Source organism: Clarias gariepinus, chromosome 3, assembly GCF_024256425.1.
Source record: "Clarias gariepinus isolate MV-2021 ecotype Netherlands chromosome 3, CGAR_prim_01v2, whole genome shotgun sequence".
Taxonomy (NCBI): Eukaryota; Metazoa; Chordata; class Actinopteri; order Siluriformes; family Clariidae; genus Clarias; species Clarias gariepinus.
The window spans coordinates 7174598-7300438 of NC_071102.1; the positions used below are offsets into that span (position 1 = coordinate 7174598).

Sequence of the window (125841 nt, forward strand, 5' to 3'; positions counted from 1 at the left end):
AAACCACCCTCTGCCCGAAGGCGGCCCGAGCTACTGATTAATGATGAAAAGACACATGAAGTGCAACGCCGATGATGCAAAAAGGAGAAATAAACAAAGATCTGAAATGACATGACTGCATGATTATTTATCGCATTTACAATGACGAGCTGTCCCGGACTCTCTCCACCGCTTATTTGTTCAATAAAAGATCACAAACAGGAATGCGAAGGAAAGTATGTGGACCCAAGAACACACACACACACACACATATGCAGCGCCCCACAGCGCAGCTTCATTTAGGCTGTTTTCTTCTTCATACTTTTTTTTTCCCCCACTGGGTTATCAGCAAAAAAAATGAATTTTTTTTTTATTAGATGTCAGTTTAAAAGGTAGAAAGGCTCCCAGCTGAGCTCGCAACATGGCTGTCTCTTCTTTAGGGGTTCATCCGCTTCCCATGAGGCCGCGGGGCTCTGCGTCATTCACAAAATTCATTCAAATGGCTGCAACCTCAAAGCCTTGCCTTCATTCTGAAATCTTTTTATAGCTAGGACTGTACCATGGAAGGGATGTGTGCTGAGAGCAGTGGGCTGGGGAGGGGAGGGGAGGGGAGGGGAGGGGAGGTGTGAGTGTGTATGTGTCTGTAAGAGAGTGTGAAGAACTGCTTATAAGTACCTGATGAGAGACTGTCTCCGGTCTTACTGCGTCACCCCGTCCCGATTGGCTCCCACACCTGTCCGCACCTGACGAGGCCCCGGATTGGCCGGCCGAGGCGACCGGGGAATGAATGATGAGTACGAAGGCATGAGCCGAACTTGCAGAAGTTTGGTTGGCTGAAAGTAACGACGTCAAAGCTCGGGGACGGTGAGGGATTGGCCAGGAGGCGCAGCACGTTCTGCAAACACGGAGCTCATCAATGACACACAAAGCTCATTCACAGATACAGCGCGCAGACCCACAACACATTTGCTCAGGCTGAGTGATAATGACTGTGCATACAGGAAATACTGTTTGTATAGCATCTGATTTACCGACATAGAGGGCTAAAAACAACCTCAATAAATAAGAAATAAATTAAACACACACACACATGCACGCACGCACACAGCCAATCAGCCAGAGTGTCCCTCTGGTCATTGTGTGCCAGAGGGTTGCCTGGATCTGCTTGTGCACGTGTGCACGTGTGTGTGTGTGTGTGCATGCTCACAGTGCTCTGAGATGGACTTCTGAGCGAGTTCACGCCCCGAGTTCATGATGAAAGTCTATAAAATAGCTTTAAAACTCTCTCGCTATACTGTATACGACTTGTACCCAGGTGAATTTCTTTTATACTGTTTTGCCAAGAGCAAATAAACAGTTCCCCCAAAATAATGGAATCAATTAATAGGATCTTATGATACACTATAAGGCCAAAAGTATGCGGACACCCGCCCAAGCCACCCCATGTGCTTCTTTTTTTCTCATTCCAGAACTAGTCCTTCCTTTCCTCCACTCTTCTAGAGAGTGTTTCCACTAGAATGTGGACTGTGACTCAAAAACCGCATTGTCCCCAAAGTGGACGCTATCATTACAACGATATTATAACTATATTATAACGCTCATCCTGTATTGGGTCACGCTTGGTACAGTACGTAGCCACTTATATTGTAAGTTGAGATTATTTATTTTTATAAACACTATTATTATATACAGTATAATAATAATAATAATAATAATAATAATAATACACATTTACATAAAATGTCTATCTGTAAATCTCCCCTGTAATAAATGAATAAATAGAACGCTATGATAAAATAATGTCACAATACAATATCACAGGCATCAAGTATTTTATAATAAGTTCAATAATAGCAACTCAATCCATTTCTATTTTTATTAACATGTACCTGTTTAAAATACCTTTATAAACTTTTTATAAACAATTTTAGGTGTCTGAGTTCAAATGTTTGCATAACAAGATGACATGATGGAGAAATGTTTTTTATTTCATCAATATTCCAACACTTTATGTATCAGGTTTTTATAGATTTTATAGATTTTTATTATCAGAAAAATTGTTAAGTGTACAGTATATGTTGTCATACTTATATTGAGAAACACTAAATTATAAAAAAAAAAAAAAACTAAACTAATAATAATATCCCTGTATGACTTCTAAAATCTTCTCTGTAACTGCCTCCAGCCTCTTTAATATCCTTGCAGACGCTCGGATTTAATAATCGCTTTCTTATCTTTGCCCGTTCTTCTTGACGTACCTGCTTTGTAGATGAATTATAACATAAAACATGCATCATTTCCCGAAAATACTTAGAATGCAGATGACTTTTTTTTTTTTTTACAGAATATATACAGTAAGTATACTACCTGGCCAAAAAATAAAAAATAAATAAAAATAAAAATCACATTCAATTACCTTATGCTTTGAATACAGAACACAATGTAGCGGCCAGTTTATGACTCCACATGCTCCCAGAAACACTATTAAACAGTTTGAGTCCTGAGATATGCCCTGTGCTATTAGAGAAACCTCCACAGATGTGATATAAACTGGTCATTTAGTACTTTCAGGTCAACAGACTTCATTTCATTGCCACGTAACGTTGCTGAGTCTAGACCTGACCAACTGAAGTGAAACCAGGTTGTAAACCAGTGGTACAGTGGGCACTGTGCATGACCGGTGCAATGCACCCATCACTCTGGAATAGGGTCGATCTGGCCTCATCAGGGCGGCACGGTGGTGGAGTGGTTAGCACTGTTGTCCTGCACCTCCAGGGTCCAGGTTCGAGTCCCAGCCAGGCTCGATTCCCGTCTCTGTGTGCATGGAGTTTGCATGTTCTCTCCGTGCTTGGTGGTTTTCCTCCCACAGTCCAAAGACGTATAGATTAGGCTTATTGGCATTCCCAAATTTTCGTAGTGTGTGAATAAGTATGTGAGTATATGTGTGTGTGCCCTGTAATGGATTGGCAACCCATCCAGGGTGTACCCCGCCTCGTGCCTTAAATCTTTTGGGATAGGCTCCAGGTCCCCGTGACCCTGAATACAGGATAAAGCGGTATAGAAGATGAGTAAGTGAGCTGACTCATCAGACTACATTGTGACTGACATTTATAGTTTTGTTTGGTGGTGTCATCCGAACTTAAGGAGCAGTGACACAGGGATATGAATGAAATACGGGAAACGAAATAAAAATTGAAATGGGACTCTGGTTTTAACGTCAAAATGTGATTTGAGTGAGGCTGTGGGATTTAAGCTAGAGTAACTTGGCATTGGCATGAGTGAGGAAATTGTGTGTGTAAGTTTCAGGGTGCTTTCTGACACTCTCAGACTACTGGAAGACAGATGAGGTGGCACTAATCAGGCACAGTGTGAGAGGAGGGAAGGGGGACAACACAAGTGCATTAAAACCCATTAGCTGCCTGCAACACCGTTACGCTCACTTATTTTGACAGATTCATGCAGCCGGGTGATTCTCCGCACAGAGGGTGTACACACACACAATTCGTCACGTCTTTTGTACCGATTGGCCCGTTCAGGCGTGACCGTACACTAGCAAATTGTCAAAGTAGGTTTAAATGCACAGGGATACAATAGTTCTTCAGGGACGTTTGGAAAGAAGTATAGGAATTTGATCAAGGTGGTCATTTAAGGGTTAAGGGATTGGATTACCGTTCAGAAGATCCCAGGTTCAAGTCCCACAATGTATCCGTTGGGCCCTTGAGCTTGGCCTTTAACCCTCAACGGCTCAGAAGTACAGGTATAATGAAATGCAAATTGTTTGTTTAAGTCATCTCCATTTATGATATATTCCAACCACACACAGTAATAATAATATGTTGGACCCAATTCCAGTCATATCAATTCTTCTTATTTTATTTTATTTTTTTGTTGCTTGATGCAGGCTAATTATTTGACCATTCTGAACAAGCGACAGAATTTTTTCCCCCCTTTTTTTTTCCATTATTTTTTATTTTTTTGCCAGGCAGCGTACCAAAGCGTTCCTGAATTCTCTGAAGGTCAGAAGGTGTAAATTAATTTCCTGTAATAGCAGCTCTGACAATAGTTCTGGCTATAAACCAAATCCCAGGTTTAGACTAATATGCATGTCCTAATACACAATTGTGTCTACAGTAAGAACTCCTTTACAATATGGCGGATGATATACATAATCTAAGCTTAATAATAATAAAATTAATAATAGTAATTAAAAAAGAAAAAAATATAAAGATTTTGGTAATATGGTGGCGGTACAGTGGAGTAGCACTTGCATCGTCTTGCACCTCCAGGGTTCGGGTTCGATTCCCGCCTCAGGTGCACAAAGTTTGCATGTTCTCCGTGATTAGGCTAACTGGTGTTCCCAAATTGGCCATAGTGCCATAGGATTGGCACCCTGTCCGGTGTGTAACCCGTGTAGACTCCAGGCCCCCCACGACCCTGTATAGCGACGAGTGAGTGGTAATATGGTGAGGTTTTCTGAAAGTGGGTGATGATTTCTGGAAGGAGTCTCCAGTATCACTATTTTGTATGAGTTCATTTTCAATTACTGAAAGGTGAGAAAAGGTACCAAGGTTTTTTTTTGTGTTTTTTTGGAATACTATATTATTAACTTCTAGGAAGAAAAACAAAACGAAACAAAAGAAGAGAAACATCTACTACGTACTGTAAGTGAAAACCACAATTAAAATGTAATCACTACCAAGATGCAGTGGTAAAAGAGGAATAATCGCTGTCATTTGAAAATATCCAACTTCAGGGTGCTAACAAGAACTCCACATCACACTGACTCATCATTTATTTTTGTACCCTTAATGATTTTTCAAAATTCCCCATTCACATTTCGAGCAGAAGCTCCCCTGTTCCAAGGTGACTCCACCTCCACAAACAGCTAACACCTCCTGCCGAGCAAGCCTTTCCCACCGTCCAAGGTGGATTTCGCATAATAGATGAAAAAAGCCTCTAATTATAGCTAATTAGCAGAATTGCAAGTGTGGAACTCATTACCTGCCCCAGGATTCTGTTGACTCATAATTTTAATTAGTATATGGCAAGGGAGCCAGTGTGATGCTGGGGAGGGATGACCATATTAATTGAGGTTTGGAGAAAAGTCCTCATAGCCAACGTACTGTCGGAGAATAAACCGTCAGGAATCGATCGCGCCCCCGGATTAGCGCACACCTGTTCGGATGACGTTCAAAAAACAATCTGCAGATTCATGAAGAGAAATTACGAAGGTGGATCGAAACTCCTATTATGACTGACTTAACTTTTTCTTGGAACTGCTGTGAGCTCGAACGACCGGATGAGACCGAGTAGGAAGCCTATTCCTTTTCGATGCAATGGTTTTGCTTAATGCGTAAAACTCGATGATTAAGTCATCAAGGGGCTAAGAATATTTATCAGAAACATAAGAAACTTTCTTGGTTAGTCACGTTTACATGACTACCACACAGAGCCAACTCTCACGCCATGGAGAGAGGCAGAGCCAGAAATAAACCTGCGCCGGTGCCAAGAAACAAGCCAACACACACGCACACACACGTCCACACGCGCGCACACACACACTGTCTCTCTTTCTCCCTCTGACAGAATTACTAAAGAAACTTTTAAAACAACAACAAAAAAAAGATATTGATATTGACGATCTGATCATTCTATTTTTAGTTAAAATGAATAAAATTAGTTGATCAGCACATAATTTAAAGGAATACACAAGAATACCAAAAATAATCTTTTTGTAAAATATTTTTGCATTTTTATATTATTTATGCAATGTTACAAGGATTATTATTATTATTAGCATTATTATTGTTATAATAATAATTATTATTTTTCCATCAATGTCAGAAACTGATTCCTGATTAAACTGCATATTGCATATCATTTGAGATTTTACTCAACTCTAACTCCTCCTCTACTAATATTTGTCTCCTTAATCCAAATAATGTTGGATGAGACATAAAAAAAAAAAAAAAAAAAGGCGTGGGTGATTTATATATATATATATATATTTTTAAATGGTGCAAATAGGAAGAAGAGAATGAAAGGAGACCACAGGGAGAGTCTAATTTCTGGTAGAAACGTCTATTATGACTCATTTTACTGATTCGGCTCTTCCAACTCAACTGGATTATTCAAAGGGAACACGATTCCTTTTGATTTATTTGATTTCCCACTTGGAGAACCGTCCAGAAATGCGGCTCATTTTCACAGCTTTCAAAATAGATTTGTCTGATTATGGTAGCATATCCAGCATCACATTTATAATCAAGAATAAAAAAAAACTCTAAATCAACTGCGGAAAGTATTCCTGTGTATAAACTTTCTCGTGAATCAATCTGTCCAACTTAATTAAAAGAGTTGTTAGGGAAGAATCGATTTGTTTGCAAACCACTCATCACTAGTCACAGACTCCTGCGGAGATGCTGCCATGTTTTGAGTCACTGAGTATTTAAAGCATCGGCACTCTACTGATTCCTGCCAAGCAGAACAGTACAAACCAAGGCCGGGCCACGTTTTTATTATTTTTTTCTTTCCCTTTCCCACTTCTAAATGTCATCTTAGCACTTGTGAAGAGCTCATGTACGTCACAGGAACACAGCGCTGGTCAGCTCCCTTGAGTGGACATTTGATCCGGAGTTATTTCTTAGTTAGGATTCTGGCAGATTGTATTTGTGAGACGTCGAATGCTTACCAGATTGAAGAGGAGGCGGCAAAATGAGTCCTAAAAAAGCCAAGTCAATCAGATTCAGATATATGAAGTTTAGGATTTTAGACCCCTAGATCAAAATTACAGGTAAGGTGGTTAAGATGCTGAACTGCTGATCAGGAGGTGAGGTCCCTGGTTCGAGCCTCGATGCTGCCAGGCTGCCACTGCTATACCTTTGAGCAAAGTTCTTCACCCCAAGTGTTCAGATACAATCGGGCATCGAACTGGCAACCCGGCCCAGTAAGAAACTGCCACGGCGGATATATCCGCACGGTATAAGGGATCCTTATGCTGACCCCCCACTGGTGACAGGATCATTGGCACCCAAGGATCATTTATGTCTGTGGGGAGTAAAACCCATTTAGTCTGTTTCCCAGAAAAACCAATGCAGGACAAATCACCAAAAATGCTGGCCTTAATAAAAAGATATCCGAACACCCAGTACATCACAACCTGCCGTGCATGCAAGAGTTCAAGGCTCTCTCTTCCAAAATTTCCCGGGTTTCAATCCGTTCAAACATCCAGACAAACAAGTCGGATCCAGAAACGTCCCACTCCGCAACCCAGAGCACCTAAAGGACCCACTGCCAAACTCCTAGGGCTGGACGCCACAACACAGCCCTAGAGGCCCTTTAGAACCACAAGCCACCCTGGTGGCACAGGGGGAACATACTGTATATACATACATTTATATATAAATTATTGTGAAAATAGGGGAAACAAATATAATGGTCCCCACTGGCCTCTACGGGTCCTAGTTGGACTACAGAGGATCCTAGATGGTTGGATGGATGTTTGTATATATACATCGTGTGTGAATGTCTATATGTATGTGTGTATCATGTGACTTGGCCAACAACACAAATGCACAAATCTAATCAGGGCCCAAAAGGATTATATTCATATTAATCACAGGATTCATGGCACCCATTCATTTGGCTGTTATTCCACACAAGCGGCGAGGTGTTTGGTGTCTTGAAATGCTGTGTTTATGCAAAGTTAATCAGATGTGATGTGACTCAGAGTTTGAGCGAGCGAGAGCGAGAGAGTGAGTACAGTGCACAAGGCGCAGTGCATCACCATGGCAGCCAAAGTCCCACCCGCGTCCTGCAGGTGTGTGACTCACCCATCAGCTCCACAAAGAGACAGAGGATGCCGCAGACACAATCTCCGCATCTCTCTATCTCGCTCTCTGACACATGTCATACTGCCAACTTACAACATGGATGCACCGCACAACCACAAACTCATTCACAAACTCACTCTGTCACTTTCGCTCATGGTGCAGTAATACGAAACTAGATTACAAAGATGATGTTCGACTTGATATCTGATCGTTTTAGCACTGATTATTGTCACGCTCTGTAAAAGGCAGATAAATAAAGAACTCCTACGCCTACCATTAGTTTCACGTTTAAAAAAAAAAAAAAAAACAAGCAAAGTGACATGACATCTTTTTCCTGAGATTTACATACTCCTGGCATGAGTTACTGGATTGTCGTGATGGGTGTAGCCATGGTGTGGGAGGGGGCCAAAAAAGGACAAAAGTTTTATTGAAAGTTCTTGTTTATAGAAAAAGAGTGAGGAGCTTTCAACCTGGAACTCTTAATACTTAAAGGTGTGATGAAATCAATTTCCATGGGTAAAGTATGTAACATGCTAACAGATGACATTAACGCCTTTAAACACTTGAACATGTGGAAATGTTTTTATTTTACTTTTTTTTTTTTTTTTTTATAACAAAGTCTAGATCATGTTGAATAAGTCAGTTTGAACAAGTCTAGATAAGTGTCCAGTTTTGGTGAACCTTTGCCCGCTATAGCCTGTTTTCGGGCTGGTAAAGAGTGGCTGTAGTTCTTATCTGCCTCAGGTTTGGATATTTTTGCTCATTCTGAGATGCAGCACAGTTGTAGAGAGTTTTACCGGTTCTATGCGTTCTCGCCAACCAGATGGTGATGTTCCCTGGCTTAGGAATCCATTGTGGTCTTCCTACATCGTAGCCCATGCGCCTTTGATCTGTCGTGCATTCTGAGATGCTTTTCTGCTCATCACGGTTGTCAAAAGGGCTTAATTGAGTTACCTTACCCAGCACACATTTGGACGTCTGATGATGTCTCACAACAACGGACACCTGACGTTAATCTGATTTCCAACATCTGTCATAAACGGTCATCAATTGTCCACATTTTTGCTTTGAGGGTATATATAACACTTAGCAACCCCAGACAACTGGAGACGTGTACAAAGGTATCTGATTGCATTTTTAGGAAATGTTCTGTTATATATATTTTTACCAATTAATGCTGTCCTATCGCGACTGTTTTTGGCCGAGGACACGACGTTTGCATCGGGTATCATTCGTATCAGATTGAACCAGTCTGGCCATTCTCCTCTGACCTTTTACTGGACGTTTTGTTTTTTTCGCACCATTCTGAGTCATTCTGAATGTTGTGCAGGATAACCCACTGCAAAATGTACAATTGCATGCTTATACACATGCCTTTACAGTATATGCTGCTGTGATCTGCAGTCACTTATTGTCCATGCCTTATAGTAGAAATGTCCACTCAGATGCACAACATATTATGCCGTATTTCGTTTCTAGTTATTTTTAATTTTCAAGTGAGTGAAGTACTGCAGACTGTGGGTCTGAGTCAAAAGAAAAAAGCAACCAAGCATAAACGCACAGCCAAGTAAGCAATACTCAGATGTTATATCATCAAATAACCCTGGACAAAAGAAATCTATTGATATTTTATGGCCTTGATCTAAAAGCATACAGTGTGGTTGAGCTCCACTGCAATCAGAATAATGGCAGGTCTCATACAAGCATACGTAATAATTTCACTTTGTCTGGACACACCACACACTAATTCATGACATACATTATGATTCTTTATCTACTGAAATTTTGTAGCATCTGCACAAATCCAGGAGACTGGCATGTACTCTGTGCTCTATAATCACTGATACTAATCTCAGTGGAAGCCCCTCTCGCTTCGTCAGTTCAGGATCAGAAACTCTACCTATCGCCTCACGGCTGCTCTGAGCTTAGCCGATCTTCCCCTCGGGTTCCCCTCGACCTCCTCCTTACTGGGAAGCACGACTTTCCTCTGCAGTCTGACCCAGTGGACACTCTCCCTGCCTCCTCCTCCTTCGTCTTCATCATCCTCCGCGTCACAGTCTTCCTCTTCCTCTAGTTTTCTCCGGAGATGGGCGCGTGCCCTCTGGCGGACGCTGCGGTGTGGCGGGGCGCTGAGATCCTCTCCTCTGAGAAAACGCTTAGTGATGCGGTCCTCCAGCGAGTGGAACGTGAGGACGCAGAGGCGACCGCCCGGCCGGAGGACGTCCTGAGCCGCCTGGAGTCCCGCTACAAGCTCGTTCAGCTCATCGTTCACAAAAATACGCAGCGCCTGGAAGGTTTTGGTGGCCACGTGCGAGGGTCTCTGCAGGCGGTCACGACGGGCGTAAAGGGCGCCAGCCGGGAATGCACCTGCAGAGAAAGGAAACGATATCAAAAACTAATATAAACAGTGAATTCAGGAACAGGTTGATAGGGTATACACATTTTTTTATTCGAATCTTTTCAGTTTTTCTCTACTCAACATGCTTACTTGCACTACTACTTGCCATTCTAGGGATAAATCCCTTCAGCGGGTAGCGTTTCCACCTCAGAGCTTTATTGTAAAGGTTCAAAGAAGTCAGGGACCACACGTTCTCATTAACAAATGTTAATATTATACAAATATAACCCGAGTAAATACAAAATGCAGTTTTTAAATGATGATTGCATTTATTAAGGAACCAAATCTGCCTGGTTCTATGTGAAAAAAGGTAATTGCCCCCTAAACCTAATAACTGTTAGCTACAAATGTGATCGAGTGTTTGCGATAACTGGCAACGAGTCTCTTCTTTTCAGAATTGCTTTAATCCAGCCACATTGGAAGGTTTTCGAGTTTGTATTTATTCGTATTTATTTATTTATTTGTGGAATGAAAAAATGGAAAAAACAACAATTGCACAGCACTGTATAAAATAATGAAAAAAATAAAGAATAAAATATTATTTTCAACATTTATTAATGCAAATCTAAATTATTTAAATAAACAACTGTTAAATCCAGAATTATAATGATTTATCATCATATACATCGTCATACAGAGTTGCTGAAACCAGGTCTATTTTTATTTCTAACTGTTTTCTGTCTCATTCTTAGCAAATAACATTGGTTGTTTGGTGGCACGGTGGCTTAGTGCACTGACGCCTTGCACCTCCAGAGTCGAGGGTTCGATTCCCAAGTCGGGTCTGTGTGCATGGAATTTGAATGTTAATGTTTGCTTAGTGGGTTTCCTCCGGGTACTCTGGTTTCCTCCCAAAATCCCACAGCAAATAAGTTTATTGCTGTTCTCAAATTGCTCAGTGTGTAAATGTGTGAGACCTGCAATGGATTTGCTCCGCCCTGCCCTCAGTCACCTGGGATTGGCTCCAGGCCCGCCCCTGTATTCAGGATAAAGCGGTATAGGCAATGAGTGATTGTTCTTTAACAGGGGTCTTTTTTTTTTCAAACAAATTATTTATTTAAACCTTATTTTACCTTATTTAAATTCAATATTTAATCTGCTACAACACATCTCAATATTTGTTGCTGCAGCAAAGGGCGACTGTCAGTCCGTCAGTGAACTTTATTACTATAAAAGCAGAACTAATGGACATTAACAGCAGCACAGTATGTGCCCGAAAGTCTAAGATTTATAACAACCCTGGCTTACGATATTAAAAAACGGCAAGGCAGCCATATATAAGCCGAAACCTCTGGGAACACATTTTCGGTATTATCGCGGCTCAGCATGGGTTATGCAGCCACGATTCTGCAAACACAAGGACTGATGTACTAACAAAGCTCAGGCACAATGAACATGGCTCAGAGGCCATCATATGCTGTAAACCTGCAAACAATAGCAAAGCCTCACAACAGGCTTTAGATTTCAGATTACAAAGGCATTTTTCCCTCTGCCTCTGCACCAGGAGGAGAAAAGGAAGAAAAAAAAAGGTTTATTTCCTGTGTTGTCAGTTTCTAGCTGATCTTGAGGCACAATTCAATCAAAGCACCAAGAACACGATGTTTCCCGTGTCAAGAAAATGAGCACGAACCAAAAGCACTGGCGTATATGAACTCAAATGTATTTCAGGCTAAAAGAAATCTTGAAGGACTTTAAAAAAAAAATTGCAAGAATAACTTTCCTGCATAACCATTTTAATTTCTAAAACATGTGACACGTGGTACACTTTGATAAAAGAACCGTCTGCCGTCTTCCACACAGGATAGCTTATACGGCTATGACTGGCTGGTGTCACTGTGATTGACAGGGTAGATGAAGAGAAATTAAGAGTGGTCCTTCCATCCTTTATCGTCCCATGGATGGTAGGTGGTAGGTGTCTTGCCTGCCATCTGGTTAAATTTCAACTCAATGCCCAAACCCGAGGCACTGGATGCAGTGCCGGTCCGAAGCCTGGATAAAATAAAAGGGTGGCATCAACTTGTGCCAGTTGCTGTGCGGATAGGATGGTCCGCTGTTGCAACCCCTAAAAAAAAGAGAGAGACCTCTCTCTTAAAATGATTAAAACAACAAACACAAAGCATGTCATGTTCCAAAGAAACCGGAAAGCACAAAAATCGACTGTAGATATTACATCTCCTTACGGCAAAACTTCACCATATTGATGATTATACAATTTTTTCCCCTTTGGTGAATAACTACACATCTGTTTATTAATAAGCTCAGATTATGTAAAGCATCTGGCCTTTCCCGTCCCTGTGAATGAGCCGTTACTATAGATACAGTGGCGTATGAAAAACATCCATACAACCCTGTGATTTGTATTACAGCTGGCACTACTGTCTGAACTGCTGTTGTAGGGAATTAATTAACACCTTCGGACCAATCAGATCCACGACGCGCTGCGGTGTAACTATTTTAAATAAATCACAGATACATAAAATTTAAGAAGTTTTCAGTTGAGTATGTGGACGGGAAAGGAAGGGAGAAACGGACAGACGGTGGAAACGAGCGCGAGGTCGAGCAGCAGCTTTCTCCAAGGTTCACACTTTTGGCCTTAAGGATGAGTCATGAACCAATCAAATACACTGACGGAGCACGGATAAAGAAAAAAAAAAGAGAAACATGTAAATGAAGATAACGTACTGTATATACAGAGTACAATTAATAATCCAGACAGAGGATAAATGTGAAAGGATGTGAAAGGTGTAAAACCAAACTTGGTTAATTGCTGCTACGATGCAGGGTGTGAGTAAGAATGAAAATAAAGAAGAAGAAAAAAAGAGATGGATGAGCAGAGGATGCCACGCTGGAACAGATGGTGCTAACTTGCAAATGTGACCAAAAGAGCAGGAGCACAAAAACAAATAAACAAACAGAAACTCAACTTCGGGAATCATCGCTGTAACAAGCGTAGTGCACGAAAAAGTTTCAAAGTTAAAGCACCATGAGGTGGTAAAGATTTTTTAAATTGTAGCAACAAAATAATAGACAAGGTAATGAAAAAGCCAGAACAAAAAGTAGTTGGCTATGTACTGTATATCTTTTAAAAATGAGAAATATTTTCTCTGATGAAAATATTTTCTCTGATAATTCATACAGTAGAAACATTATAATCCATTTTAGAGAAAGAAATGTGTGCAAACGTAAGATACACAAACGTTATGCCTATTGCAACAGTTCATCATCAAGAGAATTAATTAATTAATTAATTAATTACTTTATTTATTTATCATTGGTACACTTTATTAAGGAAACCGTGTTAAGTAACAGGCCTCATTGAGGATGTCTGGGGTTTTTACCCCAAGAACTGCACGAAGCCTGGAACAACCTATTTCCTCAGAAAACCGCAAAGAGTCCGCTCGAGAGAATCTCTACTGCTTTAAGCACAAAGGCAAACTGAGTCAATGTAACTTTTTTATATTTATCTTGTTTTTTTTGTTTTTTTTAAACAGTTAAGTGCTCAGATTTGTAAAATTATTTTATAATTTGAAGTTAAACAAAAAAGTCTACAGGTGCACGGTGCAATGTACACATTCATTAAAGTATATCATTTAATTCTACTTAAATATTATAACGTCAATACAGAGTAGGTGTCCCAAAAGTCTCCATATAGAGGGGGAAATTAACATAATTAAGCAATTACATGCATAACCCCAGATCCGTGTTGAGACGAGTTCATCGTGAGTGGGAGAGACGTCTCGGTGTGTGTGTGTGTGTGTGTGTGTGTGTGTTTACAAAGAAATGCAATTATGGAGAAGAGGTTTTTGAATAAAATTATGTTTTGCTAAAAAGTGTATAGAGACTTTTATGGCACCCTGTTTTTTTTATTGTATCAAATTTACATTTTCATTTACATTTTTTTCAATTAAAGAAATAAATATATATATATATATATATATATATATATATATTTATAAGACTGGTAATTATAATGGCATATGAGATATGGAAACAAAGCATTAAGGGACCGTGTGGGTTATATAGAGCTGTCCTCGTTGAGAGGGGAAGAAGAAGAGAGTGATTATCAGATAACACCCAGCTGCTTGAGTGCTGGATAACTGCCCATCCGTCTTGCTCGGGGCTGGCTTTATACTGTGCGACACCCTCCTGTCCTGAAGAGAGAGGGCACTCTTGAACAAGCCTCTGCCCTCACACGTTTTAGCCTGAATAGGAGGCTAATTCTTAATCGAACCTGTGGACTGAATGACGACCTCCCTTTTGTAATACTCTTTTATTATTAATGGCCCCCCTCTTGCCCCTACAGTCAAAAAGCCCATTTGAAATTCAAGGCTACATTACTGTGGCCATAATTAGCCTTGTGTTCTCGGAGCTCGTGCACACGGACACATTATCAGGTTGCTGAACTGATTGCGCTCTCGTCGTGTTTGACCGAAAGTATGACATTTCTGCTCGGAAATCCTATGATTGTGGCTGGGCTTCAGAAAAAAGAAAAAAAAAGAAAGAAAAAACAAAAAATGCAAGTCATTTTTGATTTACGTAGGGGAGAAAAAAAGTTCTCGTAAAAAAAAGCTCATTAAATCATAAAGCTTTTAAATCAAGCCTTTTTAGTTCAGAAAATTAGTTGTCGCCCGTACATTTCTTAAACCTGATATTAAAGTGGTTGGGCATAAGGCATAAGCAAGCATCAAATGGACAAACCTTAAAATGAGAATGAACAAACCATGGCATAAACCTTCCGGATGTTCCTACAGACAGACAGACAGACGGCCAGACAGACAGTGGTGTCAGTGTATAAACTGTATAGAAAGGAGCTGATGCTGTCTAGAAGTTACAGCCCTGATCTGGATCCTCCTTGTACATGCATTAGAGAGGAAGTAATCCTATTTCAGCAGCCTTGCTCTGAGGGATGCTTATAACACGCACTCCATGGTCTTCTTCCACACTCTTCTACACTTGGGATGGTAACTGAATATGAATACACTACTGAGAGCGAACAGATAATGTTTCCTAAACAGACGTAAACACAGACAGGAGGTAGACTATACTTGGTTTAAATTAGAACGATGGTTAGGACGTTGCACATGGATTTGGGAGGTTTTTAAGTTCATGTGGTCAGATATGAAGATTGCAAATAAAGAACAAGTTTATTAACATAAATGATGCGTTTGCGGGATTTATTTATCCTTAGTAAATGCCTGAGCAGGGGTCTCGGTATGAAATTGTACTAATTTAACTTGCACATATTTAAGGAAATACAACCAGATAAAATTGTAATTTCATTCCTTTTTTTTTTTTTACTTGGGCTTGGTCCCTCTTAATCCTAGGGGTTGCCACATTAAATTATTAAATCCACATGACCTGACACAGGTAACCTTCCTGGTGCAACCCCTTCCATTTTTTAACCAGGCTTGGGACTGGTGCTGTATGCAGTGGCTGGGTTAAATGGGGCATAGGGTTCAGGGTCTTGCCCAAGGACCCAACCATGGTGACCAGACATAGATGGAACTCAAGCTCAAGACCCTCCCATCAGTACCCCAGAGGTAAAAAAAAACAAACAAATTTTTAAATCATGCCCAAATTGGGTTTAATTCCACAAATACAAGTATATAATCCTGAAATTGAAAGAATCTCTGTATCGTACTGCACTACACATCTATTCCACGTTACATGAGATCACTAATGTCAAGGGTTAAAACAATTACAAATATTGTAGCTGAAAATTGTTCCAATCTTTACAGTTGAAACGTCTTGTAGGCCAGATTTCATGCTGGCTTAGAACCATTCAGGAATGAATCTCAGAGATTTTTTTTTTCGCTTCAGTAATTATTTCTTGCTCTCGAAACCGTGCTGAGTCACAGTGATCAAACGTTTTCTTATCAGAGACCGCTGTGAGGTATTACATATACAGTATACAGTAGCGCAAAGCCGAAATCAGATTTCTACTTAGACGACAAGTGTCGAGAAGGAACCAAATGCTTTGTGCGCCAGGGACGGAACCAGCAGCTCATTTTAACGATGCGTTTCGGCACATTCGATCTTTCACATCATTGATCTGGTTAATCATATCCAGGTATCTGGTAAATGGTTTCAATCACTTTTTTTTTTTTGGCGATAAATAACAGGAAACTGAACTAAAAGCCTAGTCTATTCTGATTTGAAATGACATTGATAGGAGGCTTGCATATTCCTAATGCAGGACTGAATCCCTTGCTATGACAACAAACCGATGAGCCATCTGTGCTGACTGCGTCTCACGGACAAACCCAACATATTTCTGCCGGTTTCTCTCTGGGGATGAAAAGAGAAAAATGAGATACGGAGAGATAAAATGAAGGCCCTCCATCTTGTCATTTACTCTGTGCAGCTAGCTTAAATTTGAACAATATCTTCTGATCGTGGATGAGTGTGGCTTTTTGCCTGTAAGACAGAACACGGAGGATCTAATAACTGTCGACAGCTCCGATTGATACTGCCTCCCTTGAAAGCCCTATAAGGACCATTACCGACTGGCACAGTCAATGTGTCGCAGAGGCATTAGGCAGTTTTATGCACAATGTTGGTGAGCAATAATACTTCATTATTAGACCATAAATCCTGCTTTAAAAAAGCAACTACCCATGTAGGAACATAGAACTTTAGAAATATTGTCCAGGGCTTGAAATGCGGTGCTGTCATTGGTCAGAGAATCTCGGTGGAACGGGGATTGGGTATGCTGATAATAAAGGTGACATGAGTGGATTAGCCACATGAAGTTTGGCCTCAGCTAATGTTACAACAGTGAGCCAGATTGCAAGTCGCATAATCAAAGCCTCTCAGTTGAGACGAAGAAGACACCCTTATCCAAGGAGACGTTTATCTCATTATACATTTAAGCAGTTGCGGGATAAGGGCCTTGCTCAAGGGCCCAACAGAGGTATCTTGGTGGTGTTGGGATTTGAACCTGTAACCTTCTAATAATTCAGCCAAAATCTTAACCACTGCTCTAGTTACTTCTTAACCAGACCAATTGTTCATCTTTGTTCTTGGATCATTACTATATAATTTTGTGGCAGGCACTTGGATGAAGGTGTAATAAAATGCTGGTTTGTTTCTTTCAAACCTGTGAACCTAAACGGTGGCGTAGTTTTAGAGAAAGTTTAGCTAACAAAAACTATAAGAATGACACACGGGCCAAGAGAAACAATAAGGGAGAAAAGTAAGTTGAAAGATCAATTTTTGTCAGAATTACAACACACCGGCCGTTAATCGATACCGCTCTGATTAGAGTCCCACACTCGCATTAACACGAGCAGAGGGCCAAACGCTTTGCTAACCACTCCACTGGAAGGCTCCGTCGGTGCCAAATTAATCAGCTTTAGGGTTTTCTTTTTTAAGGACCTCTGTATATTTTGCAGCGTAAGTAGAAAAGTGTCAGGTGTAGATGCATATGGTTTATTTACTGTATAGGGCATAGAAAAATGTCAGCGAATTAAAATAAATTAAAAAAGAAAATTTATTTATTAATGCGTCCTTCTCGTTGTGAATTCAAAATGGGTGAACTATGAAAAATCTTTTAACCTGGTGATATTGATTAAAATAATTTTATTCTTTACGAAATGCTACAATATTTACGCATACAGAGTCAGCCACAAACAATGTATTCAGGAAAAAAAAAATGTTAATACTAAATGAATTGCTATATAATATTATTATTAATATTACATTTATTTTATATATATATATATATATATATATATATACACATACACACACACACATGTATATTGTGATATTTGGATAGTTTTTGCAGATTTCTAAAAAGGTTCTGTACCTGATAGAAACTTACTTATACTGTATAGTTCTGAACAGAATGTTTAAACTAAAAAAATCATTAAACGAAACGGTTAATGCCGATAAGACGATACAATATCGATACTAGACATTGTGACATTGTTATTAAGTTCTTTTTTATTTATTTATGTCATAAATAATTCAAATCTGAACTAGTTTGACGTAAAATTGTTTTTTTTCCCCCCTTCAGGGGTAAATATTTCAAGTAAAATTAATTTCATCATAAAAAATTCTAATCCATTTATTAACATTATAAACATCACTACAGTGCTGGAAAAATTGTCCAACGTATCATAGAAATGTTTTCAGGCATCATATGATATTTAATATTTATGGTCATATTATTCACCCTTAATTACGATATAAAAATGTCAGCCCTGGAAAAAATTAAATACTGCTGTCTTATGTCACTGCGTCCATTTAGAGTGCGTCTTTTTTGTTGGGGGGAGGTGTGTTGTGCATTACTGATTTGCATTTTCATTTTATCTGGGCTTCCTTTGGAGAATAAATGTGTAAGCTATTCTGTGATGTTATTTGATATCTATTGATGTCTTATGGACTGACCGTGTAAAAATCTAACCTATTAAAACAGGTTGGCAAAAAAGGTATGTTTAAAAATAATTAGGGAAAATAGGATTTGCATTAATTGAGATGAATGATAACAGGGAGGGTGGGGGTTACTTTTGGTGGTTTGGGGTGTGGGTGTGTGTTGGGGCGGGGGACGGGAGGGGGGGTAATTTGCTATTGGTTGGTGTCACTGAGAGTGTGAACGAGCTGTCGGCTCAGAGCCAGCATTTGGGCTGGAGCTCATTATCATTCAGCCTGGGCCAACACACACAAAACCACGGAGCTGCGCTCAGGGGGCTGGGGGGGGGGGTAGGGGGGCGGAGGGCGGACGGCTCTCCAGTGGGACCGTGTGTAATCTCCTGTCACACCAGCTGGGCCCATATTGACGAGAATATTAAAGCTGTGTAGACCTAGCTCCTCTCTGATATGTTCCATTAGGCAGTAGCAGATACTAATAAGGGTATATGGTACCCTTACGCTATAGAGGAGGCCAATCTCCAGTATAAAAGAAGTGGAGGAAGCGGGTGCTGGATAAGATGAAGAAGAAGAAAAAAAATCCCATTTTTGTATGAGAATGCAGACGCAGAGACTGACCAAACCCCAGGGCGATAAGGCACCACGTTACGGGGCGGATTCATCTGCATAAGTTAACCAAAGAATTAAGAAAGCATGTGCGACTCCCATGATACCCATCATCATCACGGTTGATAGGACACGTTTCCCCTCTCCTCTTTTCCTCTCTCCTCCTGCAGTGTTTCCTTCCCTGGGCAATGGCGAGGCTCCCGAGGGACCCGTGGCAGTCAGGACCTTTTTTGGATTAATTGGAATAAACACTGGTGTTGACTCATTCGGCACATCAAAAAAGATGAAACAACTGCCCTCACTCACACCTGTTCTCCTGTTGTGACGCACATGCTTGCTCCGACACCACCGTCATCCGCCGGACCGCCTTCCCTCTCTCTCTCTCTCTCTCTCTCTCTCTCGCTCCCTCCCTCTTTTCTTAGCTTCTTACCGACAGTATAGGGCTATAAAAGCGGCGATGGCGCAAACAAAGCGAGTTGATAAATATAACACCGTATACTGTCATGAAGCTGCCGCAATGTGGTGTGTGTGTATATGTAGGTACATGTTGAGACTGGTAGGTGGGGTGGGTGGGCTGCAACAAAAGACAGACGAGAGGAGGGAAAAGGGACGTAGAAGATGTAAAAATAAAACAAAGATGGAGACTAACGGGAGGTGCAAGTTTAAATACAAAAATGACAAATAATGTAAAACAAGAAAATAAAAAATAAAAAAAGAACAAAATCCAAATGTATCCCTCCATATCTATTAATAAGAAATATCTCGAATAGGGGCCAACGGGAGGAAGGACAGAAATTTCGCATTATACCCGGCTTTGTTCTGTTTTTTTCGCCCTCAGCCTCCCTCGATCGAGGATAAATAGATCCCGAAAGGAGACTTCAAATTAATATTTCTCTCTCTCTGTCTCTTTGTGTTTTTTTTTTTTTGTTTGTTTTAAGCAAGATGGTGTGTTGAATTAATTTCGGGGGGTACCTGCGACAATGCTGGCCAGTTGCTGTGTCCGGCTGATGGGATACAGGCTGCGTGCCTGCACGATGGCCGCCGCGATTTTCTTGGCGTGTTGCTCCTCCCCGTACGCAGCCAGCACACACGCAAGCGCCCGGTGATCTAAAGCGCTGACGGCGTCAGCCGCGCAGGGCATGCCGGGGTACCTACGCACAAACATGAGCCCAATTAAGCCACTTGACGTCACGAGTTCCTCGCCGACAGGAGCAAAGGCTGACGGCTCTTCGACAACAGCGCAAAGAAAGAAGGAAAGAAAGAAAAAATAACACCCTCCCTCACTCCCTCCTCCTCTTTTCTTCCCCTTCCCACTCTGGGAGATGTGGGCTCAAGATCTATAAAAAGAGCATGTGTGTGTATATGTGTGTGTGTGTGTGTGTGTGTGTGTGTATGTGAGAGAGAGAGGGAGAGAAAGGAAGAAAGAGGTGGTAAAAAGCAAATACATGGATCTCAACCCCAATGTCTAAAATAATCCCACAATTCATTTGTCTTTAAGCTATGCATGCTGGAGCTCTCTGCCGAAATCACAAGCATCTCCAGATGAAAAAGTGTGTAGAGGAGGGGGCGGTGATGATGAAGAAAAAGAAGAGGAGAAGAAGGAAAGCATCAAGGCACATTAACAAAAATGAATTATGCTGAATCTTTAATGAAATTAAGTACGAAATTAGGAATTAGCACTGAGCACCTGATAGGCCCCGCCCCTTTCTCTCACACCGTTCAGCGTTAGAAAAATGAGCGAAGCGATTTCAAGTGGGTGGAAAAAGACAGCTAATGCAATCTAATGTAATAATTTCACCTTTGGAAGCTCTGCGGGAACGCTGAAATCAGACGTAATGGTAATCTGAAAACGGAATCCGAAATCATTCAAACAAACTCGTTAGGTTTGTCCATTTCTTTTAGCCGACTTTTGTTTTAGCAACTACGTGGAAAATCGAAGTGGATTTCTCGCTCAACTAGCATGCTTTCTCAAATGATGTAAAATTTGGGCCCTTTTCTTTTTTTTTTTTTGTTAGGAAATTCGATCCCCAAAATGCTTAACGTACCTCTATGTTGTAGAAAGTACCATCTAAACTCTACTAACCCTATATATAGGTGTTGAAGCGTCCATTGTGAAATGCTCATCGTCTACAGGCGGCCCTTGAGGGAAAGGCAGTCGCACAGTCCTCTTCTGTACTGTAATTGGCAGGGGGCCTTGAGATGTAGGCACTGCCTTGGCCTTTTTGCTAACAAAAACAAATCGTGATCCTTCTTTTCCAGAACGCGAGGACATCCGCGGTGGCTTTAGCAGCGCTGTGTTGTTACTTACGTGGGCACAATACATGGCGGTGGAAGCATTACTCAGATGTTAAAGGAAAAAAAAAAAAAAGAGTCTGAACCACCTTTTTTTTCCCTTTTGAAGGTCAGTGGGTGTTGAACGAGTGCATCACGTGGCCATAAAGTTTAGTGGCTGTTGGTAGCGTTGGACGATAAGAAGAAAAAGATTAGCATTTACAGACTCTGTGGGCTGGGCCTCAGTCAACCTGCTCAAAAAACTTTTCTCGCTCTATCTCTGTCTTCTTCTTCTCTCTCTCTCTCTCTCTCTCCCCACTCCATCTCGCCCCCAGAATAATTCAGGACTCAGTCATGGTGGGTGTTTTATCCAGTTCATTATCATGCTGCAAACTTCTCTCTGACTTCTTACCAAAAAATTGTATCCATTTTTCAAAATGACGAGAGGGACATTAAACGGCTAGATAATGAGGCCTTTGTTAGATGAATAGATATTCATTCTGGCGTGTACAAGAGCCCACAAGTAACCCAAGCAAATGGCTGCTATTAGCAACGGCAAACTGTTTTTCTTTGCGAAGACTTTCTTATTTGCTTTTAACGCTGACACGTTATGCATAGAGACAAAGTGTGTTGCTTGGAGTTTTCACATAGTCACATTCTTCCCTAAATTATGTAAAATGATGTGCCCATAGATGGTAATTTTAGATGGCGTATTTGGGAAAACTTGTTGCTCATTGAGTTGACTTATATCCTATTCTTCTGGCTTCTCTTCATGTTTGCATAAACAGTTTTTTTTTTTTCTCTTCTCAAGACTGGAGCTTGATAATGTCGGGATCATTTTTTTTTTTTTTTTTTTTTTTGTAAGGGTGTTATCTCTCCATTAGAGAAAGCTTCCAGCGTGTGGGTGGCTGATTCATCTTGAAACAGCCTTACAGCTTAAATGAGGGGAGATTACCATCATACTCACACACCTACTCGCCCACACTAGCTTGTAAATACCCATTTCACACTCTCTCCCTTTCCCTTTCTCCCAGCCTCCCTCTCTTTCCCAGCTTCCTCCTGTTGCATTTCTGAGGTATTTGAGGGAATGCCCCTAACGCGGGATGCCTTAGCAATGTCCCCTACGGACTTATTTTAATGGGTTTTCGGAAATATTTGCGCTTTCCTATCATCGAGAACGGCTGACGAAACTTACGAGGACTCCAGAGTCCTGTGTTACTAAGTATGTCTCTCTGGAGTACTTAGTCATCTATGTATCACATCAAAACATAATTAGCTTAATTTCTTCATGTGCAAATTTCTTGCTGATTTAAGCCAGGAATAAATTGATATAGCGATAAAGACAAGATATACAAAAGTAATCATCATGAATTTGTAAGTTTCGTGTCTACTTCAGGAGTTGAAGCATTATTAATATCATTATTATTATTTTTATTATAATTATTACCATTATTAAAGAATGTCATTTAAACAGTCGACACTTTAAACATTCAAAACGTTTCACTTAGAAACCCTGCTGAAAGGTTTTGTATACTTCAAAGGAAAAGCAAATTTGTTAGAAGTACTAACTGTAACAGTAAAACAACATTAACGACAATATTAAATGTTAAAACCTTTTATAAAAAGTACCTGTCTCCATCCATTCTCATGTCCAGCGGTCCATCCTTGCTGAGGGAGAAGCCCCGCTCTGCCATGTCCATCTGCATTGATGAGCAGCCAGCATCTAACAGAGCAGCATCCACACTCCTGTTCCCCAAACCAAGCTTGTTGAACAGCTCCTTTAATTCACTGAAACGCCCAAGAACAGGCTTGACCTGGCCCCTTCAGAGAGGAGATAATATAATGAGGCAAAGAACTTTCACGTCTCGTTTTTTCAATAAATTAATAATGATGATTCCAACCAATGACTTCAATAAAAAAAATTTAACAAAAAGGCCACTTCTTCGAAACTGCTCTGTGTGGCCCTTTTTGTGGACACCCATAATTCTGCAAGAGCCGCTGGCAAGTTAGGAGTTGTGTGTTCAGTCTGCTCCAGCTTTTAACTCCATAAACCATGGCTGTCTTACTCATCACAAAGATCCTTCAGTTTAATATCATGGAGGCAAAAAGATTCCACGACACCTCAGGCAACAACTTGGCCCACTCTTCAAACAATTTGGAACGGACGATTCCTGCCCCTGCTATGTTTATATCATCGACCCTTCTGATGAGAAGTGCCACATCAGCTGTCTGTTTTCTTACAAAATGACCTACTAGACAAACCAATTATTTCCAATTAACCTAACTTTCTTTAAATGGTCCTAGGATCTGTCTTCAGCATTTAACTTAGTGATCCATGGCAACACAAGAACAGTTCAAGCCCTAAGATATTTCAGGTTGTTGGGAAAGAGAATCCAAATAATGTCGCCTTGGCCCCCTTGCTTGGTCCACCACATCAATACAACCACAACCAACCGCAATCACGCAGCTCCGAAACCGGAATCACGCAGCATCTCAACATCTCAAGAGTCCTTTCCAAAGAGAACATCTTAGACATGGCCCAGATCAGTGTGGATAAAGGTTTGCCATCGCCAACTCACCATATCAAAAGCAGAGACTAAAATTTGTGCAGTAGTGGATCTGGTTCGTTCAAGAAAATGGGCAAGTTAATGTTATACTTCAGAACAATGGGCAATTTATAGTATTCTTCATTTAAAATAAATGAAACTTTATTCGACAAACTTGCATGCCAACAGTCTTTGTGTGAAAGTCATGCACTTAAATGAGCACCTCATGGTGTTACCTACTGTATATTCTTAAAAAAAAGAAGAAAGAAAGCGCCATTGAGTTTTCAAAAGGGTACCTGGATTTGTCCCACTTAGGAAACCCTTTAAGGTCCCATAGAACCTTACGACTAACAGATGCTTTTATTTGTGAAAGGGTTCCTATCCCAATCTCTCTTTCCTGTGGAGAAATGAATTGTCCAGCTTTTGCATATTTACTCTGTGGATCTGAAATGACTGAAGACTCAGCTCTTTCAAAATTGCTTTTATATTGATGTAGAAGTACCTTCTGCACTCTCGCTCCAAGTGTGGTTTTCGTGTTTATTTTCTGTCTGTCCTTTTTTTATTCTCTAAAGCAAAAAACACGAGATCCTCACTGTATGTGAACGACATTATTATGTTATGTTATGATTATTAGAACTACTATCAATATACGCAGATGCTTTTAAATTAGCCTTACGAGAGTGTAATTGGTGATGCAATTTGGTGGATGAATTTCCTTTGCAGTTTGCACTTGTTTTCAGTCATTTCTTGGTCATTTTATCTGGATAGTACTTTGCCGATGCACCAGTGCTGCACAATTTAACTTATAATTAATCTTTTTTTTTGCCAAACATCCTTTTAATAGAATCAATTGTGGCACTATTTGGTGTTAGTCTAGATAAATATGTTTGAATACCTTTAATAATGAAATGTCGCAATGTACAGACCTATAATAACAGAAACCTGCCTCCACAGGCACTTCTGGATTCACATTGGAGACCCACATTGGCTATCCAACTAACAATGCAGTATCGCATAGATCTCTTTCCCATGCATGCAAGACAGGATTGTTCACGTAGAGAATTTGCTGCTGAATTTTACAGAATTGGATTGTGTACCTATACAAATCACAGATATAAATATAAAGAATTTATTTCTAATCAAGAAGCTTGGATGATCTTCCTAAGGTCATAGGAGAAAATAATTCACGTCTGTCCAATGAAACTTGGCAACTGCAGTCCTAAAGCTACCATAACAATTGCAGCAAACCTGCACACACTAATTCCAGTCCAAAACCATCTATGTACCCTCTGTTATTTAGCTTTTTATAAAAGCTCTGCCGACTGCATAGATGTAAAGGAAGAATCAGAGCATAATGAGGTAAGAATGTACAGACAAGTACAGATCTCTGTACTAGATTCAGGGGAAACTCTGGCCTCATGCTGCCTGCAGTCACAGCGAGTCCAGAACGCAAAGCAAACTATGACAAGTGCACTTCTGCTGTTGTGTCGAGCTGGTTACACAGTTGCTAAGGTCCTAGTGGGCATCTGATTTCTGCAGATCATAACCTATTTTTGAGAGAAAAGGTACGGGAGAGAGAGAGAGAGAGAGAGAGAGAGAGAGAGAGAGGAAGCATACTAAATAAAACCAAATAATATGCATCCCACAGGGAAGGTAACATTCCATTTGTTTATCACCTTGGAGACACCGAGAAAAAAAGTAAGACTGGGTGGGGAAAGAGATTTGCTGCAGCATCCAAGATAATTCGGCACAAGCCAACACGCACTGAGAGTATGCATCAATGCTTAAACGTACTTTAATGTGTGCGTGTTTAGCCAGATAGTTTAGTTTTGAATTGGAAATAGAAATTATAAGGCGAAGATGGTGCCTTTACAGACTCCTGTAAAAAAGCGCATTCTTTTCTGCTTACTGTACACTTCCGGTTTGAACTTCAAGGACCGGTTGGTTGACTGGAAAATATACTCAAATGCATAGTCAGTGAGAGTCTCATAGACTAAGGGCACTTTCACACTAGGCATGATTGATTTGTACTGTGCCCAGCAACAATTATTCCCCCTCCTGACTCCCCCGTTGGCCAGTTTTACGTTGTTATTTTTCTTTTTTCTTTACTTGGGAACACTTGCATATTATCATTCTCTGATGGCAGTATGCACCAAAGTTGGTGGTTCGCCTGATATTAAAATACTATGCCTAATATTATTGATATTTCCGAAAAAAATCTCTTAAAAAAGGCTCTTACGTTCTTTCCTACTGTATCAGCTATAGATGTGTAGGTCAGAGGACGAGCTTTGCGAATGTTACGTGCACACGGAGATTTCGAAGGAAACGGACGACGCATCCGCTTCCGTTTTCAGGTACGATTGGCTTCCATATCTGATATAACCCGTTACCGAGTTTGCTGTATTGCTCTTGAGACCAGCTTCTCAGCTGACTCGGGCACAGTTTCCGAGCTCGGAACGATCGTGTTCTCACTGATCCAAATTACCCACACTTTGGAGTCAAGTGAAAAACACCCTAAGAGACAATGAGAGCACATTTTATGCACTGTTATATTTTCTCTTTGCACTCCTTCTACCAGAATCCTGCCCAATTGATGAGAAGCCATACATTTTTCATGTGACCTTTTGTAGGTTGGTGTGCAAATGAAGCCTGACCAAAGTAAGCAGCTGCTAATCCCACAATTCAGCAAGGGAGAAAAAGGAGAAGCAAGAGAAGTATCTATATACAAAACCAGACAGGAACCCAAGTTCAAGGTAAACCTGTTTTCTTCTGCCTTTCTCTCCATCGCATACCATATCGGGAGATCCTTTGCATTCTTGCCAAACCATGACGCAAGGAAAGAGAGGGGAGAGACAGAGGAAAGAATCCTCCTCTATGCTCTGCATGAGCAAAAGTCTTCCTTCTCTCCCACACATTTTATCCGGGGGCACTAACCATCAGGCCATGCAGTGCCTGTGCCTGTACGCCCACGAGCCAGCTTGAAAGATCAAGGGCAAGTCTGCGCCCACAGCCAGGGCTTCCCTTGCTCCTCTCTTCCGCCATTTCTCTCATTAATTTGTCAGAGAATCTATAGCGAGGCATTTTCCTGCTCGCCCACACACGCTTACGACGGGACCCACCATGGATCAGTGGGCTTGGAGAGATAAAAAACAACTGCCTGGGCAGCTACCTCTACCCTTTTCAGTGACAATACACTGAAAATTTAAGGCCTCAGAGGTGCCAAGCTTCCCCTTGTATCTTAAGACCCTGATCTGATGGCTTTAATGCCTTTTTCTTCACCAGTTATTATCTCTTCAAGTAAAGCCCCAGGTGGTCAAACAATAAGACCACCAGCTAGGCTCAGACATGCTCACTTCCAGGGACAAGGGTTAGGAGATTAGCATGATACAGTTTTTTTAAGACTTTCACCATGACCCGATAGTTTAAACAAAAAGACTCTCAGGGCTCTAACCTTTATTAGTTAGATAACTTTTTGGTATCTGGGAAAATTCTCAAATGATGAAACACTGGGTCATCACTTCAGCATGACACAACAGAAGATCAATAGTGGTTTTCTTGAAGCCTACTAAAACGTTGAACTTTGATAATAATAGATTGAAAATGTCAGTGAGCATTGGAACCTTTACAAATGCTTTGCTTGAATGATTTATTGGAAAACGGACTCACTGTGGCATGCCTTCAGACAGACTACTTCAAAAGGCTTAAACAAATATGATTTTAAAAGATTTGTAAAGCTTCCTCCATACAAGCCAATGATAAGCCAATCACTTGGAGGGTTCTCCCAATTAAAACGTTGAGTGGCGCTTTAGGGGATTTCAAACATAGATATGTATACACTGAAGCTTCAGTGGACTAATATTCACACAGTACTTTGTAAAAGTCTTGAGCCACCCCATATATCTTCATATTTTGCTTCCAAGTCAGAATTTCTTGCATTTTAATGTAGTCTCAAGGAATAGTTCTCCAGACTTCCTGAAGGACTTTTTATTTTCATTTTCAGTCCAGTCCTGTACCTGACCAGTTTTAGAGGACTGTTTCTGTTCGTTAAGCCACACAGTGAACTGTGAATTATTTAAGCATAAAAATATCTAACTTGCGGCATGAACCAGTGAGAAGCAGATGCAGATGTTGACAGGTGATGAATACTGGGTGATAACTGGTGCTGCTGAACGATTTGTGTTTGGAATAGACAAGAGGGGAAATGAGGTTGCTGCTGAGGATGTTACATGAACGAGCAATTTTTAAATCTTTCAGCACTTCACAGCTTATAGTCAACAATAGTAAAACTATATTAATAATGTTGTTGATATAGTTTAATATTTATGATGAACTATATGAAGTAATACATGCAATAAATAGATTCTGTCTCTAACAAATTTTGCATATTTGATGCTAATATCTAGTTATCAACATTACACTTGCAAAAAAAAAAAAAAAATACAAAATTTGTGCGTTAACTAAATACCCAGCCCAAAGAAATGCTATTCTGTCTATTAAAAAAAGTGTTTCAAAGCCCTGAAAGTTAGACTGGGGGAAGAAATAAATAACAAATAAATCACATAAAAATCAACTGCTGTGCAATCTCTTGCTCATTTTATCCGTGGAAGGAAATCTCAGTGATATGCCCTGCAACTAGCAGATCAATAAATACCTGAGAAAAAAAACAACAACCTCTGATTAAATTGGGAGAAAAAGAGAATCCCCAGGCTGCCTCCCTGCCTTACCACCCTGCACCCTTTTCTCTCATAAACACAAAGCAGTTCACACACTCATTCACAATGATTATTAAACAGCATTAAAAATGCAAATGTTTTCTATTTTTTTTATACACAACTCAATTGCCTGTAAATTTTCAAAATCGAACAAATTACACATTATTAAATTACTGAATTCAATAAAACATTCAATATTTATTCAACACAAATGTACTATAAAATGCTGATTATATATCACCTATAATAAGTTAATAATAAGTTTTCCCTTTTAGGATGATGATGGCTAAATGTCTGATGACACTGACACAGCTTGTCGTGACACACACTGTCATGGCTGTTAAAGCCCAGTGTTTATGACACATCTATGCAGGCATTATGTCAAACGATATCGTGTGGGATATTTGTTAAATGGCTTGATGTAATTAATTTGACAATGTGAGAGGCCACAGACACACAAACAATTTGTCCACCTTATATATGATGACAGTCAGTCGTTATAAAACAAGTGTTATAGTTCTTAAATTATTACTTCAGTTCATTCAGGTACAGATTATATAAATAACTGTTTATACATGGACCAACCACAGATGTGAGAAAAATGTCTAAAAATATAAAAGTATAAAAAAACATAATGTAACAGGCTGAATATATTCATACAAAAAAAAAAAAAAAAATGAAGATGATGACCAGGTTGCTTCAATAGCAGCGTTCAGCTCGTATACTGTATATTGTTAGTTTGGATGTTTCTCATCATAGATTCTCCCTGGGGTTCAAGTCAGGTGAGTTGACTGGCCAATCAAGAACAGTAATATATCAGAGTCAACAACATATAGTGGGAGTTTTGGCCAAGTTCTTGGTAGGTGGCCGCACTGACTATAATAGACCAACACCAATTGAAGGCATGGCCCGAATCATCACTGGCTCTGGAAACTTCACGCTGGACTTCAGGCACCTTAAATTGTGTGCCTCCACTCCACCTTAGGACTCTGAGACACTGATTTCCAAATGAAATGCAAAATTTACTTTCATTTAAAAAGAGGACTTTGGATCTCCTTAGCTCAGGTAAGATGTTTTTGACATTGTCTCTGGTTTTCCACTAGGAATTTAACAGTTGTAGCCCATTTCCTGAAGACGTCTGTATGTGGTGGCTCTTGATGCACTGACTCTAGCCTCGTTTAAACCAAGATATGTGATGCCAGCCAACCACATTTTTTTAAACCGCTTGCTCATGCAGGGAGTAAGAATAACACACCTGGAGGACAACATTTACGCTTGCTCGGATAATAGGGTTGCCATTATTGAATTTAGAGTACTACAATGTCATCCACCCCCTGTCTAGGTTCCCTGGCTGTGGGAGGCTACAGCATCATGCAGGATTCAACCTTGCAATCTCTGAATGATACGGCGAACTCATTACTGCTGTGCCACTTGGGAAGCTATTCTTCCAACTTCTTGAATCGTGTTTGGTTGACAATCTTCTTGAAGCTACTGTCATTCTTGTTAGCTGTGAACCTTTTCCCAACACATTTGTGTTCTTGTGTCTTCAAATAAGCTAGCACCATAACCAGGATGTACAACGCATTGTGATGATTACATGCAATTGGAGTTAATTAAGTAATCAATGTTAAGGTACAATAACTTTGTATTTGCCTACATGAGTTTAATAACATCCATCCTGAAGGCTACCATATTGTGATGGGGAATAAACTGAGATTTGGGTGCTCAGAGTGTCACCAGGCAGGAAATTGTTTATCTCTTTACGCAAATGAAACCATGAATTGTAGTAGAATTGGTCAATCCATTTATAGTACAGAAGTTCAGCTTGCCATTTATACAAGTCAACACTGCGGCTGGCATGCTCAACTACTACAAAGACCCTAAAGTCCTTGCAGAACTTTTAGAGAGTTTACAGCAGCTCCTTTTTGGATTCCTGACTTTTTATTGAGAAAGTCAGCTCGCTGACAGATATATGTGCAGATCCTGCAGCTCTTTATAGATTTGGTTGGGTATCAATGCTTTGCGCAATACCTGGGAATGACAAGAGTGCCTAGCAACCCAGCAGGAGTGGGAGGCAGCATGTCACAACTCACAGTGCTACAGAAAGAGTGGGCAGTACGGCAATGACCGCTTTTGTCTGCTGCCCAACATCAAAAACACCTGCGAGTCCAAACTCTGACTGCAACTTTCACAGAATGGTTAAATGACGCACATATAATCGACGGAAGCGAAGCTGTCGGCTTCTAAAGAGCGACTTTTACTTTATTCACCCATAGTGCATCCTTTATCAACACGAAAAAAAACTATGCGTCACTGACGGTACAATCAGCAAAGCTTGAACCGAAGCTGTAGACTAGTCCTTTCACACTTCCATGGCTTTCCTATAGTAAAACTGCTTTCTTTTCCTCTCTTCCTTCTCATGTAGTGCAAGATTCAACTTGAACATCTTTACATCTCAATAAAGGATACAATAAAGGATTTTGCATGACACTAAAATTCTTAACTTCTTTATCTAATATAAATGACTCAAATAAGCTTTGAGATTATTAAACACGCAATCGTCGTTGGAGACGAGGAGAATACGTGCTCGTGAGAACATATGCATGCACGTGTGCTCCAAATAAAGCATTTTAATTGCTTTAAAGGACTGGTCTATTTATAATTGTGCAGCCCACGAAGCTGATGTCATTTAAAGAAAAAGATACGCAGTAAGAACAGCATGCAGTTTGCCTGAATTGTTCACACATGGTTCTGGCGAGAGAGAAAAACGCACCAACACTTCACATACTAGGATCAAGTAAAAAAAATAAAATAAAATAAAAAAAAAGTAAATTCTGCTTAAGTTTTCATCAAAAAATGTATCTAAAGCTAAAGAAACTACAGTAAGTTCATTATATACACACAATATCTGGAAGTCTGGAAGTAAGCATAAAAGCAGCGGGGATGAAGCTGGTACTGCTAAGAAGCTCCAAAGCACTATTGGAGACAATAGTGGAGATGATGGTGAAAAGATGGCAGACGTTGCTCATTCTTTTAAAATGAATTGTTTAACCATCGACACCATTTTAAAGAACAAGGACAAGATTTTAGAACATGTTATTTTTATACTGTAGCCAACTGTGTTAGTATCCTAGTACCTAGACAACGTCTGTCGGACTTACGAACAAATTGGACTTAAGAACAAGCTCTCGGAATGGAACCCGGTCGTATGTAGGGGACTTACTGTAATGTTCTGAAAAATATTAAGGGACCTGGGAACTGGTAAGTTTACGAACTAATGGGAAATTTAAATTCTGTAGCATCATTTTAAAATGGTCCAAATAGTGCAAAGTCGAAACAAAAAGCCGATTTTATGCAGAGTTATGGGATTCTGCTACATTATATATATATATATATATATATATATATATATATATATATATAGTTTTGAACTGTTTAAATAAAAAGCCCTACATCACATTGTTAGCTGTGAACGTTTTCTCATGGACACATCATACTGACTTAGTTTTGATTTCTAATCAGTGGTTTGTTCCCCTAATGTGTGCACACATAAGTTTTATGTGATAATCTGGTCATTCAGTACAATCAGGTCGTCAGTTGACTTCATTTTATTGCCACACAATGTTGCTGAGCCTAGACCTGAGCAAATTTAGCAACCCCAGATCATATCGCTGCCTCCAGAGGCTTGTACAGTGGCCAGTATGCATGATGACTGCATGATGATCACTTCATAAGCTTCCCTTACAACCGCGACACGAATAGGGTCAATCTGGACTCTGCTCCAATCTGCCTTTTGTCTGATTAGTCACACCAACAAGTGTTTTCTTATGGACACAAAGCCGTTTAGTCCCAATCCCAATTAGAGTTTTTGGCACACTATAAATGTGGAAAAGCTACTACAGTGAAACCTCGGATTGCGAGTAAACGCGGTTTACAGATGTTCCGCAGGACGAGCAAAGATTTTTTATAAATTTTGACTTGGAAAACAAGCAAGTCTTGGTTTACGACTACAGAGTATCATGTATCACGCATGCGCTTCTTGTTTTGTGCTTTGTAATTGTGGGTAATCGTCTCTCCTGCTGGGTCTTAGTGCACGTCTCTTAATGGTATAATCAACATCAATAACACTGTGACCACGTGTGTGTGTAAAACATTTTATTTTGAGTTTGAAAGCGCGTGTGTACAGTGGGCGTGTACTGTTTCTTATAACACACGTATAAGAAACACATGTATAAGAAACATTGTGTGTGTGTGTAAAGCAACCCCTCTCTGCTTCACACACACATGCACAAACACACTTAAGGCGAGAGAGAGTGTGTGAACCGGCACGGTGTCAAATTACGCATGCGAACACATAACACACACTCCGCAGCACAAGACAGAGAAATACGCACACGTGCACACACACACTCAGTGCCTGCGCGCATAAACGGAAACACTTACCTGTCGCGATTTATTTTAATTTTTACAGGTTAATTTGTTTTATTTTTACTTTATATTTTGTGTTAATTATTTTTATTTTTATGTTATTTTTTTGGGCTGTGGAATGAATAATTAGAATTTCCATTATTTCTACTTGGGTTTAGGAGTGTTTGGGAATACGAGCCCGCTTCCGGAACGAATTATGCTCGTATTCCAAGGTTTCACTGTATTTCATTGAACATAGCTGTGAATTCTACTGAAGATTTTTTGTACGCTGCAACTTCACCAATCGTGTGACGTGATCTCACATTTCATTCATTCCTGATTTATTTTTTGTTTATATTTTTTTCATGAAATTGGCAGCTTGGCTTGATTATTTCAGGTTTTTATTATGTGTTGGAAGTTCTTACCTTAAATCTCCTTGGTTGTTTTCTTTGCTTGGGGCAAACTTATTTATTTTAATTTAATTCAATTTTGTTTTAATTCATTTTATATTTATTTATTTATGGCAGTGTACTTGATTCTTGATCCTTTTTTCAAAGAAAATTAAAATATGACTTGGAAGGGCCATAATAAAGCCTACCTTGAGCACATTACTGACCACAACAGAGGATCTGCTACAATAGAAATTGCTGATTATTTTAATGAATCAGTAACCAAATACCTTTACTAGACACTTTTTAGAAAGTGAGTTATATTTTTACATGCTGTAACTTTCAGTGATTCTATATTTTTCCTAAACATTAAGAAACTGTGTTAATGGTCTTAAGTTGGAAATAGTATGTTAGAAAATGCAGGATTCCCATTTGTTATTAAAATAGCAAACGCTCTAAAATATTTCATCAGAATGTCGGATTATTAATGATATCTTCTTAAAAATTAACATTCATTGATTTCTACATTTCTGGAAATCAGTTCTATTTACAGAAAGTGTGTACAAGGTTAATAAAATCATCTGATGCGGTGTGATTTAAAGACAAAAAAAATATTACCCACTGCTGCTAAAAAACATTAGTTGAACAAGTTGAAAACATTGAGGTCCATTACATTACCCAAAACACACACACACACACACACACACATTTCACAGAGTGAATTATGAACTTGCAAAGAAGTACCTTATTGCCTTAAACAACCTGAGAATAATTCTGCTGTTGTCTGCAGGTTGGCAAAAAACAACACACACACACACACACACACACGCACACACATACACACACAGGAGCTTTTCACTGTAAGCTGTTAAGCCGGATGCATGCTTGAGTATCCACTTTGAATAATCGAAAAGCAACAATTTCCTGCTGGCATAATATAACGTGACCCCCTGACCGTCTCAACAACACCAATCCATAACGGTTGTCCTCAAATTCATTTCTCGTCTCGCAGCCAGTGAGCAGGAGAGCACAGACAGAGGGGGGGATTAGAGATGTTTGCTGCTGAAGGACAGCATGAATATGTTATGTGACCACTGTATGCACCAAACCTGCTGTAGGATTATTACTCATTAATAAAATATGTGCATCGTACTGAAAAGGAGAAACTGCTTCGTTCCTGATGATGGCCTTTACAGCTTATCCAACGAGCATGCTTACATCATAGATACCGCCATGCAGCTTTATCCACTAGTGTGTGTGTGTGTGTGTGTCGAATGTGAGAGACGTGCAGTTCACTAAGCAAATCAAGCATGAATCCTTCCCCTGTACCGCCCTGCTCGGACACCGCACCTACGTCACTGCAGTCAAAGACGAGATGCTGATTGACGAGATGCTTTCAACAGGGGAATGCTGGAAAAAAAAATATCTACAGAACAAGTCCTGTCAGGCACACACACACACAACACACACACACAATCATAAGCAAGCACACAGACAAAGACATATACAAAGGACAAGGGCGCACTGCCTTTAAAGAGGCCGTGTCTGCTGCTGGAAGATTGAACTCTAACAAGTTTCCTTTTTTTTCCTGACCTTGAAAAATGGAGGAGCTGGAAAAGGCTTTATTTGCAGAAAAATCACAAAATAAAACATTAACCACTTGCACAAGACTTACAGCTGCATTTATTTAAAAGCTGCATGAGATACATTGTATTGGATTTGGACCATTTGGTATTTGTCACTTATAAAAACATTACATGGTTCTGGCACACACACACACACACACATCATATACTGTGCCATAGTAAGTGCTGAAGTGGCTCGGGACAGAAGGTACTGCTGTCATCTCTGACGTGGTTGTTTTAGTTGACGTGTGTGTGTGTGTGTGTGTGTGTGTGTGTGTGTGTGTGTGTGTGTGTGTGTGTCTGCGTGCGCACGTGTATGCATAGTGCTTTTGAATCTGTTGAGGTTAAAGTGGTGAATAAGGAGAGGACAGGGCAGGTTAAAGGATGCCAGGAGACACAGGAACAGGGACAGGAAAAGAGACATGGAAGGAAAAGGAGGAAAAAGGACAAAGGACAAAGATGAGAGGAAGAGAAATGAGGGAAGAGAAAAGGAAAAAAGTGAGGGAAAAGTGGAAAAAAGAAGGAGAAGGGCAGAAAGTGAAAGGAGAAGTAGAGAAGTAAATAGATGGGACAGAAAGAGGAAGTGGGGAAGAAGAGGGGTGAAGGAGATATAGGAAAAGTAGAAAAACTAAAAGGAAAGAGAACAGAAAGGAAAAGGGAAATGTAAAAAAGGTATATGGAGACGGACGGGAAGGGAAAAGAAGGAAGGAAAAAAGGAAAGTAAATAGAAGGGAAGTAAGAAAAGGGAATGGGGAAAGAGGAAATAGAATGAGAAGAGGAAGTGATGGGGTTAAGAAGAGAAGTGGATGGAGAAGGGAATAGAGAAGGTGGAAGAGAAGAGAAGAGAAGAGAAGAGAAGACTGGGGTGTGTGGGATGTGTAACACAGGCCTGCGCACATTTGCTAGTTTTCTTCAGCTCCTCTCACTCCTTGCACGAGTGGGTGTCTGAGGCTCGATTGTCATGGTATACATAGCTGCTGATGGAACACCTTGTCATAATATTCCTCTCATCCGGCGTCCCCCCCCCCACGCCCCTCCCTCTTGCTTGTTTCACGTGTTCCTGTAGCCGCAGCAGTTCCCCTGAGACAGGTTTCCCCGGCATCGACGTAAGAGAAGGCTCTCTACCCACGCTGCAGAATCAGGAACATCTCATTTCCATCCACCCTCACATACTCCCTCGCTCGCACGAGGCTGAACGCCTTTCTCTTTCTTGTCTCCCCTTTATTAACCACTATTTCTCAGCTCACTTTCCCATCCTCTCTCTCTCTCTCTCTCATCATCATCCTCTCCCCCGAGCTGAAAGCAGGGAGAACCTGCGTGGGTGGCAGCGTCTCTCCCTGTCACTGAAGCCTTAGGCCCACATTGACAAATGAGGCATCGGGGCTTCTCTACTGAGCGTGGGAGTGAGTGGGGTTTCTGAATCTCTGCAAACACAGCAACCCTGCCTGCTAGTTAAGGGATAGACGCAGAAGATGGAAGAAGACTTCGGGTGGGCGTGAAGACAAGGAAAAGACTTATGGTCTGTCTATCTTCGGTAAAGAAGATAAATGCGATGCCGGTGTCGAATACGCAAACCCGCAGCTTCGTTGTTAGCGCTTTGCTTTTAATCAAGTCCGCAGCAGCCTCGAACTAGCAAAACTGTCTAGAGCTATCACAGTGACTGCTTCGCATAGAAAGGAAGAAAGCACAGGACTTTTAACATCATATATAAAAGAAAAATCAATCAATACAAACAACTAATGATAGCGGCATCATGCCATAATTACAGGTTTGTCCATAATATGACATTCGAAGTTGGTATCGCACCTTCATTAAGACCCCAGCGAGAAACCGAAGACACAAATCTAACAAGTAAAACTTTTTAATGAGAAGGCAAAAAAAAAAAACTCACGGGTATTCCTCTGCGAGTTGCTGTGCGAAGCGAAACGCCACCGGATCACGATCGACAGCCACCAGAGTCACGTCTGGGACAGATCTCAGGATGGCCTTGCTGTGACCTCCACCGCCGAAGGTCATATCTAAGACAACCTGCGTCAAGAAAATAAAAGACATAACAGAGTAATAACAAAGCCAGTCTTTAAAAAGAACAATCATGATTAACTATTATGAAAAGTAATTATTATAAAAATAGTAATAATTATTATGAAAAATCCACCAAATCTACGAAAGGGTGTTCAAGTCAAACCGGGACTTTTTTTCATTAGTGCTTGGTTACCATTAATATAGAAAGCTTTGATCGGACTGCCTGCTTCATGCTTGAAATGCTGGCCTCCCAGGAACTCCGTTAATGGCCCAAACATGTGGACTGGACAGGAGATGTGGTGATAACTCCCAGCCGAGTTTCTGTAATGTGCAAGTGTGTGTGTGTGTAGTTCCCAGACAAATGCGTCTCTTTGCAAGTTGGGGACAAGTTATCCATCAACTCTTAAGATCGGATGGTCATTCGTAAGACTTGAGGCTTCACCCCAAGTCCCGGTTTAACTCGAACGCCCCTCGTATAATCAATGCAAAATCACCTATAGTTCATACAAATAATTTCTTTTTTTACAGAATTTTATTATTTCGTTTTTCACGGTGGAGTTCATGTTAACAACATTTCCTGTTACACTTGCAAATTTGACCAAACACCACACTGTTACATGGAGGATTGTTAAAAGTAATATATAAATAAACCTGAATTCTGAGTTGCTTTTTCCCGCACCAACACACTGATCTTATTTCACTTTGGTTGCAAGTTTTCTATATTACCCACAATGCACTTAAACACTGGTGCTAGAAAGATTAACTTTTTCCTTTATCTCTACTTAAAGGGAGCGATGCAGCAGCACTTCAAGGCTTCTTCTCGAACTCACCTACTGTTCTGTACACTGTGCTCAAACAGATCAGATTACAAAGCGTCACCTTTCATACTAATAGCTCCATCAACGTCACAATCAGGCCCGATCCATGGGCACGCAATGTCCTGGTGCCAGACACTATAGTACACTCCCAGAGGTCTTGAGGGACCCCACAGAGGGGCCAGGGCCACCCCGGTAGCACAGGCGGAGCACAAATCCTAGGTTGTTTTTAAGTAAATGGTTTTAATGTTGTGACTGATAGATGTATACAGTTATGTAGCATCAATCCTCCATACGACTTCTACATTACAGCTTGGGATAATCACAAATGCAGCCCTCCAACTCACTTTGATGACTAATAACTGCCCATAAGTCAAGCCCAGAGAGGTATCACAGACCATGGCATGTCATTAGCGGGGAAGCAAACTGAGTGTTTTGTGTCTTTAATGGCTATTGGCTTTTATTGATCCGTCCGTCAATTATGAATTTGATCGAGTCGATTCCATTCTCGCAACATGGAAAAGATCCCCGGAGTTTCCTGGGTTACTAGAATCCCAAATAAACGCTGTCGAGTTCAAAAACGGAATGTATGTCTGCTTCAGAGACGAGTGTCACTCTGATCTCACAACTGATTTGAAAAGTGACGATGACTTGCCCGGTGCTGCGAACGCCGGTGTGAAAAGCTCGCTCTAAAAGGTTACAAACTGTATTCGTGCATTTACCCGTTTTATCGCTTTTTCACTCTCTTGCACTCAAGCGCTCCAGACACGCTGTCCTCTTTTATCCTCCAAAAAAAGTCGATGCATGAGTCACGGTCTCTCCTGCTGAAAAATGCTTTGGTGGGTTTTAAGAGATAGTCCTGCGTGCGCCCGACACTACCCCGAAGCCTCGCGCTGTATGGGCGCTGTCTGAAAAGTCTCTGCAGGCAGGGACAATTGTCAAAACTTTTTGTCAAACACTATGTACAAAGAAATTCGTCTACATAATACACATTCCTTTGTAAGCACACATGGAGTCGTCTCTCCACTTGTGATGAATTGAAGTGTATGGCCAATCTGTTCTTCATTTGCCGGAGGCATTCGTGAGATTATCTGAAGAAAGATTATGTAAATATGCAGTATATAATATAAACCAAGGACAAAATAATTTGTTCAGAAGTGTTTATTTCCTTTATGTATGTAAAACTTTTGAGACACCTCCTATAATGAAACTGAAAAGTAAAATCCCAACACAGGATCGGATATCCCCCAACTGACTCAGTGGCTCTCCAGATTCTTGGTATCTCTCTCTTTCTCAGGTGAACCAGAACTCACACTCCCAGGTTGTAGAATTAATGATGAGTCTGTAACCGAGACCTTTATCCGAGGTCCAGGTCAGGTTGTACGGATCTGATCAGCAAGTGACTGACACTTTGTGCGTAATGCACAGGAACAAATTGTCCTAAGTATGCTGCCATCATGCCTGTTTTGCATCACATTTTGCATAACTTGGCAACAGTGGCTCCGAGAGAGAGTCCTGGCCCTGCTCAAATCGTAACATTTGTCTCGAGTGATCCAAATACAGATGGACGGCACTTAGTACAAGTGTACGTGGGTCAAATGTGGCTGGGAGAGACAGTGCGATCGGATTAATCAAACCATTTTTGGAGGCGGTCACGCACGGTGTGAACACTAATGTGTCCTGATGGGTCGTTAATATTTAGGGTAGAGTAGCCACGAACCACGAAAAGGAGTAGCAATCCCTTTAACTAAAATAACATTAACATATACCCTGATTCAAACTATTCTTACGATTATGCATTATTTTAAAAACACAATTATTATAAGAGACTTTCCCAAATTCCTAGACTTTTTGCCAAAGCTTGTTGAACTTCTTGACGGTTCTTGATCGCTAGACTTTGTAATGCAACATGCCACAAATCAGTAGTTTTCTACTCTGGACGACTGTCCTGCACATTTTAGTGTTTTCTCAGCTCCCAGCACTAATCAACTAATTAACTGCCTTCCCTTAATTGAACAAGGTGTGATAAAGCAGGAAAAACACTAAAATGTGCAGAACAGGTAGTCCTCCAGGACTGCAGTTAAGAACCACTGTCTTAAATCACCTAAAAATTGACTACACATTAGTTACGAAAAGCCAAAATTGAGAACGATGGAATTCCACAGTTCATAGCGGTCGGCTAACTTTGTTTACGTCGCATGTGCATCTCGCGGCCGATGGCTGCACTATCGACGTAGAAAATATGAAATTGTATTAATTATCATCTATTTAGAGACCGTTTTCATCATGACCCCAGTGATACTCAAGTTCCATAAGCCATTAAATGTTGCGGTTTAGAAGGTCCCAGGTTCAAACCCCACAACCACCAATTTGCCACTGTTGGGCCCTTGAGCAAGGCCCTTAACCCTCAACTGCTCAGATGTATAATAAGATAATGTAATTCGCTCTGGATAAGAGCGTCTGCCAAAATGACTAAATGTAAATGTCAAGCACTGTCTAAGAACCATTACAACTCACCTACCACCTGCGACAAAGTACCTACTACACTTTGTTATACTAAGAATTGTTGAGAATTGCTATGATTTCTGTTTCTGGTGAACAGGTGACATAAAAACCTGTGCTTAGTATACTTGCTTCTTCTGTGATAAAAAGTCACCATATGCAGTATAGTACTAAAGATACACACATCTCAGTAAAGGATTGTTACTGTAAGTGCCCCAGCTCATGTGAATCTTTGCGCTTCGATACTAAACAAGAAATTCGACATATGTTTCGACACTATGATCCATTATGAAGAGCAATTTTGAAGAATGCTCTATGAACCACCTGATACAATCCACCTTTTCTTGACTTTGTTTTTCTTTTTCGCTATGATGTATGGCAAGCCGTACTGAACCCTGACCAAGCCCTTAAGATAACGGTCATAATCAAATATGTAATAGTCCATCACGCTGGAGATGTGCCTTCTGCCTACTATTAATACCTTAATATACTGTATGTAAGCATTTATGAATCAATATTTGATTAAATGCGATTTGAGAAATGAAAAAAAGGGAAAAAAAAACTCAATCAAGTTCCATATTCTCACCGCGATTAACCTTCCTTCCTGTCGATGGCTTACGTTGTTGTATTGGGAAACAACAAACAGCAAAGGTTGTATTGAATGTCAGCGTTATCCTTTATTGTCACATGTAGAGGTCTGAGGAAAGCCATCTGATGTCACTGCGACTGGATTCTGGCAAATAGCCAACTGAGACCTTAAACAATTACTTATGATAAGGGAACATACATTATCCGTGGTCAAAAGTTTGTGGACACCCAACCATTATACCCGTACGTGCTTTGTGGATATCTCATTCCAGATTTCGTCCCCCTTTTACTGGTAAATTAATACTTGCGAATAAGGGTCAAGGGATAAACACAGGGCCGTCGTAATGATTACAGAAATGAGATGCAAATCTTCAGACTATTTGCATGAGACTACCACAAGAGTAACAACTGCTAGAACATTACCAGACAAGCCTTTTATGGCCATAGTGTGTGAATGAGCGTGTGAGTGTGTGTATGTATATAGATAGATTGGTACCTGGGATAGGATCCAGGCCCAACTGGCACCTGGGATCGGCTCCAGCAATTCCTCAACGAAACCCCAAAAATTGAAAAAGAAATTTTTAAATGTGTATGAAATGTGTGGAAATGTGTCTGAATCAAAATGATCAGATTGTCTCTGATAAGCTAGCCGAGGGCGATGGCGGCGAAGGAAAAACTCCCTGAGATGGCAATAGGAAGAAACCTTGAGAACAGGGAACCCGTCCTCGGCTTGGGTGATAACGAATAGCAGGAGTTGATCTGCAGCCATACCACTGTCAAACCTGCTGAATCAAGAAATCACTTAAATAGAAACTGTCTGTCAAGCAATCGCTGGAGCATATACCAGGTGCCAGGCTGGCCTAAAGCCTATTCTAGGTGCCAATCCATTGCAGGGCACGCGCACATACAGGAGGACTCGCGCTCATTAACCAATTAATTTAACCTGCATGTCCAAGCAAAGAAAAAACATGCACTCCATGTACAGAGACCCGAAGCGGGACTCGAACCCAGACCCTGCAGTGCAAGGTGACACTGCTAACCACAATGAAATTATAATAAATCTAATCCAAGAATTATAATTAAATTATATTACATTTCATGCACTACGGGCAATCTGTAAATGCCAGTCAGTGTACACTGCATGGCTTCGAACTATGGGAGGAAACTGGGGCATGTAGAGGAAAGCCCACAGTTTACAAGGAGAACATGCACCTTCAATGCACGCAGACCAGAGGCAATGTTCACACCCCTGATCCAAGGTGACCGTGCTATACCCACCATGCCTCCTAATTCTGTAACATCAAATAATATCCCTCTGTTTATAGTATAGAAGTAGTGTGGCATTCCTCCATGTTTTTAGTGTTTCCAATTACCTTTTTCATCACTAAGAAGTGAATTTATTATTTTTATTGCAAATTCTATCTTCAGTTTAATTGTACTCCTTAGCGGAATTTGTTTTTCCATTGTAGTGAAACCATCTCCTGGTTATTATTTCTTCAGAAGTTTAATCCTTGAATACATTACATACATTCTAATAAGTGCTACCTTCTCTCATAACAGCGATCCCATTCAGCATGGCTGCTGTTCAGAGAAAACAATCAAGACATACAAAGCTATTTTTGTGCTCGCATGCAATCATACGATGATTAACTTCTGAAACGGGCAAAATCCTTCCAGGCAGCCGGCACAGGCCAAGAGTTCCACGCAATTAGTCACTTCTAATGGGTACAAGTCCTTACATCGTTGTGTCCACACTGCAGGGACAATCCAAAGGATGTCACGTGGCATGAGTTATAATTTAATTGCAGTCAAGTATTTATTTCTGGGAGGGGATCCGGACACGTGTACGGGTTCGTCTGCGTATGTGTATGTGAAGGTTGCTACCTTCTTCGTTTGCAGCTGTTAAACATTTTAGGAAGTTAAATTCTTGGCGATCGAAAGCCAGAAGATACGGCACTCAGAACCTGCGTGATAGATGTTCCTCATTTTGCTTCCTTGATCCTTGCTCCAGCTTTCTCTCGTCTCTTAAATAAACCATCTTTCGGAGCCGACTGATGCAATAAACATACGTGCTGTTCATTATGCTCCCCTACGTGAGGTCAGACTGCCCTTATTGCACAGTGTCCATAGCAACCGTGAAACTGTCACATCCTTTGCCTCGTTTCGTTATGACCTCTTATATCACCGGGACAATTTCGAAATCTAGATAGCATGCAGAGAAATAGATTTCAACTTTTTTCTTCCTTAAAAAAAAAAAAAACGACGATATTATTCAGAATTGACTGTTTAGTCATTTTTTTAGACATTCAGATGGGTCTCCAGAGGGTAAGTGGACAAATGAAAACAAACAGTATGAGAAAACATTCCCTATTTTCAAGCCATGTAGATTTCCCCCCTATTGTGACCTCATAAGAAGATACACCCCACTCCCCTCCTGGCTTGTTTCTCAGCTCTGCTGTTCTCTGGAGAGGTGTGGCTGAGCAGTAGCTCATTTACATACACATTATAAAAGGGCATATTTGATGGAAAAGTGAAATAAAGAGAGTTTGAGGTATGAAAACATGCATTTTCTGAAAAGTATTTCAGTTGGAGCATTACCAGACAGTTTTTGAGTTTTGGGGGAAGTCTCTTTGGGGGGCTCGTATTCGATACCTCCTGCATTTAGTGGCATTTGCCATCGTTGGTGTTAGCTCATTCAGTGCTTCTGTAGCAAATGAGACGATGGTGAGGAATACACTGTACTTTACGCTTCATAAAATAATGCTGGCACTTCAAGGTTTCTAATTAATAGCCAACTAAATGTTTCAGGGTTAAATCCCAAACAGTGTAAACTGAAAAGCTAATGTGCTATATGCAGGGTGCAGAATCCCTTGTTCCACACACCAAGTAGTCCCCTTGATCAGGAGTTAGAGAGGGATTTGGAATTCAGCCTTATGTTAGCAACTTGAAATGAAACAAAGATTTACATTTAAGCATTATCCAGAGCGACTAACATTTGTATTTTATTACACATGTGAGCAGCTGAGGGTTAAGGGCCTTGCTCAAGGGCCCAACAGGGACAACGTCATCTTCAGATGATTTAGAGGATTCAGAAGCTTGGAGCTTCTGTCAATGCACAACCTGGGACCTTCTGAATCTTCTGAAAATGATGTAACATTATCAGATGTGTTTTCCTGCTGAAAGAGCTCCTGTGACTGGTTTCAAACTTGGGTCTTGGCGCTGGCATCAAGAAATGGAAGGGACGAGGAAAAGCCAAAGAGACGTCATAACATCAGGTGCAAAAGGTCTTCGTGATTAGTTCTTTGCTGGGCTGCAATGGAATGGTATGTGACTCAGGGTGGTCTAGTGTTCTCAGTACAAGTGGTTGATAAGGCAAATATCGGTAATATATCATCATATGATTAAGCCATAACCCCCAAATCTGCTCTGGATCAAAATGCACGATTGAACGGATAATGACGTTCTAACGCTGTGAAAACATCTATAAAAAGAGGAAAAATTATGTGTAACTGTCGTTTTAAAACAGATCTCTTCATCCACCTGCTTTCCTATTACACACTTTCTGCCTGTGCTGTCTTCTGCTTGAATGCCACAATCTTACTGTCCAATTGATGACTCACTTAAGGGCTGTTGATTCAAGTGTCATTACACATAAATACATCAAAATAAATGTCTTGGCATCGTGAAAAATAGAAGAGATGACGCACGTCCAGGTTTATGGATGTTAAATCTTTTCACTTCAGACACAAAAAAAATAGGACTTTGGCCTCTTCCACCATGTTGCACATTGCCACGCTGCTACAGTTAAGGTTTTTTTTTTTTTTTCTTTTAACAACTAGATGTTAAGAAGCATGGGGATCGATAGTGACGTCGGTTGAGAAGTGTGTGCGCATGTGTGTATGGTGTTTGTGCATGTGTGTGTGCAAGCTGGTTGAGGAGGTGATCGATGGCAGGCTGAGTCTCCCTCTCGTGTCTGAGACTCAGGCAGCAGATGGGGAGGGAGAGTGGGCCAGCATGATGAGTCACAACCAGTACCATCAGCACGCCTGACGCTCCATTCAATACAACAGAAGAATATGAATATACAAAAAAAAGATAAACTGAAAAACGATAATACAAACAGGAAAACTGCATGCTTGGTTGCAATCCTCTATTGTCAAAAAGGCAAGAGGAATTTATTTTTATACACCTAGCATACGCCTTCTTCCAAAATGACTTACAGTCGAGACGAGCCGAACATACAGTAAGAAGAGCGGCATATCCAATAGTGGCAGATCCGAGATTTGAACTCCTAACCTTCTGATCAACATCAGAACATTAACTGTTGGACCACTAGGACTAATTCACATCACAAAGCTGGCTTGAACAATTTACGATATTTGCTCAGATTCGAAAGGTCTACCCTTACGGTATACAAGTGGCCCCCCATCTTGTTCTTTGAACACACTAAATGCACACTGTGATTACTTCTGGAATTTAAACACTACTTAGATGCCATTCCAAGTCTGCTTGATCATCATCAAATATCTATTAAACCGTTGCTGTGTCGCCTCCCCGGCACTCGATGATGATGGATGACAGCGAGACGGGTGTGTGTTGGGAAAAAAGCTGCGGATGTGACCGCTGCCATTTATGTCATATAACCCATTACCAAATATGTATCCTATCTAGGACAACATAGAAAAGTGGTGCAGGTGTGATTCACAAACAACTGTCTTGAGACATAAAGATAGTGCTGAACTGTGAACTTCAGCTGTGTGTCCATGAGAAAACCACTTGTTAGTGAGACTAATTAAAGAAAAAAAAGGCATCAGTTTGATAAGGAGCATAAAGTTTGGACTTTGGCGTGTGGAAAAATCATGTAATGTGGTCTGAGGAGTTCAGATTGACCCTAATTCATAGTGACGGACACGTCAGGGTAAGAAGGGAAGTACCTGAAATGATGTACACATCATGCATAGGGTCCACTGTACAACCCTCTGGAGGCGGTGTTATGATCTGGGGTTGCTTTAGTTCCTCAGGTCTAGGCTCAGGAACATTATGTGGCAATAAAATAAACTTAGCTGTTGACCTGAATGTACTGAATGACCAGGTTTTGGAGTGTATGGAGTGTTCCTTCCCTGATAGCACAGGGATATTCCAGGACACAAATTGTGAAAGTGTGGTTCTGGGAACATGAGGAATAATTTTCACACACCACCAAATTGTGAGCGGTAATCAAAGCTAATGGTGGTCAGATCAAATCCTGGAGTAATGTTTTGGGTTTTTTTTTTTGTTTAGAAAGTGTCTAATTATACGCTTATTATAGATAATCCAATAAACCACCAAATTTTAAAATCCAATGCTGGTTACAATGATAGTGCCATACCAAAAAGGTTTCTCGTTTCTATGGTGCCTCAACTGGTATAATTTGTCTTTGGGGTAGAGGGATACATTTCACCAGGTCAGTATGTAGCAAGGCCTTGAGGACTAATTATGGTTTTGGGGTTTTCTTTCTTTCTGTGTTTTTTTTTTTATTATTATTATTTTTATAGTGGTTCTGCGTTCTTTTAAATACCCCTCTAGCATCAACACATCATCTCCATTGTGAAGGAGTGCCATGCAAAGTGAAGGAGGACTAGGAACCTGAGAGACAGCATACATTTTACCCATGGCTCTCCAGCCCAGTTCAATTACAGCTTCAGGTCTTAAATGTCACTGGGGCACATTTGAAAAGATCTGCTTACACTTGCATCACCTGGGCAAAGCCATACCTGAGCTTCTCAGCATGACTAGGCACTCTTCCATCTTCCACTGTTCCACTGGAGTAACTCGCAGACCAGGACAAATCCTTTCTCCCCTGTGCCTGTGCAATGGTCTGCAAATACCCCTTTTATTTTAACCTTTAAATGCTATGACAGAAAGAATGGCACAGGATTTCCCATTCAAACCAGTGAGGCTAAAAGTAGAAGTACAGTACAAAGACTATGGAGAAATGAGATCCTTTAAAACATCCTTAAGATGCCTGAATCCCTGGTGACATAAAGGGCAACATCACGGCATCAAACGCAACAAGCGAACAGACCCAAAATAGCATCTCGGTGTCTGACTTGCTCTATAAAACCAGCTCTTCAATAAAGGTTCTCCTGCTTATCAGTGTTTTTTCCACCAAGTATATAAAAAAAAAATGAACATTTTTTGTAACACTCCAAGGCATCGCTGTTAAAAGCATCCATGCTGCCCCTTTAAGAAACCTCCTTTCTCTACTGGCAGCAACAGACGTAACAACTCCCTGAAGGATTTGGCTATAATGGGCTTGGCATTTGCAATGGTGATTTACACTGAAGTCGAAGTGAGTCATCTGCATTGATATTTCATGCTGAGCGGCATTGGGAGCCGTGCTCCCCAGGTCCTCCAGGACCAATGCGTCTCAGGGAAAGCGGGGAAAAGGTGAGCCAAAGGCAGTGGAGGGAAAAATTCTGCCATGTCCCCATGCTTTCAGAGACCAGAAATCAGGGATGCCACAGGTCTTAGGAAAGGATACGTCTCTTTTTCATAAAGTCATCAATTTACATGAAGGCGTAATGAAGCAAAATGACTGACGCGGTGTCGTGACCTGAGCATCTTGACACGCGTGGTTGGGATGTAGATGAAACTGTTGCCTTTTCAGACTGTATTTACTGCCTTCACCAGCAGAGGGAACAGGAGAGTCAAGAGTGCCTTGATATGACCAGGTGGCTTGAATGCCAGACTTTATATATATATAAAGCGTCCATGCACCAACTTGACCTCCTAGAACAAAACACATAGCCATGCCAAAAAGAAAAAAAAACCTTCTAGTCAGAAACCCTTCATTAGTGTTGAAGCCAATGACCAGACCTCTTCATAGCCAGACAGAGAGTGAGAGAGAAACAGAGAGAGAGAAAGAGAGAGATGTTTTAAATCTCTTGTCTCTCATTTGCACACAAGCGATAAGCGAAGGAGGTAGGGAACATGAGAGACAGTGCGTCTACCTGTGGCTCTCCTGTCCAGTTCAGTTACAGTGTGGGGGTCTAATATGTCAATGGGAGACTTTTGAAAATATCTCCTTACACTAGCTAACGCACCATTAAGGAAAGAGATTGCCTGGAACGAGATCGCTTTTCCTCGTTGCTCGGTTGCCATGGCGCGAAGTGGACAGGAGTGGAAAGGGTGCCTCATTCCTTTTTTTTTTTTTCCATCCTCATTAGGAGTTCAGCACATTATTCCGTTTACATGTAATCGTGTAGCTGTGTCAAAAGCAAGCGGTGTGTTTGTCAGGAAACCCTGCTTTGCAAGCAGCTGGTAAAAGAGCGCTCATTTATTTTTTTTTCTAGTCGGGCTTTACAACTTGCCCATACTCTGGCATTTACAGAGAAGCCTGCTGCACCTAGACTAAATGTTAAAAAAGACAGAGGTTGTCGATGCACAAATGCAAGGCTTTTGATTGTGCAGAATAACAACAGGGTTATAAGAGTAAAAGCTCCATTTATTTCTCAATATAATCCCCTCCTACACTAATGCACTTGTCTTCCTAGTGCTTGGATACCATCAAGGTAGAATGTTTTCTTAGGGAAGATTGGACTGCCTGCTTCACGTCTTAAACGCTGGCCTCCCAGGAACTCCTTTACAGACCCAAACATGCGGAAATGGCTTGGAGCGGGGTCAGGACTGTACGGTGGGGATGTGGAGATAACTCTCAGCTGAGTTCCTGTAAAGTGCAGGTGGTGTTTGGGAATTATTCTTTGTACAGTTCCCACAGACAGATGCATCTTTTCCGGACATTGCAGACAAGTTACCCGCCGATTTTCAAGGTTTGGGCGTTCCGCTCGTTCAGCCAAAAGAAATTTCATCAAGTCCGTGTTTGTCTGGAACACCCCTCATGAGAAGTACCAACAACTAGAGCGAGTTTTTCCAGCCAATGACAAATCCATCAGAAAAACAGGAGTGCCTGGTGACAGATTTGCACATTATGATGATTGACAGAAGTCAAAGAAGCACATATATAATTAACTCATTTCTTCCGACATGTTACTTTCTCTTTTGATCCATGACTGGTGCGATCAAAAGGGTTATTCAGGACTACGTAGCACTTTTGTACCTTCAGATAAAATTACATACTGGACAAGTACAGTTATTTGATTTGAGGTTTGAAAATTGCTGCTTATTACAAACAGCTGTCCTTAATCAATTTCAATAAAATGAATTAACTACGAAATACAAAACATGGTCCAAAAAAAAAAGAAAAACACACACACACAATAGGGTGGTTTGAGCAGGCCCGACTGTTACCGCCTTGTTGTTTTCCCATAACAGGGAAGTGTTTTAAAACGAATCACGCAAAGCAATCAGCTAACATTCAGAAACAATGTTATTTTATATTAAAGATGTATATGCATAATACATCAATTTACTGTCACTTTTTATAATTGCAAACATATGTAAAAGAAAAAATAAAACTTATTTTAGAAGTTCTGGTTATTGCTGGTATTGTATCAGGTGTAAACAGTCATTCCATCACTTAACTTATCTTGCATTTAGGATTAACAAAATGATAACCACGAAGATCTCCATTAGGATTCTGACAGGTAAAAAAAAAAAATAAATAAAAGTTTGAGCTTCACCTCTGTCTATGCAAAGGGCTTACACTGGAGACTCCTTCCATTAGTTTTCTGCTGGAATACAATGTATTAGAGGAGGTTAATAAGAAAACTGAATTAATGTTGGAGGCATGCTGTTATAGAAAATTAATCAACACCATCTCTGGCTGATCAGTGATTGAGAATTTAACCGTACTGTGGTATAAAGCTAAATTATACATGATGGAAATGAGCACCCTAAAACATTCTCACTCACTCTTCATCTATACCGCTTTACCCTGTGGACATCCCAGGATGTCTTAGGGCACAAGGCAGGGGCACACCCTGAATGGGGTGCCAATCCAGCGCAAGGCACACATATTCACACTTTCATTCACACAATTTGGGAACAGGAATTAACCTCATCTGATTGTCTTTGGACTGTCGGAGGAAACCCGAGTATGTGGAGAAAACCCGCCAAGCATGGGGAGAACACGTGCAAACTCCAAGCACAGTCGAACCTGTCCGGGAATCGAACCTGGACCCTGGAGGCGCAAGGCGACACTACTAAGCCACTGTGCTGCCTAAAACTTTATTAGAATTTTTTTTTTTTAAATCTTCCCACTTCATTGCAACTGCCATACAAGTCACAGCAGATGGCCTTCAGAAACAGGCTTGGCTGATGAAATATTTGACTGATGAATGTTAATTTGGTGGATGTGTGCAATCTTAATGACGTTCGACCAAACAAAGACCTGACCCGAACCACTTTGATGCCAGCAACTGGATCGTCGCCAAATGCAGCACTCTGTAAATAGAGAGTCAAGGAAACAAGAGAAAGAGTGAAAGCTAGACAGCCAACAAGGTGTTTTGCCTGCCAAAATACAAGAAAAGCTTCTGGCGATTGCTCTGCCAAACTGTAATAGTCTTGTTGACTGCAAGCACTGAAGTAGGCCGCCGAGGAGCGTGTGCTCTCTTGCCCTTGACCGGTTCTTTGGATGGGATCTGAGAAGACCTACAGACGATGGCAAGGAACGTGACTGAGGTTAATATTCGCTCCTGAATGTTTGAAAGGTCGCACCGTTACCCAATTGTGTAACGCATTCGTTCGAATTCCATACATTAAAAAGGAAAGGCTTTCCCATCATGGGACCTGACGAAATCACACCGCATTCCTGTGCTCTGCACGTCTGCGAGGCACTATGCAGCGGGCTTAAACCCTGCCAGTGAACACTAAGCCTGGGGAGAGAGAGCGAAAAAGAGCGTGGCTCGGGCGCTCCAGACAAAACAACACCTTCACGGGCTGAAATCTGGCAGCAGAGATGCTTGGGCTTGAAGAACATCTCACTGTCAGTGTGAATAAAGACTGAAAAGTGACTTGTGACTTGACTTGGCATGCAAATGAATGTGAGCGAGCGTATACATTTGTGTGAGCAAGACAGTGTGTGTGTGTGTGTGTGTGTGTTCGCTTCAAGTGAGAAAGGGAAAAAATAAAGGGGTCATTTGACTCTAAAATTTAACAGGGCAATAAAGAACAATCATAAGCAGCACCTGTGATCTAGATCACTTCCAGGTGTGGCCCGTCTGCAATGTCTGTCTGTCTGCCTTTCTGTCTTACTGCTCAAGCAGTCCTGTAACTTTTCATCCTCTATCCAGTCTGAGTGTCAAATCACCTCACACCAATCTCATCGTCATGTGTGCTTCAAGAAGCCGCTGTTGCACACAGTTGGATGCCTTGACAGATACAGTAATGGGTACACTCTGTGCAATAGTGCTGCTTTTTTGCTTTTTTTTTTTGCTGCCATAGCTAAGAAAACTCTGAGTTTCTAGGACTCTCATCTAGATATTCAGAAGAAGCAGATAAAAATAAAAAAACAAATCAATTTCGGAGACAAATGTACAGGAGAGAACTGGGCGCAAACATGCAAAACTCATGACTTGAGATTTCAGACACAAAGTAAGAAAGACAGACAGACAAAGAAAGAAAGAAAGAAAGAAACTATATAATTAATAATAAGTATTATTGTTATTATTATTACTACTAATGCTAATAATAAGTATTATTATTACTAATGATTTTATTATTATTATTATTATTGTCATTAATAATAATAATAATAATAATAATAAATCATAATAAGAATAATAAGTGTTGATGTTTCTTTTAAAACGAGAAAAGAGAACAAAGAAAAAGAAAAAAAATAATAACTGATAAATGAAAAACATATTATTACTACTATTATTAAAAATAATGCTGTTTTTTGTTTTGTTTTTGTTGCTGTTTCTTTTTATTTCTAAACAACTAAGAAAAACAAAAATAATAAATAAAAACAAATCTTTTTTTGTTTGTTCTTTTTTGGTTTTGTTGTTCTTTTTTGTTTGTTTTCGTTTCTGTTCTTTTTATTTGAACTAAAGGGATTGTTGCTATCTTCAAAGGCAATGTATGACATCTGGAAGAATTATACCAATCAGGAAGCAGACAAAGCTTTGCCAAGTAATCTGGCAAAGTAAGAACAGAGCTGTCAGTATAAACTTCACTGTATTTAAATGTAAGAATATTTGTATCAGTTCAAATGTTCCTTTTGAATTTTTCTTTTTTTAAACATTAACACACACTTTACACCCGAACATCTGTGAACACACGAAATCTGAAGTCTTGTTGCTATAAATAACAATTCTTTGTCCTCACTTCGTCCTAAAGGTAAACGTTTCCATTGTTCGTGTACACACATCATATAAAGACCTCAAACTGGAGCTGTAATTATCTTTCATTCAAACGGAGCCAAGTTGAGTCCATGAATGTGTTTGTTGTCTGCTTTCGACTGTATTCATCTTTTCCTGGCAGCTTCGGGGCCATAAATGAGTGATGTGGTACACAAAAGCTGGTCTGATTCCACTTGGCACAACCCAAATGATCAGAAGCAATGAGAAATTAATAAACGCTAGTGTGTTTTTCTTTCTTTCTTTTTTTTTATATTCCTCTCCAGAGAACTCTTTAACACTGTTTGCTTGGCTTTAGCAACCGGGTCTTATAGAAACCTATACGGGAAGGGAATATTTTCACACCTCACAGACTGAGACCAGGGTTTCGCGTTAGAAACCAGGAGCGACAGAACAATCACTTTTCACAGAGTGCAGATTGAAAGTTTCTGGTAAAAAGCTGTTTTTGTTTTGTTTTTTTATTCCCCCAGGAGAACATCAGAGAAAAGGAGAGGGTTCCAGAGGGCTAGAGCTAAGCCCTGAAGGACCAGGGAGCTAAGGAAGACATAACTTTAAAAACTGAAATACATCGGCACTATCGATCGTCTTGTTTTCACAGGTGGTTAACTGCCTTGTCAGGGCTGTAAATTCTTTTTAAGGGCCTGCGATCGCTCATATGCTGATAAACTGAGGGCTGCTACCTAATGTCGAGACTGGGGTGGGGGGGGTGGTTTTTTGGGCTGAAGAATAGGCCTGTCCTTAGAGACACAGAGGAAGGAGAAGAAGAGGAGGAGGTAAGGAAAGGCTGAGGAAGGGATTTATGTTGGGGTTGGCGCCCCCGCGCATGTCACTAGGTGTTAGCGGTGACATCTACAGAGCGTATCCACCTCCGTCCTAAGTCAAGGCCTGTCAGAGAGGACTGCTTCACCTACACACACACACTCATACACGAGCGTTCTCTGTAGACGACAGAGAGCCGAGTCAGGATGGAGTGTGTGCCTGCGTACAAAAGATAGAGATCTCATTTGGACCTTAAGTGCAAGTCCATGTTTGAAGGAGAGCGCCCTCGTTTGTTGAAGCGTGTGCGTGAGAGACGTGTGAGCGTGTGTGCACGCCTTCGAGTCGACACTAATTAACATAATACGTTCTCGTAACTTTCGCTCCAGGGCCGAAATTCTTTACAATACGCAGGTTGCGACACGTGTGCCGTCACGATGACAAGGAACGGCTAAAGCTTAGCGTAATTACAGTAAAAAAAAAAAATGCTCCTTGAGACAAAATAAAGCACACAATATGAGGCTGTGTTTGCGAAAGCAGCAAACCTTTGCCTGCGCCATTAGAAAGGTTATGTATTATGCTGAAAAGTATGAGCAAACAAATTATTTCTTTTCATTATGCGAGGGGTTGGGGAGGAAGTGGGGACTGGTTGGCATTTTCTTTGCATACTTTCAGCATTCTAGGCTTGAACCGCTTTGTTTCAGGGCACAACCGCGATGTTAAATAAAGATGGGGTTCAGAAAGTCGACTTGGCGGTCGTGACACCTTGGACCTCTTATCCACACTGTCATATGCTTAAACCTACGAGCAGAGACAATGACCATCACAACACAGACGGACGTAAAACATATGGCAGCCATCTGAGTAGCCGAGCGTAAGCACGCACACACACGCACGCACGCACGCACCCACCCATGCACGCACTCTTCCCGAGGCTCTCGGAGTGACACCGGGTCATGCCGGATAGTTTTAGAGCAGCTGGGCAGTTGCAATCCTGTCTGGCAGCGATGAATGACGGCTGATAATGAGATGTTTTGATATGAAGGTGAAGTAAAAGAAATCGCCTGTATGACTCATATTCCCATCCCATGAATTATAACTCCGCCGCTTGCACTTTTCTCCCTCTCCGGAGTGGGAATTCACGGATAACTTCTTCTAAGCTTCCGTAATGAGCGTGGCATACTAGTACCATCCCTTTGTCATCATCTTCATCAGGAATGAAGCAAGAACGTGGAGCGGTGCCTGAATAGATAATACCCTGCATTAAAATGTTATTCCCTGCAGCGACAACTTCTTGCTGCGCTTTACCGCGTAGTCCTGGTTCAGGAGGGGAAGCCCATGTGCCTCCTGTGAATCAGAGAGAGAGAGAGAGAGAGAGGGAACGGGTTCGCAAGCAAGCTGAAGAGAGCGTTTAGGAAGACAAGCAGCAGACCCCTGATTATACTGGGCTTCAGACATAAAAAAAATTAATAAATGAAAAACAAATGTCTTTTCTGCAATAGGATAACATACTAGGACTTGTTTTGAGTCCTGAAACTGATCAACATGGAAAGAAGACGTATGGTGAGGAGACTGTTCCAGACAAACCAGGACTTGATAAAATTAATCATTTGAATTTAAGCATAAAACCGATTGAGATTTACAAAAGACTTTTGAGTATGGGGGTGAGACTTTCGCCACAGTAAAACATTTCAACGGTGCAAAAGTTTTAAAGAAGCCCGTATATCCTGGAAAGCCGGTGGCTCGGAGCCCACGGCGGTCGTTCCCGTGAACATTCACTGAGTGGAACGTCTAATCTGGAAATCGATACATAACTTGTCAGCGACTTGCGCAAGAGATACATCGGTCTGTGGGAACTGTACACACAATCGTTCACCAACACCACTGGCACATTGCAGAAAGTTATTGCCACATGCCCCAGACATTCCTGACCTCCAGAGCAATATTAGAGCAATGTGCAAAAATTAACAGTGATGTCATACTTTAATGTGTTTATTGTAGGACATCCATTCTCACTTTAATGATAAAAAAAATATTAGCACTTTTCTTAGCCAGTGCCCAAACCACAACCACTGGATGCAATGCCAGCTTCCGGCTTCTACGCTTCCATTTTTTTATCAATCTCCGCTGATGTCTACTATTGTTTATGCGTTGCAGAAATTTTTGTGAAAGGAAGGTTTGTTCGACGTCTATTAGATACATCTCTAACATAGGTTTGGCAGTGTAATTACAGAGCAACACAGACAGGCCAGCACACAGTACAGTACATATATTCATGACATCGGAGACCACTTGTATAGTCGATGGTAAAGCCTCTGTGTAGACTCTGCATTCTCTGAATCGGGCTTCACATTTGCAACTTACATAATGATCATTGCAGAGAGTCATTAAGATCAAATAATGGCCCTTTACTACATAAACCACGACCTATATTACAAAAACCAGGCTCCTGATTAGCGATCAAAAATGGATTTGCATTATTCTCATAAGATTGCAAGCTCAAATCCTAATAATTACACTGCTCTCTTTTTCTTGCAAATTATAAGCATCTGTGGGCTCAGGTATGCAGAAGGGGGCAGACTGCACTTTCCTGCAAGTGCAGCAGTTAGAGAAGAAGCCTTTGGCTGGCTTCCAGCGTCTCGGAGAAAGCATGTGTGCTAAACCATGATTAATGCATAGCTATTACACGTAATTATATATGCTATAGCAATGCATTGGGCGGTGGTGGCTTAGTGTGTTAAGGCTCTGAGTTACTGATCAGAAAGTCGGTGGTTCGAGCTCAGCTCCGCCAGGTTGCCGATCGTGGGCCCCTTGAGCGAGGCCCTTAAGCCTGACTGCTCCAGGGGCACTGTTTAACAGCTGACTCTGAGCTCTGACGACGATTTTCCAACAAGAAGCTAAGATAAGCAAAAAATAAAGAATTTCACTGTGCTGTAATGTATACAACGAATAAAGGCTGAAATTAACTGGATACTGTTATACAGAAGTCACGGTCATTAATTATCTCGTACAGGCTACATGATGCATTCTCTTTGAGTATTTTTTAATTAATTAATTAACTAATTAACTGAGTAATAATTGTGATGCCATAACATTTTAACATGGTGTCATTTCTACATTAACAGCTGACTTTGATCTTTATCTCCAGCGGGTTTCCATCCAACTAATTGTGACGAAAGATGTTTTCGCCGGCCATACCTGATCCTTAAAAGGTGGGGTGAGGATTCAAAAGTCTTGCCCGTGTCAAGCAGCCTACTTTGATGCAAAGCAAAACAAAAGAAACAGGGTCAAATCTGATCTAGCGCAATCTATTCAGCGGCAGGCCACGGTCGACTGCCGGCTCCTTTCAGAGGCTTTGCAGCGAGCAAGGAGTGCCACGCTATCGCCTGCAGTAAACAATGCGTCCTATATTTAAACCCTAATGATGGCGGAGAGGGTGTTTTTAAGCCTTGAACTACATACAAAAATTTAAGAGGGGAAAAGAGAGAAGGAAAGTAAAAAAAAAAAAAAAAAAAAAAAATGTACGTCCCCTGCTGAAGGGAATATTACACGTCAGTAGATGTGGACAAAGAAGTGGCTGCTGATTAGGCCATTAGGACGTGACAAAGAGCCGAGCTAAATGAAGACATGCCTGTCTCAGAGTGATGATGGGCAGAGAGAAAGAGAGGGGGGGGGCAGTTAGAAGGAGGGACAAAATCCCCAAGCAGAAGTCATGATGAGAAGTTGCTTCCGGTGGTTTAATAGCAGGACATAAAAGAAAGAGGCATTGACGAGTGGATGGAGAATGATGGGCAGAAAGAGTGTGTGGGGTGAAAATGGGCCTTGGGCACACCATGTTTTAACGCTATAGAATTATCAACTCATGGGAGGATTTGTACAAGGAAAATGGAGAAAAGGCATAAGCAACCTACTTACTGAACTTACAAGAAGGACATGCATAGACAGACAGACTTACACACACACATACACACAGCCCTAAGTGTTCCCATAATTCATCCGTGCAGTATTTCCACCCAACCAGGTCAGGTACAGCAGACGTTTCTACCTATAGTAAGTTAAAATAACAGGTCTAACATTGTAGCGTTCGGCTTCATGAAGAAGAACAAACATTGGCGCGGTGATGAGTGTTTGGTCAGCGACAGATCCGTCGTGGATAAAGGATGCGCGGCTGAGCCAGACAGTTTTTGACAAGGCTCTTTGTCTCGGAGGTAAGCAGTATCCCCTGGTATCGCTTTACGGGGCTGCACAACACCCGCGTAGGAAGGAGGAGGCTGGGGATAAACGACTCGGACTGTCACACTATGTCAACCTGTCATTCCCACACTGAACCCAAACACCGCCATAGAACACACACACACACACACACAAACAAATATGCATATCCACACACTTATTTAGCTTTACTTGCTCTCGACACTCGAATCACCTACACGGCTTGCGCGCTAAAATCGGATAATTATGTTGTGTAACGGCAAGACGGAGCCGTGTGACGCACTTTTAACAACCGACAACCTTTATGTTTATTTCATTAATGTCACGTCAGCCTATATAAATAAATGATGGGCAGCGCCTCTACCATGACATGCTGGCATCCTCTAAAGACGGGCGCAAACCATGTAAAACAAGCGTTAGACTGTTTCTTTCCCAATACACAAGGCTGCACTCTTGACATTGACACGCAAACAATGAGGGCAGGAGGGAAATCATTAGCATACTAAACATATTTAGCTCCCGTACTCCTTCTCAGTAGGAGATCTTGCTTACTGCTTGGTGAGGAATTAAAGCAGGAGTTGTTGAAACAGTTCAGAAAACTGGTGCTTTTTTTTTTTTTTACTTTCGCAGCTTCAGTTTTAGATCTTGGAACAAATAGGGTACTTTACTGTTCATCATCCACCGGGAGCAGAGGAATGGAAGGAACACGATAAAATATTGGTATTATTGTAAAATACATTACACTGCTGCAAGTATTGTCAGTACCCTGACTGACGATATTCGTGACATTTTTTACTACAATAACAAGTAGCTGATTGATGTTTCATCGTAGAATACAGATAATGAGTAAAAATAAGTTGTTGTCGACCGAAACTAGGGCAGGAAATTAAATACAGGGTAATTAAAAAAGAATGAACCGATTTCACTATGCAATATTTTATTAAGGAAAAGTAATACAAAACTCCAGCTAAGTCATAAGTATTCTACTCACAATCAACTTTTACTACCTGTTTTACAAGTGTTCAATGTGACCACCACCTGCAGCACGGCCAATATCAATGTGATAAGAGAATTCCTCCCAGGTGCATATCAGCATATTACAATCCACTGAGTTGATCACTGTTGTTATTCGATGTTTAAGGTCATCGAGGTTAGTGGGTAGTGGTAGAAAATAAACACATTCTTTTACATATCCCCACAAGGGATATGGGGATCACGCAGACCAAGCACAAAAAGCAAGGTCATTGGCCCCTTTCCGACCAATCCATCGCTTAGACACTTTTTCATTTTAAAAAGCTTGAACCATCATGTGCCAATGGGGTGGTACTCCATCCTGTTCAAAAATTTATTTGCTTGCAGTGGAGGGAAGAGCCAGATCAAGCTGATTATCATAGTTTTAATATTTAAGAAAAATCTAAGTCATATGGCAAGAAAAAAAGCACAATCTTAATTAAAGGTTAAGTAATTAAAGGTTTAAATGTCTGTTTATTTTGTTTTTTATTTTATATAGTCTTTTCTAAATGTTTTGTTTTTATATGCAAAACCTGATTCAAGTGCTGGAAATTTTTAATTTTTGGTAATATTTTTAGGCGGCTGGAACTGATTATCAGGCATTTACATTGTTTTCAATGGGAAAATGTGCTTTGCTATACGAAATTTCTCTTACCTCAAGAACAGATTAAATTTGTGTTGTATGTGACCAATGTATACTGTATGTATATACTACTGTATATGACCCCAAAATTATAAAAAGTTACAGAATGTTGCATGATGCTTCATTAAGTTATGCATATGAAAGATATAAAAGTAATGCTTTTATCATCCTTAGGGTTCGTAAGTGCTTCACTGGGCAGGTTTTTTAGCTTCCTAAAGAGCTGGTATTTTCTTTTGAATCTTTAAGATTAACCAAGAAACCCAAAAGAAACAAACCAAAGCATGTTTTGGGGAAGGCAAAAGTGCCATTTTTAAAAATAAAAAAATAAATAAAAGTGTTTTTGGGGTTTTAAAAAAGCAATAACTTAAAACTTACTTTTAAAAACTTTAGAATTACTACAGTGGTAAACAGCTGAAGGGTCGAATTATTTGCCTGAGACTAGGAAGGAAAACAACTAAGGAGACTGTTAAAACTACTGAAATTGGGTTAAGAACTGTCAAACACATTGTTAAAACCTGGAAGAACAGTGCTAAATCATCAACTTGTTGGTCAGAAAAAATCATGAATGACCAAGAACGAGGAACACTCTGTGAAGTTACGTTGTAAAAAACTCACGGGTAGATATCACAGCTATGCATAACAGCAAAGGTAAAAGCTTTCCCACATGTTACAGGACTGGGACTAAACAGCTGTGTCGCCAGAGGAAAACTTTTTGAGATTATTGTGTGGTTTTAGTTTTCTGGGGAGCCACATTGATATGGCCACTTGCCAAATATGTATCCTATCTAGGACAACATATAAAAGTGGTGCAGGTGTGATTTACAAATAACTGTTCAACACATTTTTAAAACCTGTATCTAGAGTGCTAAACTATGAACTTCAGCTGTGTGTTCCTGAGAAAACCACTTGATGGTGAGCCTAATCAGAAAATGGCTTCAGTTTGCGAGGGAGCACAAAGATTGGACTTTTGATTCTAATTGTGACAGAGTGATTCTGGGAGCATGAGGAATCATTTTCACGAATGATTCACGGATGTTTCATTTTCATGAAACTGCCTCCATTAAAAGTCTTTGGGATGTGATGGAAGGGATCAACTCTTCTGTCATCACTACAAGATCTCAGCCAAAAATGAACACACCTTTGGGCGGAAATGAATTGTACAGTATAATGTTGCATAAGGTTGTTGAAGCAATGCGAGGGATTGTGCATGTGTGCTGCAATCAAAACCAAAGGTAATCCAACAGGGCAGTGTATTATCCTCGGGCACATCAAGTTGGCTATAACAAAACAGTCTTTTTTGAAAATCACTACATATACCTCTTTTATAAACTTCGAACTATGACTAGCACTGGTTTTGCTGCATTTTGGAGCCTTGATGCACATTACTATAATATTTCTGAATCTGAAAAGGTTTTTGTGTGTGATTAAAACATCACTTCTTTTTCTTTACCCTCGTTCCAATTTGCTCCTAGTGACTCACTGCAAAACACAATTACAGGATAAGTTTGCTATATTTTTTCGTATTAAAACTTAACCAAAACTATAATCAATATTAAAGTGCATATTTGCACTGGCACAAACAGAACTGAAGGTTGATATTTTCATTGTGATAAAAAATGTGTGCGAAATTATACACAGTCCACACTAATACAACCCAAATAATTTTGACAATATTTGCCATTGGAGCTTTTTAATACCCCTGTGACTTGTGGAAAAAAAAAAACATTCTTTTAAAGAATATAAAGTTCAGAATACGGCAAAATGAAGTTCTCTCCTTTTTAAGTTTAATCTGTTCATCCCCAAAGCTTTGACAGAATACACTACACTCATGAGGGGGAAAGGTAAAAAATAAATATCACTCTAATGGATTTGTTTGCTGGTTCTACCACAGAAAATCATTATGGTTCTGTGAAGAACACCATCAGAGAGAAGTCGCCTTTTATACTAGACTCTAAGTTAAACATAATACAAATCTTAAAACATAAATAACTCAAGAATCAAGAGATATGCCCAAAAGCATGTTAATATTTTTTTGTGGCAGTAAAGCCGTAAAGATGTCTTCTTTGTGTTCCTTCTTTGTAAGATCGTCTGCCAATGTACACACGAATTAAACACCAATGGACATGAATATATTTCAAAGTTGCTGGATATTCTTTATAAAACTTTATGCGTGCCACGTGACCATGTATTATATTTACCTGCAAAACCTTTGATCTAACAGCATAATGCTATTCAGCGAGTGTATGTGGCTGTCTTCTCTTTGCCAGTGAATAAGCCATCACACCTGTACCTCTTCTGCCTTCTCCCATTCAGCGCACAATAACACGGTGTGTTAACCTACAGAGGACAGCAGAAAGCCTGCTGCCTGCAGCCACAGGCAAATATCTGCCATTCACCTGGGAGTGTTTGCACTGAAATCATCAGAGTTCAAGCACACCGTGACACTAATACAATGTCAACAGTTGACCCGGTTGCTCCACAATACCCGGCAAGCTCCTGATGTTGAGAGACAGCCTGTGCAAGGCCAACGCCGGGTTTAACTTTAGGTAGTAACTTAAAATAAGATTAGCGTGGACCAGGATCTGTGGATTTTTTGTTTTGTTTTGAGCCTTTAAATGTATGAGCGCTACACTAAGCTAGTTTTCACACATCCCATTAACTAATGTCATGTTTAATGTGATATGATATACTTGTTTCTTTATTCCTAGACATCGATTTCAACCTTACAGCAGCTTATAGCTAATGGTTGCTTAAAAAGTCAAAAGAAGTTGTTACATGACATTATACTCTGACTTGCTTATTCACTGAATTGTCAGTGTAACCTGCTTACCATATTGTCATGAAGAAAGATGGTGTTCAGTTCAGGACGATTTGTTACTCATAGCTTGTAATAATGGTAATAAGTTATTGGTCTTTAGGAACAATGATCAATTACTTGGCGTTTGAGAATAGGAGTGATTGGTTAACTTTAAGTTTGAGACAATGGGAAGCAGTGACTGGTTGTAGAGGACAATGATGGCTTGTGATTGATAATATGTCACAATAGTGATTGGTCGTTGGGAGTGTTGGCGATGAGCAGTTGGTCCTAAAGATCAATGGTAATTAGTGATTGATAGTTGGAAAAAATAGTGATTGGTTGTTGGGGATATTGGTCACTAGTGAATTTTTGTTGGGAATATTGGTGATAAGTTGTTGAGGAAGTTTGCCATTAGTCATTAGTGACTGGTTGTTGGGGAAAATGGTCATTAGTGATTGGTTGTTGGGAAATTGATTATTAGTGATTGGTTGTTAGAGAAGTGGTAATTGGTTGTTGGCAATATTGGTGACTTGTGTTTGGTTGTTGGGCAAAATGGTGGTTAATGATTGGCTGTTGGGGATATTGGTGATAACTATTTCTTCTTTAGGAACAATGGTGATTAGTGATTTTTTAATGAGGGGATGGGATCCATTAATAGGTCATTGGTAACATTTGGGATAAGCAGTTGGTCCTTAGGAACAATGACAATGGTGATTAGTGATTGCCTTATACAGCTCTATACAAAAAAAAATGTGTTGAATGTTGCAGGAGTATGAAACGGTTAACTTCACATAGGCAAGAAAATATGAAGACAATGGAACAAAGTGAAGTCACATTAATGAATTATATGTGTATATATATTAACTCATCATCATTAAACATTTTATCTTGGTCAGAGTCAAACTAGTTTCAATTTCATTTTATATTTATAGTAAAAAAAAAAAAAAACATATGTTAATTTAGTATGGGACAAGATTGGTTAACTGTTTTGCACTTATTATTTTTTTTTTTTTGCGGGATTGGATTGCGGGGACTTCTTCAGGAGTGGGCAAGAATGATTTCCTTAGATAGATCTTTTTTTATTTTTCTTAAAATAAAATAGATATGACCAACCAGGATTTAAACCATACCTTCTACATAATTTTGTCATTAATAAAGACTAATAAAGACTTTAAACTAATAGTTAAGGAACACAAACCTACACTCAATGAAAAAATATATATATAAATTTACAGTACATACTCTTTAATGGCTTCCCCATGGGAACAAGCTAGAGAATCACTTCAGGCTGTGAGTTTGACCTTTGTAGTGTACTACCATAGCTAAATAGAGTTACTTAAAGACTTGAAAAATCTAGCACACTAAAATATATGTTTTCACTTCGCCTCTTTCCAAGTGAGCTTTTAAATGTGAGCTATAACCTCTTTTACCCCTTTGGTACCATTTTCTAGAGGACACATTTGCTCTATTGATTTTAAAACTGTTTGTGCACTGTAAAAAATAAATTACCTAAAAAAAAAATCTGTGTATTTATTGTACAATCCAAACGATTCCCAAACGACAGTGCAACAGGAGCGGAGTGGGACTGAAAATGAACTGCTGCTGCAGTGCATCCACTTTCGATGGAGTTTATCGTCCCACCCCTAGAGAGCACTCTAGAAACAAAATGGGAGAGATGTGTGAAATGAATGATGTGAAATCATTTAATTTATTCATAATAATAATAATATCATTAACTGACTTCTAGATCGCACCACAATAACAGGAGGGGATGCTCTCCAAATTCTCTACAGTGAGATTATTTACATTAAAGACTTTTATAAACCACCATAACCCACAGCAAACCTAATATTCCACTCTTGATGTAACCGCAACATTGAAAATGCATCATTTTGCAATATTATTATTATTATTATATATATATTTTTTTACTCATTGCTTCTGAACCCAGGTCCGCACCACTGGGTCCTGTACACGCCCAGTCCCACACCTAGACAGATAAATATCTCGGAGTAAAACTGTCCCGTCCTCCACCGCTGATCCTAAGAGCTTGTCATCAATGGGATTTGGGAGTCCCTTTTCCTTAAGTGCTCCTTAACAATGGACTTGTATGGCACCTTTAGAAATGAAACAGATCTGATATTTCACCTGCTCTTCAGCCTGTGTCCTGACACCAAGGCCGCATCTTTGTAATGTCACTAAGCAAAGCTCTTTGATACCCAACACCAAAAGTAACTAAATTGGTGGAGGGCTATGAGGTTAAGTCCGAAAAAACTTTCATTATGAGAAACTACATGGGCAGTGGAAAATAATACGCTTAAATAAAAATCCAATAAATTCAATCTAAATCCAAATAATTTCACACTCTTGGATGTTTCTTTATAAGATGTGATTTCTTTGCTTTTTTTTTTTTCAAACTAAATAATATTACCTCAAACCAGATTATATAATGATATATTAATATTTCAACAGGAAACAACACTTTTATTAGTATCATGGGTATAAACAGCGGTCAGTGCCTTTATTAAGCAACAGTTACATAATAGACAATTTAACAAGAAATTCATCGAGCATCAATTTTTATTAATTGCTCCATTATCTAATCATTTATTTGTGAATTATGAATTATTTGTCGATAAATCATCAAAGCTTTTTCTTAAAAAAAATCTTTAAAATACTGTTTTGCTTACATGTTTTTTTCCCCATTATTGAATTACTATTATTAGACGCAGATCATTTCAAAGAAAAAAATACCTTCAATTATTACAATATTTTTGCCACCCCTGGTTTAATCAAACCAAAAATTTTATTGTGATCAGATTTCGACAGTATCACATTTTCTATCAGTTCTTTAAAATACGTTAATCTAATCAAACCTACTAGCACCATTATGACGCCATTTCCAGGTAAAGGAAGGCTTTTCGTATCTTTGTCCCTCTTTTGTTCCCACCCTTACTTTAAGTCCAGCCAGTGAAACCCAGTACAGCTTGGGGTAATGCATCCAATCCACTACCTTTAGCAGAAGATCTAACCTCTATTGTAACTCTACAAGCCATAGCTCACCCATTATACATCACCAGCGGTCTGTGTGTGGTAAGAGGTTTAGGTAGAAGATTCACTGACACACAGTCTCTCAAGGTCGTTGACTCGGTCGTTGATTGATTTTTTCTTTTTTCTTTTTTTTTATTAGGTGACTAATTCTGTTCACCTTTACACCTTTGTGACCAGCCTTTATGAAGCTTCTCTAAAAGTTATTTTAATGACCGTGATATTGCATGCTCAAATCTGAGTTGTCAGGACATAATATTTTATTGTATCATTTATTGCATTGTATTATAATAATAGATGTTTTAAATGTGTTACCATGAAGTGCACGGAATGAAGGTGTGAGATCGCGTTTATTAGCAGATTTCAAGCGCACACATAAGCACGTATAAAAAATTTACAGCATCATCTGTTAAATTTTCAGACAAACTACATTTTTTTTAACGTCAATTTATTTTTATCTTTTTTATGATGTAATGGTGTTTTCTATTTAAATTTTAAAGTAGCATATCTTCTCTTGCCATGGGACGAATGCGGTGGAACAAAGCCTATATGTTACCTCAAGCTCGGCCAAACACACCTGTTAAAACCACATTAAAATTCGTTCAGTAAGTTTTATATGATGCGTGCACAAACAAACAGACAGACAAAAATTTTTCGCAAATATCTCCAATGTACAGACATGCCAACTTTACAGTTGATATAGTTTTTGATCACGCTGTGATTTTGCAAGTTCTCTTACTTAGAAATCATGGAGGGGTCTACAATTTTTAGCATAGGTGCATTTCCACTGTAAGCGACATCTTGCTTATCAGCCAGATTTCTGACCCTGTTATTTTGCTTTTTTAAATAGCTACATTCATGTGTAATGCTCATGATTCTAAATTATTAGTACCTGTTTGAGGTCGTTAGCTGTCATAAAGACACCTGTGCACCCCACAATCAGCCAAAGTCTAATTAGATACATGGGGTATCAATGATGCTAAGAACGGTAAAGAATCAGCCCAGAACTACGTGGAAGGAGCTGGTCAATGCCATGAAAAGAGCTGGGACCATCGTTTCCAAGGCTACCATCAGTAATACACGTAATAAAAGATGTCATTGTTTAAAATCTTGCATCGCACGGAAGGTTCCCCTGTTTAAGTCAGCCAATGTCCAGGCCCGACTGAAGTTTGCCAGGGACCATCTGGATGATCCAGAGGAGTCATGGGAGAAAGATGAGACCAAAGTAGAACTTCTCGGTCTTAACTCCATTCGCTGTGTTTGGAGAAAGAAAAATGATGCGTATCATCCCAATAATACCATACCTACAGTGAAGCATGGGGCTGGAAGCATCATGCTCAAAAATCATACAATGTTATTTCCGGATTTTTCTTTTTAGATTCTGTCTCTCACAGTGGAAATGCACCTATGCTGAAAATTGTAGACCCCTCCATGATTTCTAAGGAAGAGAACTTGCAAAATCACAGGGTGATCAAATACTTATTGACCTCACTGTATATATTCGGTAAATTGTGATGTTTTTTCTACAATAATATAGCTAAGATTGAAAGCAGGTCCGGCTATAACATGAACAACAGGTTTATATTAATGGTCTCTTAAACTGGCGCTGTCTTAACTTTTTTGCAAGATATTGGATCCACCAGATTAATGCAACCACGGGGGGGCGCAATCCAGTGTCTTCTTGTGCCAGTCCCAAGTCTGGATAAATGCAGAGGGTTGTGTCAGGAAGGGCATCCGACGTAAAACATTTGCCAAATCAACGATGCGAATCAAGAATATAATTCCCATACCGGATCGGTCGTGGCCCGGGTTAACAACGACCGCCACTGGTGCTGTTGACCTACAGGGTGCTGGTGGAAATTGGGCTACTGTTGGTCGAAGAAGGAGAGGAGGAAGGCGTGTTCGTAAGCAGAGAGAGAAGAGGAAAGGCAGGAGTTTAGGAGTGATAGTAGGGACTTTGAATGTTGGGACCATGACAGGGAAGGGAAGAGAGTTAATTGATATGATGCAGAGAAGAAAGGTGGATATACTGTGTGTCCAGGAGACCAGGTGGAAAGGTAGCAAGGCTAGAAGCTTAGGATCAGGGTTCAAATTGTTTTACCATGGTGTGGATAGGAAAAGAAATGGAGTAGGAGTTATCCTAAAAGAGGAGTTTGTAAGGAATGTTCTAGAGGTGAAGAGAGTATCAGATAGGGTGATGAGTCTGAAGCTGGAAATTGAAGGGATAATGTTCAATGTTGTTAGTGGTTATGCCCCACAGGTAGGATGTGAGTTAAAAGAGAAGGAGAAATTCTGGATTGAGTTAGATGAAGTAATGCAGAGCATCCCCAGAGGTGAGAGAGTGGTGATTGGTGCAGACTTCAATGGACATGTTGGGGAAGGGAACAGAGGTGATGAAAATGTGATGGGCAGGTTTGGTCTTCAGGACAGGAATGTAGAAGGACAGATGGTGGTGGACTTTGCAAAGAGGATGGAAATGGCAGTAGTAAATACTTTCTTCCAGAAGAGGCAGGAACATAGGGTGACATATAAGAGTGGAGGCAGAAGCACTCAGGTCGACTACATCTTGTGTCGACGTTGTAACCTGAAAGAGATCAGTGACTGCAAAGTGTTGGTAGGGGAGAGTGTAGCCAGACAACACAGAATGGTGGTGTGTAAAATAACCCTGGTGGTGAGGAAGGCGAAGAGGACAAAGGCAGAGCAGAGGACAAAGTGGTGGAAGCTGAGAAAGGAAGAATGTTGTGAAGTCTTTAGGGAGGAGTTGAGACAGGCTATGGGTGGTCAGGAGGTGCTTTCAGTTGACTGGACAACTACAGCCAATGTGATCAGGGAGACAGGTAGGAGGGTACTTGGTGTATCATCAGGTAAGGGGAAAGTGGACAAGGAGACTTGGTGGTGGAATGAGGAAGTCCAGGAGTGTATACAGGGAAAGAGGCTAGCTAAGAAGAAGTGGGACACTGAGAGGACTGAAGAGAGTAGACGGGAGTACAGGGAGATGCAGAGTAAGGTGAAGGTAGAGGTGGCAAAGGCCAAACAAAGAGCATATGAGGACTTGTATGCTAGGCTTGACAGTAAGGAGGGAGAGGTGGATCTGTACAGGTTGGCAAGGCAGAGAGATATAGATGGGAAGGATGTGCAGCAGGTTAGAGTGATTAAAGATAGAGATGGAAATGTACTGACAGATGCCAGGAGGGTGATGGGAAGATGGAAGGAGTACTTTAAGGAGTTGATGAATGAGGAAAACGAAAGAGAACAAAGAGTAGAAGAGGTGACTGTTGTGGAACAGGAAGTAGCAAATATTGGTAGAAGTGAGGTGAGAAGGGCGTTGAAGAGGATGAAGAGTGGAAAGGCTGTTGGTCCTGATGACATACCTGTGGAGGTATGGAAGTGCTTAGGAGAGGTGGCAGTAGAGTTTTTGACAAGTTTGTTTAACAAGATCTTGGAGAGTGAGAGGATTCCAGAGGAATGGAGGAGAAGTGTATTGGTGCCAATTTTTAAGAACAAGGGAGATGTGCAAAGCTGTGGCAATTATAGAGGTATAAAGCTAATGAGCCAGACAATGAAGCTGTGGGAAAGAGTAGTGGAAGCTAGGTTAAGGGCAGAGGTGAGCATTTGTGAGCAGCAATATGGTTTTATGCCTAGAAAAAGTACATCAGATGCAGTATTTGCTTTGAGGATGCTGGCGGAGAAGTACAGAGAAGGTAACAGGGAGTTGCATTGTGTCTTTTTAGATTTAGAGAAAGCGTATGACAGGGTGCCAAGAGAGGAGCTGTGGTATTGTATGAGGAAGTCTGGAGTGGCAGAGAAGTATGTTAGAGTGGTGCAGGACATGTATGAGAGCTGTAAGACAGTGGTAAGATGTGCTGTAGGTGTGACAGAAGAGTTTAAGGTGGAGGTGGGTCTGCATCAAGGATCGGCTCTAAGCCCCTTTTTGTTTGCTCTGGTGATGGACAGGATGACAGATGAGGTAAGACAGGAGTCCCCATGGACTATGATGTTTGCAGATGACATTGTGCTCTGTAGCGAGAGCAGGGAACAGGTGGAGGAAAATTTGGAGAGGTGGAGGTATGCTCTGGAAAGCAGAGGAATGAAGGTTAGCCGCAGCAAGACGGAATACATGTGTGTAAATGAGAGGGACCCAGGAGGATCGGTGAGGCTACAGGGAGCAGAGGTAAAGAAGGTGCAGGATTTTAAGTACTTAGGGTCAACGGTCCAGAGCAACGGAGAGTGTGAAAAGGAGGTGAAGAGGCGGGTACAGGCAGGTTGGAATGGGTGGAGAAAAGTGTCAGGTGTGTTGTGCGATAAAAGAGTATCAGCGAGAATGAAAGGAAAGGTGTACAGGACAGTGGTGAGACCAGCGATGCTCTACGGCTTAGAGACAGGGGCGCTGAAGAAAAGACAGGAGGCAGAGTTGGAGGTAGCAGAGCTGAAGATGTTGAGGTTCTCTTTGGGAGTGACAAGGATGGATAGGATTAAGAATGAGTTTATCAGAGGGACAACCCACGTTAGATGTTTTGGAGATAAAGTCAGAGAGGCCAGATTGAGGTGGTTTGGGCATGTTCAGAGAAGAGATTGCGAATATATCGGTAGAAAGATGCTGAGGTTGGAACTGCCAGGCAGGAGGTCTAGAGGAAGACCAAAGAGGAGATTTATGGATGCAGTGAGAGAGGACATGAAGTTAGTTGGTGTGAGAGAAGAGGATGCAGAGGATAGGGTTAGATGGAGGCAGATGATTCGCTGTGGCGACCCCTGAAAGGGAACAGCCGAAAGACAAAGAAGATTGGATCCACCAGATTGGAACGTTTTGTAAATCAGCAAATAATGTGGTTGTTGTAGTGTTTTAAATATAACACAAGGTAAAGATGTCTCCTTTTTTCTCATTTTTGTTTTTTCGCCAATTTCCATACTGTACCAACTTTTTTGGAATTTTGGTTCTACAAGTTTTTTTTAATACATTTATTTATTGAATTATTAATTTAGAAATGTATATATTTATATTCAAGTCTCTGTACGGTTATAAATGCTTTGTATACGCTTTCTCGCTAAAATGTCAGGCTGAGACAGAGACTAGTGCAGAGAGCAAGCACTTTTTTTTATTACTGCCATAGTGTAAGTGAGAACGGGAACTAACTTGCCTCATACGTTCCACAACATTAAATCCAGTAAAATTAATAATGTTCCATTCGTCAATAATTTAAACATTATATTTGTCTGAAAAATCCCAGTGCTGTAAGCAGAATAGACTGTACAGACTGTACAAAAGTAAAACACATGCAGCGGCACTCGACTTGTGCAATGTTACTCCCCTCCAGCGTCCATTATTTTCCATATAACAGTGCAGCTTGTTGTTGGCTTTAAGCACAGCTCGGACAGTAGGGCCGGCTATAATACAAACAATATGTATATAGGATTCCCTCCTCACACACAGCGCTTCAAGACAGGCTCTGAACAATATGTATAATAAGCACATTATCATTTCTATAGGAACAACTCATTCTCTGTGACTTCTACAGTATAGCAGACACTGAACATAATAACTAGATTAACAATAATTTAACAAATTATTTATACTGTGTGTATATATATATATATATATATATATATATAATCCAATATATATATATAAATACACACAGTAAACAGTTTTACAGTTTTTAACTAAAAAAAACCTGATAAAAAAACAATGATAATTTTTTATATGGTTAATCTTTCTATAAGGAGATCTTTGTATGATATTTTTGGAAGGAGTCTCCAGTGTCAGTACCGTAATAAACAGGAGGTTTTCGCAACAAATTTTGACTAATTTACATAGAGATCAGAAAAAACGAGGCAAGGAAAACAATCAGCAATCAATCATTGCTGATATCTAAAATATGTATAATAATAAGGAGCCATTTTTTCTCAATAAGGAAAGAACATGAGTGTGAGTTAGGAAAAATACAACACGTGAGGGCCCTAAGAATTTACAATAATAATCATGGTGTGAAAAATGTATTATAAGGGATGGTGCTGTTTTTTCATTTAAATACCCTTTTGTTCTAATGAATCTAGTGTTTTACGGGACGGGAAAATCGCCTCCCGCGATTTTCTTACAATCAGCCAGAAACATTGTTCAAATGAATTAAACGCTACTCATGCATGCACGTTCAGGTTATTACGACAAGAGCCGAAATTAGGCAGCATAATAAAACCCTGCAAGCAATGAGCCCAGAAATCACAAGGAAACGCTTATTAGCTTTTATTTGTAGAGGTCTGCCATAAAAAATAAAAATAAATTTAAAAAAAGCCTTCGCCTCGGGCTCTGAGTCACTGTTCCGTTCTCGACTTGATTCCCCCCCCCGTCTTACAAACACCCATAACCACCCAAGACACCTGCTTCACATTGGCAAAATAAACTGTCGTACATTATCATTCCTGTCACATAAAGCCACAGTGGCCAACCGTACCAAGTAAATCCGTCCATAATGGAATCAGCACAAGTTTGTCACTTAGTCCGAGAATAAGCAAGTGCGGACTTTGTTCGTGTACAACAAACAAAGCAACAGGGTTTGTATTTAAGAGTTCTCAATCGGGTGCTCCAGGCCAACCGTGGCACTTTAATTAAACCGGAGGCAGTTTCCAATTAGTCAGTCCAGGCCACGGATGGTCAAGAAAGCTCTGAGTCAGGAAGCTGAGTCATAAAGCAAAAAAAAAAAAAAGGGGGGGGGGGTTGGATTAAAATTATTTTCTTTTGCTTTTTCACTCTCGCTGCCTTCACGCCACACACTATCTGAACACATCTAGCCATCAAGAGGGAAGAAAAAATCCAGAAAAAAACAAACAAACATTAGGATACAGGGTCACTGTGTCCACAGATACCTGGGTTTCCCTGTGTCCTAAAATGGTGATAAGAAGAAGGAGAGGAGCCGGAGGGAATGCAGAAAAGCAGAAAAGATCACCAAGGACGTATAATGACCTTGATTAAGTGGGATTAGTATTTTACGTATTCAAACTTGACAAAACTAAATCTTGAACGCATTTTCCTTATTTAAGGCTGCAGGATTTGCAAAAAAACATTTTTTTTTTAAACAGAAAAACAAGTCATATATTGGAATTGAGATTTAGTCAAATAATGAGTCAGAGGACGCTTGCCAAAATGTATTCATCACCTTAAAATTATTTTTAAATACTTAAATTAGTGACAATCTATAAATAAAAATTAAATTTGCGACTATGTGTTTATTACCTGCAATCAACTTTTTATTTGCAATTACAGTAAATGTACAGGTCCTTATCGTGATTACGATTTTTCAGAGTTTAATTGCGCAACATTTCCTTATTTTAGTCTTATTATATTTAATAGTTTGAACCACAACAAGCTACGGCTGCATATACGCCATAATGCACCACTGCCCTGACCCGCCCACCTTCGCCCGATCAACACTAAGCGAGATAACAACATTCTGCTCCCTGATAAACCGACAGATGAGCATCTCCTGGTGAGCCTTCAGCACAAATCTGCTGCAATAAATTATGGAGCATGATAATTCAAATAACAACATGCCTGCGGTTTTCGTGCTTTCGTACAAACCCCAATCAAGGCCATCACTCCATCCAGCTCGATGAGTCACCGCCTGATCCAGCTGTCCATAGGGCATACATCTGATTAGCAAGCCCACGCTCACACAGAAGCCACGCAAATGTAAATATTGTAATAAACCCTGTATAATAACTTTGTTCCTGCCTTGGTGAGACTTTGCTTAAGACGCTTGCTCTTGGAAATATCAAGTAGAGTACAGAGCGCAAGGAAATAAGTGTTAATAAAACTGCACATCATGTCCCAAACTGAAAAACTGTTATCCTGGTGCTTTTCTGCACTCACATCATTAGGGTAATTATTCTTCACATCACTACACACTGAGCTTGAATCAAAGGAGTGTCTGCTTTGCTTCACATTCTGACTAGCAGGCATTCCGGGACCATCACATAATCGGAAATGTCAAGGTTACGGAAAGAACGAATGTCTCTGTTTCTACTACTTGAGGCAGAGAGTCTAGGATTTTCAGGGCGCGTCTACAGTAAGCATTCTCCTCGCACACGGAATGTGAATTGCCAATCAGTACATTATTGTGAGTAGGAGTCTAACCGGCCTGCGACGACGACAGCGTTTCTGTGCAGGATGTATAAAAGACATGACCCTTAGGACTCTCCTCTAAGCATCTTTAGCTGACGATGCCCGAGCAGCAGTATGACAAATAAATAGTGTGGCGATCTTGTGATGTGTTAAAGAAAGCATGAGCAACCCACCATCACCCAGGATCAGGATGTGTCAAGCAAAACGTGTGGCTCAGATGGAAAACTGGGATTAAAAAGATTCGATGGCCAGGTTTGCTTTACGTAGCAGTTTGCATTTGGACCATGCAGGGATATAATTGACCAATTGAAATGCAAATTTCTTTTTTTTTTTTTTTTTTTTTTTACATGAAACAGATATTTGCCTTAGGAGTGGTTCAGCTTAGTGTCAAGTTCAGACAAGTACACTTTGCTAAACTCAAAAAAGTTCTTTTGGACGGAGTGCAGTTTTTTAAAGTTAAGTTGTTGTGTGTGAAATTCTTTATTTGCATATTCTGAAGTCAGAGTGCACGTGTTACGGTGCCCCCAAAGCAGATAGGAAGGGGCCTTGCTCAAGAGCCCAACAATGGCAACCGAGTGGAGCTGAGGCTTGAACCGCCGACCTTTCGATCAATAACCCAGTTTCTTAGCCCTTTTGAGCCACTACTACCATTTTTATTATTTTTTATGGGGTGTAATGCAGCAAGCAACTCTGTTCCAGGGTCCTTGGGTCAATCCTGAGCTCAGGTCACTGTGTACGTGAAGCTATACATGTTTTTCCCCCATTTCCATGTGGGTTGCCAGTTGTTCCGCGATGTACTTTTGTCCTATCCAGAATGAATTCCGTCCCCACACACATTATTCCACTACAGGCTCTGAAACCTGACCATGATTAAATGATGACAATGCCAAAATTATTTTTCATAACATCCTCTGTCAGACTAGCTACCTATTTAGGTAACATAACTACCAGTCCCAATCATCATCATCTACATCATGTTTTTTTTCCCATTGCAATAAAGAGGACTTCAAACCAAGCACTAGCTCAAAGGTTTGCAAAAAAAAAAAAAAAAAAAGGTTCGCACTGACAGCTTTTCCCAGAGACATCAAAAACTGGTACGTTGCCATGCGAAACGCTCGAGGGCTCCTGCTGAGCTCACGCTAGGAGGCATCCCCTCTGTGCCAGAACAGCCACCTGGTACGGGCGCAATACATTTGGCTAATGAACCCGTGGACTCTGTTTCATGCCGCGCCTCCACTGCCGTTGACGATTTTCTATTCATGAGGGTAATGAGAAGTGGGGATCAGACAGGGAGAGGGGGGGGGGGGGCAGCGTTTGTGGCCAACGATAACCCCACACCAAACTCGCAACCTTACGAGACTTGAGCTTAATATCTGACAGTCAATCAGCTCCGCCGTCCCTCGCCGGAGTGTTTAATTACAGGGATCAATTATTAAAAAGCGTCCTCTTTCAGCAGGACACACTCTTCCAAAATAACACAGCACCAGGCCGAAGGGGACGGAGCACAGACAGGAGCGGAAACCTCCTGCGCACAGACGGGCCTCTGGGAGAAAAAGCTTCACATCAGATATCTATATAAATCACCTTCGGAGCACGGGATAATGGAGATAAGGAAGTGTAATTCCCCAGTGCTGCGCACAATATCTCCAGAAAATATCTTGGGTACAGTCCTGAGTTAGACGATGGCCTGCTTACGTCACCTCCTGTTAAAAAATATCACCTGGCGTCGCTGTCGCTGGGGCTCTCGTGCATGGCCTCAGTGTTCATAAATACTTTATGGACAGTGTTTAAGATGCAGAAGAGACTGTTCGAAACCACCTGTTGCATACAGACAAAGTTTTGTGGGAAGGGGAGTCCAGTCATATAATGCTTTCATTGTTTTCATATACCTGTATATAACAGAGTGTAAAGAATAAGGCAGGATGAAATACTGAGACAAAAACTAGCATCCTGTAATTGTACAAAAAAAAAAAAAAACGAATAAAATCTACAAATCGTAATATAAAACTTTATTTATTCAATTGTATAAAAAGACATACACTCTACAAGGGTTATACTGTATACACCTGACCCTCAGACGTGTGCTTTTTGAAAATCCCAATGCAGATTTATCCACATTTGCTATTATAATAAACTCTATTAGACAGGGCTCCCACTAGATTTTGGAGCGCGGCTGTGGGGATTTGAGCCACAAGAGCAAGAAAATGAAAAAGGAAAGGAAAATGCAAGGTGAGGAAAAGAAAATGGTAATAGAAAGGAAAGAAAAATAAATGAAAAGAAAGGACATAAAACGAAAAGGAAAGGACAGGAAAGGAAAAGAAAAAGGGGAAAGATAAGAAATTAAATGGGGAAAGAAAAGGAAAGGGGAAAGACTGGAAAAGAATGGAAATAAAAAGGGAGTAAAGGACAGGAAAAAGAGTAATGGACAGGAAAGGAGAAGAAAGGGGAAATAGGAAAAATGAAAGGAAAGGGGAAATGGGAAAGGAAAGGAATGGGAAAAGGGAAGAAAATGGAAAAGTAAAGGAAAAAATGGGAAATGGAAAAGGTAAGTCAACACAAAAGAAAATGAAATGAAAAATGAAAAGCAAGGAAAAAAGCAAGGTAAAGAAGGATAAAAGGAAAGTAAGCAAAGTCACATTATTCAGCCCAAATAACTGTAGAGCGTGTGATTTATAGGGTCGAATTAAACAAATCTATTATATCATTTTAACTAATCTTTTCAATATTACAGTTAATTATCTCTTATTAATTAAGCAACCCAAAGAACATGCTCAAGACTAAAATGACTCATTTTGCGGTTTCTACTGCAGAATGTCGGGTGATCTTATAGCTTTACTAAATCCTACATAAGCCTCAGTCTTGCAGTTTATTATGCATGTTAATCTGCAAAACCTACATCACAAACGATGCTCAAAAACAACAATTTGTGAAGACTTAGAAATGTAAATAAAATGTAAAAAATTTGACAGAAACATGACAATCAGGATTTCATTGTCAATAAAAAAACCTAATCTTCAGCAAATTCCGTTTTCATTTTAAGCAATCCTTTACTGGAGCTTCTAATATGTATGTAAACGTCAAAGAGGAGGGAATGAATCAAAAAGCGTGTTTGCCCTAATAGCACGTTCTCCATACAGGCAGGAGAGATCTACCTAAATGGATTTGGAGGCCATTTAGACACCGAGGCTGTAGGGTTAATGATCATGACCTTCATCCAGGCTGTGTGTCACACTGGAACGACACTGCCCTTTAAGATTGATATAGGAGAATCTCTTTTCTCATACCCTTCCTTTCACCGCTATAAGAAAAACTGACTTCAGATCGGTAATGCGTGCCTTCCATTGACAGCTCGTTAATCATCTCTGGGCCTGGTAGCCAGCGTCGGCGCCGAGGATTCCCTCGCGCTTAATCGTGCATTCGGCAGCAGGGCCGCCTGCTTGAGACAAAAACGCCGCCGTGGGGAGCGGGTGCCGGAGATTCCAACAGGCAATAAAACAAAGCAAATCCACCAGGGTGTGCCTCCGCCATGTGGGAGTGTACGCTGTCAAAAGTGAGGTCACTAAATGAGACGTGACCAGAAAATAAAGTCTCGCCTGACTTCGATCATCTGTGGGCAGACTTTAGGGGGATGCCGGCAGTAAGGAATCCCTCACAGCAGGGAAGTCTGAACGTGGGTGAACCTGCCTCGTCGAGAAAAAAAAAAACAGCACTGCGGCCAAGATGTAAGACTACAAACATAGGCGCTCCCTAAGTCTTATGGAAGAAGCATCAAAAAGAGAGACTGATGCCCGATAATCAAAGGTGCGGTCAATAGCTAGTGACTCAGTCCGTCCATAAATCGAGTGGACGTGGACAATGAGTCAGGATATTCATGCGAACTTTGATTTTGCCTACGCAGTTAAGTCTCTGATTAAAATTCAGCAGCGGCCTCATGACAGGAGGGAGAGTAAGTCTGGGATAACGGGATTTGCCGAATTTAAAATGCTTTTTAAAACCACGCCATGACTCATGGAAGTCATACGACGATCGTCAGCAAACAGGATTGGATAAAAACGTTAAGATCATGTCATGACGTGCGTTAAATTAGACATGTTTCTTCATTGTTTTGCCAGAGCTATGAGTTCCCTGGTTTGATTTGGTTTGATTGAGGTACTGTCATGTCCTCCTGGGACTGTTACAGGTTATCCGGTTTACTTCCACATCCCAAAAGCGTTGCAGTTGGTAGATTACTTACACAAAGTCGTCCCTTGGTGTAAATTAGCGTGTGGATATGAATGTGGATGCTGCCCGGTGTGTATCCCCGCCTCACGCCATGAGTTCCGGGGATAGGCTCTGGATCTACCGCAACCCTGACCACGGTAAAGTGCTTACTGAAGACGATGATGTACTATAAGAAAAAAACATACGGAGCTACTAACAAGAGCTAGAGCACAGCAGAGCTATAACTGTAAATGCACAACAACAAAAAGAAAAAAAACTCATTGTGCACTAATGACTAAGAGGAATCTACTAGAACTTGTGCTTCTTGAAGGCCTGTGTCATATTGGCTGCAGTGCCACACAAGACAGAGAGAAAATTACTGCCACTGTGTCACATCTGGTTTCATGATTGGCCCGAAACAGCAAGGAATGAAAAAACCTGAACCTGTGAACTCCCCCCTCATATGAACCTGCTCTGCTCAGTTAGGCTCCATCTGCACTTGGAGATTGGGCCAAAAAAGAAACAGGACAGAATGAAATGACATCGCAAATGAAATCTGCCCCACTGCATTTTCATTTAGCGCAAACCTTTCACAAACATGAACGCCACTCGATGACACACTTGCGCTGGTACTGAGCTAATTCGCGAGCAGCAGGCGGCAGGATGCGTGTTGCGTCTCGCTCTATATGAGTTCGGTGTCCTTCGATCGATAGATGGGGTTGTAGATCTGAAGCAGGACGGAGAGCTTTCTCTGAAGTGGAACGCTTCCCTTTGCTTGTCTTCGTTGCCTCCTCCTCCTTCTCCTCCACCGCTTTCTGTCTTTCTCCCACACTACTGCGTTGTAATCAAACCGCCGGCCCGCTGCCTCGTACTGCCCATTATTCAATTAGCCAAATGCTACGCACACATCCTGATGGCTAAGATAATTAGTGTAAAATGGTTATCCACACTGGCCAATTGGCTCTGCAATTCAAGGTGAATAGAATAATATCCAATTGTGGCAAATGTAATCTTTCTGAGGCTAATTTGGCAGCTAATGAGTCTGCTGTAGTCCGGGTAATTTATGGATGCCAGGTTAGGTAACAGATGCTGGTCCGAGGACTAGCGGCACTCTCTTGTCATACAATTACTGACACAAAACCCACAGGCCAATCAATCTGTAATAGGACGAATAAGAGGAAAGGAAATCTGGGCTCGCTTACAGGCGGCTGGAGACTTTTCTACTCCTAGGCTTCGTTAAATCTTGATCCAGTTTCTAGTTCTCTCTTCTGTAATATATCCATACAGGGACATTTTTTCCAAAGTGAAAATAAATGAATAAGGATTAGAGGGAGGCCCAGGAAGAGAATTCTCACAGTGCTCCCTGACAGTGCGCACACTCTTCACACCTGATTTTCATTTTCTGTAGAGCCGTTCTGATGGGATATCCCAAAAGTTTTTTTTCATTTTCAATATGACACGACGGTAAAGTGCGGGATATAGGCCGAAATGAAATAACGATCCCATAACGGCACCCCTAAGTAACTCTGCCGACTCTACAAGTTTCTGTTACCAAGTTATGAGAAACATCAGCGGCATGATGGCAGCAATCTTGACAGCTCGATTTTTTGACTAAGGGAGGACTTGTTATATATATATATATATATATATATATATATATACACATACACACACACACACACACACACACACACACACACACACACACATATACACGAACTTGAGTAGCATTCAAATGTTAATCCATAGGGTTTAATATGATGTTGGCCCTTTGCAGCTATAACCGCTTCACCTCTTCTGGGAAGGCTTTCCGTAAGGTTTGGGAGTGTGTTTATGGGAATTTTTGTCCGTTCTTCTAGACGCACTGGTGTTGGACGAGAAGGCCTGGCTCGCAGTCTCTGCTTTAATTCATCCCAAAGGTGTTCTATCGGGTTGAGGTCAGAACTACATGCGCAGTCATGTAGGAACTGGTGTGAGGTTGTTTTTCAGTCTTTGGGCTTGGCCCCCCCTTAGTTCCAGTGAAAAGAACTCTTTTTCTCTTTGTCCAAAAGACATTTTGAACAATTCCATGCTCCCAACTTTGTGGATGACCCCTTCCTGTTTCAGCATGACTACGCACCAGTGCACAAAGCAAGGTCTCTAAAGACATGGATGACCTCACAAATGTGCTTCTGGAAGACGTTTGGACAAACCTAATGGTTTGTCCTGATTTTTATTTCTTCTACATTGTAAAACATAATTTGAATAGTTGATACTGAGATGTTTTGTCTCAAGTTTTGTAGAGTCAGGGGTACCTCAGCAGGTGAGGCATTGGACTACAGTTCAGGAGGTCCCATGTTCAAATCCAACGACTGTCAGTTTGTCCCTGCTGGGCCCTTGAGCAAGGCCCTTAACCCTTAACTACTCACATGTATAACGAAATACAAATATAAGTCGCTCTGGATAAAGGCATCTGCCAAATGCCTAAATGTAAGCAAGATGGTTTTTTATGCTTGAATGATTCAAAGGTCACTGTGTGGTTTAACAAACAAAACAAAAAAAAACACTAAAACTGGTTAGGTACAGCGACTGGATGGAAATGAGAGAAAAAACATCCTTCAGGAATCCTGCAGAACTACAGTATAATAGAAATACAAGAAAGTCTGGCTCTTGAAAGAAAAATATGAGGAACTAGACTGTTAATTCACTGATGAAAGGTGTCATGGAAGTTTATATTTCTTAACCCACTGCAGATTACATTCACTTATAAATGACACGTGTACTTTTGCACCCGTTATAAAGTGCAGACAGGACAAGAATTTACATTTTTGTTAACTGGTACTCAACACCAGTAGTCCGATTATGGGTTTTTTTGTGTGACCTTAACTGAAAAGGAGAAAATACTCGAGAGCAGCGAGAAATATGTAAGTTGAAAGATGGAAAATATGTTGTTTGCCAAGTTCTCCGATGGTACGTCACTACTCGGCGAGCAAAACAGTTCCACTCATTACAAGCTGCTTGATTTAAAAAGGTGAGGGGGGAAAAATGTTAAATCCTTTCAAAAGAGAAAATGCTGCATCCTGTATAACATCAAGTTCCATAAAAAAAAAAGAAAGCTCTTATGTGTAGAAAGGAAGGCATGCAGCCATTAATAGCCTTTCTACTCACTCTCTCTCTCTCTCTATTCCTGCCTCAGCATCTGAGGAGGAAGCAGATTAAGGCAAAGTAATCTGTTTACACGCATTTGTGGAATCCCCATTTCTGCAGGCGCAGTGTAGCAAGCTGATGGGTAAGAAGGAAGCGAATCCTCCACCTGTGCTGCTCTCCGTGCGCTGGATACCTGCGTGGGAGACGCTCGACCGCTGAAAGCCTACATTTACCCACTTTGGCATAATTGCGGCGTTTACTCTCGGCCCGCCTAAGTGCTCCATTCATGCCGCTTCGCCTCGCCTGACGAGAGCCTCCGCGCAGGGGTTGATTGCTTTACAATAGCAGATCAAAATATTAGAGTGATTCCTCTCAGGGATCATAGAGTGTGTTTGACTAACACTATCATTAAGTTGTCCGTCAAGCAGCACACACAGAAAACTGAATGAATAGAAGAGTGGGGGAGAAAAAAAAAAAGAGGCCCAATTGTTACAGCAGTAAACGTACTGATGATCTGTTTATTCCAGATCATTAACTGCACTGACTGTTCAAGAAATGATTCTGCTCTAAACTATCAATTACCGAAATTATTAAATTGCCTCCAATTACGTTCATTACATTAACCTTAGTTAAATCCTTTTGCACAACAGTTCTGTTGATTTTACTAAAGCAGGCTGGTTAAACACATTACTGATACTTGATCCAAGAAGCATTAGGGTCTTTACTTATAGGTTAAACAAAGATTCCTTTTTGGGGTTTTTTTAGCAGGTCCACATGGATGTTCCATCAAACAGAACTGATGAAAAGAAAAGAAAAAAACATGTTCTGTCTAGACATATAAGGACATCTCTGGAAATATAGGATACTTTAAACCTAAGGCTTAGGGGAATCAGCATCTCGGCCCGACAAGCAAAACATGAACGGCACATCTGTGACCCTGTGGGTTCTGAGCAAAAGCAAGAACTCCCTGGTTATGCTTTATTTAATTGCCTGATTATATCCCGGCACTTTTGGCAAGCTCTAACTGCACCAGTTGGCCCATGGGCGGATGATGGTCAAGTTGAGAGATGCAAACTTTAGTCAGGAGCTGTGCGCTTGACTCACTCGCTGACCCGAGACCTCCACCTGCACCGGCAACGCTTCTTATCGTAGGACCCGGAGCACTCCTTGCTGAGCCGCTCGCCACAGCAGAAGGCCTTTTGACTCATGCCCATCTGGCCTGCTAGCACGTTAAGAGCACGCCAAGGTCCCTGCTAGCGCCACGCTACCTCGCCCGAGCGCATCGGAAAGCCTGCAAAGTTTCAGTGATGAACAAGTTCCGTTGCAGCACGACTGCATGTGGTTACTAAAGGAGATGACAAGTCAACAAGCCGCCTCCGAGTTCTCCCACGTGCGCACACGATTACACAAACACAGAAGAACATAATCACACCCCGGACGAGATAATATTTACACTATACTGATCGTTATATGTTATGTACACTTCCAAAAAATAATGTTCGATGCTTTCTTTTTTAAAGGTTTTCTATCCTAATCTATCTAAGGCCTATTAAAACTGATAATTGAGATTAATTATAGTTATCTGCCTAAACCTTACAAAACAAACCATACTACTACTCAGCTCTATTCGGCTGTTTTTTCCTCCAGGTCTTCTTTTAGTTGTGAATTTTTACCCGTGGTCTAAACGTATGACCTAGACTTCCAATTTATCTCTGTGTCATGTAGCTGAGCTCTCCAGAACATCCTGCTCCAATGTCGTCTGAGTCATTGGTGTGTCATGATCACCTGTGTACCTCACAAGGTGTGAGACGGCAAGTTGTGTTTTTTTAATAGCAGTGGGACATCGGTCTAGAGCTACTGCCAGATTTCATAAAAAGAACATGACAAGGGTATTCCTCCAACAGGATGGTGTCTGGTTGGGAGCTGGATAATCACCACACACTCCCAGGATCTCAGCCTTTTGATCAGGAACTACTACAATGGGTCAAGTCCTCATCTTGATGGTAAGGAACACATACACTTGGTGTAGATGAGGACTCGACCCTATCTACTAACGATAAATCTGTCTGGGAAGTCTGAATCCTGGATGTCTGATTAGAGCAAACTTGCTGGGTGTGTAGAGGCAACCACAGCACTGCACCGTAGCACCATGCTCATCATCATCTCTCTTGGGGCCCATAACCTTTTTTTTGCCTTTCTAAAGATGGAAAAGCACCAGGATCAACCACTGCACCCTACGAGACTCGTGTAGTGCTATCCCTAACTTGTCCAGAAGTCTTGGTTAGCACTCATGCCAGTAAAAAGAGTTGCAGTGGACACTTGGTGGTGAGGTGACTCAACGATAGGTTGACTTCAGTCAGTCATCTGTGCTTGTAGTCTTTTTTGCAATGTACACTGTCTGGCCTTAAATAACCAGACGTACACGCTAAAATGTCATGCATGAAAATTATTCTTTGTGATCTCAGAGTCCTGGAGTATGCCTGTGTAATCAAGGAGGACAAAAAAAAAAATCCATAGATGTGATATAACCTGGTCATTCAGTACGTCTCCTGAGTCTAGACCTGACCAACTGAAGCAACCCCAGATCATAACGCTGCCTTCAGAGGCGTGTACTGTAGGCACAATGCATGATGGGTAGGAAAGGGAAGCCTATGAAGCAATGGAACAGGGTCAATTTGAACTCATCAGACAACATGACCTTTTCCGTTGGTCCAAGTCGAATTTTTATGCCTCCTAACAAACTCACAACTTTTTTTCTAAAAAGTTTACTGTTAGTTCTTATCACTTTTACTTTTACTATTAAACATAGCTTTGTTTTTTTTGTTTTTTTATCCTTCCAGGTTTTGATAATGTATTGAGCCCAATTCCATTCATTTCAAATCTCCTTATTTGTTGTCTTTGCTTTTTCCTTTTAACATTTTTTTTTTTTTTTTTTTTTGAATGCCTGCTACACACAATGAGCTCATTGTCTAAGCAGAGGCTTACACACAGCTGGTAGACCATCAAAGCTGGGCTGGACACCCAACTCCTACTGAGACATACCACTTTACAAGGAATTTCTCTTCCTCATGGTACTATCAAGGGTCCACAAAACCATATTTAAATAGATCACTAGGGAACTGCTGAGTTTACGATGCCTGCTCGTGATTTGCTAGTAATGACACATCCCATTAGCCACCATGCCATTCATTTAACACAGAATTTCATCTTCGGCACAAATGTGCAATATCTTCTGTTCTTTCTGAACGACATCTCTCCTGTTCTTCATCTCTTTCGACTTCTTCATATCCCTCCTGCTGTCACATCGCTGTGCCAGCGCTTTAAATTCGCAGGCTTAAAAGGTGTCAGTTTGTCTTTCTTGATATCTGTTTCTGTTCACACACTGAGAAGAACCTGGTAATCTTATTAGGTCTTGTGGTGTTAACTCCTGCATGTGTTCACATTCAAACCCCTTAATAATGAACTACTGTTACACTGTGAAGAAGAATGGAAAAAAAAAATAGTAGGTCAAAGGAAATTTCCTTATTTGAATTTTAATAACGCATACTAGCTGTGTAATGATGAGTCCATCAAACCGCTCGCTTCTAAAACCTTGGGTCGATATTTGATATTTGAAGGAGTCTTTCACATATTTTGCAATGAAGCATCATTTTATACTAATTTAAATAATATAATTATAAAATTATAAATTAAATATGTGTCCTAAGCCATCAACCCTGATACTTAAAACTTTTTTCGGTGAATGAATCACAATATGAGTGTTATGGGCTATATAGCACTGTATAAGCACTATAAACATATGTTGTGCTGTACGTTGCATGAGGTTACAGCATAGTCCAGCAATGTCTTGTGCTTTAATACCAAAATGAAAACCTCTTCTGATACAAAAATCAAATGCGACAAATCGAGAAAAAGAAGCTCCTGACCTGGCCGGGTTTAATGTCCATGTATTGAAGGACCTCTTTCAGCAGAACTGGAGTGTGTGGTTCTTCTTGGTTCGGCTGCAAAGATGATTGCTTCGTGCTTCTTCTATGGCAGTCTGGCGATAAAGGAGAAGAGCCGGAGCAGAAACCAAGCTGAGGCTGGTTTGGCTTCCACCAGCGACGGCTATATTCACACTTGTGCACTCTCCACTTTCTCCGACAAGCCAAGCGCAGGGGCAAAGGCAAGCCATGACAGAAGAGCGTCATTTGGAAACTGAAAAAGGAATAAACAATAAAAAGTTTGGATTTTTCCTATAGAAAATCATCTACAAAAATAAAAAATAAATAAATACATATAGAGTAAACTCATAATAATGACAATGATAACCTTAATGAGTACACCACTGATTCTGCCCCGCTTAGCAGATTAAAAAAAAAAAAAGCTGATTCAGGATGTTAGACTAAAATGGATAAGGGCTAAACACTTAATCATTTACATTTAAGTAAAACTGAATCGCCTGCATCTGTTACCATTTACATGACTCTTGTTACCAAAAGCATATTTATCTCCGAATCAGGTTCAGAAAAATTATATCACCAAATACAAAGAGTGTTCGAACCAAACTGGGATTTTTGATTATGCAGAATACCAGAACACACTTATAAGAGAAAAACTCTTTATTTTTCTATATATCTATATTTTTTGCTTCACCAATGCACCCATCCAAGTGTTTCACTAGTAATTCTTTCTCAGTCATAATTAAACCACATAAATCACATCTGAAACGCTGGCGTTCCAGAAACTCCCTTAAAGGAAAAAACATGTGGAAATGACTTGGAATGAGGTCAGGACTGTACAGGGATGAGGTAATACCTCCAAGATGAGTTTCTGCAATGTGCAAGTGGTGTTCGTGTACCGATCCCACGGAAATATGCGCCTCTTCCTCCAGTTGGTGAAAAACTTATTAGTACATTTTCAAGGATCAGACATTAAACTCACTGAATGTTCACAGAAACGACCGCAACGGGCTCCAAGCCACCTCGACTGGAATCGTCATTTAAGTCATCCAAACATTTCAATTGCGCCGTTCAAATACGGCTAAAAGTCTCATCACCATACTGTGCTTTAAGTCTTTTGTAAATCTCAATCAGTTTTGTACCTTTGTCCATGAGAAATTTCACCCCAAGTCCCGGTTTGACTTGAACGGCCCTCGTACATCGGAAAACTTTCGTAGTAGTCCTTCCAATTTCGAATTTATACCAGCAAACCCTTCAAACACCAAATTCTACATAAACACTGAGGTTTTTGCTGCTCTCTCATTTGTTAGTGTCAGCCACACAAGCACCGGGATGTGTCTTGAAAGCTTGTCAATCGAAAAAAAATTGACAACTCCATGGTAACATCATGCCGCATTACCAAAAGTGATGACTCTGATAGAACCTGTAGCTGTCACCTGTTATTTTCAGGAATGCAAAATTTCACCAAAGGGGTTTGAGGTGATATTTGTCACTGTTGAAAAATCAAAGTGTTATTTGGTGCTTTGACGTCTCCAGATTATACCAGATGGCAGTTAAATCCATGACATTTAACACGTCTTTAGGTTTGTGATTTAAAATACAGCTCACAAAGGGGGTGGATGAGAAATGTATATGTACATATAAATCACAAAAAAAGAGTTTACATAAACAATAAGACAAATAAAAAAAATAAGCTACATGGCATGAATATCTTTTTAAGAATGTATTTTCTAAAAAACGCCCCATGGCATGAGTCGATGCCACATGTTGACATGTCTGCTTTTAAAACAATATGCATATAGAGATATACCACATGGATAAAATCTCAAATAAATATACATTTTTAAAAAGCTTGATTGAATGTTATTTTTAAGCAATAAATATGCAGACTAGCAAACGACTGGTAAATATCTATAGAATTTAATGACGACAACATAACAGTCATCATGATGGACACATTTGAGCTGAGGTTAACTGACAGCACTTCTAAAAAAATGGCCAGATACATAATGGTCATAACCAGGAGACATCGGCTGCTTTTCAATGGTGAATAAAATAATATTACATGATTATAGAGACAAAAAACACGTCGTCAATCAGTCTCGAGTTTTGAGACATTCTGGCAATAAACAGTTCAAAGTCGATAAAAGAGTCCATAAAAATTGCCGGTCGCCAAGTTACCAGTTTGCACCAATAATCAAAATAAATGATGCTCGCTGATAACAAGCTGCTACTGTTGAGCACCCTGGGGGCGGAACAAACACATCCTAGAGGGCATTTAATTTAACGAAGACTCGACTAGCACAGGCTGAGTCATCCGGGAAAAAATTATTTTATTGCTTTCCTGAAAATGATGAATTATAAAATGAAAACACAAACATCTCCACACTTATGAGAACCTAGGGTTCTTGTTTTTATTATTTTTTTAATTAGATTTTATCACATTTGTTATAAGTAATTGTTATTTGTAAGTAATAGAGATAGGGAAGAAATTCAGGTAAGAATTACGGGTCTTTTGGGTGGTGATTCACGCATTCACAAATCTCCAAAGTCTATTTTTTATCATTTATTTTTACGTTTATAGTCAATTAGGCGCTTCATTTTTCTAACTAATTATAAAATAATTAAAACATGTGTCCTAAGCCATCAGGTCCAGAATCGGACCAGAATCGTCCGGTTTTGATTCAGCTGATCAAGTCAAGTAGGTTTTTATTATCACTTCAACCATTTACAGTTTAGCACACAGTGAATTGAAACAAGGTTCCTCCAGGACTAAGATGCTACATACAACATAACTGAACAGAAGCTAACAGGCTAACGAAGAAACCCAACTAGCTGAGACACGACAGATTGACATGATAACATAAATTAACAACATAAATCAACAAAAAAAACTACCTAGCTAACTAAGAGACCTACTTAGCCGGCTAATGGGACAAAACAGATTGACATTTTAAGTTAACAGAGAGCTAGCTATGTGTTTTTATACAACAACAACAAAAAAAAGACAACATAAAGTGCGCGTGCGAATGTGCAAACGGAAGACTTTGGAGCGTTGAAGGTGAGAAACGTTACAGTTAGTTTATAACCCTACAGGTGAAACACACTGAACTATTTACACGTTTTCCTCCCGTGTGGTTAAAGTGAATTATTTCCCAAGTTTGTTAAGAATTAATAATTTTAATAATAATGGCGGATTTCAGAGGTACGTGTTGAAATGTTAATCTCTTGTATTTGACGTTAGTTTGTGTTGTTTAAACGCTGCGCTCGCTTTTTAAATATGAAAACTATTGTTAAAAGAAACGAGATACAGTAAATTACTCTTTAAAAGTTTTTTTGAAAGGTTTAAACATATATTATTTATAACATGGGGATGCTTCTAATATCGTGTCGGGAGGTGACCGCTGATTCCCAGCCCTAATTACAGGTATTAAAACAACCTGAAACACATTTTTTCTTTCAGGGACACTTTTTAATACCCTTAACTAACATAATGCACAAATTAACTCGACTTCTATCCTTTATAATAATAATAATAATAATAATAATAATAATATACAGGTATTATGTGGATAAATTGTTTCCCAAGAGATTTGTTTGATTTGAAAACGCTTACTAAATAATCAAATAAAAATCCCAGCGTGGTGTGTTAAAAAAAAATAAAGAAAAAATACGTATGCATGATATAATAAAAATAACAGTGAAGATGTGTTAATTTACTACTCGTTGTCTAAACAGCGACCACAGCACGCACGCACACACAACACTGAGCAGAGGAACATACTGTACCCTTACTGTACCACTCGGCAAACTGCAGCGCCATGTGTTTGGGTGCTGTGCACCTTCGAATTGGTCCCGGCTGCAACTTAAAACGAACTCGCGTTCCTACTGCATTCTGGATACGATACAATTTATATATATATATATATATACACCGCTCTGGATGAAAAGAAAAAGTGACCACTGACAAATTAACAGACCACTGTTTTTTTTTCTTACATGTATTGGTGGGATGAACAGTTTAGTTTCATCTTTTGTGAACTGCTGACAATATTTATTTATTTATTTATATTAATTCAAAATATAACTATTGTTATTTAGAGTGTATATTTAAAGGAACTGACAGCATCACAACACATCAAAATAACTCAAGATCATGCAGTATTTATTGGCAGAGCTTTATTAACTCAAATAAAACTAAATAGCCTACAAATAATTTGTAAACAAACTGTGTTAAGTCTTCGGCTTAATAGCATTACGGAATCAGTATTTGCGATTACAGCTTTCATGCGTTTCGGCTCTCCACCAGTTTTTCACATTGCCGTTGGGTAACTTTATACCACTCTTTTTGCACAGCTCAGCTTTACTTGATGGTTTGTGACCATCCATCTTCTTCTTGATGGCATTCCAGAAATAATGGCTAAGTAAATGGCTGTGGCCTTTTTTCTTCTTTTTCCCAGAGCTGTATGTATAATTTATATTGTTGAAGAAAAAAAAAAACACTTTTTGCCACCACACTTCTTGTGATGTCATACAGGGATGTTTTTTTCAATAATATATTCCTTGGGGGGATATATTATAAATACTGCATATTTAAACAAATAAGAAATTAAATTGTTATATAAATATTATTCTGTCAACAAAAAAATTCTATGAGAGCATTGGCACAAGTTGCTATTTCTGCATTTCTTTTGGATTTTTGCTTAAATAAAAAAAATCTTGTTTTTTATCAAAGGTTTGTTTCTTTTTTTTAGGTTTCTTTGTTTAATTTGTTTTAGGTATCGTTTCCTTGTATAATAAAAAAAAATCCAGGTGTGTCATTTATTTATTTTTTTAGAATTTGTTATGTGTTATTTACTGCTCTGTTTATTCTCCCTGTCTATATGGAAACATACTTTATTGATCCTAAAGGAAATTCCAGATATCCAGTAGCATTATAAGTAGCCCGCTGTATATGATACATACACTTAGTAGACACAGGGTAATGAAATAACTGACAGGAGTGCAATGCTAAGAACAGAAAGCTACAATATGTGTAAATATATATAAATAAAGCCACAATAAGTCACTAGTAATATAATAATAATAATAATCCTGATAAGTGAAATGACGTGACATGCAGTGCAACCTTCATGTGCACCTGTATTTATGACAAAGTGACAGCAGTGCAAATAATATTAATTGTGCAAGAAACAGCATGAAATTGACTGAGTCTTTGTTTAATGGCATGATTTTATTATTGAGTATTATGTAATACTGAGAAAATGCTGTTTTGTATGTTGTTCATTGTCGGCGTCTAACCAGATTTATCCAGGGGTAGCTCAGTAGTTAAGGCACTGGACTACGGTTCGGAAGATCCCAGGTTCAAACCCCACAACCACCAAGTTGCCACTGTTGGGCCCTTGAGCACGGCCCTTAACCCTCAACTGCTCAGATGTGTAATAAGATTTTTAAAAAAAAGTAAGTCGCTCTGGATAAGAGCATCTGCCAAATGTAATGTAAATGTAAGTAATAAGTAATAATCCTGTATACAAGGTCGCAGGGAGACTTGGGTCAATAGGCGAGGTACACTCTGGACAGGGTGCCAATCCATCAGACGGCAAACACACACATTCACACGCTCATTCACACACTACAGCTATTTGGGGACACCAATTAGCCTAATCTGCATGTCTTTGGACTGTAGGAGACAAACCTGAGGCAGGAATCGAACCCAGACCCTGGAGGTGGAGGAGGTGCGAGGCCATAGCGCCAACCGTGCCGCCAAGTATATTGTTGTGCTGTGAAAAAAATATATAAATAATTAAAATTCAATAAATTAAACAAAAATGTTAAAATGCTTTTGATTTGTTCAAGCTATTTTGGCTTTATAGCTGAGTGTATTTTGACAGGCTTTATCAGGCTGTAGTAGCTTTCAGTTGTCATTTAAACAAACCCGATGAGGCTGTAGTCATGTATTTCATCGATCTCCAGCGCTTTCATTGCACGGATATACTTTTAATTATGTCATGTCCACAATTTTATTATAAATAAATAAACAAACAAACAAATATGTGTACTGACGTTGGTCGTGGCGATGACGTCACGATCGCGCCCCGGACCCACACTGGCGGTGTCAGGTGACGTCACTGCCCCGTCGTCCAATCAGATGCCGAGTTTCCTGTTTCGCTCGAGTTTGAAAATCTTCGCGCTGAGAGCTGCGGCTGAACCCGTTATGAGCTCCGTTGTAGAGTCGGATATGTTTCCGGTTAAATAACTCATTCTGCTGAACGCTGGGGATATATAATTGTTTCAAAAGGTAAATATACTGTATACTGTATGTTAAAAAAATAATAATAAACGTGTACGGTACCGGGGTAGGCGTGTTACTGTTAGCTGTGTTAGCAAAGGCTTAACGTCCACAACAATGCTAAGCTAACTTCTCTATGCTAGCTCGGTAACATGAGCATGGGGTGGAAGCAAAACATTCATGCGTTTTTAATATATATGAATAACTTTAGCAGAAAATAGGTATAATGTTGTAGGATTTACAGTATATAAAGATAAGGACTTTGTCCTGTGTAGTTCTTATAGCTTCATCTAACACTATAGCAAACTAGCTGCATAAGACAGAAATACTCACTGATATGATAATGAGCAATAATTTATCCTTATTTATGGTGCTTATTTATCCCTAAGTCCTGCTTATTATTTTATTTAAATGTATCTCTAATATCAGCCCTATTAAAAGAAGTGCAGGAGAAACAAACACAAGAAGGAAAGGATAATAAATGTTATTTCATTAAATGATATCTAATAATTTGTGAGGTATGTGTGTGTGTGCATATATATATATATATATATATATATATATATATATATATAGTAATTAATGATCAGGACAATGTTTTGTCACAGAAACCATAAATCAAAGGTGCACAAACTTTTGCATGCAGCTTTAGCTAGGTTGTATTTAAAGCATTTGTTAGTTAAAATAAAAAAAGATTTGTATTTATTAGGTAACTATGTTACAAATATCACGTGGATTTGCTGTCTGTCTGATGGTCTCATGCGCGTTGTTGTCTTTGTGTGTTTTCAGTGGTTGACCTGAGCTTTAAACCAACGACCATGCCTGAAGGAGAAGTGTGCAGCCACGTGAAAGTGGTGGTCCGTGTCCGCCCTTTAAACACCAAGGAAACGGAAGGAAACTCTGGAAAAGTAGTGCGTGTGGTGGATAACCGCATGCTCATCTTCGACCCCAAAGAGACGGAAGTAACGTTTTTCCGTGGCCAGAAATCAGGAAACAGGGATCTGAGGAAACGAACGAATAAAGACCTGACGTTTGTGTTCGACCATGTCTTCGGAGAGGATTCGACGCAAATGGAAGTGTTCGAAAACACCACGAAGGGAGTGGTTGATGGAGTTCTGAACGGCTACAACTGTACAGGTGATGTCTAATATTGGTCTTCTATTGTGATGAAAGTGTGCTTTAAGTAGAAGTGTCACTAACAAGTGGTTTTCTTTTAGTCACACTGCTGTTTAGTCTCGATCCTGTGAGTTCTCATCACTTAGTGTGTAGGGCCACACCATCCTTGCTTGAATGTAGATCAGTGTTTTTCTCTATAGCAATTCTCTCACAAAACATTTATTGCACTCAAGATATGGGGGGAAAATAGCTTTTCCTCATTTTTACAACCTTTAAAGTGAATACAGTAATCTGAATGTTAACAATATTAATAATAAAAAACACATAATAAATAGCACCTGTCCTTTTGGACACTCAGCCAATGAAGGCACTTTTTTTTAATGCATTAGTTTAAATAATTGTATTAAATTTTTTTAGTAAATGTCGTGGAGTTTGTTAGGTAGTTAGAAGTTTAGAATTTTGTTTGCGTGAGTGTGTGAGACGTTTACCTTCTGCTGACTAAAATAATAATGCACACAATGATAAACGCAACATCAGAAGAAAATGTAATGGTATGATGCATGTGCATAAAGGAGAGACAGAGAGCATGCAAAGAAGACAATCAGAAACACCGTCAGCGCCAACGTTTGATTGGCTAGGACTGTCCCTCCTCTAGCCCCTGATTGACAGGCATTGAGCGAAGACAGTGTTGTAATACTGAGTGCAGGCTGGAAAAAGTACAGAAATACAATTTGATTGCTTGAGATAGTAAAACAGAGTTTTAGGCATGAAAATAATGATGCATGACTCCAACTTCACCATGTAAACTGACTAGTCTGTCTCCTTGTTACACGTCATATGAGTGACAGCAGAACGGCATAAATAAGGAAGAGAGAAGTGAATGAGTTTTATCACCCAATCATTCGTTAATCTCTGGCCTGATTGGTAAATTAGTAGTGTTTTGTGGTACACTGTGTGCATGTGTGTGACCAATGAGAGTGACTGATGGAACAATCTGAGATTGTTATCAAGTAAATAAGCGAACACGTGAATGAAGCGTGATCTGAATACAGGAGATACGCGAGAGTGAATCACTGACATTCAGAAATGAGTATTGAAGCATGATTAATTACGCAGCTCTAATTGTGTGTGTGGAAAAGCTTGTACTTTCACTACTTAAAACAGCCCTGGTGAATTTTTACACTGCAACTTCCCCAAGTGTTTAAGTGATCTTTGATTATGATTTTTAGCCGCCCGCATTCCTCTCAATGTTGACGCTTCAACTTCTTTCTTCCAGATTTTAATAATGTGTTGGACAGTTCTTAACCCCATTCTCGTAATGATATTTTCTTTTGCTTGACGCAGACAACTTTTTCTGTTATAAATATTTATAAAATATTTGGCAAGATAATTTGTTTGTTTGTTCGGCTATGTTTTGTGACTTTGAGAAGTCAGCAGTTATCGGCTGCTCTGACATCACAGGAGGATATTGCCAGTACAGTTATAATAGTGGTTAAGAGGAGAAAAACTATTAAACGTATCTTTAGGTAGAGCTGATTTTCAGCGGATGGGGCCTTCAGCAGGAAGTTAAACAGCATTGTGGGTATGGTATAAAAGAAATATAAATGAGCTGGATTGTTATTCAGGAAGTTTGAATGTCTATGATTTTTTACTCAGATGTTGCCTCAAGTTGGAAAAAAATATTTTTGAAAAATTGCCTGGTGTTGCTTCATACTTCTCAATTACTTTTTTTATTGTGTTTTCAAATTGTTGCTAAAACTTTGGTTTACAGTAGAGTCTCATCTCCCCTCCATTATATTTCTGACCACTCGGGACGGAGCGTGATCATTTCACCTAGACAAACATCCAGGTTTATATAAAATATAACCTACAAGCTTGCCGCTCCTGTGGTCATTTTATTGCTCTCCAGATGTGAGACTTTTATCGTTGCCGAGATGTGTAAATAAATATATACGCACACCCAACGTCCTCTTGGTAAACTAATCAGACCAGAATGGGATTTAAGGCAACTCGCGTCCCGTGTTTGTGTAAGTGATGTTTTGCAAACCAGCATCACGGTTTTACGATGCAAAATGCGTCAATGGATCGGTAAATGCAGCAAACACTATAAAGCGTTCCAGTATCAGGTCGCTGCAATAAAACCCATAATCTCATCACGGCACGTGCGCTCAGAGGACGGAAGGCTGCTTCGGAGGAAGCTTTTTGTTTAATCATTAATCATGTTAGCATATTGACCAAAAGCCGTAGTGTTTATCTGTAATTCAAATCATAATTGAAATCTATCGATTGGCCCGAGGTGTAGTTCTGCGTAAACCATGAGTGAGATGAAACCCGGGTGCCTTTTACATGATTAGTTTCATTCCGAAGGGAAACTGCAGGGAGATCTTATTCTTATATCAAACTTTTCTTTTCCTTTTTTTTTTCTCCTTCAACATTTAATAAAAGACATTCAGATGAGATCGATTCGTACATTTTCATCTGGGTCGTGGTTATAATCTACCTTTGTGTCTGTAAATGGTCTTTTCTGATTGTGCAGTGACTGCAATGAGCGTAGAGTTCCAGGTATTACTCAAGAGCATCGTTATTTTGCAAAAAGGAAAAACCTGTTATAAGAAAGAGAGAAAGAAATTGAAAGATCTCATATTTGCTGTATGTATACAGGATATTCAGAACGAAAGTAGTTGCCAGCTGTTTAATTATTTCATGTGATTCACCATTATTTGATTAATCGATCACTATCAGGATGAGCACAGTGCACTGTATTTACGTTCAACAGTTGAACTTTAGTATTCATTGTGAACTGGAAATCCCTGCAGAAAAGCAAAGGGTCGACTTATCAGGGCTTTTGATTGATGCGAGCTCTTGCATTACATACGCATGCAAGCCACAGGGAGAGAAATGAGACGCAATAAAATACAGGAGGGGTTGATATGAATGCTGATATATTTGCATTCAGACATTATTTTCGATTTGATATAGGGAGAAATGACACGCAATATTTTTATCAGGAATCTCATAAAAAATAGGATCCATTATTTAGATTAGCATCGTACTGATTAGTCAGAGGTACACTATATTGCCAAAAGTATTCGCTCGCCTGCATTCACATGCATATGAACATGAGTGTGTTTGTGGGAATTTTTTTTTTACCATTCTTCCAGAGGCGTATTTGTGAGGTCACTGATGTTGGACGAGAAGGCCTGGCTCGTCCCAGTCTCCGCTCTAATTCATCCCAAAGGTATTTTATCGGGTTACGGTGCAGGCCAGTCAAGTTCTTCCACACCAAACTTGCTCATCCATGTTTTTATGGACCTTTGCTTTGTGCACCGGTGCGCAGTAATGTTGGAACAGGAAGAGGCCATCTCTAAACTCTTCCCATAAAGTGAGGAGCGGGAAATGTTTTTAAGCATGAAGAGTTCCTTCTCTTTCGCTGGAAGTAAGGTGCCGAGTCCAACTCCTAAAAAAAAGAAAAAACACACCAGTTCCAACATGACCAGTGCACAAAGCAACGTCCATCGTATTAAACCCTATGGATTAGGAATTGGATGTCACTCAAGTTCATATGCATGTGGAGGCAGGCGAGCAAATACTTTTGGCAGTATAGTGTATGTCAAAGTGATGATTGAAGTAGTTGTAGTTGTTGAACATTTATTTAGGGTTTTGCTAATGGGAAAAGTTATGAAAATTTTTCTTACGTCAGAGTATGATGATTGTTTCAATTGCCGTTCGAGTCAAACCTGGATTGACGTTTCTCATGAATTAAGTTGTAAAAGCGATGAACATTCAAAGACAGCACTGTAATGACGTGCATCTGTGAATGGTGATCCCGGCTGAAGTGGCTAGGAGTCCACTGCAGGCATTCCTGCGATCATTTAGCGTCCGTCTGTGGGAACTGTACACACAATTATTCACAAACACCACTTGCACATTACAGGAATTCGGTTGGAAGATATTGCCACATCCCCAGTACAGCCCATGCCATTTTCACATGTTTGGAACATTAAAGGAGTTCCTAGGAGGCCTGTGTTTCAGACATGAAGCAGGAAGTTTGATCATGGCTCTGGCGTACTGAAAAACTTTTTTTACCTTGATGTTATCAAAGCACTAGTGAAAGACTGGGATAAGTGTAGCAGAGAATTATGTAGAGAAATAAAGGTAGTTTTTACTCTCATGAGTGTGTTCTGTTATTCTGGATGATCAAAAGACCCAGTTTGATTTAAACTCCTCACAGGTTTGAGCACTTTACAGTTCTGCCGTGAAGATGGAGATCATCATTCTTATTGAATTCATTGTGTGTGTGTAGTGTTTGCTTATGGAGCCACCGGAGCGGGGAAGACACACACTATGTTGGGCAGCAATGAAAACCCAGGTGTGATGTACCTCACTATGAAAGAGCTCTTCAAAAGAATGGACCTAACCAAGGATGAGAAAGTGTTCGAGCTGGCGTACTCTTATCTAGAGGTAATTAGGGGACTGGGATCTGCACCAGTGTTCATTTGTGCATTTTAGTAGTATAGTAGTAGTTTGATGATGATCATAATGCTTTTTTATTTATTTTATTTTTATTTATTGATTACTATTATAAATTGACTGTTTTTCATGATATTTTGTCAGAACGCTTTATTCGTGTTTATTATTTTGATTTAAGTTTAAATAAGTTTAAATATTACATAAAACAGATTAATCATACTTGGCTAATTACATTGTGATTAATCATACTTTAATTAAATATTAGCAAATTTGCACTTATCTTGCAATAGTATAGGTAGAATAGTATGTTTGTTTATTATTAATGTGGCACATTTTACTTGTACCATGAAAGTAAAAAAAAAAAGTTATACTATATATAATGCAAGAAGCAAACAGTGGGATTGATTGATTGATTGATTGATTGATTGATTGATTGATTGATTAAAAGTCCCTCCTGATTTTAAACAAATCCAGTCTGTCTCCAAATTCTTGTTCATAATGAATTTTATAAACGCAAATCCTTCACGAAGCATCGTTTGTTTCTGAATAAACAGGTTTATAATGAACAGATTCGCGACCTCCTGGTGAACTCGGGTCCACTCGCCGTGCGAGAAGATGGTACAAAAGGAGTGGTGGTCCAAGGCCTGACTCTTCACAAGGTATGTACGAGTCCGAGAGAGGGAAAGAGAGAGTGCGCTAAACCATGATTTACCCACTTTTTGACCTGCAGTTTGCTTAAGTTTAGTGGTGAGCCGTTCGGGTTAATATGAAAATGCCATTCAGAATAGCAGGGTGAGAAGTCTGAGATGAGACTATTAGCATAAATAGGTTGGGGTGTAATGGGATGCAAAAGTCACGGTTTGGTACGTACCTCAGGTTTGCTGTCACAGTCTGGTGCAAAATTATTAAAAAGTCTAGTGGTAAGAGCCAAGTTGTAACTAAGAAACTTGTAAACGTTGTACAGTTTTTTACAACAAAAAAGTGCACTATTTGCTACTGGTGATGGCACTGTTACTATTTTGCATAACTTATATCATGACTGCTCACAGAATTGAAATAAACCAAGTAAAACTTCTTACCTTTACTGTAAGAAGTCTTGACCTTTTTTTTTTCTTTCTCTCTTAAAGTTAAGACATAAGACGCACTGAGAAACTTCACCGGTGCTCATCATGAAGACTTTCCTAAGTCAAAAAAAGAAAATGTGGAGAGCACAAACAAATGTTAACAGTTTAAGATGTTGTTGCTACGGAAACCTTAATGTATGAGAATGAACATGCTAATCACTAACCTGTGACTTTCTTTGTAGCTGGGACTGCTGTCTGATCTGCTGTAATCGAATATTAATTAACACCTTCTAACCAATCGGATTATAGGGTCAAGTCAGGATGTGGTGTTGCTAATGATTGGGTCTGGATTTTAAATAGTTATAAATCAAAGTAACTCTATCTGCTTAATTTATGGGTTGAATACAGTGTTTGACGGTGCTTGACAGTTAAATAATTTCTGCAGATATGTGAGAAAACCTGAGGAGTGCCTTGGAAAAAGCCTAATCATGTTTGCCTAAATTAAATACTTTTAAATATTAAACGAAGCGCTTTCTGCGATGAACAGATACCAGCCCTAACCTGTGCGATTCATTTTGCATGTAATGTTTGAGTAGAGACGTATCATGAACGTTAATGCTCAGTGAGGTTTTCTTCTCGGTTACAGCTGAGAAGGTTTCCTTACACATCCTCTGTCCATCCATTTCTTTTCCTTACTACTAAATGACATGTTTATATAGTCACTTGGCGACTGTTCATCCTTTTTGCGTATGATACAGTTCCTCTCGTCAGCGCAATAACAATCATTGAATTTAAATGAACCGGCACCGTGCAAGTCCTAACCTTTAGACTAATCTTCCTCTCTCAGTTTTTGAGTCTTTGCTAATCTCCAACTCTCAGTCGCAGAGCCCAAGGTAATCTCCTAGTCTTACTCTCAGAATCTCTACTCTTGAATTAGGTCTGCAAACCAAAGTATCCTTTATTAAAATGTGAAAGATGGTATCTTGAAGTGCGGCAGAAGGATTTGGAAAAGTTCTGATACATATGGGAACGGTTTGGTTGTGTTTCTGTGTGTATGTGAACGAGATGTGTATACTTGGGCTGGCTTGACTCTCTCTCACCTTGATTGACTTGACCACAGACCACTAAGAGCAGCCATTGATTGTTTTGTGTTGATCTCTCTCTGCTTTGTAGTCTGAATCCGCTGAGCACATCCTTGAAGCTCTGGATTTCGGTAACAGAAATAGAACGCAGCACCCTACTGACGTGAACGCCTCGTCCTCGCGGTCCCATGCCGTGTTTCAGGTAAATAAACGTCTCGCCACAGCGCCAGACGAAACGCACCCGTCTAAACGCACATTCTCATAATGCAACATAAAGGTTGTTATGGTGAATTTGCTGCCTATTTCTTTTCCCCCATTTTTTTGTTCTATTCATCTCTTCCATCACCCCTTCCTCCTTTAAAAAAAAAAAATAATATGCTGTTCATCTTTTTAATCTTACTTTGGTATTAAAACTACACTTGCACGATATCTTTTGGTTTCTTCCGTTATTCCTCTTAAAGCCCACGCAGTTTAGCACAAGAACACAGTCTGCTGACGGTTGCAATTTCCATGATCGAACCCGACATTATACTTTTTAATCTCTTAATAGATATGTTTAATTCCTAATGCATATCCTTTCTGCATGATTATGCAACAGTTGGATGGAAAACGCAGTGCAGATATGTAGTATAACCGCACCGGGATGTTTGTATCACCGTGTGTGTGTGCGCTCAATATAAAATCCCAGCAACACTTTTTATTACACTGAGTGGGATACTACACGTACTACGGGCTTTTAGTCAGTCTGCGTGTTGCATGGCAACGCACAACGCTCTCCAGCTGCGGCTTCTTTTGGAATTATGTCTCTGAAATGTCAGTTACTCATTATTAATTAGTTGTTTAAAGAACAGAGGGATAAAAGCAATATTGCGATCGTGCCGTTGTACTGAATATCAGCGTGAAAACCGAGCTCCCGTGTCTAAAACATAACGAAAGTCCCTTGAGTTAGCTGTTACTATAGTAATAATGGTGTATTATTATGATGTCTACTGTCTGCGCTGAGGGGACGCTTTATTAAATTTATTAGTGGTGCCTGTATTATCTTGCAGGTTTATTTCTCTTAAAAAAATTTTTTTTTTCCTTTTTATTCTTCTTCCATACAAACTTTGGGGCGTAACTAGTTTGTCCTGCATCGTTTGCCGCAGGCCCATGAAAGCAGTGTCAAATCGTGCTGCTTATTTAAGAATGGGGTGCTATGACTTTGGAGGAATGGGAGGTGGGGTAAATTGCCGCCCAAAAAATCCCATAGACTTAATAATATAAGTTGTACCCCTGGGGCAGAAGACGTGCCCAAATTTTACTTATATATTATATATACGTTATATTATAGTAGAGACATGCGGGTGAGCTCATTTTTCTCAACCAATCAGTCTCTGAAGATTATTGTGAAGCTGTCAGGCCACGCCCTAGCAACCACTTTAAAGCACCTTAGCAACTGAACATTTGTAGTCTGTCATTATAAACAGATTTAAGTTAAACATAAGTGGTGCTTTGCCACGGCAAGCACCACTTATGTTTTCCTTGCAATAAGGTGCTGCAATGCAAATACTTTAATCAATAAAATATATTAAAAAAGAAAAAACGAGAAGCGTTTTAAGTCTCCACTTTGATCACTCTTCATACCATACCATGCTTTTTAGCTGTATGCTAATGCTAGCCTATTTCTTCTTACTAGCTATCTTATTTAAAGAGTTGGGTTTTTCAGTATTTTGATTGGCTTGATTCAGCCTGCTTACAGTTAAATTTCACAATTCACCTGTTCAAACCGTGTATGAAAGGCAAGGTTTCACTGAAGGTTCTGTGCGTTCGTCCGTTAGAGTAAATCAGTGTGCTGCGTGCATCTCACCCATTTGACATCGTAAATAATATTGAAAATCTTTATCAGGATGGTCAGTATTGATAGGGTGGTGGGCCGCCACACATAAATCAATGTATGAGAAACACTGCAAAGTCCCTTAAGGTCTTTTTTTTCCCCCCCCCACTCCTACACTCGTCTTCCTGGACAGATTTACCTGAGGCAGCAGGAAAAGACAGCTTGTCTTAATCCAAACGTACGCGTGGCCAAGATGAGTCTGATTGACCTGGCCGGTTCAGAAAGGGCCAGCGCTACCAACGCTAAAGGAGCTCGCCTCCGGGAAGGAGCCAACATCAACCGCTCTCTCCTCGCCCTGGCCAACGTCATCAACACGCTCGCCGACCCAAAGGTAACTATCGCCTTCACACCTGCGCCGAGCAGGAATGCCTGAGGAATGTGGTTGTGTTTCACACTTAGAGTAATTGTGTTTAGTTTCCTATAGCACTTTTTTTTTTCCTTTCCTCCAGCTCCTTGTTTCTACTGACAGGTGAGCCATACTGTGCCTAAGTCCTTGTGTTTTACAAACTATAGCATTTGATTGGTCCAGCCTAATCAACACAGTCACTTTTGTTAATATTGTGCAAAACAGAGGCTTTATCATTCTAAAAATAAATCCTAAACTTAATAAAGCTGAAATAAAGGAGTAATAAGCTGAAGTTATAAAAATGTTAAGTTTGTTTAAGGACACACACACACTTTTTATTTTTTTTGTCATTCAGTATTGTTCTTATGCTAATCACATCCTGGGAGACTGAAAATTCAGCAAGAAAATGGGAATAAATTATTTACAACGCATGCTCTATATGTTCACTTTTACACAATTTTCTCAGGAATTGTATTTTAGTTTATGTTGTATTTGATTATGTTGTATATTTTAATATATATATATATATAAGACATCGTGTACAATTTTCTAACATTACTACATTGTCATTAATATAAAAAAAGTAATAAATTAAAACAGTAAGAGTCATGATGTATACAAGTCATGGGGTGAAAATGGTTAAAAAAAAAAAAAAAAAATTGTTTTATCACTTACTCGCTCACTTAATCAGCATCTATACCGCTTAATCCTGTATTCAGGGTCATGGGGGGTCTGGAGCCTATCCCAGGATACTTAATGCACAAGGCGGGGTACACCTTATAAGGGGTGACGATCCATCGCAGGGAACACACACACTCATTTACACATTTGGGAACACCAGTTCAATCCTGATCTGCATGTCTTTGGACTGTGGGAGGAAACCGGAGTACCCAGAGGAAACGCACCAAGCACAGGGAGAACATGCTGGAAATCGAACCACGGAGGTACAATGCGACAGTTCTAACCACTGAGCCACCGTGCCACCCGATCGGTTTGTATTTTACGTCATTTATTGTGACCTTTACTTGCTGAGGGGTGGTCGAGTCAAACCTGGCCTCGTGATGAAAGTTCCCGCGAACGAAGGCATAAAGCCGACACAAGACAGAAGACGTAAAGCACAGCACAGTGATGAGACTCAGCAGTAAAACGTTTTAACGGTGCAAAGTTTTTAAAGGATTCCATACGCCAGTGGATGACGGGCCTGGGTGAGGTGGCTCGAAGCCAACTGCAGTCGTTCCTGTAAACATTCATCTTAAAATCTACAAGTTCAGAGGAGACACTTTCCAGTCTGTGGGTATCGTACACACCATCATTCAAAAACAGCGCTTGCATAGTGCTGACCTTCCTCCAAGAGATTTCACCATGTTTGAGACATTTTAAAGGAATTCCTGGGATTTAATAAAGAGCATTTTGGATAGCAGACAATGGGCCTCGAACTCCCTTGTGTCTCCTGTAAACATTCTTCAGCACACAAGAGGCCGGGGTCAGTCGGGTTTGTGTCCCAGTGTGGCACGCTCTTCCTGGCATCCGCTCCCAGGGTATCAGTCTCCGACTCTCCACTTCTCCTTTCGGGCTGAACTGATGCTATCTGCACTGGGAGAGCTACACCTCTCTTAGCCTGGCCTCTATTGTCTACACTAATCCCTCTCCTCAGGGGCCTCTGTTTGTGTGTGTGTGTGTGTGTGGGATCCCTGTCTGTGCACTGCTCTTGGCTCCAGTACGCCGCCGCCACACACTCTGCGTTCATCCGTATCCGGATTTTCCCGCGCCGAAAGGGATGGAGAGTAATTTATATCCGATCCCATTAGCGCGTGACTGCTATAGATTGTAGTCTCACAAAATGCTGTTAAATCTGCCTGTAAGTGTTTCACGTCATTAGCCGTGATAAACTGCTTTTCTGTTTGTTTTAGAGGACTGGCCACAGCTCAGCGAGAACACACATTGTTTTTCTTCTGCCCTTTTCTCAATAGCATTATAGAGATAATTGTTTTATTTATGGGTTACGAGATCGGTTTTGTCATTTGGATTGTATAAAAGGAATGTGCTTTAAAAAAAAAAACAGCCAACCAGCTTATTAAATCTTTATCTACGGATTAATTATTGTAAGTTGTCCTTGGTTTATGTTTTTGGTAACGAAGGTAGTTTCACTTTAATAAGATGTAAAAGTCATTAAAAGTGTCAGGTGTTGGTAAGCGTTTGCGTGTTTTGGTGTTTAAGAGGAGCCTTCAGACAGGTAGGAATTAGATCTGTTAGAGGTGACCCCTGACCTTTCCTCATGGTTTGAGAGACAGCCTGTGGTTGGTATTTATTTTTCAACATAATGTATGTGATAAACGCTGTGGGTGTATGGAGCAGGTGATTATCGAGCGATAATCAGAACCACACCGCGATTCCTGAGCCGACTTTGGCAGGTCTAATTTACGCCGCCGAAAAAGGCGAGGCGTGTTTTTCCTTCCTTTTTTTTTTTTTTGGCCCAGGGTAGGATAAATGTTTCAACAGCAGGTAAACTCGTTGAGACGTGCACGTGCAAGGAAAGTCATTTTTCTTCTCCTAGATGCATCGGGAAAGACTGGGTCGAAGGACTTTTCGCAACTTTCGAATTTGCTTTCAAGAGCCGACATCCAAGTAATTTTCTCTTGTTTGTTCGCTTAGTTTATTTGTCAGCGCAGGGCCTTGTTTGTTTTTTTACAGCGCAGGGCCCTGTAAGGCTATCTTATAATCTTAGCAAAGTGTTGGCTCTTTTTCCCCTCTCTTTTCTTTTGCACCCATCGTGTTTGTTTTTGTTCCTCCAGTCCTGTGGTTAGTTTACGGAATAGGCTTTCCCAAGAAGTTTTTATATATTTATTTATTTTTGCGTGATTATTTGTTTTGCACAGCCAATCCCCCAATCATGATACGTCTCTACTCTCTCAATACTGTATAGATACGTTTAAATCGCAAAAAGGTTAATCTGTGTGTGTGTTTGTGTGTGTTAGTGTTCGTATCAGAGGGGAGTAAGGCGATCAGGTTTGTCCCTGTCTCTGGGCCTCCCTGCAGTGTGGGTTTGTGGGTATTGTTTTCATGCCATCCGCATACATTAACCTGTCAGACAGACATCTCGTCTTACCCACGCCTGAAACAGGCCGCTCGTACACACCAAACACACACCACAAAGACAAACATCGGCCCGCTCCCAGTAGACATTTGGAGCGGTGTCAAAATGTGCTGCTCTTTTTAGTCTTTCAAAACATTTCCGATAAGAGATTAATCATAATACTGTCATAAGGGCGTGTTGTTAACTATTATATTAATATACTTCAGGAAGCTTAAGTTAATAACAATTGTTTTTAGTGGAAAGTTAAAGAGTGGAAAGCTATGTGGCCGTGCGCCCGTAAATAATGTTTGTGAAATGCCGTAAATCTGTCCGTCCATGGAAAATAATTTACAGTCACTGCAATTTTTTTTTAGAACTCTGTGTGGACAATTACTAGGGGCATGTTAATTAACTTTGCACAATTTATGGATTTATATATAATAGAGGGTTTAGAGAGAAACCTGTAAACGTGTGCAAGGGTTAGTCTGTTCCTGGTGTTGTTGTTTTTTTATTGTTTTGTTTTAACTGTAATGAAAATCAAATCAACTGTACCCCAATCCCACATGAAGTGTGAAGTTGTATTGAATCAGATCCCTGTGAACTGTGATCACCCACCCCTACCACCTGGAGCTGTTGCCATATGTGTACACGACAGACAGCTTCCTTAACACACCCAGCTGTGTAGTAATTTGGTCATAAACCTTCATGCTTGTTGAATTTTCAACTGAGCCGTGGGATTTCGCTTGGCATTTCAGAACCCGAAATTGCTTTGGGTCAGCTGCTGTGAGATGTGACTCACTTCTGCGTAGACACACAGAGGGGGGGGTAAAAAAAAAAAAAAAAAAAGGACATGTACCTCGTTTCTAAGCATGTATTACGATACAACGCTAGCGAGCTCAAATCAATAGTCTGCCACTGTGCCTATGTTCAACAGTGCACTTTTAATGAGTGTCAAGCCTCCTGTTTCAGTCAGAATCCGACAGCTGGTTTTAAAATGAACCGTGCTCTTTCATTTATAAAGGCGTCCGTCGAGCCACGTCTCGTAACTCAAATATTGCTGGTGGTTTAACTGATGCCTTGTTTTTTTTTTTTTTTTTCCCCCTTTGTCTTGTTTTCTCCTTCCTTCATTTGTTCTTTTCTTTGTTTAGAGTAAGAAGACTCACATCCCGTATAGAGACAGCAAGCTGACGCGGTTGCTGAAGGACTCTCTGGGCGGGAACTGTAGAACCGTGATGATCGCGAACGTTAGCCCGGCGTCGCTATCATACGAGGACACGCACAACACACTCAAGTATGCCAACCGGGCCAAGGAGATCAAGTCCACAGTAAGATCATGTCACACACTATATATATATATTTATATATATAAGTTTTTGCTTGTGTTCATAAGCATGTTATTATCCATTTATTACACACATTGCTAAGCACTATAAGCTGTATTTAGCCATTAATGCTGTATATCTGTATCTGACGGAAAGCCTTAATTTTAGGAATATCTGAAAAGCAAAAAAAACTAATATTAAATAAAAAATTATTAAATAGAAATAGAATATTCTTAATTCTAGCGAAGTTAGCGATGATCAATCCTTGATCTGCATTTATTCACATCCTCATCCACACTTTTACTCTTTGACCTCCGTAAAGTAAAGACAAACTTTGTAATTCTATCACACATGACTTTCCTTTAATAAATAGCCAATAAAGCTGCAATTAAGCACAACACAACTAACTTCATACTTATTAGTGCATCATTTTTTTTACATATCTACTTCTGAACAAGAAAAAGTGTATGTTTATGCGTAGCAGATACACACCCACAAGAGGCAAACTACAAGCAGTAAAAATCATCTTTACTTCAGGTCAGACCTTGTATTATCTGAGAATGAAAAGCATGTCAGAGTCTGAAATTCTGAGAAAACTGACGTAGCAACGAGGCAGGACAAAGCTTAGTACATCTGTCAGGTTATTAAAAGTGGGGTTTGTGTTTAAACAGAAGCCCCCCAAAAAAAGTCAAGCTAAGTGTTTGGAAATATTGCTTTATTATTACTAAAACATATCGTTAAGTCACTACTTTAGACTTTAGCACTGAGTCGATTCGATCTTTGGGAGTTGCAATTTTTAATCCGATAGCACTAATGTTTGTCTGCTTTGTCTCAAGGTTTTAAAGTATTTAAAGCTATTAAAGTTTCTAATCTTTGTTGAAATGTTGCGTAACTTGTAACACTCCAGTCCAGTAGGTGGTGATGTTGCTCATAAACTTAAAACTAGAAGTAGAAGAAGCAGCATTGATGTTACAAAAACGCAGACGATGAAAGCGCTTGCATTTTTCGCAGAGACCGTGACACAGTAAAATTATAAAAAAAAATATATATATATATATTATATATTTTTTAAATATCCCAGTTATAAAGTTCGGGTTAGAGTGCTCCTGTCCCAGACAGCATTATAGACTTGCTCAAGGAGCTCAACAGTGGCAACTTGGCGGTGCTGGGGTTTGAACCCCCAACCGTCCTGTCTTGAGACTGTTTGAGCCACCACTGCCGCTTGTTTAAAACGTAATAAAATACTGTTTTGAAAAGTCATTGAGGCAAGGGCTGAGAAACAAGGAATGATGGAAATATTGAAACATAGGAGACGGAGCTGAAGAGCAGACGACCAGGTTGTTTTTGTTTTTTTTTTGCTTTTCTGCTCAACTCAGTTGTAAAGAGTGGTTTATTTGAGTTACCGTAGCCTCGAGGCAGTCTGGCCGTTCTCCCCTGATATCACTTACCCACAGAAGTGTTTCCTGCATGTTTTTGCTCATTTTGTACAGGTGTTTTTAGCGTCATCCGACATGTTGTAATCTACTACTTTTCTCTATCCTCTCACGCAGCTAAAAAGTAACGTTGTGAGCGTGGACAGTCACGTGGGACAGTATGCAGTCATATGTGAGAAACAGAAGGCTGAGGTAAGGATATGGTGGAGGGGGGAGGTTCATGTTTACATTCCTCATAATTACTCTCTATTGTGTGAACAGAATCTAAACCGCAAGCCTACATCATGACTCTCGTTGCCTGTTCTGTGTATTTGTGTAAATATGGTCAATTCCTCTTGACAACTAAGATGATCGAGGTCATTAGAACGCAACTCATGTTAGTTGAGACCAGACTAAAGTGTGTGTGTGGGTGTGTTGGGTGTGTTTGCAGATCACGCTGCTGAAACAGAAACTGAAAGAGTACGAGGAGCGGAAGACTCAGCCTCCTGCCCATAACCCAATCTTCATCCAGAAAAAAGCCGAACTCGAGAAGTAAGCCAATCATCCGCACGCGCACGCACATTTTCGCAGCCGCGCAGACATACCGAGCATTGTTTGCACGCAGCTGCGTGTGACGCGAGTCAAGTGTTTGTGTTTGTTCAGTCTTGTTTATGTCACGCCCCGTGTAACGCGTGACTTCTTTTCAACGCCGTCTTTTAAAACTTTTAATACGCGTCAATAATTGATCAAGTAAGACTACACAGAACAAGACTCGAGGTTGTGTCGTCGCAGGTCGAGGTCTCCGTTTCTCTGCATTTTTTTTTCATCTGATGAACCGACGAGACTGGAAGATCACGTTTTCTTTATGTTTAATTATTTCCCTCCAGCATCTCTTTCCGAGACGGGAGGTATTTTATCCCTTGCCGATTTCGTCGTGAGGCGCTCGTCAGCAAGTGCTGCAGCACCATCCGCTAGACAGGGATGGAAAGAGAGGAGGGGAAAAAGCGGGTGAGGGAGGGGTTGAGAGTAGGCGGCGAGGGAGGAATGAATGAGTCTTACTCCTACGCATTTTCATTCACCAGCATTAGAATTCACAACTGGGTGGCAGGAGAGAGAGAGAAAGAGGAGGGAGGGGTTCAGCAGGGAGGAATGGCGGCATACTCCTGCCCGCATTAAGAGCTCTAAGCACAGAAGGCCGCCGGTGGCACCACTGCACCTACGTCACGCTGTCGATGACCTCTCCTGCTCTCTCTCTCTTTTTCTCTCTTTCCTCTATTGCATTTAAACCATTTTTTTTTTCCTTCCCCTCACACTCTCAGCTCCCACCCACGCACCGATACCTTCCTGCGGTGACTCTGTGGGTTGTGTGTACGTTTTGCGGATAGGAGGAGGGCACTCGAGTATTAACCGAACCTAGTGAATGAACTCAGAGTTCCAACCGTAGTTAAAAAAAAAAACTTGTCTCTGGCCGCCGGAAACAACAAACCTAGCACATTCAGCTGAATACACAATGATGCCAAATATTTTTGCCTGAATACTTCTAGCTGTTTTTTTCCTTATTCCCGCATTGTCGCGTCGTTGTTGTTGTTGTTGTTGTTGTTGTTAAAGGCTCCATTGAAACAGCAACAGAGACGGACAAATTGCCCGACACAGATCGCACAAAACCCACATCAACAGGCCAAACAGTGTGCAACAGAATACAACCCCTCTGTGTGCTTGTTTACGCTCCGGCAACATAAAATCCATTTGTTTTTTATATTCAGGCCATTTCTTTTTCGGCTGTGTTTCCAAAGCGTTCATGATGCGGATGGCGTTAGAGGGGCTGTCAGTAAAGGAGTACACACCTCATTAAGAGTAGGCTCAGTGGTAAAAAAAGTATAAGGTGGTAATATTCTAAATCGGAATAAAATACAAACACATCATACAGCAGAATCTGACATCTGAAATTTACTTTGTCAGAATAAGAGGAATGGTGTAAAGCTTTTAATAATCATTTTAATCAGTAAATCTTAATGCTTGATTCGATCTTATTAGAATAAATATATTCTTTCCAAACCTTTTTGCTCCACGTAGGGGTAACATAAGGTGTTAGGACGAGTTTCCCGGAAAGAAAATTTAGCGTCCAGTCATTAATGATTGTCTGAATTCTTCAAACCGATCATAATGTAGCAGGTGCATTTAGTCAGTGGGAAAAAAAAATTATCTCAAAGTTGAAGGAAAAATACTTCTTCTGTTGTGTTTTCAGCAAGTGGACAGAACTACTTTCATTAAGTGAAATGACAACCAAAAAAAAAGTAAAATGCTTTGTGCATGTCTTGTCAGATCCGCATCCTTGTTAAGCTAGAACTTCTAATAGGAATAATTTCAATCAGTTTGAAGAAATATTGTTCGTATACATGTAGCTATAGAGGTGAATAGCTTAGTATGTTCATCTTGGCTAGTTTTGATAAAATATCAGCAAATCCTGAAACGTGCTTACTCTGAGTCAAAAGACCTATTTAACTAGAATAATTAATACTTCAGAATAATTGTAAAAAGTAGTTGAAACCCCAGGCTTTCACATAATACAATTCCAATACAAAAATACTTTTGTTTAATCAAAGCCAACAGTTTGATTAAATCTGGGTCTGATACCATGTACAATATCCCTCTAGATAAAATATGTGATGGTACTCAGTTTATTCATAATCTTACATTAGTACATCATGTTCCTAATTGAATCACGTGCGCACACATCATCCCTCTATCGTCAACCTGATCCGGTGCGTGTGTAGTGCAGCAGGTGATGGGAATGAGGCGCTTACGCTGTAGATCCAGCATCGAGCTGCGTCACAGCGCCGTGAGGCATGTTAAATGGAAGCGTACATACCAGACTTTTTGTTTGGTCAAAATCAATAAAGAGAATGTTTTGTTTCATTTTATTTTTTGGTTTGGTTTGTTTGCTTGGTTGTTCGGAGAGGCCCGGGGCTACCGAGTTATTTTATCCACCCCTGATCAGTGGTAATAAATCGTCTCTTGTGATACGGCCTCAGCGCCATAGGAGAGGCGTTGTCCGCCGCGGCCGCCCTTCCGCACACGCCGTTTTGTCCGTGCTACCAGTTTACACAAGCTTCCACACCCTCCTCATGTGGGAGTAGCTGTTGACTTCAAATAAACTAGCTCTATTGTACTCTGACCATTTTCAAGGACACGAGGTTTTACATTTCTTTTCTTTGTGCAAGTCGCTTTGCCCCCTGCAATTTTTGGATTTCCAACAATACTGTCATTGTTCAGCATGTCTGTGCTGTTTATATAACGACATTATCCTTTAGCATGACCTAAACACGCAAGTGGTAATTATAACAAATTATATACATACATGCGGTGTAGTGCAGGGCTTTCAAGTAGAAGCCTTGTTAAGTAATGTTTGTGTGTGTGTGTGTGTGTGTGTGTGTGTGTGTGTGTGCACGCAGAATGTCCGAGTCTCTGCGCAGCGCGTTTGCCGCGCGGCTTCTGCTGCGTAAGGAGCAGCTGGACATCGAGAAGCAGCTGAAGGAGAACCGTCTGAGGCTCAGTCACAGGGAGGAGTGGCACCAACAGGGCCTGCTATTCTTCCCAGATGACAAAGCAGAGAAGGTACCAGCTTCACCCTTTTTGCCTACACACGAGGTCGCTCGAGGTCACGAGGCGTGTTTACATTGTAGCAATGGCTTTCAAAAGATTAGCTGTCTTCTGTGTGATGTTTCTTTATTTATTTATTTTTTGCCTTGGGGTGGGAGGCATAAGGGTGTACACGGACAAAACTCTTTCCATTGGTCATAATTAACTGTAACACCTGCATTCTTTTAGTAAGTAGTTCACATTCTCGTGTGTGTGTGATTGTTTTAGGCCACCTGTAAGTATGAACGTAAGCTGGCATCCCTGCAGTCTTACTGGCAGCACCTGCAGAGGCGTTTGGAGGAAGCTGGGAGGCGCTTCGAGGAGAATGAAGGTTGGCTTCACCGCCTCGAAAACGAGATGAAGCTGCTCGGGGAAGACGGACACACTCCAGAGGTCAGTTCCACTTGCACAGGCTTTTGTACTGGCAATATAAGGATTATGATTGTATATTTATTTTTAATTTTTTTTACTTAATGAATCTGCTTCCTTTTATAGAAAAAGCGAATATTTTTGCAATTTAAAACAGCACTACTAGGCCTGGCGTTTACGTGAAAGCGAAACCACGAGTAGAAACCGAAATCTAACTAAAAAAAAAATAGAAGAGCTGAGATTGATGCTCCTGACTCGTCTATCTCTCTTTATCTCTTTCTCAGCTGCTTCATGAATCTACGCACCTTCTCGCTCTGTCTCTCTCTTTCTCTCTCTCTCTCTCTCTCTCTCTCTCTCTCGGCTTTTCCTAGAAGTAAAGCATCGTAGCGACGCACGCACCCGTCCAATGTTCCGTGATCCGCTTGCGTTTCCGTCTCCCTGCGTCAGAGGTTAGCAACAGGTTCCTCAGAAAGCACGTTCTCAGAGAGCGAGTGAAAAACACTGCAAACAAATCAGTGCTGCTGAGACCTGCCGCTATTGTTTTCCTGCCAGCGATTCTCTCTCTACTGGTTTCTCAGTATAGATGAGAGATTGGTACAGTTTGATCCCGTCCAGGCCCAGAACCGTCCTCCTGCTGTCTACATGTTCTTTGTCTGAGCCGTCCTCGTCGGTGCGCATCACTCTTTCGTTACAACTGCTGTCTGTTTTTCCATCCACCTACCATGATTGTGTGTTTGTTTACTTAATTTGTTGAATTAATTGTGGTTAATTGCATTTGTGTTAATTAGGCAGAACTGACCACCGTATCGAGCGTACACGATAACTTTTGTTTTAGTTTATTTAAAATGATTAAATGGTGTTTTTGTCATATGTGGGCTGTGATGGACAAAAGTGATTTCAATACTGAGCGCGGAGAAATAGAGACGACCAAGTAGTCGATAGAAGTTAATGTAAAAAGAGAGAGAGGATGGGTTCACGCCAGAGCATCAATAATATCTCCAGTCAGCATTTAAAACCACGACAGCATCAGTTGTGCGCCGTTTTATTTGCTTTGCTTATCTATACAGCCTATATCAACTCTAAACATGTCAGACTGAAGCTGTCTGCTTATACTGATCCTGTTTTTGTGAATGTGTGTGCGTGTGTGTGTGTGTGTGTGTGTAGGAGCTTAAAAAGGAGCTGCATTGCCACAGGCTGAATCTACAGGTGGCTGATCTGCAGCAGCACATCGAACACATGCACTATCTCGTCAGTCTGCAGGACCAGGAGAACAAACACACACACAAGTATGTATCACACCCTGCAGAGGAGAAACGCCAAGCATAAACCCGAACGCGTTGTTTCGAGATTTTCATCAATTTAGATTATGTATGTATGTATTCTAAAGACCTTACAGTTTAAGCAGCATGTCCTCTCTCGTCCCCCTCCTCCTCCAGACTGGTTCACGCCCTACTTCCTGCCTACCGCCGCCAACACCTGGCCCTGAAAGCGGCGGGCATCTCCACGGACGACGCGGAGCAGGAGGAGCTGGAGCACCTGGTGCAGAGAGAACGGGGCGTGGTGTGGGCCGACCAGGAGAACACAGAAGAACCGGTCAAGTCCACAGAGAACACCGTTCTTCTACCCATGCTGTCGTTCTCTCACCTCCTCGCTCATCAGAGCACGCCATGCAGTGAGTCCCGCTTTCTTTGCGCAGGAAAAACTCCAGCAGTTACGCCTAATTGTAGTAGAACTTGTGAAGAGTAAAGTCGGTCTTGTTTGATTTTTGATTAGGTTTATTAAGGACACAAATCATCTTTCGTAAACCTGGACATATGCATGATGATGTCTGAGAGAGGAGGAAACATAACACCATGATTTTACACTTTCTTGCCAGACATTATAATAACAATAATAATAATAATTTTAAAATAATGCGTTTAGAGGCAGGCGAAATCCTTAGTGTTTTAGTACAACGAGTCGCGTTATGTTCAGGGATATAATATAACAGGGTAAGAACGATCAGGCTTGGTATAGTCTAGGTTCTTAGCCATACTGTTGTTATTATAGGTTTGGTTTTGTGTGTAAAACATTCTTAACCAATACGAGTTCTGTCTCACAGGTGCAGAGAAACACACACGCAGAGTCTCCCAGCGGCTCAAACACTCCCACTCACCAAAAGGTAAACATGTTTGTTTGTTTGTGTATTCCACACACTCTAGGGTTGTTATTTAACATTTTCACTTATTTAATATTTCACTTGTTCATTTTTATGCACAGTATAATAATCAATGGCATTATTTAGTCACTACAGTGAGACTCATGGGAAGGATGAGTTTGGATTGCAGACCAAGATCGAATCGAATATAGATGTGCAGTAACTAACAGACGAAACCCGCTAGTACACAACAGCAGCAAAATATTTGTGATTAAAAAAGTTTGTTTGTTTTTGTTTTTGCAAGATCTGTACATATAGTTTAATATCTTCAGTATCGTGATGTGCCGTCTCTTTTCAAAGACTGTAAATGTAATGGAAAATCTTTTTTTTTTTTTCTTTTTTTTTACGTCTGTAAAACTGCCTCCTTGTTTTTGTCATAGTTTTTTTTTCTTCACACTTTTTTGTGTCAAAGCTCTGCCTTTGTCCCTTCAATCCTCCCCCTCCGTTTTCCCCACAGTCCGCTTCAACATACTTCGGCTCCAGTCATTAATCTAGCCTCCGGTGACACGAGCATCACTCACGTAGCTAGTGTATGTGTGTATTTGAGTAAAAGTGAGTCAGACAGATCCATCACGGTGGCAAACACACGGTTGTCGATTGTGCTCGTCACATGTCACTCAGAGCGCTTACAACTTACTCTTATTTTATTTATTTATTTTTAAGCAGACATTTCACACTTTTTTTTTTTTCTTTTTTTTTTTTTACTTTCTTTTTCGGGTTTCCAAATTGGATCAGATTGAATTAAAGTCTAAGGTGCAGGTAAAAAGTGCAAGAAAGTGAGAGGAAAACATTTCCGAGAAAAGTCCTGGATCGAAAAACGTGGTTGCACAGCTGACTTAAAAAGAAAAAAAAAAAAGATTAAATAATGACATTCGCACAGGAGAAAAGGAAGGAGAGAGATAGAGGGAGGAAAGCTTTTGGGGAAATGGTAGACGGCGTGAGTTATGGCTCAGTAAATTGGCCGTAATGATATTTGCTGCAGAACAGGTGTTACTCATTTGACTGAGACACATTGTGGGGAAATGCGGCAACACTCTCGGTCCCAGTTGGGGTCCGTATTGGGTGAGAGAGAGAAACCGAGGCCAAGGAAGCTGAGAAATGATGGTGAAAAGAAATGACCCTCAGCACTGAGACCTATTATAATCATTCTGTGACTGACTTTTCTAAATCGTGTGTTTGAAATAAATTGTAATCCTTTGCCAAAGGATTTATCCTGTTCCAATCAATAGGCACTTGGCCAGGCCACATCGAAATATATGAAAATATCCGGTTTATCAGTCACACAGGAATCTGTTTAAAACAACTCTGACCTCTTTACATCATACTCGACAGGTTCCTCCTGTTTTCTTTTTTTTATTATTATTAAAATGAATGTGGAATGAATCCAGTTCCAGGCTGTGCTTTAAAAATGCCCTTTCTTATAGATGGATGATGTCTATTTTCTAATAATCTCCGTCTCGTTTTCATTTCATTTTCCAATGTTTACATCCAGCAATTCTTAATTACATCAGTGTTTATGCATTCATCTTTTCTTCTGGTGATTTGTTTTGCACTCTCGCTTGTGGGGTTTTTTTTTTTCCCCTTTTTCTCATCCTTCTTTGCAGTCTCATTTCCCTCTACTCTTAGAGAAGCTCTCTCCTTAACAGCCTCCCTCCCTCCCTCGTGTTTGTTCTCTCATGCTCCCCCCCCCCCCCTTTCGCGGCCCCACCCCACTGCTCCCCCTGCTCTTCTCCTAGTCTCATTCATAAAATCGCTGGCGAGCGGAAGAGGAGGGGACGAGCGGTGAGCTGAGGGGCTCAGTCACGTACGATATGAAATGCAGCCGGATCATCAGCATGGCGAGAGGGAGGGAGGGAGGGAGTCAGGCAGCAGCCAGCCGACCCTAATCCGAGCCATTCTCTCCTCCAGAAATAGAACTTCATGCATGTATTAATCCCATCGTCCAGAAATACGGCATCCGGAGCACTCTGGCATGTACACACGCAACCCCAAACATCACCCTCTCAACCCTGTGTGTTATTACACCGCCTTCCACTTTTTTTTTTTTTTTTTTTTTACATCGTGCTGCAGGGAGTGTTTGTGCCTGTGCACTTCTGTGTGTGTGTTATTGTCATTCAGCCCCAGCAGTGACGTAGACCGGTGCTGTTTTCCATCAAACAGGGCACGCCAGGGCTCAGCTTCCGAAGAGCTCATCTCTAATATGTTTTTACTCAAAGTTTTTTTTTTTTCCCCTTCCTCACCGTATAAGGGTGCATGTTCTCGTTAGCCATTACAACCCCCCGAGCTGTCTGTTCAGACGCTCCGACTTCCACAGAGCGACAGCAGCTCTTAAAAGATACCGCTTACAGCTGCTGTCTTTATTAATCACACTTCCTCTTTGTATATCTCCACATGTTCCTCCCAAATCCCCCCCCACCTCCCTCCCTCCGACTCAGTCCATGAGTCAGAGCGAAGCGAGAACGCAACGTGTTCCAGCACACTCCAGCGCTCGATACAGTGTCGGACCTCTCCAACAGCGTCCGGCATCCTGAAACCCTTTAGCTAGGACAGCGTGTGCTTAAACACCTTGCATTGAAAAATACAAATATATACATATATTTCTGTCTTTCTTTCTTTCTTTCTTTCTTTCTTTCTTTTTTAAAGCACACACTCCCTTTTTTTTTTTTTTTTTTTTTGGTCTCTCTTTCTCATTCTCTCTCCTGCTTTCCTCTCCAGTCAGGTGCTATTGCTACTGACTCATCTGACCAGGTGATGAAAATAGCTAAATTATTCAGTAGTGGATGCATATAGATCCACTCAGGATATGAGCATCGCCTCTATGAATAAACCTGAACATATGGAATATAGAGTGCTCATGTGGTTGAAGAGGGGCCGGGAGTAGCATGAATGAACGTGTGAGTCATCGTCCATTATCGGTGCGTGCCTGTACTCTGTGTACTGTCTTAAGAAGTGAAGGGAGAGCAGCGTGATCATGGATCCTTTTTTTTTTTTTCCTTTTTCCTTTTTTCTTTTTTTTTTTTTTTTTCGAGATCCCCGCTCATACCGTCAAAGTGTTTGGGTTTGCCTCTTTTTTTTCTTTTCCCCCGCCAGCGCGTTCGGTCGACGCCGAGTTCACGCTGAATCTGACACATAGTGACACATCTGCATAGTAAAAACAGACAGCTTAGCAACCTCCTTTGCTTAATTCCAGCACCCTGGTTTGTGTACAGCTGTGCAATATCGGTATCGATTCACGTAGAATGTATAGAGTGCAAATCGGTTCGAGCTGGATTTCTATAGTGTCCACAACCACCACAAACTTCAAAGCAGAGCGCAATGCAAGGATTTGCATTCCGAAAGGGCATAAGTCATGTGTGTCACAGAGCTGGATTTGGGAGTGCACATGCATGACTGGCATAGGATAGGTTACAATCGCTGAGAAAGACTTACAGGCGTAATTGCAGCATGGCACAACACAAAGAAGTGTATATTTAAGGTTACATAACCTTAAACAATCCATTTATGGATTGTCATGTAAGCACACGAAAAAAAAAAAAAATAGTGTGGGTTGTGCTGAAAATACACAGCTCCTAACAGGCAGTCGCCAAAAATAAATTAACTAGGTAAGAAGTTTCCATTAGATCCGGAATTGACTGACATAACACACTTTCATTCCTCCTCATTTAAACTTGTATTGCATTTTTATTTTTTTTTTTCCGGAAAGCTCAGGAGTAAATGTATTTCCATTGTTTGAAAAGGTCAAGACCGTGCGTTAATGCTGTCTGCCTTTAGGTAACCCTGAATGTTCTCTCGTGGCAAATAGCCTAATCAACAACCTTAACGATTTTATTAAAACATCCATCTTAAGTGGCCGCACCGGAAGTTCAGCTTGTTCATGCTCTCTCAGTTCGGTCTTACCTTGTCTTATACTTTTTTTTCTGCTCAAGAGACAGCTTCATTTTTTTTTTTTTTACTTAATTTTAAACCAAATGAATAAACCGTCTGCTTAAATTTAGCTAATTCATTGTTGTTCTTTTTTCAGGCGTGACCCAGGGCGAGGCGCATACGTCTGAAACTGCGCCTAAAATGCCAATCAGAAGGAAGTTGGCCATTTCTCCAGTGAAGCCGGGCTCGGGAAGCGAATGTTCAGTGCCGTCTCACTGTCCTCCAGGCCTGCAGGAGGTCCTGCGTCAAGAGGGAATGTACCCGTTGCCTAACACACCCTGCAACGCTCCAGTCTCCATCCACCTTGACTCCACTTTCGACGTGGGCCGAGACGAACAGGACGAGGAGACGACTCAGCTCAACAGCACAATAATCCTGTCCTCCAAACCATCTGAGCCTCTTGCAGGTTCAGGCATGACATATCTCCGTGTTCTACGCGCCAACAACGCCAACAACGAGGGCCCTAAAAGGTAGGAGACTGTAAAGAAGCACCTGAAGTGCACACTGTAGGGACAAGACTGTAGGTTAGACTCTGTCCTCATCCTTTACCGGCATGTTGAACAAAAATGGATAAAAATAAGTATTGTAAAAGGTCATGCTATTGCTGCACGATCGAAATGTTGTGAAAACTTCTGAAGAGTCTCAGGCAAAAGACTAAGGTCAATAACATTCTGTTCTTCGTAGGTTGGAGATCCCGTCTCTTCTTGACCTGCGATCCAAACCGTCCTACATGGCCATGACATCAGCAGCGCAGGGCAAGCGCAAGCTCAACTGGTGAGTGTGCACTCATTAACTCGTCCAACTTAGAAGTAGGAGTATTAGCTAGCACAATCTATAATAAAATAAATGATAAGGTCTTTAAAAGACACAAGATGCATCACCTTATATTTGTGCCCACAAAGTCACTGCTCAGTGTTTCAGCTACTAGATAGATGTCCATTTCCCTCCTTCATCACGTGGAGTATTTAAGTCCTGGCTACTCTTTTTTTTTTTTTTTTTTTTTTTTTTCCCCCTCCCTTCCCGAATATGTTTAGTTATGTACAGGCTTACTGCTTGTAAGATGATTCTGCCTCGTAAATCCAAACCCTGGTAATTAAAGCCGTTTTGCTGGTGCAGGTCATGTCTGTAGTGCAGCAGGTGGAAGGATTAGGAAGCGCTTAAATATTTGCGTTTATACATCTTTTTTTTATCTCTCTTACCTGGAAGTGAGTAAAAAAAAAAAAAAAAAAAGGTTTATTTTATTTTGGTTTTTAAACCCAGTTAAGACTACAAATAAAATATTAATAGCTCAGGTAGGGAGTTTGTCCGTCCCTGCTGCCCGTGCTAATGATTTGTCCACGCCTAATACTTAAGCGGAAAGTATTTACGTGCATGTTTGTGCTCTCCTTCCTCAGCATGGGAAAAGAGACGGGCCTAGATACTACCCAGGGTGCTGCAGCTCCGAAGCGTATTAAACGCGATCCCTCCGATACCACCAAACCACTCCGTGTGAAACGCTTTGGAGGTAAGCGTGGTCTCCCATACAGATTCTTCTTCTTTCACATGTACAGGCTTTCTAACTGAATCTCACAACTGATATCTTCATTAAATCTAAGTGTTGGGTTCCAGCTGTCCAGAATACACACCCCTCTGGGCTCTGTCCTTATTTAAAAGTGAAGCACGATCATCCCTCGTGCCTTTTTTTTTTTTTTTTTTAATAATCTATTATGTTTGTTTAAGTGCTAATGAAGTGTTAGGGCTAGGCCACATGACAGCTGTCTCGGCTAAAAAAAAATTAAATTAAATAATAATAATCCTGGTCTCCTCTCTTACTCCTGAGGTCTTTCTTCACTGTCTTTTTACTACCTTTCAATCACGCTCATACTTCTTCTTAAAGTTCATACTTTTTTCTCTTTTTTCGCCCCCTCTTCATCTTGTCCTTTTACTTCTCCAGCATCATCATCCGAAAACGAGCCAAGCAGGAGAGTGGTGCGCAGCATATCCGAGGGAAACCTTCATCAACTCGGCCTTCGGAAGCCCAAGTCCGCATTTCTGGGCCCGGCTGCCTTGTTCAAGAAAGTCAAAAAAAGGATGTGAAATTTGCCACTGTGGATTACCACTCGAACACACGTCTTCTGAAAGCCTGATGCACTGAACGTTCTCTTCATCTCTGTCTCTGATAGTCACACACATACATACATACACGTCTGTCTTATGTCAATTGTGAGGAAATTCCTAAAGGTTTTAAACTGGGCAAAGTTAATATGAATGTTGTGTTTGTTGTTGTTTTTTTAAATGTACAGCATTTTAGTGGAATTAAAGTAACTTTGTACAAAGACTGTTTTAATCCAGTGTCAAGTAAAAAAACTTGTTCTTAGTTCATAATGCTTAGTTTTTGTCAATAGATTGTTTCAGCAGTTTAGACCTATATTAAGGTAAGGCATTGTAATAAAAAGCTTTGGACACTTTTGCTGAGTGTGAAGTTGCTTGTTTTGGGATAATTGCCACACATCATGTACTATAAAACCTCATTTTTAGTGTAATGGTTTTACACGATTAATAAATAGGATTCCATTAAACCATAATTGTTCTTTAGGTTGAAAAGTCAATAAATTACTAAATGTCTCATTTTAATAAGCATGTAAATAGTATCAGTAAAAAAACAAGGGGTGTTCAAAAACGTCACCCCGGACTTTTAATTGTGCAGAATAATAGAGCACGGTTATGAGAATAAAAAAAAACTAACTTTATTTCTCTATATAACGCCCCTGGTACACTAATGCGCTTATTCCAGTGTTTCACGAGTGCTGGGACACCATCAGGGCAGAGCCACGATTGGGCTGCCTCCTTCACGTCTGAAACGCTGGCCTCCCAGGAACTCCTTTTATAACCCAAACATGTGGAAGTTGTACAGAGGATGTGGCAATATCTCCCAGCTGAGTGCCTGTAATGTGATTTAAAAAAATAAAATAATTTCCAATAAAGGAAATGTGTTTCTATTAAAGGTGTTCCTGAGAGGCCAGCGTTTCAGGACATGAAAGCACGGCAGTCCGATTAAGCAGTAGTGAAACACTGGGATAAGTGCATTAGTGTAGCAGGGGATTATATAGAGAAATAAAGGTAGGATTTTAATCTCATAATTGTGTTCAAAATTGGACAATCAAAAGTCCCAGGCTGAGTTGAACGCCCCTTGTAGAAAACCTTAAACACACTGGGCAAACAGTGTGCTCAATAAAACAGTCGTGCTTTGATGGCACAGACGAACCAGACTGGGTGTGATTTTATTTAAATTTTTTTTTTACACCACAAACAACCTCACAAATGGAAACACTTTTACTTGTTTACTTGTCTCGACCCCAGATGTCATGTAGTATGTTATACACATTTCTAGCAGCAATGTTAAGGATCTTGAAGGTCTAACTGGGCTACATGTACCTTTAGTCTGTTTTTTAACAACTTGCATTATGGCGCAGTATAACCGATCTTTAATTGGTCAGCTGTAAAGTCATTACCGCAAATCTCTTCCTGTAAAAGTTAAGTGGATTGTGCAACATTTATAGACAGAACTTACTTCGAACATTCTTAAATCCATGTTTTCCATCTAGAATAGAGAGAAGGGTTTAGAAGAAAGATACTAAAATTTACACTTAGAGCTGTAAATTTGCCCTCGGAAGATACCTGATTATTTGCGATTATACACTATAAAATTGCATAATTTTTTATATTTGTCCTATGAGTCAAGAAATATACTTTCAATTGAGAGTGAATCAGACAGCAGACGGTTTTCAGACTGGGATTTCATAAACCAGGTCCAGAAGCTCATTAGAAAGTCAAAGAGAAGGAGGTAAAGAATGAGAAGTAGTTCTGTGCAGAAGAGAATCAGCAGCTTGTTTACCTCTTCTGATCTGGAGGGTTTCTATGGTTTCATCGTGCTTGAAGTCTTGATGGTGAACTGTTTGTGTTCTATTGTAAAGGAGATGGGGAAAAAAGTTCTCGTTCTTGTCCTTGTCAGGCGTAAATGAGAGAAAGAGCTCATTTACAGTAGAACATACGGAGGAATGCTTGGGCTGTACATACTGTAGCATTGTTTCCTAATGATCAGCTAGTGAACTTAGTATTCTAGCTGCGAATCGGCACACGCGTTCGGATACCCGCCTGCCAGTTCTCCAGGGCTGAGCTCAGAGACCAGCGATTCACTGAAAACATCTACATTTCGACGCATGTTTCACAACTCGCCCTTTCGCATCAGCGTGCCTCTGCTTCAGGGCTTGAACAGCACTCGCACATCACATCTCGTTTCCCTCCGCTCTCTAGCGCCCTGTCACACTTACTCGTCGATGAGAATCTTTTCACTGAATTGTTTTATGGCGTTTTTTTTTTTCCATTAAAAAAAAGGGAGGTCTCGAGTAAAGTTTATTAACTTTGTCTCAGCCAATGAGACGGCCTCTGTGTCTTAAATGGCGTCCAATAAGGCCAGGCGAGAGGCCGGAGGCGGATGTTGCTTAGCAACTGCAGGTAGAATCTAGGATCATGTCGAAGTCATTGTCTTATCTCGGATCCATGTGAGACCTCATGTTTATTACAGTGTTTTTGTGTGGTATTTTTAGTCATTATATCTTTGTGCAAAAAAAGGTTAAAACAAGGGTGCAAAAGTTGTCGGATCGACTTAAAGGGCAGAATCACGACGGAGAGCATCGTGATCTTTAGCCGTTTAGCAAAATGAACCTTGTTAGCCTTTAGGGTTTACACTGGCAAATGTCTGTCAATAACAAAAGCACTCCATGTGTTGGTTCAATGGCTTTACCCGGATCGATCCGAACCAGTCCATGCTGATATTACTGCAGGAACGCGTGATATCCGTAAAAAATAGCCAGGAGCCAATACATGTTTGCAATTAGACCTGTCAATAGGGATTCTCAAGCAAACTAAAGGCTAATAATGTTCAGAGACTCTGCACATTTCAATCACTCTCTGGCTGCCTGGCTCGGACACTGTTTCATTAATAATACAGCTATGCATTTCGCTCATAAAAATAACACAGCGATAAGGGCAAGTAAGGACAAAGAAAGAGAGAATTTTTTTTTCTTTTTTTTTTTTTTAAAGTGTCTATTGAGAATAGTGTTGCTGCATTTCAACTCGTACTGTTCCCATAACAGGTGAGTGCTGGAAGAAGGAGACGCACTCATCCTCCTACACGCCGACGTAAACAGATGCGCGCGCTCCTCCCACGATGCGACACAGCAACGTCGTCGCCACAACCCCGCCCCCTCCCCCCCCATATCACCCCCCCAACCCCAACTAGCCGCTTCGCAGATGCCGTCCTTTTGTCCCCAGGTAATTACAGCAGCGTCTGTGAGCCTACAGCACAATCCGGCCTTGAGCACTTTTCATCCCACAGGCACGCCAAACATATTTAACACACTAACCGCTACGCCTGTTATTCCACCTGCTGACACAGGACAGGATAACTCCGGATTCGGGATGTGTGTCAGAGGTCATTGTCTTATCCAGTTACATGAACTGTGCGGGATGACATCAGACTGTAAATAATTAGACCATGCGGACTTGAGGGTGGTTTTATGTTCTGATAGTCATGTTTCATGAGTATTCACTCATCACTTAATCAAAAACATATATTCTTTTAAATCACCTTTATCAGTTTTTTATCCAATGTTATTATAGAAAATATAGAAAATACATTTGCTCATTTTTATTATTATTATTATTATTATTATTATTATTGCATGCCTTCGTGTCAGCTTTGGCTCTTTTCATGGTATTTTCTGTGTATATTTAAAACTTTCATAAGAGCGTGATCTCAATTATGTGTTGGAAACAACAATTAACCTAATCTGCGTGTCTTTGCAATGTGGGAGAAAATCAGAGTACCTGGAGAAAACCGACCAACTAGAGAGAGAACATGCAAAATCCATGCACACAGACCCCGAGGCAGGAATCGAACCCGGACCCTGGAGGTGTAAGTGTCTACCGCAAAATCTGGTTTCCTCCCACAGTCCAAAGACATGCAGATCAGGCTAATTGGCATTTCAAAATTGTCCATAATCTGAGTGAGTGTGTAAATGTGTGTGCTTATGTGCCCTATGATGGATTTGGCGCCTTGTCCAGGATGTACCTCATCTAGTGCCCTAAGTCCTCTGAGCTTTAAGCTTCCTGTAACCCTGTACAGGATAAGCTTTATATAGAGAATGAGTAAGTGACAGTAAAAGAGTGTCAACGACAGTACACTCTCAGTCGCTCACTTTCATCATCTACACCACTTAAGCCTGTGTAAAGGGTTGCAGGGGGCCTGGAGCCTTTCCCAGGGGACTTAAGCCAAGAGGTGGAGTATGTCTTGGACAGGGTACCAATCTGTCACATGTCTTTGGACTATGGGAGGAAACAGGAGTACCCAGAGGAAACCCATCAAGCACGGGGAGAACATGCAAATTTCATGCACACAGAGATGGGAATCGAACTCAGACCCTGGAGGTGCAAGGCGACAGTGCTAACCACTAAGTCACCGTGCCACCTACTACAAAACATTAGAGTTGAAATTATATATTTAAAGTGCAGATTTTCAGCTTTGAGGCCATTTGCATCCAAATCTGTTGAATGGTGTAGGAATTATAACACTTTTTCTGTTATAAGTAATCACTCTTAAGGGACAAAAAGTAACTGGACAACTGCTCAACTGTTCTCATAACCAGGTGTTTGTGTTACTTCCTCTTTATTTCAAGTAAGTAAAAAATAAATAAATAAATAAATAAAAAATCAAGAGTTGACATCCAAAGAGTTTGTTTCCTTGGAAATATAAAGTTTCTGTCTGCATTCTGAGCGGCGCTGAGACTCTGAGCATGGGGAGGAGACACCATGAGGTATGGTCAAATCAACTATTTGGTATTTGGTTCAAAAGAAAGAAAGTCCTGGTGAGCTCAGAAACACCGAAAGACCACAGGAAAACAATTGTGTTAGAGGACAGAAAAAGTCTCTCCCTGGTGAAAAACAAACCCGCTCAAACAGATCAAGAAAGTCTCCAGGAGGAAGGTGTATTTGTTTCAAAGTCAACAACCAAGAGAAGAGTTTACCACAGAAGTGGAAACCGCGGGTAAGCCTCAAAAACAGGAAGTGGAGATTAGAGATATATAACACATATAATAATAATAATAATAATAATCATCATCATCATCATCATAATTATAATAATAATATCTACAGTTCTCGAACAATGTCCTATAGAAAGATGACACAAAGATTAACTTGAGACAAAATCCTGGGAAGGGAAACATCTGGAAGAAGAAACTGCTCATGATCTTATTGCGCATACAGTATTTATTAAAAAATTAGGTAACTTACTCACTTTTTAGTCAATACGCAGTAGATATAAATACTTTCGAATTAAGGGTTTCGAACTTGCTCGTTATCGTTATTTAACTAAAAGCAATTCTTATCTTAATGCTATAATAACTGTGATGGACTAATGTGCCATTCATGGTGTACAGTATTCCCACTTCATTCCCAGTGCTTCTGCAATAAATGCAGAGGTTCTCAACACCCCCAAGACCTCAGCTCCTCTAGCCCTTTCCCATGATTCCATGAGTGAATTGCCCTTTATGTGCCGCAGATCATTTCCAAATAACCAAATTTTCTTGTAATTTCGATATAGTTTTGAGGAATAGCTCTCCAGGCCTTTTTGAAAGACTTTTTTGGCTCTCGTTTTTGGCAAGTTCTTTTGGCAAGCTCTTATTTTAAGTGCCTGACCAGTTTCATGGGGTGTTTTTTTTTTTGTTTGTTTTTTTGCTTATTAAGCCACCCAGTGACCTATGAATCATTCAAACATTAAAATAAGCCTATCTAACTTAAGGGATGAACAAGTAAGAGACAGGTTCAGATGATGACAGATGATCAGTCCAGTGATTAATGCTGAATGCTGGAACAGACGAGAGGGGAAATGAGGTCGCTGCTGAGGTTTTTAACAAATAATAATAATAATAATAATAAAAATAATAATCATCATCATCATCATTTGTATATATTGGGAACGTTGCAGCCTGTTGCAATAAAACATTGGTCCTAGTTTCTTAAATTTAGACTACATTATTTAGTTACATTAAACAAGATGTTTCCACAGTAATATATATAATTTAATATAATAAACAATTAAATATAATATTACATTTAATTAATATAAAACCTTTAACAATAGACATTTTGCCAAAGCAGATTGATGTAAATAAAATTTCTAGATACAAATCAAACATTTTAAAAAATGAATTTAGATTTATACAGGAACTTGTTTCTTTATCTTTGTTTTTTGTGTGTTCTGCTTCACTTTAAACTATGATGGCCGTGAAAGGCAAAAAAATAACAAAACTGACTTCAGGGCCACCGTAAGAACGCCATATTTAAAACCACGATAATATTTGCACATTTATACACACACAAATCTACCACTACTACAGTACTTCCTGTATATCTTGAGTGACAGATGTCTCGTCCAATCAGCGGTAAGCATTTCATTCGCAAACTATACCTACCTTTTCCAGTTTGTATCGGACTGGCCGAGAAGTACAATACAAATTAACAAAACGGAAAACGAATTAACAAATTCAAAACCAAAATAACAAAACAACAAAACTCCCCTGCTCCAAAAAAATAGTTTTGGGTTTTGTTATTTGGTTTTGAATTTGTTTTCCGTTTTGTTAATTTGGTTTTGAATTTGTTATTTTGTTTTGGGTTTTGTTATTTTGTTTTTAGATTTGTTAATTTGTTTTGCACTTCAGGGCCACCATATATATTACTTAAAACATTATATAAAGATCACCTACCCCACTGTGAATACTCTTAACCATCAGAGACAATAATTTAAATACATTAATTATACATAGATTTTCCTCCGGATCACCCGGTTTTTCCTCTCACAGTCCAAAGACATCCAGGTTATGCTAATTGGCATGCTCAAAGTGTGTAAATACGTGTGTGTGAGTGCATGCCCTGTGATGGATAGGCACCCTGTCTAGGGTGTAACCTGCCTTGTGCCCTAAGTCTCCTGGGATAGGCTTCAGAACCCCGAGACCCTAAATACAATGATGAGTAAGTTTGAAAGTAGATTTTGAGAGCATTTTGCCTAAAATTAACAGCTCAACACTGATTTGAACGATTAAACGCCTGTTTTCTTAGATTTGTAAAAGAATATTTGAAAGATGCTTGAAAATGAGACAGGCGGTGCTCCCCAGCCTCACCCCCCCCCCCCTTAAATATTGGCACGGCATCTCTGAGCAACTCTTCAGGGGGAAAAATAAACATCGTTTGTATGAGCAAAGTGTGCGCAGCGGTAAGAAGTGTCATTAAGCGATTTCACAAAACTAAGAGATCATATAATAGAGAACAGAACCAAAAAAAGAAAGAAAGAAAAAAACAAAAAAAAAAACATCAGAAAACTATAATAAAGAAAATGTTACTGATAACGGTTAAACGCCTGAC

At 40.3% G+C, this 125841-nt stretch overlaps 2 protein-coding genes across 5 annotated transcripts; one reads left to right on the top strand and one right to left on the bottom strand.

The window, feature by feature from the left end:
• Positions 1 to 8389: 8389 nt before the first annotated feature.
• mettl15 (methyltransferase like 15) lies at positions 8390 to 89981 on the bottom strand. 4 transcript variants are annotated; one of them, XM_053493418.1, is made up of 6 exons: positions 89902 to 89981; positions 84192 to 84462; positions 37027 to 37163; positions 23086 to 23277; positions 20158 to 20336; positions 8390 to 10178 (listed from the first exon to the last, which is right to left on the bottom strand). In XM_053493418.1, exons 2-6 carry the CDS (start codon positions 84453 to 84455, stop codon positions 9712 to 9714), a joined length of 1239 nt encoding a protein of 412 aa, XP_053349393.1. In that variant the 5' UTR covers positions 84456 to 84462; positions 89902 to 89981; the 3' UTR covers positions 8390 to 9711. The 4 variants fall into 4 exon arrangements, with proteins under 4 accessions (XP_053349393.1, XP_053349395.1, XP_053349396.1 ...); XM_053493420.1 differs by lacking the exon at positions 89902 to 89981 and adding an exon at positions 87996 to 88060; XM_053493421.1 differs by lacking the exon at positions 89902 to 89981 and adding an exon at positions 88002 to 88032.
• Positions 89982 to 90384: 403 nt separating this feature from the next.
• On the top strand, positions 90385 to 119119 carry kif18a (kinesin family member 18A). Its single transcript, XM_053491470.1, has 18 exons — positions 90385 to 90504; positions 91285 to 91632; positions 95915 to 96072; positions 96636 to 96740; positions 98319 to 98429; positions 100234 to 100431; positions 104668 to 104844; positions 106392 to 106466; positions 106705 to 106805; positions 109706 to 109868; positions 110121 to 110285; positions 111426 to 111547; positions 111698 to 111933; positions 112363 to 112422; positions 116480 to 116852; positions 117067 to 117156; positions 117777 to 117886; positions 118316 to 119119. Exons 2-18 carry the CDS (start codon positions 91314 to 91316, stop codon positions 118456 to 118458), a joined length of 2706 nt encoding a protein of 901 aa, XP_053347445.1. The 5' UTR covers positions 90385 to 90504; positions 91285 to 91313; the 3' UTR covers positions 118459 to 119119.
• The last annotated feature ends 6722 nt before the right edge of the window (positions 119120 to 125841 follow it).

Coding starts and splice junctions, on each gene's coding strand:
- mettl15 (XM_053493418.1), bottom strand. CDS start 84,455: ATGACGCTCTTCTGTCATGGCTTGCCTTTGCCCCTGCGCTTGGCTTGT. Junction 37,164..84,191: donor TGGACATTAAACCCGGCCAG/GTCAGGAGCTTC, acceptor TTCTTGACGCAG/GTTGTCTTAGATATGACCTT. Junction 10,179..20,157: donor ACTGGCCAGCATTGTCGCAG/GTACCCCCCGAA, acceptor CTTTCTCTGCAG/GTGCATTCCCGGCTGGCGCC.
- kif18a (XM_053491470.1), top strand. CDS start 91,314: ATGCCTGAAGGAGAAGTGTGCAGCCACGTGAAAGTGGTGGTCCGTGTC. Junction 91,633..95,914: donor GAACGGCTACAACTGTACAG/GTGATGTCTAAT, acceptor GTGTGTGTGTAG/TGTTTGCTTATGGAGCCACC. Junction 106,806..109,705: donor AAAAAAGCCGAACTCGAGAA/GTAAGCCAATCA, acceptor GTGTGCACGCAG/AATGTCCGAGTCTCTGCGCA.